The sequence below is a fragment of the Mercenaria mercenaria genome, chromosome 11, assembly GCF_021730395.1.
Source record: "Mercenaria mercenaria strain notata chromosome 11, MADL_Memer_1, whole genome shotgun sequence".
Lineage (NCBI taxonomy): Eukaryota > Metazoa > Mollusca > Bivalvia > Venerida > Veneridae > Mercenaria > Mercenaria mercenaria.
In genome coordinates this window covers 30,838,190-30,982,368 of record NC_069371.1, presented here as the reverse complement: position 1 = coordinate 30,982,368, position 144,179 = coordinate 30,838,190, and the positions used below count along the sequence as shown (strand labels likewise).

The following is a 144,179-nucleotide window of genomic DNA, read 5'->3' as shown; positions in this document are numbered from 1 at the left end:
CAGCACAAAGTGCTGAAGATGAAATATTGTGATAACCCCGAGTCCGTTGTGCATCGTCAATAAATTTCCTGTTAACCCTGTACAGATCGTAATTTTGATTAAATCTTTATGAAACTTAAATCAAATAAATTAAGTCAAAATTTAATTCCTCAACAAAATCTCCTAGGATTTGTTACTGGGTCATCTGAGGTAAAAAATTAAGTCATCAGGTCAAGTAATAGGAAAATTTTGTTAACGTTTAAGAGAACACTTTTTTCCCAATCTTCCTAACATTTTGTCAGCGTATTTGTGTCTATAAAACTTAGGACAAGCATGAAATTGTGTAACTTGAATTCAAAATTAAGGTCACCATGTCAATCAATACGGTAACCTTGTTAAAACTAAACATGAAAATATTTCATCATGATCATCATAAATTCATGTCAGGATATATGGCTCAATGAAACTTAGGTCAGATTTTAAAGATTATTACCTGAAATGAAAAACAGTTTATATGTCAAATAATAGAAAACCTTAACATTTAACATTGTGGATGTCATATCTTCTTTGTAATCCTCCTAAAACATCGTGACGATTTTCGAAGTCTAGCTCAAGTTCAAAACTTGGTCAATGAGGTCAAAATAGCTCACAAGGTCAAATGATAGAAAAACCTTATTAGCTAGGGATGCCGCATTTTCCGTTTGATTATCGTGCATTTAAATTTATAAAGACTAGGTCAACTTCAAAACTGGGTTATCTGAGTTAATACACTAGGTCACTAGGTCAAATTACTTTTAAAATTTGTTTTTAACTTTCTAGTGGCAACATTCATCAATCTGTGTTTAAATGTTTGTCTCTGTGAGATCTAGATCAAGTTCATTTTTTTAGAGTCGCCTCAATCAGGAAAGAATCATTTTAACTTCAGAGGTTATTTTTTAAGGTCATGGAGTTTGATTGGCCAGCTTATAATGACAACAGTTTGCGAGGTCAGTTGCTCAGTCAAGTGTGACTTACCAATTCTAAGTGTTCCTTCTCAAGAGAAGGAATAACAAATAAACATTAATGGGTATATTTGTGCATTCGCCTGTTTCGTGTTTTTTTCCTGACAATTCAGATATGTTTTCATACTCTTCTAAACGTCATACGAGATTAAGTAAGGACTCGAAACCCAAACATCTGTAACATATCATCCCATGATAGCCAAAATTTAATGTTGTTGTTCAAGGTGTACAATATTTCCCATTCAGATGTACGTACATGCATGTACTAAACCACCAAGCACAGTTCTAATCATAGCCATGGGTACTAAATGCTGCATTATTATTAAATGACAACCCATCCGCTGTTCTGTCACCTGTAGAACACAATTATAAATTATTTACATTATAAATCACATAAAGTATCTTTAAAACAGAATATCGTTCCTAAACAAATAGGCATATCGTCAGGCGTTTGCCTGCCGGTAAATAAAATATATTTGTACATCAGCGTGACAAAATAACCGTTCATGCTGTATGTTTTTTTTTAGAATTTAGGCACGTGTAAAACCAAAATGCAAAGAAATAACATATTTGTACAACATATATGACGTGCATTTAGTTTGTAGGCAAACGTTTACCCAAAATGCAAAAGGAATATGCTGTTGAAAACCCGATAAATATAAAGAATATAAACTGCCGTTATTTTACTCCCAAGGTGGAATGCATTCAAAATGTATTGAAACGTTACTGTTTTACGGGGGCTATTTCTTTGCAGGTATTAGTTAACTAAGAGGTTTCTGTAACCTATGGGTCGTTGTAGAGATGTTGTTGTTATACAAAGGTATCATTAAGAATAATATTCAACATAAAACAATAAGACAAAGAAGTTCAAAAACATCATTGTGATTAAGAAGTTTGTTAATTATCCGTATATCAATTCTATGAATGTTTTCGGGACGGAAATAACATTATTAAGGTTAAATAAGCTGCGGGTATTTGACTTCTGAAGTTGGTGAGTTTTGAGTCACTCTCGTATGTTTCTCAAATTCTACAATGTATATTGTATTTCCGTATGTTTCTTAAATTCTAATCTCAAATTCTATACTGTATATTCGTATGTTCTCAAATTCTATACTTCTAAATTTTTGATATCATTTATTTCTTTATTTTAGATTTACTTACGTTAATTCATTCGATGTACAAACGGCTTCTCTTTCGTGGCTATTAAACTGAAATTTACGACTTGCAACTTAATACCGGCATAAATATCTTAACAAGTTTTATTTATAGGGGTATGTATGGGCACCCGAACAGTCACTGGTATTTCAGTGGGATTCACACGGGTCCTGTGCCCAATTTGGGGATTCTGTGCGATTTCACTACTAAGCCAATTGTTTTTTAAATTCTTCAACATTTCAACCTTCATCTATATTTGAAAGTCTTAGTGGTATTTATTATATCAATAAAAGTTTTTAAATGCTTAAAAGCTTAAAGCTTCATTATTTCTTGTACAGGTAGAGCAGTACTTTAACGTTTTTCGAGAGAGAAAAAAAAAAAACACTAAATTTCTGACGAATAAAAGGTTGTCGGCCCAATCAGTTCTTCTTTTTTTGGCCATATAACGCTACTGATTGAATAATACTTGTTCATTCACAAAATCAGTACTTTAGATGTCTCTGCATCTGTAGTTCTTAGTTTTTCCGAAATGGTACTGAATGCTGTATCGACATCTTCATGTGTATGGCCAACATATAAGAAAGACAGATGAACTGTATTTAAATATTTTCTCATAACAAGATGTCTTAAACACTGCAAGTTGATCGTTCAATACAAGCAGGCAAAATCTGACAAGCATACAAAATTAAACTGGCTAATTTATTTGGTTGCAACAAGAAGTCTATATCATGTAACGGAGATTGCTTCATACGCAATCATTGCTTACTTCTTATTTTGTTTAAAGTACAGTAAACTGAAGTAATAGCAAACTGTCTTATATAATTGGTTGATTTAACGTGCATTGACATCCACCAATAATTGTCTTTGTAGTTTTATAACAATTTAGGTACAGTCATTATCTTACTATTTCATTGCTTTTTTTTGTAATAATCCTGATCATGTGAAATATTACATACATACGCCGTCTACGCTAACAGTTTAAAAAAAAAGAGTCAAATTTCTATAATGAAATTATAACACAATGTCAAAAATTGATAAACTGTTGGTTGAGAAATCGGCAAAGAGACATTGTCAAGGCTAAAAGCTTTTGAATAGGACAATTTGTATATTTCTACAGACGTAATTTGTCAGATATTATAGCTATATCTTATAATTGTACTTAAATATATGAAATTATCAATTATTCCATGGTTCCAATGTTGTAGAAAATAAAATATTAAAGAAATCAAATAATTACACCTAGTTAAATCCTACGCGTATTGCCAAGGTTTGACACCGGTACAAGTCATACGATATTACAGTATCTGATAACCAATTCACAGTGAGATAAATATGTTCTTTATAATTGGTGATTAGTTTTTTTCAATGGCCTTATAGGTAACTAAATTATACGTATTATATGTCAGAAGACCTTAAACAACATTCTAAAAACTTGTTCAATCAAGATTGTTGTGTAATACTTGGTTTTAGATGTCGTTGAGATATATCAACAATCACGCTATGTTTTGAACATTTTTTATGATTCAATATTGTTGGTAAAATGTCTACCTAATGTTAATGTTAAAGCCTGAAATTTTCGTTTTTTCGCACTTCGCTATTGTGATCTCGCGCTTCTCCATCATGAGCAGGCGATGCGCGAAGCGCGGAATCATAATGGCAAAGCGCGAAATCATGATGGCAAAGCGCGAGATCATGATGACGAAGCGTGAAATCGAGAATTTTCGCATGTGCGAAATCACAATGGCAAAGCACGAAATTGCCAAAGTTTCGCGATCTTGCCATTCGCCATCGTTATCTAGCGCTTCGCATATCGTTAGAGAAAGCGATGCATGAAGCGCGAAGCGCGAGCTCACGATGGCGAAACCGCGAAATAATCTAAAAGGTGTAAGAGACATTTTGCAGAATACTGTTTTAGTTAAAAGAAAAGATAAGGGAAATACCTATAACGAAGATGACGTAATGAAGACCGGCTATACCGGAATGCTTTCCCTATGCAAGGTATCAGTTTCAGATTTGGTACATTTGTATCAGTATCATGAAACTTAGCATGTCTTTGTTGACTAGTCTAGTATTCAGTTTGGAGTCATGGCAAATTCCTTGTAACAACTATCGTATATATACTTACAGACATATCTCTTGAATGATATACTCAATCATAATTATGATATTTTCAAAGTGTGTCACCACGAACCATTTCTTTTGAATTAATACTTGCACAGTCATATAAAACATTAATCACTAAACCACAGCTTGCACGTGCAATATTATGTACATACCTAGTGAAATAAACATTTTATATAAACAATTAACAAAGAATAAGGTTTTCGTGCAATGTTTTTGCTTCAAACACACGCTAAAATGCACCATTTGCCGTTCTCACATTGATAAATAATCAAGGGGAGGATACACCGACCCCCCACCCCCAATTACGTCTGCGTACTATGAAAAATGCCCTAGCTACGCGCCTGACAAGTCATTTTATCTTTGCTTATTTGAACCTCACTCCAATATTAAAGAAGTAATTGCATGGCAAAACAGGGTCAATACTTATTATCTCAACTGCTGCATAGTAGACTATAATATAATATCATAATGTCAAATGTTTGTGTATGAACACTACAATTATTAATTGCTTCTTAATATTCTAAAATAAAAACACTATTTAATACAACTTCAATTATCACATTGCTGAGACAATATAGAAAAAATGTAACAATGTAACAAATTACTTATCATTTCAAAGGAAAACTTATTCTGATAAAAAAAAACAAGAGGTGTCGAGGGACAACAATTCGTGACTATTCAACAACATCCTTGACACTAAAGAAAGTTAAATGAATGAATACAATTGTCGAAAAAGGGACATAATTTTGTAACAATGCAACACAAGGTTATAAAATTGTACAATGCATGTCATCTCACCACAGTGAACAAGTATTCAATCCATTGCTCCTAGTGGGTACTGAGATACCAACTGATATAAAAAAAAACTAAAACAAAAAAGTTGCTTAGTCAAACACTGGGGCATGACAGAGGACAAGTGTGTGAAGTTTCAATCCATTCCCATAATTAGGTACTGACATACCAGCTTTCATACAATAATTAACCAAAAATTGTCAAGTCAATTTTTTTTGTAAAACAAGAGGGCCATGACGGCCCTATATCGCTCACCTGAGTTTAGTTGCTTGCTTGAACAAATTTCTTTGATAAAGCTTCAAAAACAAAATAATCTTGTTGGCGGGAGGGGGTGGGGGTTCATGATCGGTGTGGTTCTGGGTGACTGGGTGGAGGAGCGATGTGGGGGAATACAACTTTGCATATTGATTAATATTCATGGAAGGTTTATGGTTTAAAAAAAAAAAGAAAATATAAAAACAAAATGTGTGTGGAGGGGAGGGGGTGAGCACTTTGTGCCCAGGTGAGTTAAAACTGAAAAGGACAGTTACGGAACCTGTGACCTGCATGTCAGATCACCACAGTGAACAGGTATGTGAAGTTCAATCCATTCACATAAGTGGACACTGAGATACCAGCTTACATACATAAACTTAACCAAAATTGCTAAGTTAAAAAGGGGACATAATTTCATAACAAAAGGGTCGTGATGACCCTGGATCGCTCATCTGATTAATTGGGCCTACAGCCTCAAGAGTGTTAACAGGCTTTTCTTTTCATTGACCGGGTGACCTAGTTTTTTATCCCACATGACCCAAATTCAAACATGGCGTAGAGATCGTCAAGATAAACATTCTGGCCAAGTGACCTAGTTTTTAACCCCACATGACCCAGATTCGAATATGACCTAGGGATCAACAAGATAAACATTCTGATCAACTTTCATGAAGACAGGATCATAAATGTGGCCTCTAGAATGTTAAAAAGCGTTCCTTGGATTTGAGTGGGTGACCTAGTTTTTTATCCCAGATAAACCAGTTTCAAACTTGTCCTAGGGATCATCACGATAAATATTCTGGCCAAGTTTCATGAAGATAAGGTCATAAATATGGCCCCTAGAGTGTAAACAAGCTTTTCCTTTGATTTGAGCGAGTGACCAAGTTTTTGAATCCACATCACCCAGATTCAAACTCGGCCGTGGAATCATCAGCATAAACATTCTAAACCAAGGTTCATAAACATAGGGTCAAACATGTGACCTCTACAGTGTTGACAAGCTTTTCCCTTGATTTGAGTGGTGACCTAGTTTTTGACCCCTCACGACGCAATTGTTTCATACATGACCTAGGATCCATCAAGATAAACATTTTGACCCCACATGACCCAGTTTCGGATTTGGCCTAGAGATCATCATTATAAACATTCTGTGCAATTTTGTATTAAATTAAAAGTTTGCCCCTTTCGGGAACAGTAACTCTAGAACCCATGATGGAATCTAGCCGGTTTTCGAATGGAACCAAGATCTTATTGTGACTTAAGTTGTGTATAAGCGTGGTTAAAATCGAATGTAAAATGTCATTTCTATCATGTTCACGAGGTCAAAATCAACATATTTTGGCTCTTTCAGGGGTCAATCAGGGGTTGTAACTCCGGAACCTATGATTGGATCTGACCGATTCATCATGGAATCCAATATTTGTTGTTGTTAAAGATATTTTGCAAGACTTAGTTTGTATTAAATATCAAACCATAAAAAGTCTCTATATGGCTGTAAAAGCCAAAATATTCAATTTTGACCCTTTAAGGGGCCATACCTCTGTAACCCATGATGGGATCTGATCAGTGATCGAAAGGAACCAAGATATTATGCCAATACAAGTTGTGTGCATGTTTGGTTAAAATCAAATCACAATGAAACTCAGGATGAAGCCATTAACATTTTCTAGTCAGTGTGAATTCCAATTTATTAATTCCCGCCACGAGTGGTGGGGGCGTATAAGTATGATCTTCGTCCGTCCGTCCGTCCGCCCGTCCTTCTGTCCGTCCGTAACAATTGTGTCTGCTCAATATAACTTAAACCCCTTGAAGAATTTTCATGAAACATGGGTCAAATGATCACCTCATCAAGACGATGTGCAGAACTCATGAGTCAGCCATGACGGCTCAAGGTCAAGGTCACAACTCAATGTCAAAGGTTTGAGCCTTCCATTTTGTGTTCGCTCTGTATCTCCTAAACTCATTAAAGGATTTTCATGAAACTTTGGTTAAATGATCAACACATCAGGACGATGTGCAGAACTTATGAGTCAGCCATGTCGGCTCAAGGTCACGGTCACAACTCAATACCAATGTTTTGAGCCTTCCATTTTGTGTCCGCTCTGTATCCCCTACACCCCTTGAGGGATTTTAATATGACTTGGCTGTAAAATCTGGTAAATAAGCGTATACGCTTATAATAATTTTAGTGGCACTTTTATATGCCTATTTTTGATATGCGCTTATACTTAAGCTAAAACTATGCGCTTATAGAGAAGCCGTGTGCGCCTATTTTTGATATGCATTTTTTTGTGTTTTTGTAAATTTATTATTTACCACACATGTACCTGATTAGTTGTCATTGTTGTAAATTAAATATGTAAATATTTGCATCAGGGAAGACCCGTTACTAATGTTGCGAGAACTTGTGGGTCGACCCTTTTGCCTATTATATGTACAATTGACGTAGTTATCTGTTTATATATGTATATATTGGCAATAAAATATGTTTAAACTAAACTTTGTGTTTGAAAAAATGACAGTGCTTACTTTGGTTGAGAAAACGGAAGTAAAACACGGACATGGATACTTCCTTTTATTGCATACAATATTTATACATAATGAAAGCAAAATGATCATATTGGAAATAATGTTCCATCTCTCGGACCATTCATTCACTGTTTAACACTAAGATTGTAGCGTTCAACTTCCATATTCACATGTATACTTGTACAAGTATTTACATTTATTCTGCACTTGCACTGCGTGTGAGGAGAGAGACTAACGGGACGTATAAAAGTGAACACATTCAAATTTCTTTCCCTAGAATAGGATTTGCGTGGCATTTTATCCATAATTATTGTTTTCACAGATTTACACAAGAATGACAAACTGTAATGATAACGCAAACAACTTTTCTGGTATTTAACCTTTTATTTTCATTTACTGAGAACATTTACTATTCAAAAAGCATGATTATCGTAAACGATTAACGTTTTACCAGACAGTAGATGTTCAAATCTTTTAACACCCATCGGCTATTCAACGGGTAAGAACACTTGTCATCTTTTTTTCATGATAAACAATTATCACGGTATAATACCGTTAATTACTTCTTTTTGCTGCATCTGTTGTTTGATCAGATATGGGCCTACTTTCGAGACAAAATACGGTAAGGGCAAGACATGCGCTTATTATCCCATACGGAATAACGGTAAGGCCGTATCCGTTTACTTTTGATATGCGCTTATATACAAATATGCGCTTATTTACCAGATTTTAAGTATTCCCCTTATCAAGACGATGCGCAGAACTCAAAATTCACTCATACCAGCTCAAGGTCAAGGTCACAACTCAAATGTTTGGGCCTTCAATTTCTTGTCCCTTCCTTTTCTGCTTAACCACTTAAAGGATTGTCTTGAAACTTGGGTCAAGTGTTCACCTTATACCGCAGTAATACATACGGCGCGGAACGCTACGTCTAGCTACGGATAGAAACGTAGTCATACGTATCGATCCGTACCTGAGCCGTACCCTAAAGTAGTAATCCGTATCAATTCGTACCAATCCGTACGGCTCAGGTACGGATCGATACGGATTACTACGTTTCTATCCGTAGCTAGACGTAGCTATCCGCGCCGTATGTGTGACTGGGGTTTTACTGAGATGTTTTGCAAAACCCATGAGTAAACCATGAAGGCTCAAGGTCATGTCACTATAAAATATACTTAACAACGTCAATGCTTCCAACCAATACCATCAAACCTTTCACTATCCATAACAGCGGCGGGAGATAAAGCTGTCTTCCAGACTACCTGGTTTGTAATATTTTAGTGCTTGAAATAATACTTTTTTGTCACTACTCATTTAATGATACAGGCAACATTATCACCAGTTTATTGATAACAATTTATTTTATCGTGTTGTCTAGTGAATGTTATATTTTGTTTCCTTAGAAGTGCGTTTTAGCATCGGTCTGTTTTCTTATTTATTCTTAAAGAGCTGACTTACTTTGCTTGGTTGCATTGTATGCTTCCAAAGGTTTAAATTAAGAAATAATAAGTTCCCAAACGTGGTTTATAGTAGAATAACCCGAGTCTTTCGTTCTTATCCGAAACAATATATCATTCAGGCCTATCGCCTTCGTGATATATTCTTACGCATAAGAACTCTGGTTATTCTATGATAAATCACACTTGGGAACTTATTATTTCGATTCTAACACAGCATACTAGTATCAACAGTGTTAGAAAAAAATGGTAACTACTTTTTACGACCGCGCTACTCACCTGGATCGGATGACGTCATTGCACGTGAGTGGTATATTGCAGAATAACCCGAGATAGATTTTGCTCTACATGTATGTAGGTTATTTGCTGGTCGTGTTAGAATTATCTATTAACCTGCACAACAGCAGTTTTTGAATACCTTGTGTAAAATGTCTCTCCGTAATAAGGCTCAATGTTGGTATAGGTTTCATGAAGTCCATTCAATTTTACTTTTAACGGTTTAATCGGTGCTACTAATGGGAGTGTTGCACATTTTAGTATCCCTCTTGAACAGACTCAATAAAACCGAGTCTGTATAACTTTGAAGTGTCATGTTCTTTGCTTCCAAAAGATCTTTCTTTATAGATTTGATTAATGTCAAAGTAAAATGTTTTGCTTGTGAGTCAACGTAATTATTCTAACTGGATTTAAGGACATTAAACACTATTAAAATACCTCTTTAGTTCTTTGGGAGCATGCAGTTTACTCAATATCTATGTAATAAAATTCTGCTTAAGCCGGTGCTAGGGGGCGTTAGACGTGTTGCACCTTCCATAACCTCTAATGAACAGACTCAGTCATACCGAGTCTGCAAGTATTTTGCTAAGTTGCATTTTATGCTTCCAGAAGGTCTTTTTACACGTAATATCAGGTATCAAGAAGGCAAAATAAGTCAGAACAAAAATGGAGATGTTACATTGTTAGAACAATTTCATAAGATGACATTGCCTCTGGAAAACTTATAATAGCCACGCCTAAGAATTAGGAAATAGAATAAATTATCATTTTTTTAATGTATAACCAGAAAAATAATCTTGTAATAATACAGTTGTAAATAAACATGCACTACCTGTAGATTATTATTTTCTGAAACCAAACTATCAGAAACAATGTCATTATCACATGCCTACTTAAAAGTGTAAACATATTAGTTATAATGGAAACGTGTTTTGAAAATAAGCCAGTAAGAGTTCAATGCAATATTGAATGTAGCCTTTATAAAATGTGTTTAAAATTTAAGATTATAATAGTAGTCTATAAGAACACATAATTTTTTATCAGTTTATGAATATCATTTAGTATCTATTAATTTCTACAGACAGTCCAATAGAAGAATATCCAGTTATTATTGAAGATGAGAAACGTAATTTGCTTTGGTTTATTCGTCTATCTGCTGAACTGTTGTACGTACTTTAGTACATTCACTTATTTGGGTCGTTTTCATTTCTTTACATTTCGTATTATAGCAGACCTCCTCAAAAATTATATTTATAACGTTGATAAGACATTGTTGTGTTTGCGGCCACTTAAAGCACAATGCATACTGAACTTTATAGATGTATACGTAATGGATGATTAAAAGATAATCTAATGTATACCTCAGGAAAATTTGTTTCTGTCTTGGTCTAAATTGTAGCTGAATGCTAAACGAAGAACGTGGTATCAGCAAATGATAATTATTACATGTATGTCATTTTAGACAGATACCAAACAAAAGAATATCCAGAGTGTTTTCTTTTATCTGAGAACAAAATTTACACTTTGTGAAATAAAAGATACTAACATTACTCTTTTCAAACCTTTTAATACGTGTTCAATTATTCGAAAAGTAAAATAGAGTTTTTAAACCAACTGGAACATGAAAATCGTTACAAGATGAAAAGCCTTTGTCAAACGTTTGCCAAATGCGTTGTGTACGCTTTTGAATGTTTGTAGATTGTCTACATTGAGCAGGAAATTGCAACTAAATCGAGCGACAAGCATGAAAATATTTTCAGTTTAGCTTCAGATATTTGTGAGTGTGGCCATTCAAATATTAAAAGTTTCAGCTTTGCTTTAGCTCATTTTAGAACTTAGAGATGTGGAATTGATTGCCCTCAATTAAGATGGAACCGCTATTTATTATGCCCCCACATTTATGCGGGGGCGTAAAACGTTGCTGCTGTCCGTACGTCCTGAAATCTTGTGTATCTAACTTTCACAGATAGATGAACAAGCTTGATGTGCAGATGACCAAAAAGGGAGGAAATTTTGCTGTGACTATTTTTACCGCAGTTGTGACCCTTTGATAGTTTTGCTATACAGAATGAAGAGAAAAATATTGTGTGTCCAACTCTTCAAACGCTATTGAAAGGATATGCTTGAAAGCTTCACAGGACCTTGATGTGAAGATGACCATAAATAATGGATTTTTTCTGTGGCTATTTTGTTTCGAATTATAATCCTTTCTTAATGTCACAAAATATGCCATGGTGTAGAAATTTGGTGTGTTCAATTTCTCATACACTTTTTGAAGAAATGGATTCAAAAATGCTCAGATGCACAGACTTATCTGAATACAATTTGCTTCAAACTTTTAGTTGTTTAGTTGAACATTCTTCGTGTGGTGTGAAGATAGTCTGTACTAAAAGCTTTGCTATTTAGAGTCTGGCGCAGTAAGTGGGGACATCCGTGTCCTATGAAAACAATTCTAGTATTGTTACAACTCAGTAAAGCCTTTGTTTTTTTCATTTACAGCACAATCAACGTGGTCTGTGTGTGCCCCTACCACCAAGAATTGTTTGATATGCCTTTGCCCGCGTTACAGTAACTTGGTTCAATAATTTTAAAAACAACTTTGTCAATTTAAAGCGTATCACAACATCAACATATTTAAGAAATAATTTATAGCAAAAGAGTGTTTTAACACTTAATTATGCACGATGGGCGGTTATAAGTCGGGCGTAATAATTTCACGAGGGCGCAGCCCGAATGAAATTATTTGTACGACGTATTACCGCCTGAGTGTATAAATAGTGTTAAAATACGGTTTGGGTATAAATTATTTCGATTCTAATATGCCCTTAATCTGAAACAGTAGATGAAATATAGTAGCGCTCTTTCTTGGTGGCAACAAAAACATTGACGTCACCGCACGTTAACGTGATGTCATTCTAGCGTAAGAGTGTTTTAACAGAGGAAAGCATGTTAGAATTGTTGTTAATGGCGACCGTGACGTGCAATATTAAAACCAACGCGCTACAACTCATTCGAATGTTTATATTAAATAAATATTACAGACAAAGTCATTTGTATATGCAACATTACAGTATAGGACATGATAACGTATCTGCAAAAAAATCTTTCGTGAGGTCAAACAGAATCGCGAGCAATTATCTTCCTCTTAGTTTAATGAGCTGGCGTTGGCATTGCGCTGTATATAGACTTACTGGTACAAATTTAGTCGTAATGCCAAGCAAGACATCACGACCACAAACATTCAGTTCGTTCTTATCTGACACAGAGAAAGCGAGTGCATAAAAATTTCAAAAAACTTTGTTATATTGTAGTAATTTAAAGCTGTCATTCCGAACGTATATTTTTCACTTGTCAAGGATTTATCAGCTCATTTCATGGCGTGCAAAGTCTAACCTCTCTAAATGAAAAAGCTATAAGTAGACTCAGTACTAATACGTCGCCTTCCACGTTTGACATGACAACGTGAACGTTCTGCAGTACGTCAACGTCATACTTTGACGTTATACCAACGTGAAAAACAACTTTATATTTAGAAAAAAATGTCAATATATTTATCTTTGAAAGATGTAACGGCTTAAATGGATATTCGATATTTTTTTTCCGTCGACGATAATCGAATATCTGTACACCCGAATAAAAATACTCCAAATATGAGCTTCGTACACATTATGAATCGTGTTCACATTACATTATCTTTCCTATTTTAAAGACTGATATCATGCGTTCGCTTGAATTCAAGGCCACGGAAATACACGATTAATTTCAGGCTATACAAAATTGAATCTATGTTTAATGTTCTATGAAGAGTTTTGTTGCGAAAACAAGTATACATATTTCTTTTTCAATAATAATGACAATATTATTTAGATGACTGAAGCTAAGTTAATGTTGTTTTATACATTGTATTGCTGTTTGAGTTATGTTGATAATATACCGATTAAATGTACAGTAATTTCCATTTGACAAACACTACATATGCTTAAGATACCTACATCAGGAGGTAAATGCTATTAGTTTGAACGTGTTAGTAAAAGACCATGTTGAAAATCTGTAAAAATGTTTTAGTGTAATTCTAGTTTATGTTGTAAAGTACTGATGTTTCATTTATTTTTACAGTTTGTATTTTATATCTTGTTGTTAAACACCTTTGGATCACGTAAGACGTCGTAGATACAAACTATTTGTTTTATCAACACCTTGGCTTTTCTTTCCTGTTTTGTAGGTAGGTTTCGAAAAATGATGGAGACGCGAAACATCGATGCATCCCTGTGAACAAGCGTTGTTTGTGGAACGTAAAAATCCTGCACATTCAACATGGTTCATACTTCATAGTGTACATAATATGAGCCGTGCCATGAGAAAACCAACATAGTGGGTTTGCGACCAGCATGGATCCAGACCAGCCTGCGCATCCGCGCAGTCTGGTCAGGATCCATGCTGTTCGCTTTCAAAGCCTATTACTATTAGAGAAACTGTTAGCGAACAGCATGGATCCTGACCAGACTGCGCGGATGCGCAGGCTGGACTGGATCCATGCTGATCGCAAACCCACTATGTTGGTTTTCTCATGGCACGGCTCATATATTTTTGCAGAATACTAAATACACAGGTCAAAAGACATTTAGATCAAACACTATTTAGAATAAATTCAATTCCTTTTGTCCTTAATGGACTCTTCAAGAGATGTAGCTGCATCTCGAACATTTTTTATCATACAATTTGCTACAAATAAACGGAATGACCCGTTGTTGAAACAGTAAGAGTGGTATATATGTGCTATTTATGTTTGTGACAACAACAATCCTTAACGGCTTTGTGTCGCTATTCTAAAGCACATTCATTAAATACTTGAAATGGGAAAGCTCTATCTTCTTGGCTTACTCTTCGGTCTGCTTAGCCGCAGTACTTAACACAGATAGCTTACATTATATTAATAGTTTCTTTACAAAGGATTCTGATTCTTTGTGTTCGAGCTTCTCGTTAAAAGATCTCCGTATCATATATATCAGAAAATGTTGGAAAATATTCGTTAATTATAAATAATGCTGAATGGTCTGCTTAAATGAGTTTCTAATCACGTGGTTTTAATCTTTAAATCTAATTCAATATTTAACATTTTATTAAAGTTTAAGGTATAAGTATGCATGGTTAACCATAGAGATCGGTTTGCTTTATATCAAAATTATCCTCTATATCGAAGTGATGTAGATCTTATGATTCAGTCAATTTAATACTGTTACAAGTTTGTCTTTGTGTTAAGTTTAATGGTAAAATATTTTAGTAAATGAAACATTTTTTGAAAAAGTTAATATAGATCTACTCTAGATCTATTTAGTTTCTCCTCAATTTATGACGTAGTCGTAAGTGAAAAGCTGTAAGAAATAAAAGGACAAAGAGCCAGTATGAACAGGACCGGTCTATTCTCCAAGACCCAAAAACAGGACCCCCTACAGTGGTGTATGTATAGCTGTTTACATATTATTCTATCATGGCTCAGTTTGATTGCCAGTTAAACAAAGAAGAAACTCAAGTTCTGTATATTCTGCAACAAACAACGATTGACGCGGAGACCGGTAAGGGAACATTATGATGTCAATTATGACGTCATATATTCATGCAAGACGTTTTGTTCATTATCTACTCGGATAAATGAGACCAAGAATTGATCTACCTTTTATAACCTAATTTCAATGAATCAATATGTAAACTTCTTGGTTTATCGTCTAACGCCATTGTGGTTCAATTCATGCCCATCTAAACTCTGAACCGCGATAAACCAGACGACAAAACATTTGAAAATTTTGATCTTTTGTTCAATAGATGTTCAATTGTTGTTTTTGTTGTTGTTTTATTTTTTTCATGTTTCAGTATTGTTCTACAGTGCAGGTAGTAACAGCGGATGGAAGTGTTGTATTTACCGTTGGCTGTCTTCTCAAATCGGTATAAGTATAACGAAACCAACTGTACATAAAATAACAAGAATAGATACAGTAACAACAAAATCAATACTAGATGCATGTCTCAACCTTTTGATATAGTTAGGTCAAAGCAGAACATAATATAGATTTGTTACGTCACCTCGTCATGGTTGTGTACATGTAAAGTACGTCTGGAGGATTGCCTTCCCCTAATAAATTACTGCAATGATGAAACGAAAATCGTGGGTTGTATAGTCCCTATTGACATGCCAGTCAATGATAGTCTGCTTCTATAAAAATGATTGTCCGCACATTGAACCACTCATTCCGTTGTTGGAGTACGTACATGAACACGGTCTTATTTTATACAGAATTCATTCTAGTAGAGAAAACGTGGGATTAAAGCATCCGCGTTCCACATCAATTTGCGCAAAAGATAAGCGAAAGGATAATTATATTTACTTTGAGGGGGCGCCTCCATGGCCGAGTGGTTAACGTCGCTGATTCAAATCACTTGCCCCTCGCCGCTGTCGGTTCGATCCTCGTTCGGAGCGATGAGAAAGTCATCCAGCTGGCTTATGGAAATGGGTGGTTCTACCCAGGTGTCCACCCGTGATGAAATAATGCTCGGGCGGACACCTGGGGTCTTCCTCCACCATCAAAGCTTGAAAGTCGCCATATGACCTATAATTGTTTCGGTGTCACGTTAAACCCAAAAAAAACAAACAAACAAACTATTTACTTTGGACTACGGAAACATACTGACCGAATTGCTTTTCATATTTCGTTGTCCACAGTATTCATTTTATAAATACGCGTAACTACATTGAAGCTCCGCCTGGTTAGCTCAATAGCAGAACACAAGATTTTCCATATTTGGATACGTAAAATGTATCTTTAACAGTGCTTAGACCATGTATAAAACACTGTATACTAGTATAAAAGCAATGATTAAAAACTTGTAGAATGAACTGTGCTCCGACCAGCAAAGCACTTATTGGGAAAAGGAAGGCATACACGTGCCACTGACATCAAAACCTGTATTGAATGCCTCTAGGACGATTTTTGAAATAAGAATGGTTGTGGAACAAACGGTATAGTATTTGCAAATGCACTCATTGTATAAAAGCATATAATTACCTTATCAATTTCTGAATCTAAACATAGTTTAGATATTTTACTATGACTGTTAATATTACCGAATTATTCTCAAGTGCATTTTCGGGAATTGTTACTACGCGTCTTTTGGTGCAGTTGCTAAATCAATTTTGGAGTTAAATATCAAGTTGAATAGTTGAGAACAGTATCGAACACTTAGCGTTAAGTGTTAAAATAGTTGCAGTTGGCAAAAGGCGAAAGGGGCAGCTTCTAAAATGCAGTGAAAAAAGAGGAACCTGTCTATAAGTAACAAAACGAAAAGTAACGAAGATGTAATAAATTGTTTTTACTATTTATCTTTATGCAAGATGCATACATGCTTTTTTAACGATAGTTTATTTACACTCTTGTTATATGAGTAGGAAATCATATGTTACAATAAATGCTGTCATACAGGGAAGTATTTGCAAAAATATTTGGTCTTGAAATAAGGTATTGTTTGTAAAATTGTGCCTAAATCTAAGTATTTAATCAAGATATTTCAGAAGAAAATGTTTAAGATTTCTGTTTGTTATTTAAGATATAAGTACTTATATCTTTTAGTCACAAAAATGTGCAAAACACTATTTCAACCTTATGACTTTGAATGGTAATTCAGAAATTCCTCACGCACAACGAGGTCCATACTGTTTTAACTGCAATGCTGTAGTTGACGCTAAGGATTGCAGTGTTGTAACTGCCTGTGGCAAAAATGAGGTAACAATTAAATAATTTATCTTACTTACTATGTTTTGCTTTATATTGTTTTACACATATTTTATGTCCAATGTTTTATCAAAATAAACCAATGATTTGGAAATCATTAAAAGGGCTCTTTAAGGCATTTATAACTTATTTTAAACTCTTGAAATATATATTTAATTCTTAAAAATCAGAAAGCTTGAGTTTTGAACGGCATTTGATTTGTGAATATCTAACGTAGGGTAACAACAATATCAACCAAATTGCGATGTATTCATCTAATCGAAAAATGAAAATGTTGGTGTATATAAACATTAAATTGTCTTAATGTCTTTGAGCAATAAATTAGAAGCTTAAGAATTCTCAAATTATGTTTTCACATATTTCTTTCATGTTTGAATATTGTCCTAAATGTGGTAATATATTAGCTACAAATTCTTCTTTTAACCCGATCTTATGGTACAAATAACCTCAGACCTTTAGATGTATGTCATGTTATCATTATGTTCGCATTCTTAGAAAGCGAATTGGCAGGGTTTTCTTTATGTTGTTTGTTTGTTGTTGTTTTTTTTTTTGTTTCTTATTGGTGGCCATTTGTTTTGAAAACTAGTGTGGTCGTCCCAATTCTGTAGTTAAATTCGTTTTCATTTTACCCTCTGTAGGAGCCACGCATCGAACAACAGTACCTACCAGCAATGCACATTGTGATAGTCACAGACATTACATACTTTTACAAAATTCGCATGCACATTTATATGTTCATATTGTAAATCTTAATGCTGCATGACATGACGCTCGTCATGGATGCCAGCTGAAGGGCGGGGATCTTGTTGTCTTAGATACACATGCGAAGGCGTTGCTAATGAGGAGAAGACTTTCGGGTAAATTTCCCTGATTAACATCAGTAAAAATAAGGAATTTTCTTATCTAATGTGAATATTCAACTCTATCAAAACGTATCAGTCCTGGTTAATATTATTATTATTCGTAGTCTGAAATTGCACTACAGCAGTATATTTCTATGAGCATACATTTCAACAGCAATCCTTACTTTTTATAAATAAAAATGAATACAAACGACGATAATTATACATTTAACCTCAAGGTGTTTTATTTTGCAAACTGTTAGAAGTATTTATATGTTTTTGAAAACATCGCATCTAGTTTAAAAGTCATAAATATATTGCAAATGAGGTAAGCAAACGTTTCCGTAAGACAGATGAGCCTACTTTTAACTCTTTTTTTAACTAAATTAGGCGAGTTTAGTGTCTTAGATATTTGCTTTGTAACAGAATTCGAATATAAAATATACGTTGAACCCAAAGACACGAGTACCATGTGCATGTTCATAAAACCACTGCCTTGTATTTCACTTAAGGTTATCTAATCCTATGTTTTCGTTCTTATCTTTGTCAATCTGGAGATAGAACTTCTTAATAACGGACGCAAAAAAAATCTAAACATGAACAATTCAGCTCTAAAGTAGACGTCTGCAAGCGATAAGATTTTACTTAATGTATTGACCTTAGTCCTTCTCATACTTGTAGTACAAGATCCTTTGGTACTTAATGTAAAGATTAATGCATTCATTGACATGATTTAAAATTAGTGTATTCCATGACATAACAGGAGGCGGAATGATAAGCGGTTTTTTCCTTGGTGTATTCTTTTGTCTACTGAATCCAAGTGAGTTGCGTATTCAACTTTCTTATTACTAAGATTTAAGTAATTGTAACTTCTTCCGTTGAGTAACAGTGATTTATTTTGACATTTTATGGAACATTCGTAACGTTTGCATCCCTCATTCCCTTAAATGTTTTTCATATACGCCATATTTTGAGTGAACAGCCACATTAACATCTTACTTACTGTTTCGTGATAAAAACCGTCTCGTGTAAATAACATACCGAATTGTAAAGATTTAGTAGGATTTGCAATGCAATTTATTTAAATGTGTGATATGAAAAATGAGTCAACAAGCAGCTTTCAGGTAAACATTAACAAAATTTAATATTATATAAATCAAATATTGTCAATTTACAGATGAGGCAACTCGGTGCTTTGAGTGCAGTAATGTGCCTTTTCCACGTGATTGTACAAAGTTGATAACATGTAAATCTGATGAGGTAGTAACGTTCTAATATATACAGTATTGTTTAGTTCATATGTACCTACTAAGTATACCATGATTATAATTCGATTTTAAACCATTCTTTCCTGACCATTATTACATTGTCCATAGCTATTTCCGCCTGTTCGTCCTTCACACATCGTTTACGTTTTATATCTTTGATTTATGATTCTTACAGAATCTGGCGCAACTGGTCCTCAGTAACAACCTCATGAACCTGTATCGTGCTAACTCAAGCCGGAAGAATAACGGACGGGGTCATACTCAAACTTAGAGTCAAACTTTTAACGGATCTCTTTCCTACCCTGCCATTTGAATTCCTTCAAGTCTCCATCTTAAATCCTTTTATCATTTTCTCTCTTATAAGTTTATTGCATATATTTATTTATTTCTATCAGTTTAGACCATCATAACAACGTGAACACGAAACAAAACAAAGACAATATTACAATGAAAAGGACTGGACTCCAGATTTTAGCTAAAACTAATATTTCTTCAAAGTTGAAGTTTGGTAATATTTTGAACATTTAATTTAGAAAACTAACTATTCTTTAAAAAAATGTTATCAAGAAAAAATGACATGTCTGAAATGGCAAACAAATCAAGGCTACCTCGGCAATAAAAACGTTCCTACCATCTTGACCTGTACACCAAAGAAGAATTTGTACATAGCGACTGCAGTCTACATTCGGTACTCCGTGACAAACGCTTATCAATTTTCAATGGAAAACATTAGCAACAGCAACTAATTCTCATGTGTTTCCATAACATATAATCTGTCTGTAACTAGTTACGAAGTCTTCTTACGAAATATAACAATACTTTCCTGATATCTTTTTTTTTGTCGTATGAAGTGGAGATCAGTCAGGAAGGGCCCAAATTGTCCATCTGAAACTGTATAATAACAGTGTATTATTAGAATAATTTTCATGAAGATTTTGTGCGTGAAAAAAGTAGGTCACTAGGTCGTGATGGGTCTTTAATGACAATTTCTGTGCGACTGTGTACTCTTGTCTGCTATTTTGGTATTCTTTGATCGTAAATATAGCTGGTTTCGGTGACAACCGGAAAGTATCAAAATCAGATATAGAGAAAACGTAACCGGAAGGAAGCTACAGGGTCCACTGCCAATTACTGGCTCCACTGCCTTAATTATAAAAAAAATTTATTGTAATGTTTCAGAATTGTTTCACAGAACAGATTATTACTGCAGGCGGTAACAAGGTTTATAACTCTGGCTGTCTTTCCAAATCGGTATGTAACAAACTATTTTGAATTCTGTGTAAATGCATACCTTGTAACTTGTAAAATACTTAATTTCTTATTAACAGCACTTGGTGTTTGCAGAGACATACAAGTCTGATATCTCTTTGTAAAACTTGTGCTCAGAACGTCATCATAATGCAACAAATTATATGATCACTGGGATTAGTGTTCGTACATCGTATTTGAACTTTGGAAATCTTAATACATATTCATGCATTATGATTTTGGTCTGGTACCTGCAACCTTCAAGTCATTGTCAACGGGATCGTCCTTCCTAATATAAGGAAATATAATCATTTTAAAGCCGTATGCCACTGTATATGTATACTGTATAGTTTGGTTGCTTTAAACGTAAGTCAAATATATTTTGTATATTCAACACATAAATCTTGATGATAAATGAACTATTTGTTACATCATTTAAATTTAAGCAGATCTTTTATTTACTGAAAGTCTAATGTTGAATTTGATATATCGCTGTTGTCACCTAGTAACCATTTATTTATCTAAAATAATTAAATTTATTAAGAATTTCAATGAATCAAATTATAATTTGAAGACTGGATTGACACTTCTGCTTTTCTATTGAGACGTTAGATAAGACATATCTAAATGAAGCTATTTAAAAAATACATAAAGAGCAGTGCCTAAGAGATTCTAAATTGATCTCTTAAACAAAGCAAAGCTGGATGTATATCGGGCCTTGAAGAATAAAAAATGTCATTTTTTCCAGATTTGTCCTCAGCTTGGCACACCACCAATTGTTGGTAAAAGAACAATAAACATTAACGACAAGCCTACCACAGACATTAGCACGTGTATAGAATGTTGTACGGATGATTTCTGCAACCTTAAGGGATGCGGAGCTCATGGTAATGTTACTAGTCTCATTGTTACTTGACATATTGTATTAAATATGCTACAAAAGTGTATTGTTTTTGTAGTATGCTTGCAAGGAATTCGACAAAGTTGACAGAGCTCTGTGTAATTTAGCGTTTGCGATATTGCGTGCACATCTCATTTACATCTTGCCATGCATGGAGCGATATTGTTACCAACGAACTTTTCCGTACATGGAACAATTTTATTTGACAGAACTGGTTACCTCAATTAAATGGCGTGTCTTAAAGGTCAAGGTAACACTTGTGATCAAAAGGTATTTCTAATCTTGTCCGGCCTTTAGCATGTACGGAACAATGATTGTTGGCAAAAACAGTTGTTTGTACATATGTCAAAATAATAAGTTCAATATTGTTGCTCTCTTAGCCATAAATATTTAGTTATATATTTTCTATATCATTTTGGAACATATACAAAATATATTGTTATACAGTGATCATTACGTTAAAGTGGAATTCGTTTGTGACTGCAAGAGTTATACCACGGAATTATCAGTTATGATAGAAAGGTTAATAATATGTATTTACTTTATACAAATATATGACAAATGTCTTATGCTGGAGCAATAAGACTGAAACCTTAATCCTGACCAAGCTTTACTGATTCATATGATAATTAAAACGTTGATTATTTTATCACAAAAAGTTACTGAAGACTCCAAGCACATATTAACTAATCACTTTCCTTAACACAAACCAGAATCGGTTGATGTGAACAAGTTATCAGCTATGGTAAAAGGAGAGCTCAGTGTGGAACATTGGCCAGCCAATATATTAGTAGACTCCAGTGCTAAATAGTCACCGTTAACTTTAGATATCTAACTTATTCTGTGACTCTTTATGCATTAATAGACGCCTTAAGATAGGATATCGATCAATACTTCTTATATAAATCGCCTGCTATATGACCGGTCTATATTCAACAAACGTTTGTTTGGTTCCTATCCAAACTTGAAAAAGGTATGCGAAAATTTATTTTCTAATGTCGTGTAATAAAACACTTATTGAATGGAATACTGGTCAAAACAGGTAAAAACTCCAAATGACTGCTAGCGAAACTGACCTTTCAAAAATATACTTTAGAAATCCCAATTGAACAACGCGGACCATATTGTTACAATTGTGACGTTCTTAACCTTGTGGATTGCAATAGTGTGGCTGTTTGTGCGCAGAACGAAGTAAGAAACTTCTTTACTTCAATGACAAATGTATTTAAGAAAAAAACAGATACAGTTACTTTATTCGTAGATAACTCATTAAAGATTTTCATATATAATTGTAACTAAAACATTACGAGCAAAACTGAAAAAAAATATAATGTGCAATGCTTTATTTAGTTACATGACCTTTGAGAAAATTTTATAGCACAATCTTGTCTTGATGGCAGTACGTATTATTTACAATGAAATTTTGTATGTTTCAGTTATGCCTGATGTTTAATCCATACAAACTAAGCGGTCTTCCAGAAACCATCTATAGAGGACAATGTGAATCACTTTCTGTAAACAAATTACCCCTTTTGTTTCTATTCTAAACTGCTTCTCCAATTTTGCCAGTAAGAGTGAGGTTAGGTGTACCATAAACCGGTTTGGTGGTTTTGCCACTGACCGTTCCAAGGCGGTGCCATATTGTGTTCCTTTATTTGTTTGTTTAGTCCTTGTGTGTTTGCTTTGTGTGTGTGTTTGCTTTGTGTGTGTGTGTGTGTGTGTGTGTGTGTGCGCGTGTGTGTGTGTGCGTGTGCGTTTGTGTATGTGTTGGTCGTGTGCTCGTCCGCGTGCTTTGGAGGTTGCGTGTTTGCGTGCTTTCCCTGTTGGATATTTATCCTTGTTTTTAACTTATAATTAAAGGCTATTGTTTGTGCGCTTTAACATTGAAACAGGAGTAATTAATCAGTGATTACAGAAACATATGACTTACCTGTATCTGTTCCTGCACGGGATTGCTGACATTGTAAAGAAGCCATAAGCACTCCTTAGTTTGTCTTGACTATTTTATCGTTTCGTAATACTTCATGTAATAAATTGTACGCGATTTCTTCTCTGGCAGCTTTTGTTTTCTTGATGATAGAAGACTTTTTATAATTTTAAGTCGTTCTTTGAATGCATAATGGATATTGCAGGCATGCGCGGCCTTGACACACGTATATAGTAATGCAAAATGTACTCCAATGTGTTGCAATACTGATTTCTGTAATGATCATTGTGGGGTTACCTCAAATGAAACCAAGACGACAGCTCAACCGCAAACAACCGTAAATATGGCACAAACACCAAAGAACATTTCCTCGCATCAACTGGAAGCAGTAGTAACCAGCAAGTTATCATTAAATTTAACAACCGAATCGCAGGCAACGATCACATCTATAGGTACGTTTCCTTTTAAACGAACAGTGTATGTCATATTCAGTGAGAGAAACGCTAAAAGCTAGTAGCCCACTGATGCCTAGAAAAAACAAACTTAACAAATTTAATCAAACTTTTATAACAGTGTACTTTGCTTATTGCAAGTTGAAGTGCCATTCTGAATAAACTCATTAATAAAACTTTTTTCTAACTATACATCTACATGTATAATAAAAGTATCTGATGTTTAAGAGAACACGAAAAAATGTTCTATGATATGGAAAAAGGATTAAAGGTCTAAAGAATTTGCTTAAGTGTGTATTTTTTAAACCCTGATTTCATTTCTTTTGTTATATAGTTATGTGGGATCAAAAAGTATATGTCATCCTACACAAGTATGTGTATAGATATCAATATATCTATATGATAATAGGCTTTTTATGCACACATCTTATAATTGATTCGTTAGCAAAATCTCAGAGATTTCAGACGTTTGAACATTTAACAACCGGCCAACATTTAATTCTTATTAACAATGATAAAGAACATAGAAATTGTAATTAGCTACGAATTTGCACGTGTCCAGACTAAATTAGAGTAAGAAACATTTTATGAATTTAACAGTTATATATTTTCATAGTGGATACATTACGAGTAACCGACATACATTATATCTTGACGTGCTTCTAGGCATGCGAGTAATCAGACTTGAACACTTGTTTTAACTTTTCTGATTAATATAGGTCACTCCAAAACAACCCTTCAAGTTACGCAGACATCAGAAATACTCAATACTCATACAACACAAACAAAACAGCCGGCAGCAGATATGTCAACACAGTCAGTTTTCACAACACAAGGTACATTGCCATTTCGACCATGCTTAATACAAAACTAATCACCAAAAGAGAAATTACTTTAACGCGGTCTGCTGGTTTTATTCGAATCGCTTTTTCATGTATGCTTTCACAAATCTTTTCTTTACTTGTATATCATTTATCTTCATAAAACTTTCGGTAAGCTTTGCTATAATAAAATACTACATTGACTGATTAGAATTTTGCCTGTTGATTGTCAAATGTTATCCAAAGATAGGTTTGAAAATACAAATGCTTCTTATTGGCCATCATTTTTTCATATTTGTTTCCTTAAATAAATTGTATGCATCCTGCACACCAATTCCCGTGTATCTTGAGATCCCGAATGCAAAGCATTCGAGAGGTAGGTAAGTTACTATCGTCGTGCATTGCCTAAGATATTGCTTATTGAAAGTGCTTTGTGTGATGCGACATTACAATGTTTGCTATCCCAACGGTCTACTATAGCTGACGGCCTCATAGATCTATTACTTAAAAGTATGCAACATATTTGATAAAATATGTCATTATATGATGAGAAGAGAAAGAGAAATCAAAGGCCTGAAGGGCCTGAGTCGGCTAATGATTGATTTTGTTTGTTTTGGGTTTAACGCCGTTTTTCAACAGTATTTCAGTCATATAACGGCGGGCAGTAAACCTAACCAGTGTTCCTGGATTCTGTACCAGTACAAACCTGTTCTCCGCAAGTAACTGCCAACTTCCCCACATGAATTATCAGAGGTGGAGGACTAATGATTTCAGACACAATATCGTTTATCAAATAGTCACGGAGAACATACGCCCCGCCCGAGGATCGAACTCGCGACCCCGCGATCCGTAGACCAACGCTCTTACCTACTGAGCTAAGCGGGCTAATGATTGATGTACTGACAGTATAACCTACCAGTTTCAGTTTGTTTTTAGTTTTTTTCTTAAAATTTCATAACACAGCTCGATATTTACCCAAAATATTATATCCGGATACGATTACACTTTTCTCCAGTTTCAACAATATATTTTACAAATTGTGATGATACGAAGACATTTAACAGCAATTGGCAGTATCTGACATTGAAGTTTACGGTTAAATTACCTCTTATTTAAATCTTTTCATAAAAAAGTTGTTTCGTTTCGTGAAAGCAGCCAAACATAGACGATCTACTTTCGATTTCAAAAACTACAAGAAAATACAATTTAATGTTTCGCCGATTTGTTTATTTCTCGAAAAATAAGAATTAAAATCATTTTTAATATCAGTAGTAACTAAACAAACCAGTAAGAGCTACTTCTTCCGATAATTTATCCGTTTACTGACTGCAAAATTCAACCCACGCAAAGTTTATAGAAATCATACGATGCGTGTTTACGTTCAATGTGGGAGAATTAAGGCTGATCGGCTATGTTACCTAACGCATCCAGACGATTCAGATTTTGTTTTTAAAAAAGCATTGTGTGCATTTCTGTAATTTTATATACGTCTTTATACGCTTAGAAAATATTAGACATGCGTATTTGCATTATTTCTATACGTAATTTACGCTAATACGCATCTTATCTGGAGCCCTGTGGAACTATTTTTTTGTCTTTCGCTGAATGTTACCCAAGCTTTGTAAGCCTGCGCAATTCTTAAAATGCACATTTATGCTTAATGAGTTACATTCGAGTATTGCACAATTACAAGTCATAAATATGACAGATTACATCGTATATTGGTCATAGCAAAGGGAATTGACACAACTTAACTTCATTCATGCAGTGAACTGTTTGAAGTTTGAGAAATCTAATGGAACTACATCCCTTCACGTGTTATTCGGTCCATTTAGAGAATCGCTGAATAGCAAGGACTCGTCAAAAGGCTTTCAGCCTTTAGCCGACTCAAAAATGAAAATGTAAGGGATTCATTGTGATTTTGGTGTTACCATTTAAATAATTATGTTGAGCTGTTTACACGCGAAAGCCTCCAGTTTCCACACATTTCAAACAAGCAAATGTGTTATTGTATATATCCACAGTTTAAAACTTAATTATGAAATTCGGGATAACGATTTTGATAAAGTTGTTTTTCCTTTTTGTAGGGGGGACAGATGGAACAACAACACCCAACCCTAATGCACACTTTCACTGTTATGGACATTACATACATTTACGGAATGCAAATGCACAATTATGTGTTCATATTGTACTTAAACACGTAACGTGGCATAATGCTCGTCTTGCATGCAAGCAGGAAGGTGGTGATCTTGTTGTCCTGGATACGCATGAAAAGGTGTTGTTAATGAAGAGCGAAGTTGCAAGTAAATCTGATTATTGCACTATATCTACATATTATAGTATCATCGAAAGTAAAAAAAAAATTGAAGTATTTCCGTTTTGAGCAAATCTTGAATCCCATTGACTTATCTTAGCCTTGCATTACTGTAGAATAATCGAAATCCTAAACCAAATACCAAATCTGTATATTTTAACATTTTTTATATCAAACAAACGAGTTACTATTTTTATTTCATAAAAGGAAACTGAAAATTAAAATTGATACTTACTCAAAAACAAAATCCTAAAATTATAATAGTTTTGTATCTAGCAGTTAATTTGAAGTGGTCAGTGATCCAATCTAAACAGGTTTATCTAAAGCACAAAGCTATCTTTGACAATAGTCAAATATTCAAGTACTCAACAAATACCAAATTAAACATTTTAATGACTTTTCAGAGTCTGATCACTCCGCCTATTGGATAGGGGCCCGAGACACGCATCAAAATAATCATTTCTTTTGGATAAACCATCATCATGTAGATGATACCGAAGCGGATTGGGCAAACGGTCAACCCAACCATAGTCACTATGGATACGATCAAGACTGTGTTTCCATGGTCAGATATAGTTACCATTGGCATGATACCGAATGTAATACGAAGCATCTAAATTATATTTGTGAACGATATTAAAGACATTCAAAACTATCCAACTGTTGTGTTTTTCTACGATATGCATAACCAACGTCTCCTCTCCAAAAGTGCATCTGTCATTTAGATCATCAAAATGACACAAGCATAGATGCTTTTTTATTTCATACCTTCGAAGTATTCAACCTTTACCTTTATGCAAAGTTTTAATCTTTTGATCCACTACTGAAAAGCATCTTCATAGTCTCTTTTGGCTAAAGTCTGGGGATACTGGAAAATGGCTGACCCTAAAGCATTTCTGTCGTGATATCTGCGACCATCAAATAATTTTTTGAGGTTCAGAAATAAAAAGAAGTCACAAGGGGCAAGAACGGGCGAGTAAGGAGGGAGTGGTAGAACAGACACGCCTTTGTGCTTCAAAAACTGTGTCACTATAAAGGACTTGAGAGCCGGAGCATTGATATGCAGTAAGGTCATACCTAATAAACCAAGCACTGAGCGTCTCTTTTCAACCTCACAATATACTTTGCCTGTAACTGTTCTACCACGCGGAATCGCTACCTGAACAGTTTTTCCACGACTATTGAAGAAAACAGCGTAGTACATGACCTTCTTTACACTTATGATTCTTTTAGCTTCAGAAGGTCTCCTTGCCTGTTTGGTGGTCCATATTGTGTTACTGCACTTTCTGACTGGCTGATAATAATGCACCCATGTGTCGTCACCAGTCACAAAGTTAGAAAATGTTCGCTGATTGAATTTAGGGTACAGTTTCAACAATTTTTGGGCGGCCGAAACACGCTGTTTCTTTTGATCCTCGGTAAGCAAATAGAGTGTCCATCTGGCAGCAATACGCTGTATTTCAAATCGCGCTTCAGGATCGAAAAAGCTGATCATGTCGATATTTCGACAGCCTTTAAAGTTAGCTATTTGACGCGTACGTAGGCAAACGTGCATCCTTTTTCAGAAGAGTTTGTACTTTTTGGATTATTTAAGGGACAATTGCACTAGGTGGCCTTCATTGCCTTGGTGCACTTTCAACTGACTCAATCCCACTTTAAAATGCTTAAACCATTTCGTGACTGCTGAATTTGATAAAATGCGATGTCCATATGCAACACATAATTAATCAACTATTTCTTTGGCACGTTTTCCTAGTTTAAAACGGTTTTCCACTTTTCTCTATTTTATATACTCTCTTGTTTCTTTACTAATTTCTTTTGCCATGACATACACTGTACATGTTATACCCTACCCCTAGGTATTCTGTAAGAACCATGGTCATGAACGGGAAAATATACTTATCCATTTCAATCGCGCATTTCATACCTAAAAAGCGCAGTTCAGTAAATGTGTAATATAGATATTGAATATTAAGTGGAAATCTATCTTCCATTGTGTACCGGTCACATTTCTTCAATATTTCTTATCTTAGAGAAACAACGCGTAGTTTATAGTTTTTTCAACGTTACACAAAAAACTTGGTTGAACTTCGCTGGTAAAGTTCCGGTCTAGATTACAAAACCATTCTGATTGGCTGATGTGAAAATGTATGTTAGTCGTCGTTTAACTACACGTGTACGCTAAAATGTGTATATGCAGCATAAGTGTGCAATATGAAGTATATAAACAGTACAGGTGTATACCAATGAATGACTTCAAATTCAAAATCAAAAATAAGATTGAATTTCATTCATCATTTCGAGTTTTATTGTTAAACTGTAAATATTTTGAATTCTGTTTTTGTTTGTTTACATTTCGCCAAACATGTGCGCACTGCTGTGACCTCTAGACCGGATGTTCATTTGGGGAGTTCACGCAAGTTTTTTTCTGTAACGTTGACGAAAGCATAAAATATGTGGAGTATCTCTGTAATATGAATATTGAGACAATCTGACAGGTGCACGATGGAAGATGAATTACCGCTTGTTCAATATGCAAGGTACCCATTCACCGAACTGCGCGTTTTAGGTGGGAAATGTACGATCGAAATGGGTAAGTGCACTTTCCCGTTCATGACCATGGTTCTTATAGAATACCTAGGGGTAGGGTATAACACGTACAGAGACATTTTGTTTCTGGTCTGGTGCCAGTGGTTGAACCTCAATATAAAATAATTATCATGGGAAAAGCGTGAAAATTGTGGATTTCCTGGCAAAAATTGCAACACTATTTAACCATCCTCGTATTCCCTTTCACTGCAGAAATTATATATAAGTTGATATACACACAATTGTAGACGTGAAATTTTGCAATTATTAAAACCTTTATAAAATAATCAACATTTTGAAGTAGTATTGATACTCCTGACCAGTGCAATAGAAAGGGGAAAAAACTAAAACCTTAATTATATTTGCGAAGCTTTTGAAATAATCGAAATCCTCTTTTAGTACTAAAATGTTGTTGTATCAACCTTTTCCAAAGTAATCCAAAGCAAATTCTTATCATTTATTAAAGTTCACACGCTTTTACCTTTTTATGAAAATGTGTATAAAACTTTTCTGCACGTGCAAGATTATGGCTATTATATGTTCATGAAAGTAATTCTCAGAATCGCATGATCTAATTAACTATGCAAAGAACAGTTTCTTATCGAACCTATCCGTTGACACAGTCCAATATTGTAACATACATTGAATGTGTGTATAACTAATGACAAGCGGGTAACGACATGTATGGATCACACAGTAACAGTCGCTATTTTAGGTCGCCGCAATCAATGAAAAATGCTTTAAAAGGTCCTTTCAGAGCTTGTCCTAAATGTACCTTAGACAGTTTTTGAGAAAATTCATTTTAGTGAGCAGATTAGCTTTCCTCAATGAGGACTCTTTTCGTTTTCGTTTTCAGGACCCAATCACCACTCGTTAAGGCAAAGGTCACATATGGGAGTCAGCGGCCATGTCAGGTCTCGTCCGCGCTACAACTTTGACATGATAAAGCAATTGTTTAAATTTACAGAAACGTTTGCCTTAATAAGATGCATGTCGAGCACATGACCCAGACAGCAATCTCAAAGGTCATGGTCCCGCTTGAGAGTCAGTGATCATAACATATCTTTCCCGAACGTAAGCTTCGTAATGTTTTGAGCAATGTTGTTTTGCAGAAAACGTTTACGCCTATGAAGCGATGTGTTTATTCATTTTATGATAAAAATCTAAAATATTTACATTCGCCCTATTCTTTTCCTTGAAAATTATGACGTTCATTTCGTATGAACAGCAAAAGGAAAGGCGCGAAAGTTACGTCATCGCTGCTTAGTGATAACCTGCCGCTGTTTTGACGACGTCCGCATATAGTCAAGGAGAACGTTCCTTAGATGACGTCGCAGTTATTCCGTCTGGTGCACATAATGGCCGGGAAGCTGATTTTAATGTTAAATGCCACAACATATGCGTGATTTATAATATTATCTTGTTTACAAATGGAAAGGAAATATAATGTAAATACAAAAAAATAATGTATAAGAATTTTCGGTGTTCATGTGAAATGAACGACAGAATAGGATCGGCAAATTAAACATGAATCGCTAGCGCGATTCATGGATTTGCCGATCCTATTCAATCGTTCATTTCGCATGAACACCGAAAACAAATCTTTTCATTTCTTAATTAAATACAAATGTCTAAGTGGAACTAAACATGATAATGTTCACATCAAACCAAGCCCTTCCAAATGTTTAAAAGTTTAATTGTTTAATGTGTATATGAACTTGCCAAATAACTTATGGTAGCCAGATATAAAATTGACCGAAACTGCATGGGGCAATCTTATTTCATATTGATGCCAAAGACTCAGAAATCGCACTTTAGTCCTTGTTTTACCATACATATAGTTCCTATGTGTAATAGTGAATATGGTATTTCTGATGATGATTATTAGGAGTTCAAATTAACGAAATACATATGAGCCATGCCATGAGAAAACCAACATAGTGGCTTTGCGACCAGCATGGATCCACAACAGCCTGCGCATCTGCGCAATCTGGTCAGGATCCATGCTGTTGGCTTTCAAACCCTATTACAATTAGAGAAACCGTTAGTGGACAGCATTGATCCTGACCAGACTGCGCGGATGCGCAGGCTGGTCTGGATTCATGCTGGTCACAAAGTCACTATGTTGGTTTTCTCATGGCGCGGCTCATATACAAGGTTCTAAATTGTATATCAGAAAAAAGAAAATCAAATGTTCTTCGCGTATTCGTTCCCTTTTCAAACTTCAATTTCTTTTTACTCTGAAATTGTCCCGTACAAGAGTTTTATCAAATTTTATCATTGACTTGTCAACAGATATATACTCCTTAACATTTTATACTTCGAAATCAACATGTCCCGTTGATATAAAGTCCGAATGATGCATTTAAAACATCCGTGGTCTACGTGGCAACGAGGAGAAAGTTGTTCTCTCAATGAATAAACAGTCACTGTTTTCACAAAATGTATCGATATCCGAACTGGTTAACATCTGGGCTTATTACTGATGTTTATTGTATGATTGATTTCGGCCTATTGAACATTAGAAGGCAATATGTATGAAGATGTCATCCACGTAATATTATTGATGCGCATTAAACCCTAATACAGATATTTCATGAAAAGATACATCTTTATAGCAAGTCTGTTGCACATATTAGTCTGTTGTCTAGGAATTTATTACATTGATTTTACTGCTGTTGACGTTATTTCTAAAGAATTTTAGTTCAATCTCTTTCAGCCATAAATTACTTTCTCTTGTATAAATAGACGGCTTGCTGTATCAGAATCCGAGAGACATCCTTAAACTGAGAAGCAAGAATTTAAGAATGAGCAAGCACACAGAAGAGGCAGATTGTGCGGATGAAAAAACTGTACAATAAGGTAATTTTAAATATTTATTCAGGAAATTCGTAGTACCTGATTTGATATTCAGTTGGGTTTCAGATGATCTATGTACAGTAATTTGAATACTATCTGTATAGAAAGAAATGAGTTTAAACATGAGAAAAATTGATATATTTTAATTTATCGCAGCAATTGTATATTTATACTGTTTGTGTATAATGTACATATTTTCAAGTTTCAAGTTTTTATTTTTAGTATACCGGAAGTTAATATTACAGACATCCCATGCGGAGAACATATTCTAACTGTGAACTATGAAAATAATTTCGAAATATTTTACATATTTTAACAGAGCGTCAGAACAACATTTTCATGTACATATAGATACAGACATATAAACGGCTAGGCTGAAAAGTCATGCGAACCAAATCGTTACATTTTATGTCACTTTGTCATTTAATGTTATCTTGAAAGCAGGAGAACTGTGTAGGAAGGTTCGGTACAAATACTGTACGCCTTTGTCGTTTCAGTTATCTTTAGCCGAGTTATTGTCTTTAAAATATTAAATAATAAAATCATATTCAGGCAACTTTTGATTTCAACCCTATGTTACAGGAAGGTTTAGTTCCAAGAATTGTTTTGTGCGTGTTCTTTATGAAGACGTTTTGTTCATCAATATATGTGGTTGACATGTTTTATGTGGTACTTTATACGTCAAGCATCATTACGTTGAAACCATATTTACAAATAACAATATCTAAATGCAAACTTTAATTAAAGTAACATGCTTCAAGTTTGGACCACAGGTTACGAACTGTATACCTTTTCCCACTATACTATCAACATGGGACCAGACTGATGTTTTACTCAAGAATGACAGTAAATAACAGTGGCTAAAATTTGCTGGGCACATTAATGATCCATACGGAGGCAAGAGGTCGTCTATGAAGTTACCTCGATTATGGTAAGTCGCGACTGTAAACACCAATTATACTTAGTAGTAGATTTCTAGTAAAAATGTTCTAGAGTAAAACATATGCGCTACGTCATGTTCGTAAAACTTAATTAGATTTAAAACCATAATAAATTTAAAATGATTATAGTAAATGTCGTTAAAAAAAAGGTACTATTTTCTGATCTTTTAGCTATGAAGGAGAGGACAGAGAGCACTAATCAGGCTAAATCACAGTAGTATAAAAGATAAACGATTTAGAAGAAGGAAGTTTAACATAATTACGAACATTGACTCTGGGGACAAACTGGTTTATGTAACACCGATGTAAAGGATATGCAATATATTATTAAGTAGATTTTCATTTTCGGAATGATGAAGGTAAGAAACTACTTCTGTTATTGATAGAAATGATTCATAGGATTAGTTCGTGTGTTGTATCGTTTTGTTTTGTCCATGTGATTGTCCTGTATATTGTCTTTGCATATGTGTTTAAGGATATAGAATAGTTCAGTTGTGACGCTTAATTATAGTCCTCGCACTCTGCCAGGGTTGATTAACTCACAGTTGAAGTATTCCTTTCAAACATCGATTTCTACTTGATCAACATCAATTGGCATTATACATATTTTTATACTTCTTAGTAAACTTTACTTTTAATATGTGTTATTCTTTTTTGTATCATAAGACTGCTAAGTGTCATCACTGATTTCAGTTTCTACTGCGTCGAGTCAATGGACTTTTGTATCGATTCCCACTACAAATATACCTAGCGAGGTGGCGTCAGAAGGTACGTTAAGCAATTTATATTTTCGACAAATGTCAGACCTGTATAAGCAACCAGCCTAGGGAACAACACATGTTATCTGCTTAATGCAGATGGCTGTATAAGACAAGTTGAAATTTGAGTACAAATCAATTTGGGAAGTCACCTGACTTTAAGGCAAGTGGCTGCCTAATACAGGTAGCTGCTAGGGCTAACTTTACAACTTTTGTCAAACATATTCAGTAAAGTCCATCGATTTTTCTTTATTGTTTTACTATTATCATAGGGACCGCTAAAGTGCACGTGCTCCTTGTTCTGTGTATATTTAGTTATTTGGTTTTTTGATTGAACAAAGAAGTTTTATTTCTATTTTTATAACGAACCTTTAAATGAAACAGACGAATCATAGAGATATAAACCATAAAAATTCATATACATATAACGCGTTTACATTTGAGCGAATACTGCTATTTCATCCGGTAATTTTTTTCAGCAGCTCCTTTGTGGCTTACATGGGCAGCGTGGTCACAATGTAGTGTTACTTGCGGTAGAGGAACACAGACGAGATATAGGTAATTGTTGTGTATGACTTTGATTATTTACTTTGTAATACTATTTAATAGATTTCGGAAAGGTAAATATTATATGCTAGAGGCGCGTTGTTTCATTTAATATAAGAACGCCAATAGTCATTAATAGTCGTCTTATACTATTTTGCATGGCGTTACCTTGCAACAGAAAAGCAAACAAAATTCCGTTTCTGAGATATGAAATCAACAACAGCTTATTGCTAAGAAGTTAGTCTGTTTTAACTGATAACATATATAAATATGTATGCAACACGTAAAAATAATGAAAGGAACTATGATTAGTTAATCATTGTCCGAGTTTATCATGTAGAAACATTTATACATTTTTTTAATATATTAGTTTTAAGTTTCACTTCATTTTGAGGGGTTAGTACGAAACTTCTTAATGTATATGCACTTAGAAAAGTGTAGCTATGATCCATCGTTTCTGTGTTTTGTTGATCAGTATTGTTCTTTTAATTAAATCGTTTGACTCTTTTTTCGATCCAACATTTTCTAAAGTTCCCGATTATCTCCACTTTCTTTGAATGAACGGTTTGTATTGTATTTTTAAATTAATGCATCTCTATTATTTCGGCTTTCGTAGAGTAAATATTTTGCATTATGCTTTTAAAATGGTCTTGAAAAATATTTTCATAGAGACTGTAATACCACCGAGACAAACCCGATAGATTGTATTGGAGACAGCGAAGAAACCACGTTATGTGAACTAGAGCCCTGTCATTGTACCATCAATTCAACAGCCCATGAAGGGTGGACTATTGATTCCGACGGCATCATTGTAGTTTTTACTGTTGGGGATACTGTCATTGAGGGTACCGTTATACACAGAGACTGTTCCATGTGGTACATAGCAATATTCATTCATTTAATATAGTGTTTATCTTTCAGTCAAGTCGAGTCTGCTATTATTTTGCTTTGTTGCATTTTGTGCTTCCAACAGATCTTCTAACAAGTGTTATCATTTATCTTGACAAATAAATAAAACGATCCAGTTGTGGTGTGAACAAATATTTCATGAAACATTATACATTATATAGAATACTTAACTTATTTCTGTTGCCATGATTTTAATGTTAAGCTGAGTGACAATAACAAGATGTCAACTTGTGCTTATATAGTGCATTGAAGATCACCTAGACACACTGTAAATCAATGAAGCTAAAACAAATAAGTTTAAACTAAACTAAATCAATGAAATCCTTCAAAGTAATCTTTATCCATTGATAAATGTTATAACCAGCGATAAGTTTTTTCTTTTGTTTATATGACAATAGTAATCAAAAACAATAGCATGAAATGCATTACACCATTTCTTTACAGTGAATGTATTGGAACAAACTTGATATGCATCCAAACAGATTGCCAATGTGAGTGAGTTAACGTAGATATTTTGATATGTGTTAAGCCGCATATTTACCTTAATAAAATGCATAATAAGTGTTTGATGGACCAGTTGAATAAGGTCTAATATGGCCAGTAATATAAGGTTAAAGGGGTTAATTAATATAAAATTTAACTTGGCCTTTATTAAAAATGACAGGACGATGGTATGAGATACATGAGTCTAATATGAAATGATTAATCTTATTCTGTCCTTACATTAAACCATATTTCCATACGAAGCAAACAGAAGAAGTACTGTTACCTTGACACTAATACCTTGTATTACAATGAAACTTCTAGTTTATCAATGTGTATTACTTGTGCAGTCAATGGGATTTCAGTAATGCTATGTAATCATTATTTGAACCGCGCAATGTGAAAACCAACAGTGTCGGTTTGCGACCAGCCACGCAGTCTGGTCAGGATCCATGCTGTTCGCTAACGGTTTCTCTAATTGCAACGGGCTTTGAAAACGAATAGTCTGGATCCTGACCAGACTGCGCGGATGCGCAGGCTGGTCTGGATCTATGCTGGTCGCAAAACCACTATGTTGGTTTTCTCATGGCGCGGCCCATTTGTTGTATTTCAGACTGCAGGTACACGGACTGGGAACCGTGGTCTGACTGTACAAAATCGTGTGATGTAGGCCTGAGGTCAAGATCAAGGGAACTCCTTCCGATCCAGAATTGGGAAATGTGCATATTATGCAATGGGTCGAGGGAAGAAATTGAGGATTGTAATACACAATCATGCAGCGGTATGTGAATGGTTCCATCGCAACAAGACGATTGGGATATCTTATTTTATCATTCTTCTTATAAAAAATAATCAAGTAAAGAAGTTGATAACACAGCAAACTATCCGCAATAATGTAGACACATATTAACAGATAAATAATGGGAAACAAACTTACGGAATAACAACCTTGATCAGACTGTAAGTGATATATGTTAAGATGGCAAAGTAATTTATTTAGAATACCCGCCGGTACCATTATCTTGAAAGAGAAAGAAATATCTATTTACAAGTAGGATTCTGTTGGATACTTCTTCCTAAGCAGGCAATTTAAATTTGGACCATACTCAAAAATGACATGACAATTAGATGTTATGAAAAGTTGCAGTTCTTGGATGCGGCATCGTCATTTATTCATTTTAGGTGTTTGTTTATTAAAGAATTGAATACAGAGCTTACCATGACTTTATGGTCATATACGTTCCTGACTCCCATGTGAAATTCCCAATTCAGTATTGAGTAAATGAAATATGAATTATATTTCAAAACAAGTTAAATACACCAACTTTACGTTAACATGGAAACAAAACAACTGCCACATTGTACTAATCTAAATTATCGTTTGACAATAATAAAAACTCTTTCGCAAACACTAAATGATACAAAACATACCCGGTATCTATCATTTAACCATTGCTGCATTTCGATTTAGACTATGGAATGCATTGTCCAATACAACTAAATATTTATTAAAAACATTAGTGACATAGAATTTACAGACAAAATATTTACATCTGTACTGATTATGTCCTATGTAGAACCACTGCTCTAGATATGAGAAATGCTTTTACAGGATGGAGTGCATGGGTGCCATGGTCTGGGTGTTCTGTATCTGAGCCTTGTACCTTTGGAATAAGAACTAGAAATCGTGTGTGCACGGGTACCGGTTGCGAAGGAGACGGACTGGAAATCGAGCCGTGCGGTGAACCGTGCGACGAAGCTGGTATGTAGATTTGAAGATTTATTTGATTTAGGTGAAGGATGCTTTGACTTCCTGTTTTATTTGGTCATATTCCTATATAAATCTTAAAGTCGAGCATTGTTTTAAGTGATCTGGAATGATAGTTTGAGGGATAACTTCTAGTCCAATGCTTGAGTATTGTCTAGATAGTTTATGAAAAAATAACAAACATTTACACAGAAAAGAAACAACCGATAGAATTAGTAAGCAAATCCAACAAAGTTATGAACAGGAAAATCTTGGACCTCCAAGAAATGCTGTACGCTATTCTAGTACTATCTTTTAACCTTTTTAATATTAAATTTAACAGAATCGAACTGCACAAACGACAGAGTGTGGTCAAACTGTGCCTCACATGTTGATCAAACTTGCGGGGGTCTCTCAACATTTTTCACGGAGTGGGATACGTGTGACACTGGCTGTGTATGTAAGCCTGATCTTATATTACCAACATCAAGTGGAAGTTGTATATCAGACTCTATCTGTCCTTGTTATACTGAAGATGGCCAAGCAGTCCCACAAGGTCAATCTCTCGTTAAAGGGTGTATAACTTGGTAAGTTAAGAACAAAAGACATCCATAATCTCCGTTTTTGTTTGTACCGTCTAACTCTTTGTTTGTACATGCGCTATAACATCGGACTAAAATTATATTTAAGAATATTAAATTTTGGTTCGAACTTGTCAAGATGTTAAAGTCAGATTCGTATAGTCTACATGGCTTTTTCTATTAAACTTCTAGTTTTTAATATTTCAATATGGCGGTGTTCAAGCGTTTTCAAACAAGTTGGAAATATATGTACATATGGTTTTCGTATTATAGTCATTGCAATGGAACGAATCAACAGCTAGACTGCACAACAATTACAAACTGTAAGTTGGTATTTTAATTGGATTCTGTACAGAAGTAACATGTGTAATAAAACAATTTGAATAAATCGCACATTCTACTAGTATTTAGTCAACAAAGTTTTGATTCCACTTTTATAAATGTAATTATGAAAGCAAAATCTTTCGGAAACTTCAAAAATACACCTGTGTCTCCCGTTTACCTTATTAAACAATCATTTTTGAAGTTACATTATCATACATAGACATAGTATAGTCGCATGACGGACATCAACCGGCACGGCAGCCGAACTGAAGATAAATTATAATTATTCAGGTGATTTAGTTGTTGTTTTTTTCCGGTTTCATGAACACACATAAATTCATAAAAAATACATAATTTCGTTTTATGCTATTATGTTCCATTCCATCCTATAGGTGCTTACGGAGCATTAAAGAGAAGAGTACGACATTAAATTGCATTTTGATTGCATAAGGTCAATCGATGTCTTTTTCAGTGAAATAAGTTTTGGCCCTTGTCCTTGATGATTCATTTTTATATTTCACGGTTTTGTATCAATCATAGTTATATCAATCTAATGATTTAAAATGTATACAATGTTTACATTTTTTAACATATTCTAAATATAGGTTGTGAATGGACCCAGTGGACGTCCTGGGGATCTTGTGATGTAACATGTGGTACAGGAACAAGACAGCGCTATAGGTATAATATGTGAAATTAGGCATAATTTAAACTATGAATATTCATTGGGGTATTATAACAGCAAATGCTAAGTCATTGAGATGGGGACAACTATTTCTTAGTAATAGTCTTTAGTCTGATAGTTGTTAGTGTTACTTTCCAGTTGCTAAGATTATTTTAGTACTGCAGAATTGATTCTAACATTTGACTAATGTTCTTAAAGGTTTTATCAGAATCACTCTCTTTCAGAGTTGATTAAATTTGCATATTGTTTTAGTTTAGTTCAGGCTGTTACTTATAATATCGATTGTCAACATTCTGGTTCCATTCAGAAAGCTGATATGGAAACGATTATGAAAGAATATGCACCAACATATTGTTTTACACTGCAAATGTAATATCAAGTTTAAATTGTTCCGTCTTCTTCCAGGGAATTAATAAGTGGAGAAAACTGTGGACCTGATGTAGAAACTGAACATTGTACTGTAGAATGTCCAGCAGATTGCATTGTTGATGGTAACGGGTATTACTGTGGTAATACCACATCGGAGAACTCCACGCATACATGGTAAGGACGTGACTAACAGACCAACCCTTTGTATTTATGTTGCCAAAATATTGTAGTTATGTATAAAAATGATTAGACGCCCTAAGTGGCATTTACAATTACGATACTTTCAATAGTAGAGTATGAATTTGAAAGTTTTGCAATTATTAAATGCAGTAAGCTTGTAAATCCCTTACTGGGTGAGTCGCCTACTGGTCGAAAATCAGTTTCGGAGACTATAGGATTGCGCTTTTTGTAGCTTCGTGTCCTGTCCATAACTCTGTCATTCATCAAGGGATTTTATGTTTCCCATGATGAGACGACGTGGCATGCGAAAAGCCCGGACCCCTAGCACAAAGGTCAAGGTCACACTTGGAAGTCAAATGTCAACAGGGCTTTATCCTGTCCGGTCTATAACTCTGCCATCCATGAAGGTATTTTAATATTACTTGGTACAGATATACCCCATAATAAGACGAGGTGTTATGCATAACTTTGAGACTCCTATCTCAAAGGTCAAAGTCTCACTTGGCATTCAAGTTTTACATGGCATGAACAGAGTCCTTTTCTTGTCCGGTCCAGACCTCATCCATCAAGGGATTACAATTTAATTTGGCATAAATGTCCTCTAATTGTCTTGCGCAACATCCAGAACCATTCCTGTCCGGTGCATAACGTTATTATACAAAACAGGATTTCAGTATTATTTGGCACACATATTCCCCTTTATAAAACGAAGTGTCATCGCACTTTGGACCCCTAGGTTGAAGGTCGAGGTCAAATATCAACAGGATTTTTTCCTGTCCGGTCTGTTACTCGATAATCCTCAAATGGATTTTTATACTAATTGGTACAAATGTACCTCAAAATAAGGCGACCTGTCATGCGCATCAGGCAGACCCTTATCTCAATTTCAAAATGAAATGTTATTAAATTTGAAAAAAAAATGTATTTATAGATTGAAATGTTATTAAATTTGAAAAATACTGTTTTTGTATTTATGGATGTTATAAGCAATGAAAAACTGCAGATTTCTATATATGCAAATTTTAATCCGAAAGTTGTGCTGTAAAATATTGTATATATAGAACGTTATTGACAGATACCAAGTCATTATGTTATACTGCAGTAGAGAAAATTAGTCGCCTTCCAGCCGGGGACTTTGCATGGCATGGCAATACTTCATCCACTTGTTCAACTTCTTTTAATGCGGAGTCATGGGTAAATTGTGTTTGAAATAGTACCGTATTTATATTTTCAGCTATTGCACTGTCGAGAACACCATAAGTTGTGTCAAAAATATTCCGGCAAATGGTAGGACACGTTTTTTTGCAGTTAAAAGTCATTGATATTAGCCGCACCATTAGAAAACAAACATTGTGCGTTTGCGATCAGCATGGATCAGACCAGCCTGCGCATCCACGCAGTCTGGTCACTGACAGGATCCATGCTGTTCGCTTTCAAAGCCTATGGCAATTAGAGAAACTGTTAGCGCTGGTCTGGAAGCATGCTGGTCGGAAATGCATTATGTTGATTTTCTCATGGTGCGGCTCATATTCTTTTTCTAAGCTGTCATGTTTGTTTGAACATAAAACATGCAAGAACTTTCATAATTAAACGTATCGTGGTGACATTTTCAATATGCTTTGAACACTTGTTTATTTTGTTACAAATTCACAAATGCTTTTAATCATATCCTTATTTAGAACACATCATTACTTTGATTATATTCCCTTTAGACAATAGTTAAGTTAGTACCGCATGTTTGGTTCATTTATTTCTACAATTTAGATTTCGATTAAACCTAATAATATCCTAAGAATGTTCTGCAAATACAAACTAACAAAGATAATGTCATGGGCATGATGGTTTGACTGGAAAAATTCGGAACTCACTAGTTTTCATAATGGTGGTCTGTGAGAAAGTCAGTTTTGACGACATTTATGCTAATAGAATTTTTTCTACAATGTAGGTTTAAATGCAACTTTTCACACTTGTAAATAAACGTATTGTTTATAATATCATCTAATGAAATGTATACTTTCATATGCTTGACTTTAATATATTGACCCATGGTTTAATCGTTCCGCAAATTTCAAGCAGATTTGATAGCATTTTTTGGAATTAATTCATTTGTCAATATTTTTGTTGTCATTTTTTATTTTTAGCAAGAAATGATGCCATTTTCATAAATACAAGCATGCGATGGCATTACACATGAGTTTCCTTTCCATACGCTGGGTCAAGGCTTTATTCTATGTTATAATGGTATGACGTTACGCCACCATGATTTCCGGTCTATCAAATGTGCAGAACTACCTTAAATGCTTTACTGCAGGAAACAAGGAGATCCCTTATATTACCTAGAAATACCCTGAGTGGGGCGTGAATACGTGGCACTACGTTAACACCTCTGCTTAAGAAGCAAACCTATTTTTTTTAAAAAGGATCATGGGGTCTTCCTCCGCCATCAAAGCTGCAAAGTCGCCATATTTCCTATAATTGTGTCGGTGTGACAAAAATATATTTTCAAAATATTTATGCTGTTCAGCTACATTTTTAAATTTGGGATAAATTTTGATGCCATTTCTATATTATTTTCACAGATACATGTCGGAAATACACAAAGATGGAAATTCTATATGACGCAGTTGGCGATTGCCATTCTGCAGGTGAAATACCAGTGGATTATTGTACAGGTAGCTGCGGAAATAGCACGTTTGAAACCGTGCTTGTGTTGTCAGCTGATTCGGACGGAGGCCAATCAGTAAATTGTCCTTGTTGTACGGGTAAGATTGCCTTTAATCACTTTTTAATTAGAAGCAGTAATTAAAACATTATTAAGCAAAACTTGCAATCAAGCAAAGTGATAGACATAACTAGACGTATATAGACATACCTAGACATAAATAGACTTGTAGAATCTATAAGATAGTTAGCTCTATCTAATCTCAGTATCATCTAAACCTTGCTCGTTCAAGTTAAAAAAACAACATATACGTTTGTTTACAGGAATAATAACTATTTAACTAATATCTTACGCTTGAAAAGTATACTTAAATCAGTTTAAAAGTGCATTGCATTTGTTCAGTTCATTTTAAGTTTTTATGAGCGCCATTCATTAGCATATCACTTAAAAGACTAGTATATATCTATGTAGGAACGTTCTATGATGAAAAAGAACAGATTGAAGCAGTGTGTGGACCAACGAAGGAACCAAGAGTGGCATATATTCCAAGGATCAAAGAATGTTCGTGCAACCCGTGCAGCGGTGCGACGTCAGGTAGGTGTTGACAATGCATTTGTCTAAGTGTTTATCTTTCAGTAAGTTATTGAAAATATTAGGATGAAATTTCTGCCAGTTTCACAATTTAAAAAATCAAATATATTTTCCACCAGGATGGAACTAAAATTTTGAATTACTTTACTACAGTTATTTCGACAAGTCATTAGGAAAACTAATTGTTTATTACATGACATCACAAGTGAGCATAATACTTTTTTTTAATCTCTTTTCAGTGTCGTTGCCATCTACTACTACAGCAGTTCGATAACTACAAGAGATCTTCTTTTATATACACATTGTGATAGAACACATTCAGATAAATAATGTACTGACGGATTATATATAGAGTGAAATAAAGCATTTAAGCAAAACACGAGGTGCGTTTAGTACTGTGTACGAAATGGATGTAGATCTATAATACACTTAGAGATGCATATGTCCATCCTGTATAATGATCACGCTTCTTTCTACTAAAGATAATTGGTTAATACGGTTTGTTGTAAAAAATATGAATTGTAGCGCCGAATTCATATTCCGCCTCGAAATATCCCAACCCAAAAATCTTAAAGACCAATAGTTATTCTCCAAGATAGTGCCGGCATTATGTTGTCGGTTATAGAAATCTACCTAATATTCAAATTAGTGGTACGTACTCGTTCTATACAAATCACATCGTCCCTGATTACATGTAATAGTATACACTTATTGAATGACTTCCCGGCCAGTAGTCAAAACTGTGGTTCGAGGTCCCTAGGACCGAAGTATTTTATTACAGGATATTAAAAATTGATGTTCACAGTTTTAAATTTTTGACATATAAGCCCAATAAACATGTTCAGAATATAGAAAGGTCATATAACACAAACTGTGTTCCGGCGATTTAAGAAAGAGTCATGTAATGATATAAATTGCAACGTATTCTTGGATCACTGTAATCAAACCAAATCCAAAATCTTATTATTTACCACAGTTCAACTATAACTAAAGTATTGATAAAAGTGGGTTGGGTTGTAAAGGTTATCTGTGTTTATACCACTGGCATCAGACCAGATAGATAATTCCACTGTACTTGTTACTAGTATACCCTACCCCTAGGTATACTATAAGATCCATGGTCACGAAAGGGAAAATATACTAACCCATTTCAAACTGAGACGCATGTACTTTGAACAAGTGGTAACTTATCTTCTATCATGCACCATCTTCTAGCATGACGTCACATCACGGTAAAACTGAATGCGTAAAACGCCATTGCTGTAAATGATTAAACAAGTCTTGTTTCACAATCATATACTCCATTTCAGTGGTTCGATGAACTGCCTTTTTGCATTTGTATCATAACTGTTTGAAATCGTCAGTTTTATATCCTTTCCGCAGCCTTAACGTACTAAAACGTATTAGCGTCTGATGGCCCTTTCACGCTTCCGTAGAAACAACATTTGTAACACGAAACTTATTTTGAAAATATTTCTGAAATGTCTAGGTCTGCAGCTCTCAAATACGGTTATATCTTACATCTGAGGCATATACTGACACTCTCAGACAACATCAAAAATGACATTTTGAGCGATTTGATGAAGTTCCAAAATTATCAATGTACCCTTGGTCCGTTACGGACCCCTGTGGGATTTCTGTTTATCCAGAACTCAAATGTGTTTTCATAGATTAAAAGCTGACATGCTGTACTAAAGCCCAGGTAATTTCAATTCGTAATAAAGTGCTGAAAATTGGCTCCCCAACAGCAAAAAAAAAAAAAAAAAAAAAAAAAAAAAAGGAGTCCACGCGCATACATTTAGACGGGGAGACCCCTGCGCGTGACCCCTGACTATCTACGAATCAAAATGCGGCTTTTGTTTTCAAGTTTAGCATTTCTACTTTCATTTTATTTACTTCCGGAAATAGCTGAAGGTCGAGTGACGTCATTTTCTGTGTTGTCAAAAACATACATATGCCTGGCGAGATTGCATAAATTTATATGTGCTGGCCGTCCTAAGGTTATAGGACCTACATTAATCTATGTCCCATATCAGAATTACAGTTTTGACCAGCATCTTTGAACTGCATTGTATCAAAAGACTGATTTGTCAAATATCAAAAGCGGTGCAATTTCAAAAAAGTTCGAAGTACTAGTAGATACAAGCGTTAAGCAGTTTAAAGGATTTTGTAAGTAACAACACTTACTTGTTGGTGTCGTTGTCGTGCACGCTTTTATATTCATACAACAACTGGTACATTAGATTAACATTTAGGTTACAATAATCCATATTGAAACTAGCGGCTTGGCAGGTACCGTCGTACGCTAGGGTAACTGGAACAATTAAGACAGAAACATTATTTATTACATGTTTTCAGCGAATTATCGAAATATAAGAGTAAAATATCTGGTATTTTCACAGTGAAAATTATCAGTGAAAGAAACTATAAATGGGTAAATAGTCAAAATAGTCAAAACATAAAATAAAAAGAAAATTTCTTTATTTTAAATGTAAGATCAAAATCTTTTTCTGATCACTGATGATTACCATATCTTGTATTTTCACTCGTGGCTATGCCTCTCGTGTTGACTACTGAAAATTTTATTTTGATATTCTTATTTACACTGAAATAAACAAATATCCTCTATATATAACAATTAAGATTAGTCAATACAGCGTTTCACTATTTTGAAGACGAGGGTAGAAAGGATCTATAAATCTATTACTGTTTAACAATGCGTTTTATTGCGCTACCAGGTCTTTTAACATTAGTGAATTCAGATATTTAAAATCTATCAAGTATGAACAGATGTTTTTTGGATGGTCTTCTTTAAAATTTGTTCAAAGAATTAAATTCCATACAGAAATCTTGTTGCCATGGCATCCGAAACGAAAAACTTTAAAAATCTTCTCGTTCAAAACCACAGTCCTAGGACGGATTACACCAAACCGGAAGTGACTACTCAGTGTTACATGTGAAGTAGTCCAAAATGTAGTTCCATGCTATGGATGAAATCTGGTATAATGAGTGACATGAGGAGGTGACAGTTAAATTTTTGGCTTATGTTTATTGCTTATAGTATTGAGAATAGATCTAGACCATTTTCATTGTAAATTTCTTGGAATAAGTTTTATTCTTTGCGAAAAATGTCTACCTACGCGTAACTGCTAAACGGCTGTTTTCATGGGGGCATTTTTAGAGGGTGATGTTTCTCAGAACAGATTATTTTTCTTATATTCAACATAACATGTCAATATTTTTCTATTTTTGATAAGAAGACATGTTATACTAAATGACCATATATGGTTTTCATATCATTGAAATGCTCTAAAGTGCTGAAAATGAGGTCTGAATGTTTTGTTATTAATATGAAATAAATAAGGACTTGAATTGGTAGAGTGTAACCTCCTAGGGCTTTGATATTTGGTATGTAGCATCATCTAGTGGTCCTCTACCATGATTGTTCAAATAATCCCCTATGGTCAAATATGGTTCTGCTCTGGGGGTCACTTTATATCTACTTATATAGAGAATAACTTTGAAAATATTCTTGTCCAAAACCACAGGGCCTAGGGCTTTGATATCTAGAATGTAGCATTTAATTTATCTAGTAGTTCTCTACCAAGAGTTTTCAAATTATATCCCTAGGATCAAAATATGGCCCCGCACCGGGGGTTACATGGTTAATATAGACTTATATAGGAAAGAACTTTGAAAATCGTATTGTTCGAAACCACAGGGTATAAGGCTTTGATATGTGGTATGTAACATCGTCTAATGGACCTCTACCAAGATTGTTCAAATTATATCACTAGGGTCAAATATGCCCTTCGGGGGTCCCATGGTTCATACAGACTTATATAGGGAAAACTATGAAAATCTTCGTGTAAAAACCACAGGGCCTAGGGTTTTGATATTTTGTATGTAGCATCATCTAGTGGTTTTCTACCAATTTTGTTCAAATTACCCCCTAGGGTCAAACATGGCCCCGCCTTTGGTGGCACATGGTTTATATAGACTTTTTAGGGAAAACTTCGAAAATCTTTTGGTACAAAATCACATGACATAGGCTTTGATATTTGGTATGTAGCATCGTGTAGTAGTCCTTTACCAAGATTATTCAAATTAAACACCTGGGGTTAAAACTGGCCCCGCCCTGGAAACACATGGTAACCATAGACTTGTATAGGGGAAAACTTTTTAAAAATTCTTGTCTTAGATCATAAGGCCTAAAGCATGTGGCATGCTCTAGTGGTTCTCTACCAGGATTGTTCAAATCATGACCCTAGGGTCAATATATGCAACGCCCAGGGAGCCCCTTGTTTTTCATTGACTTTTACAGGAAAAATCTTTAAAAAATCTTCTTGTCCAGGACCATAAAGCCCAGACCTTAGATATTTGGTGTTTGGTATTATAAGATTCTTTCACTGGTTGTAGATGCAGATGGGAATTTCCGGCCTCGAGGGTAACTGTTTAGGTGGTAACGAGGCTCCAGCCGAGTTACCGCCTAAACAGTAACCCGAGAGCCGGATATTCCCATCTGCACCTATAACCAGTGACAGAATCTTTTTCTTGCATACCGATATCAAGAAATAATAATAAAAATAAAATCAATCGAACGGCTTTCTTTTTATAACTATTTCTTATAGCAGCGTATTTAATCAAAGCGCGGCAAAGCAACATCCGTAAACAGGAAAGACGTCATGACGTTTCAAAGACAAATAACAATTTTTAGTTCCGGATTTGTTTTCTCAGTTGCAGCGTAACGTTATGAATTTTTTGATAAAAACGTGTTTTGAATCGAGAAATATACTATCAGGAACAAGAGGAATGTCAAGATTGGATTTTTATTCCGTTTTAAAATAAATAAAATAATACATAAATCTTATACTATATTCGTAATACTATTTTAAAGCACGAAGTATCTTACACCTGGTAAGAGATTTTCCAGCACGTAAATACGAATCCGTCTGTATTTTTTTCTTGAAACGTATGACGTTTCTTTAGGACTTGATTCGCGCTTGTTTAATACGTGCATAAGATAGTTCTAAAAGAACCGTCGGCGATTTTTTTTATGTTTTATCTGATACGTATCAAGAAATTCTGTCACTGGAAGGTGCAGATGGAATATCGCTTCGGTACTGTTAGGCGAAACTCGGTGACCTGTTAGCAAACATACTCAGCCGGAAATTCCCTCTGCCCTATACCCATGAAGATCTTAACTATCACGTTTCTTCAAATCATAACCCTAGGGAAAAAATTGACTGCGCTTCGGGGTCAACAGTTTTTACATTGGCTTATATAAAGAAAAACCTTTAAAATCTTTTTTAAAACCATAAGTCCCAGAGCTTAGATATTTGGTGTGTGGCATGCTATGTGATTCTCTACCAAGATTGTTCAAATCATGACCCTGGGGACAATAATGGTTACGCCTTGGTGGTCCCTTGTTTTACATAGACTTATTTGTTTTTGAAGCAATACACGCTTACATAGGGAAGACTATAAAAATATTCGTGTAAAAACCACTGGGCCTAGGGCTTTGATATTTTATATGTAGCATCATCTAGTGGTCTTCTACCGAGATTGTTCAAACTACCCCCTAGGGTCAAATATGGCCCCGCCTTTGGTGGCACATGGTTTATATAGACTTATTTAGGGAAAACTTTGAAAATCTTTGGTACAAAATCACATGGCCTAGGCTTCAATATTTGGTATGTAGCATCGTGTAGTAGTCCTTTACCAAGATTATTCAAATTATACACCTGGGGTTAAAACTGGCCCCGTCCTGGGAACACACACATTTCAATACATACATTTTACCATATAATAACAAAAAGGCCGGACTACGTGTTTTTTAACATCAGCATACAGCAATTCATGTGAAAAGAATGACGACTTTATAAAACAGAACAAAATGCTTGAAAAAAGCAACAAAGAAACATTCAACAAATACGCATTTTATAACTGCGTAACACTACTGTTTCTCAGAGCTGCTGCTGCGTCCCGACGTAACCAAAAATAAGAACTGCTATAAATCCATAATAATAATAATAATTAGCTCAAGCAAGTAAGAACTTATCAGTAAACTGGTTCACAAATAACAAATTAAGACTTAAAATATTGGGGTTTTAACTTATTATTATACTAGATCTATATAAGTAATTTTGAAAGTTAGATTAATTAAAGCCTGAACTGTAAACCTATTATACTAATTTTATTCGTCTGTTTGCTCAGTAGTGTATTTGTATTAACAGGACGAAATAGCTTCTTTAGTGAACTAAAATTGAAGTCTTCCCAAAGCGTATTTTCTATAAGTGAAAAAAATAATGTTTCGTTGGTATCGTATTGTTATACGTAGCTTTACTTGTCATCACTAGGGATTAAAAACTTGTTTGACAACTGTATAATTAAGACACAAAACCAGTATTCAACTGATACAAAAGCAGTTCCTAAATGCTCTACATCCATTTACATCTACCTTTTATACTTTTTTTTCTTTTTTCAACAATATTGTCAAACGAGTGTCGTCTTAGATTGATAAATACCCAGTATAAGTAAATAAATAATTGAAGGCAGCTGAAAAGATTTCATTTTTGACTTGTTTTATGTAAACATACAGGACCCTTTTTATAATGATATTGTGACTGAATAGAGCATTTGATCAAAGGTAATTTTGATTATAATAGTAAATGTTTCGCATCATTCCGAATGACTCAAAACAGATTACCCACGCTAAAATGCTTTAACTGTTATATATGTAGTATGTTAATGAATGGTTTAATGAATTATGCAGCTACACAAAAGGCATTTATATGTTTGACTAATTTCTTCTTCGTGAAAACCCCCTTTTAGATAGATATGTACATGTACCTTCTTTTTAAAAGAAATGAACATGTATAAGTGTTAATTCGTTTGAGAATTCGAGTATACTGTATAATAGAAAGTCCAAAAGATAGGGTCTCGCTTGAATTGCATAAACCCCTTTTACACCAACTATGACTTCGTCTTTGTACTTGCCCCGAGCAATGTTGTTTGTTTTTCATTATATTGTTTTAACAACTAGATCGTCAGGGTGATCCGTATGACTTGGCATTGAAAATATCAGATCAGCCAATTTATTTTCTGATTGTACTAAGTTAGACCCTTCCACCTTGTTAATCTATTAAGTTATGCAAGTCTTATGTTTATAGCCGTTGAAATGGCTAATTGAAGATTCGTTAATATGAAAATGTTTTGTTTCAGTGGTTGTTGGAGTTGCTTCTCTTAGCTTAAGGTGTGTATAACCAAGTCCTCTATAAAATTATATACGTAGCTGAAAGACTTTAAGCATGACAGCGTATTTTTACGGCCGTATTAATTTTTGATTTCCCGTGGTTAGTTAGGGGCCGACCATTTGAGCTTCCTTCGATGCGATTTATGTTGGGGTCAAGAGATTTTTATGCTTCGTATGTTAGCAAGACTTTTTCCAGCAATTAAAAATGTAATAAGCAGGATAAAGTGATTAAATTTTGAATTTAGAAACAGTTTGACTAAAACTGAAATTTCTTATTTTGACCCCTGTCATATTGAATACGAAAACATGGTCCAAATTCGCTAAGCCTAAAATATAAATGCCCTATCAGGGGCATACTCAGCTTCAACTGGATATGCAGAGGAGAAATTGGACAGGTTATTACGGACATGTTCCCAAGGAAAAAGTTTGTATCGTATAACAGTTCTAGTACATTTTGACGTACATTTGTAGATATAACTCCATCACCACCTCCACCACCAGTCAAACTTTCAAAATATTGATTTATGAGTATTTACAAACTATGTTCGTAAAAAGATGTGTAGGCGAAGTCCTTTGGGCCTAATTTAGGTAGCTGTGCTCCGCTATAATTTGTTTCAAATATAATTGCTTTTAAGTAAAACAAACATTATGCACTGCAAAAATCTATACATAATGAAACCTATAAGCCCTCTTTTCTAAGATGAGCAAGATCAAAGAGTGCATGGCTAGAGAAACGGAGAAACTGCAGCTGAATCTCGGTATCTGGAATTCCAAGGGATCGGTCGTTTTACTTCGACTTAACATTATATTTTGTTCACGTGACCGGACTTCAAATGTCTTCGAGCTAGCTGGAATTTTGAGATTAGCGAGTTCTAGCGAGTTCTAGAAATCGAGTTTCAACTGTTTTTTAGTAAAGGTGTAATTCTTTATCAATTAAGCCACTGGTGTAAATCTGTTAAAATTTTAGGTCTTGTATTTCTATGACCAACACTGTGTGCCTGTTGTCCGATCTCTCGTGCTACTGATAACATGTTTTGTGTGCAGAGAAAGCAGGACATTGCCTTTAAACTGATATGAGACCTGAATTTTAGGCTATCAAAAATGCATACTCGACGCTTTAATAATGTTATACATGAAGTCACATAGAAAAGTTAGCATTATATTATTAAATAACACTACGTGTATAACATTAGACTTAATAGCAAATTCAAGGAAGCAATATGACTATCAGAGGAATTGAAATGCTATCATTTTAATCTGATCTTGAAAAAGATTTATTTCAGTAATTTGGAAGCCAAACATTTTATCAAATATGCCGAAGCCAGATTTTTTTCCCAAGGATATTTATTATCACTTTAAATTGAAACATTGTTTGAAAACCAGATAATTGAGCTTGTTTCTGCAAGCACAGTCTGTTACTGAAATTATATAAATAAGTTGTAGTCATCTCACAAAGGACTGTATATAATATTATACATTAGACCAGTTATTTGCATGATTATCATGTTTAAAGGTGATTTACAAAGACAGTCATTCAGGGCGGCAAATTTATCCTTACCAGTACGTCTACAGATCTGATCAGATGAACAAAGCTATGTAAAGCCCACAGACAGACAGACAGACAGACAGACAAACAGAGAATTGGGGGAAGAAAGAAGAAGAGGGAGAGGTCTTTTTGGTACGGGCTAGTCTGGCTAATTTAGCCTAGCAATTTTTGAATAGACAACCGGATTCTTTTAACGTACATGGTGTAAAACACCGATACACACATCCCTCTTTCCCGGGACCGCTTACTTGGGTGGAATACACTCAAACGCATCTCAGCAATTTCCAGAACCTAAACGGAGATCTTAACTCCGGATGTCCGGATTGTAAGTCAAGCATGTAACCAACAGACCACCAGGCCATTTAGATCACTTAGAGACTATAAACAATGACAAGTGACAAAAGTCAGCATACTGATTCAAGGACGGCGTTTGCAGCTAATAGTAGTACAATATCCACACAAGCCAATGATTCAAAGAGTGGGTGTCTAGATAGTGTTTGTCCGTCAATACCAACAAAAAATGACTGGAAAAGCAGACAGTTTATTATATATTAGTGATAGTAGCAACTGCTTTGCAAAAATAAATTGCAAACATGATCAGTAATATCGTCAACTTTAATCATTTTGTTGGACATGTTCATAAGTCGTTGTTTAAATCAAAACGTATCTCTCATAAGAAGTTGTTTTTTTTCAACTTTGAAACTTATTATAATAACAATGCGCTTGTGTGTATTTGACATTTGTTGATGCCTTTAAGTAAACAACGAGTGCCTGACTGTTAAATATTTGAGCCGTGCCATGGGAAAACCAACATAGTTGCTTTGCGACCAGCATGTATTCAGATCCGCGGATGCGAAGGCTGGTCTGGATCCATGCTGGTCGCAAACCCACTATGTTGGTTTTCTCATGGCACGGCTCATTTTGCTGATACCGGACGTTTTCTTCATAAAATCTTTAAATGCGTCAATTCGCAATTCATATTATATAGCGAGCTATATTCCACGCATTTTTCTACCGCTTTACAACATATTTACAAACAACTCTTGTTGTTTATTAAATACATCTCGAAGGTATGGTTTCTATGGAATCAAAGACTTTGAAATATCAACTTTCATTAACGGAACATTTAAAACATGCCTGGACAGAGAGCATATAGTAATATATGATATCTATGCGCTGCTCCTTGATTTGTACCAATTCTTTCTGTTTGCATTTCTAACATTGCGTAACACAATGCCATTGATATCACTGATTTGATAGAAAATGTCTTTCTCTCTTTGTCAATATCCTTACTGTTTAAAGGAGTGAAATAGCATCCCTGCTAAATTTCTAGGATGGACTGGTCCATCTTTCAATTTGGACAGTACCATTAACTGTTAAAAGGGGTGCTTACCAAAAAGAAACTGACTCAATGGCGAACAGTGCACTGGTCGCAAAGGCAGAATCACTTGCCGCCAGCAGGCTAAGGGTTAAATTACTTTATTCGCTTTTTCTGCTTGATGAGAGATAAGATCCTGCCAAAATTTGATATATATTATTTCTAATACGTTCCCCACAATGAAAAGTTGTTTTTTTCCCTCTTTCGGGTTATCCTCTGATACGTAATGATGGTTTACTCTATATGTACTTAAAGGGTTAAAATGTCCGGAAACCACTACAAACTTTTCTGTCAACATATTATATTATTTTAACTGCAGACAACTAAACGAAGTACTATGTGTGGTAAGATACTTCAGAGAGTTACAGAGTAAAACTAGTGGTTTCGTTTATTGTACTACAAATGCATGTATTGTTCTTGTTTACAATAGCGAGTTAGTATAGAAATAAGTAACATATTCATTCACAATTTATCTATGATTGGTTTAAAATATTACCTAATACGTTTACTGAATTACAAGTATTTGTAACTTCCGTTATTGATCGATGTCATTTATAATATTTCGCCGGAGAATATATATCTTAATACAATTGTCCTGAGAAAAGAAGTAAATATTACTTTAAATCGTTGCTATTAAAAAAGATAATTAATTGCTAAAGTAACTAAAGAATAAGGAAAGCTTCAATATAAAATGTTTAAGGAATAGGGCTGGAACATTTGCGCATTATTTCGGATAGTTTGTGAAGCAGCACGAAGGGTTACATCAATGTATGCGAGAGTCAATCGCGAACATTTTATACGTAATGCGAGAGATGCTGTTAATGAATACTCGGGTATTTGGGATATACATGAAGCGATAGATAAAATTTTTCCACTTGGAATAATTCCATCCGACACATGCCAGCAAATATTGAGGAGAAGTTCGCAATGTATCTCAAGCAGACAGAAAATTTCCATATTAGTAACAGTTTTAATGGAGAACGAACCATTTGAAAATATCCTAAAAATACTTGACGCTGTAGGGCTAACAACAATTGCTGATCAAATCTGCCGACCTTTGGACAGGCAAGTAAGTCGAATTGATCTTCCTCATTCTAGACATTTACAGACATTTTACTTCCATTTGAAGGAAAATATTGATAACAACAACTTTCTTGAAAGGCGCGAGTACCTGGAATCTCGGTCAACTTCACTTAAGGCATCTTTCCCGAGATTTCAAAATGAAAACGACTTAACTAAAGCTGCATGTAGATTTGCAGTTGTTACATGGGTTCGAATTCAGCATTGCAATAGAAACACTAGTTTGATCAGAGAAGTGTTGAATGACATGCGTAATAGCTGGCCGGACGGAATTGACAAAAGCTTGTGTGAAATATTCTTTCACAGTAAAATGGCCATTGCAGATACGATGGACGGCAACATTGAATCTGCGATGAAGATGTGTCGCACTGCAAAGCATTTGAGTGTACCATTTCACGACCCGTTGACTAAATCCCTGATATCTCATGATAGCAGATATACACATCAAAGAGTATTTGAACTGCACAAAAGCGAGGAAAATCGCAGACTAATTCTGTTTGAAAGTGAAAATGGTCTCGATTTTCTTTCGTCGGATAACAACGGATGTGATTTGTTCAACAGGCTGGTGAGAAGGATGTTCCTCTTGTATATTGTCCAATACCTTCTCAAAATACAGAATGATCTTAACACTGAAGAAAACGATAGCATTTCGGACAATGATTTGAAAAACGCAAAGAATGCCATGTTCTGCTTTGATATGACATTACAGCCCGATAAAAATGTCTACCGAAGAATTGAAAGAATCTATTTGTTATACAAAGCAAGAACACATGTTCGTAGAGGTGAATTTCAAAAATCTGAAGATACACTACAAGAGCTCAACTCGCAAGAGAACTTGGACTACTTACGGTGTACAGAAAGTGACACGGGAATGGAAGATGACTTAGAACAATTTACGAAAAAGTTTCTACCTGAAACCATCATTGACCCAAGGCGAGGAATGATTTATATGGTGTGTCGTGCAAGAATTTGCGAGAAGGCTGGTGAATTTGACATGGCTGAATTTTTGTTATCTAGGGCTTTTAAACTGGCAAAAGAAGGGGCGCATTATACAAATGAAATGGAGAATATCAGGAAATTTACTAACAGATTGACAACTCGATGAAATGGCGAGTTCATGGAAATAACTGTTTAGGTAAAACAGTAAGAGCTGCGGAATAATTACTCAGATTTCCGATTTCTGACGGGGCTAATTTGGGATGCAGATAATTTGTGTTCGCACATACAGACATTCCATAACAGCTCTCTTAAATTTGGTGACTTTCTGTCAGGATTGTTTTGCCGCAAATATGACATAGCACAAGTGGAGACCTATAATCAAGATAATAAATTGTAAAGAAAAACAGAACAATTATTTCTTTATTCCATTTACACAAACAATACACAAATGATATTTTATTTTGGTCAAAATAACTTCCCTAAATATATGCTTTAATAAAAATCATAAGTTGAGTTGGTCATAGTTATTGCATTATTATATAACAATTTTTGGTTATCTTATCTGAATAAATCATTAATCATCCATATCCACAGTGTCGTATGTCCTTTAGAATAATCATATTTATATCATGGATTAGCTAAGGGTTGACGAACATGTCTGAATTAACTGCTCCTTCATATATGCAAGTACTTGAAAGTTGTTCATTTCTAATGTACAAAAATATAATGTAAAGAAGTAATATCTGCTAAATGGTAGATATTGATTTGAAATAAAAGGGCTGCAACAAGTTGTTTTGATAAATGCACTCATCTGACACTCAGTGTGGGTAATATGTATGTACATTTTTACTGAGCTTAAGTATTTTGGAGAGAACAATACAGGCTTTGATCATATTACAAATGATACTTTTTTGCTCTCATGTGGATCAAAATATAATTGTTACCGATACAATCTATCTATTCTAAAGAAACTAGGGCCAATAAATCAATTGAATGATTTTGGCAGATTGTAAGTGTATTATGCATGATCAGAAACCGTGAATTGCATAAGTAGAAAGGAGATACTTATTTCTTTTAGATTAGATCGGAAGATATCTTTCAAAAAAATGAACACCGGATGTATATATTTTTACGAGTGGTGTAGTCAGAGTTGAAAGATACAATTCTATTGTAAAATTTGAACTTTCATGTTTAACAAAAAAGATATTAAATAAGCCGCACCATGAGAAAACCAACATCGTGCATTTGCGACCAGCATGGATCCAGACCAGCCTGCGCATCCGCGCAGTCTGGTCAGGATCCATACTGTTCGCTAACTGCTGTAGAGTTGGAAAGCGAACAGTATGGATCCTGACCAGACTGCGCGGGTGCGCAGGCTGGTCTGGATCCATGCTGGTCGCAAATGTTGGTTTTCTCATGGTACGGCTCAAATATCCAACAGCAAAAGCCACATTCACAGAACACATTCTCCTCAAATTGTTACCCTGTAACAGTGCATGTGTGGATGGAACCAATGAGTCCATTCAATGTATCTGTTTAACCTTTACCCTGCTATATTTCAAAATTAGACTGATCCACCATTCATTTCGGGCAGTACCACTTGTTATTCAAAGGTACGTTCACTATTATTTACCGACTGAATAGCGATCAACGCAGACCATGATCACACTGCACATCCGTGCTGATCTTTGTCTGCACTGGACGCAAAGACAGAATCACTTGCTGCCAGCAGGCTAAAGGTTAATACAGTTCTGCTGAAACCGGCGCTGCTTCTGTTGGTTGCTGTATATAAAAAGTAAATACAAAGTAAACTATTGAGTTTCATGTCGTATTTATTTATATAATAAAAGTATACTGCGTTAGGAACTCGGTTTAATTTCTTGTAAATTAGAAATTACGCAGTAAAAACCAATGGCCAACACCAAGTTTGTCTTTAGTAAGCTTATATAGTTAACATACATTAGTTCGCAAATGAAAATAGAAGAAAACAGTGAAAAGGTGGTCATTACGAAGTGTAATGCATTTTGATATGTTTTCATACAAATATTACACCTCATAAATACTTATTTTGTTTTGGTTTGTTTTTGGTTAACGTCACTACGACAAAATTAAAGGCCGTATGGCAATTTTTTATTTTTGTTGGTGGAGGAAGACCCCAGCTGCCCTACAAGGATAGAACAACAGACCTTCCATGAGCAAGCGAGATTTCGAAAAGTCATCGGAGGCCCTTACATACTTGTAGATGTAATTACTATAAACTTGAACACAAACCATTTTCATTAATAAACTGGTTCCATATATACATGTTGAGCTTATCTGGAGATTAGCCCAAAAACTGATTTTCAAAAAGTAGAAAAATGTTTGTTAAAAGAAAACTAGCCTTTCTTTATATCATATTCATAAGATATCACATTAATTATGAATGGTATATGCTTTAAAAGTTTGATTTTTCGACGCACAACCGCAGGCTTCATGGAAAGTACATGTACATATAAAAGATAGAGCATTTCTTAAACTAAATTTTGTAAAGTATTTCAGACAAAGTAAATTCCAAACGACCTTATGAGAAATGGTGTAGACAATGTTGGACTAGATTTTTAGTATACTGGTCACGCCTTTTACAAAGTTGTCATATAAACATCTCATAAATGATAGGTTGTGTTCACATTAAATTAATTCTACATGACATTCAATAAGGCTAAAAGTAGCTTATCAATTTATAATTATTTGCAATATTTAATCTAAAACCGGAAAAACATCATTATCTCCAAGTAAAACCAGTAAAAATCAATTCAATTTGTAGATCATCTACATAAGGAAGAACACTAACGTGGCATAGCTAAGTAGTTTATTCATCCTATTTTACTGTATTCAGACAAGTAAACAAAAAAAAAAGATCAGTTTTTAATTGTTTTATTTCATACAGTAATATCACACAAAAAAAACCTGCCAATTATATAACGTGGAGTTTTTGTCAGATACTTCTGTTGTAACAACTAGCCCCGGTATCCTATCGTCCATGTACCTAATGTACTTCCTGTATATGAAATATAGATTTTGGCCTCTATCAATTTTTTTTTTGTAAAAAAAGAACCTCAGTTGCGGATGTCTCTAAATTGTTGTTTTTTTTGTACTTTTAGCATGTGTAAATGTTGAGTTCTGCTCAACCCGGGGCTAGAGGGCGTGGACGGTAGCATGCATTTCCACTACCGTCCATGAACAGGCTCAATCAAACCGAGCCTGCAACATTTTCGTTTTTGTTGTGTTGAACGACCAGTGGAGTTTCCACTTTTTCTATTTTATTGTTTTGCACATATACTATCCAAACATTTACTCGGTTGTTAGTCAAAACTAAATGCCATTCGAAATATTCGTAAATATTTTATGAATTACATAACCTTGAAATTAGTAAAGATCAATTGATTATTTCCAATTACTGTCTGCTTTGAAGGCTTATCAAATAACAGCGCTTCTTTTGACGAGTTCTAAAATAATAACTGACATGAACGATTATCGTTTCTGTTTTGCATAACAAAATTCATATATATGCCAGTTTCGTAATTGTTCGAGTAAAACTTTGCTTATTATTAAAGAGAGTAAACTACTTTGCCATCTACATACAGAATATCTAGTACCGCATGCCCGTGATATGGTGTGAATGAGAGTTTCAGATTGATAGTATTATATTAGTAAAGATTTTAAAGAGTTCAGAATTAAATGTTAACGGTCTATAAAATTGCCTTTTTTACTTTTACTTTTACTTAATTTAGCACCATACTCTTACTGAAAGAGGTAAACTATAAATAGGTAATCAATTCCCAATGCTAAATGAGCATAATTGTAAGGGGTGAACTATGACAATATATTCTATCTTTTTATGAAATGAGCAATTTCGATGTAAATGAGATGTGAAACCAAAAGTGTAAGTCCTGTTTAGCACCATGTAACCTGTATTGTGTTGGTGTGCCGTAAATCCAAATCAAGGACATCTTGCGGGTGTATTATTCAACAGAAACCAGCACATTATATTATTTACAGTGAGCACATTTATGCTTTTCTTCAAGTTTTTACTCAAGTTAGCCTAACAAAATTTAGTGTTGAACTATAGACTGGTCAAAAGCAGTCACAGTCGACCGGCGAGTTACAGAGAGTCATGTTATAATCGCTGATATTTCTAGACAATTGCCGTCAGCTTTTTCACAGCGGTTTCTTTCTTCGTGGACCATATTGTCATGAATTGTTCACCATTTAGATCATACACTCCTGGGATCAAGAACACCCGGGTTGCAACGCATAATCGGAGCAAGTTTGAACTAGGCAAAGTAAAGCAGAAACAATATCTCCATCTGCCCCATGAACTTACCACGTAAAAATTGGAAATACATGGGCTAAGTTGTCTGTCTACTAAGGACGAAATTTAAGATTAACAAATGAACTTCTGTTCATTTTCCAATCTTCTTTGTTGTACACCTCTTGCACACACTATGTACAAATGCAGTAAACATGTGTGCATATGTGATACAACGGGATCTATGCTAATCACCTTGAGGTAAATACTAAAAAAATGGTGACTACTGAACGCAAACTTAGACATTTGTCTTCTATTATATTAAAAAAAAAAACATAACTCGCCACTTCGCCAATAACTTCAAAATACGGAAACATTTCTTTTAAATTTATTATACCTTTTGAACAACATGTTGCTAAAACAACATTCTTAATCACACAAAGATACAATTGTTCAACATTTTTACTACCTTTCCCCATACTAAAAACTTGCGAAAACATACACTTGAAACAGGGGTGAATACAATTCATTACAAAAGTACAGGGCTGTAGGTACTGGTAACAATATTAAATGTACTAGTGTAATGCCAATATTCTGTAAAGGCTCTATTTCACTCCAACAATGTTATACGTCATAAATGGAAGTTAGTTACAGCCTAATATTGGAAGATTCGGTTTAGAATTCCTTACTGGCTGAAGTATTTATTATAGGTATATAAGGTATGTTGCAGAATATTTTTTTACACGTCACCGTTTTGTTCGTTCAGTTTTATTTGCCAAGTTGTGCACTTTTCAACGGTTTCCATCAGTTTTTGTCCAGGTACCGCAGCGGGTACTGGTATTTCTATTTCACCTAGGTTCTGAACAAGGCTGTTAAAATTTCTTAGAAGGTTTACATCGTTACTTGCGTCAGCAATCTCTTTTGAATTATCAATACTTTGCTTAAAGTTTTCTATTGTTAGTTTTAGGTTCTCAGACATCTCGCTTGACAACATCCGTTGTTCATTGTTAACTTGTTTTATTTTCTCTTCAAATGAATTGAACTTTTCATTGATATTTGAAATAAGCAGATCTCTTTTTTGTCTTAAATAAGTTATTTGTTCATTAAAATGTGTATATTTTGACTCTGCTTGTCTTTTAACAACATGCATATCTTTTCCAATTTCTTTCAGATTGTTGTCAGATATATCAATGAGATCTCTCAGTTGGGTCCTCCTAGCAGCTGCTTCTGCAGAAATAGTATTGCATGAATGGTCCTTGTGTACTGTTGTCCTACAAACTTGGCATACTAAGTCATCGCAGTCTTTGCATATCACAGTAATTTTTTCAGATGGATGTTTTACAGCATCGTGCGGCATATGTTGTTCTTCTCCATGTGAAACTGATACTAAATTGTGTTCTCGTGATGAGGCCATACGCACGTGTATTCCGGCGCAATTTCCGCAGAAATTCTGGTCACATTGTATACATTTCAGCCTTGCTGACTCATTATTACCACAAACATCACAATCAAACTCAGAATCAGGAGAACACCTCACTGGAATATAGAAATTTGTCTGGAAACGCCTGATTCCTCCATCTGGGATGATAATAGGTGTCTGATGGGTGTCCGACACACCGGACATGGAAATTGTCCACTTTGGTCAGTTGTTTGAACGTAACTTTTAGGTTCCTTGAAAGAAGTTAAACAAAATAATTCCGCATTTTATCACTATGTCACTTCCTGCCATCAGAATCCAGTATCCTGGTAACAGAAATAATAGAGTGAAATGTCAGGATGAAATTCGCTCCACTAAACAACTTCAAACTAGTTCTGTTCGCAAAGTCAAATTTCAATTAATTAAACATAATATTACAGTCCTTTTACATAATATCTATGTTTAACTTAATACTCTAAATACCGTTCGGTCTTCAATAAATGCAAAAACAAAAACAAAACACATGTACAACGCCTGTTAGTTGTAAATGTAGTATTTCATTAGAAAGAAATGTTGTTCGGTCAGTTAATTTTCAGTGAACACCCCTTCGAGTGATAAATGGTATTGCCCAAATTGAATGCTGGATCAGTCCATTTTAGAAATTTAGCAGGGTAAGGGTTAAACATGTTTCAGAACGCTCAACAAGTTAAAGGTTTTATCAATAACTTGAATAAGTTAACAATTATCCAATACCTACTTCTTTTCCCGATTTGTAAGGCATATATTAACAAATAATGCAAAAAAATAAAATAACAAAAACTGATTTTTTTATTGTATAACATTCTGATCAACGAACAACAAAATCAACTTTTTTTCTAAAAAAAATCCTCTATTATGGAGTACTCATGCATTTTCAATGTTAAAGGATTGTATTTACTTTACTTCCTATTTTGAAAAGAACAATATGGTAATATACAATATTTGATTTGTATGCAGCTCAGTTATATGAGTAATAATTATCAGACAATGGTTTGACGAATACATTACAGATCAATTTCTGAAGTACGGACAAAGTCTACATTGCACATGTATATTATTACAGGAAAGAAAGTTTAGTGCACATTATTTTAAGATTCTTTGTTTTGGATACGCGAAATCTACCGACAAGGAAGTAAAATTGTACGCCCAGTTGGTATGCATGTCTGGCACAAAGTCAATGCTGTTCATCATTGTTTCATCGGTTATATTATATGACAAAATACGTGGCATGTTTACTTGCTCAATCTTATTTAGCACCACCATAACTGGCTTAAGAACGGTACTTGTATTTCATTTTTAAGAAGAAAATATGTTTCTGTTTAAATTTAAAGAAATAGGACGATGGGGAGTTGTTTTCACGTGTTATCAAAGGAATGAAATATCGAAATAAATTAAAATCGTCGATATATGTTTGCAAAGTTTATTTCCGATTTTATAGTTTAGACCATTTGAGTTACAAAAAAACATCTGGTCAATTTGATTCGAGGTCAATTTGATTCGATAACAGGTTTTTCGACCAAAACAAAAACCAATGACAATTATGCTGAAACGAAAAGAAAAAGATGTGTGTTGTTTTTTTTTTTTACCTGGAAAGGTCTCAGAAAGGTCTAAGAGTTGGCGTAACGCATATACATGCTTCTAGGACTGACTGAGTACAGTTGAATAACATTGAAAGCTGTTTCGCTTCATTATACACATTGGGCATTTTATTTAAAAAAAGACATAATGAAATAATGAAACTTTAAATCTACAACTTTTAACTTAAACGTCGATATGTACTATAATGGTAGAGGATCCACAACAATCATCTCCATAGCTTTATATTTTTGCATGAAACATGGGAAGCCTATATCAAGAAACTAAAGAGAAAATAAAAACAATCAAAACTTTAGAGTAGTGACATATCATCGTGAACCATTGAAACCAAAATTAATAAGGATGTTCCTCAAGTGGAACCTAGTCAGTGATTTTGCAATTTGAAAGCCAGAGCTATTATACTTTCTGACTTAGAGCTCGAAAATTAAAAACAAACACCAGCAATTATTTCAGGGATCTATGACCTTGATCTTTATGCTAATGACACCAATGGATATTGAATAGGTTGAAAGACGGACAGGCCGGGGACAAATCTATTGTCCATTCAACCTGGTTTTAACTGGTAGGTGACAAAAATTCAGTTTTTTTTTTTTTAATTCATACATTGATATCGAGAAAAAAACCTGCCCATTATGAAACCGGAAGTTATTTTGTCAGATATTTCCGTTGTAACAACTAGCCCCGGTATACCTTTATGTACTTCCTGTATATGAAATTTAGATTTTGGTCTCTAACAAAAAAAAATTGGCAAAAAGTCCCTTAGTTTTATTGATTTGCACAATATCTTATACAATCAAGATATTTATACTCTGTTGTTCAGTCAATACTAAATGTCATTCAAAATATTTGATAATATATTGTTCTATTGTCAAGTGACATAACCTTGAAATTTGTAAAGATCAATTGATTATTTCCAATTGCTGACTGCTTTGTAGGCTTATCAAATAACAGCGCTTCTTTTGATGATCAGTCCACATATAACTGACATTAGGGAGTATCGTTTCTGTTTTGCATAAAAAAATTCTCCCGCCAGTAAAGAATTATTGACGAAATCAATCATGAAGTAAATTCAAATATTAGGCTGTAATTAACTTCCATTTATGACATGTATAACATTACTGGAGTGAGAAAAAAAAGCCATTTCATAATCTTGGCATTACACTAAAATATGCATTTAATATTGTTGCCATATTCAAGAAGAAGAATCCAACGCTCTGAGTGAGGCTCGAACCAACATCGATGAGGGGCAAGTGATTTGAAGTCAGCGACCATAACCACTTGGCCACGGAGGCCCATTGGAAAAAAATAGTTTCAGTATTTTAAGATATTGGCGAAGTGGCGAGTTAGGTGTTTGTTCAGTATAATATCAGGCAAATTTCCAAGTTTGTGCCCAGTAGTCGCTATTTTCAGATTATTTTTCACAAGGTGATTTGCATAAAACCCCGTTGCATTACATATGCACACGTATGTACTTTATTCATCTATGGTGTTTCGCAGGTGTACAACATATAAGACTGAATTGAACACAAGTTGTGGCATTTTCTAAATTTCGTCCTTAGTAAAAACAAAACAACAAGTTAGTATGCACAAAATATTCACAAACAGATCGGAATTTAAACGAGGTATATATAGATCTGTTTGTAAATAATTTGTCTAGCTTGAAAGATTTTGGCTGAAAATAATATTTCTTTAAAATTGAAGTTTGATCGTATTAGAAACATTAGAAAACGAGTTTTTGTTTCTAAGCTATCTTAAAAATGTCAGATCAAGGAAAAACAGATGCCCGAGTCGGGAATCGAACCCGGGCCCCCGCGGCAATAAAAACTTCCCCAATGTCTTTACCAATACACCGCGCATGTATACATGTATGTATTTAACGACTGTTAAATGCAAATATGTATACCCCGAGTAAAGCGTTAAAAGCGCTTTTCAATTTTCAGTGTAAAAAGTAGTAAAAACAATTAATTCTCATGTGTTTCCATAACATATAGTTTATCAGTAATCGAATTTCAAAGCTTTCATAAGAAAAAATAGCATCAATTTCCTGATATGTAAACATTTTCTCCTTTTTGTTGTCGTACGATCTAGAGGCCAGTGTCATGAAGAAGCATAATATTTGTTTAAAAAGACACCAGACCAACCATTTCTATCTGCTATGTGTAAAAATTTCGTCGGAAAGGAAATTTCTCCCAACCTTCCCCCACCACGTTGACTAACATTGAAATTTATTTCGCTACTCTCCCATTGTGGCAAGTTCATCAGACGAAGAAATTGTTTGTGCTTTACGTTGCACAACTCAAACTTGATTGCTTGGAGAATACATTGCAATCCGGAGAGCGCTTGATCCCAGGAGTGTATGATCTAAAATACAACGATCCACGAAGAAAGATGCCGTTATTAAAAAGCTGAGAGCAATTGTCTTGGCACAAGAAGCTAGAAATATCAGAGATTATAACATTGACTCTCTTTAACTCGCAGGTCGATGCTAGTCTATAGTTCAACACTAAATTTTGAAACTTGAAGAGAAACGTACTTTTATCATTCCATGCATAATTTATTAAATGCACACATTGTAAATATATTATATATTGTTCGTGGTTTATTGCTGACTTTCTGTTTCATAATACAACTGCAAGATATACATTGTATTTGATTTTGGTTTTACGGCACACCAACACACCGTACAGGATACATGGCGCTAAGCAGGACTAAAACGTTTGGTTTCACATCTTATTTACATCGAAATTGCTTCTTTCATAAAAAGAATATACTGTCAAAGTTGAGAATTGATTACATATTTATAGTTTACCTCTTTCACAGTAAAAGTGTATTGTGACAAGGCAAGTAAATCTAAGTACCAGTTCAAAAGTTTGATGAAATTATGCATCTGAACAGACCGTAACTATTACGGACCCGCAAATCTTTTAAAACTCCTGAATATTGTAGTTTCATTTAGCATGTCTAGGTATGTTTTATTGAGAACAATGAGTTTGCCTAAAATAGCACGAATACTGTGTAAGAATGATCTTATCTCTACCAGAGTGTACGTTCTTTATGGCCTCGTAACATACATTGAATGCAAACTAAATGACACACGTAAAGTCAAATTAATACACACATGAAACATTATATAGGTATCTGCTGACAAATTCAAAATTTAAACATACATTTGCAATTTATTCGCATATGTACGCGTACTAGTTAGTATAATATACTGTATTAAGACTCCGAATATTTAATGTTATAGCAGGTTAAAATGATAGTGTGATAGTAGTCATATTTACACAAATAACAACAGTATCTATATAAAAATATTCATTTGTTGGTCATATAGTTAAACCGGTCAGACGGAAGGAACTTGTTGAAAATTGTAGCTGCACTTATAAGCTTAAATCAATACATTGGTATATCACATCGCTGAGACATTGTATATGGGTCCACTATTGGTCCGATGTAGGCAGATACTTACAATATGAGTCCGATATTGGACCCATATGGTACATTTGCCCAGATACAGTCCATATGAGCCCCATACAGGCTTACGTATTGGGTAATAACTGTTGTATCCTATAACACTTTTGTACATTTTGTCTTTCTTTGAGCAGTTCAATTTATTTGAGTTGATCTGACATAGACAGGAACACAGAAAGTTAATGTATGTATTATTCAGAATATTTGCTACTCGTCACCGGTTTTTTCGTTCAGTTTTATAAGCCAAGTTGTGCACTTTTCAACGGTTTCCATCAGTTTTTGTCCAGGTACCGCAGTGGGTACTGGCACTTCTATTTCACCTAGCTTCTGAACAAGGCTGTTAAAATTTCTTAGAAGGTTTACGTCGTTACCTGCCTCAGCCATCTCTTTTGAATTGTCTATATTTTGCTCAAAGCTTTCTATTGTTAGTTTCAGGTTCTCAGTCATCCCGCTTGACAACATCCGCTGTTCATTGTTAACTTGTTTTATTTTCTCTTCAAATGAACTGAACTTTTCATTAATACTTGAAATAAGCAGATCTCTTTTTTGTCTTAAATAAGTTACTTGTTCATTAAAATATGTATATTTTGACTCTGCTTGTCTTTTAACAACACGCATATCTTTTCCAATTTCTTTCAGATTGTTGTCAGATATATCAATGAGATCTCTCAGTTGGGCCCTCCTATCAGCTGCTTCTGCAGAAATAGTATTGCATGAATGGTCCTTGTGTACTGTTGTCCTACAAACTTGGCATACTAAGTCATTGCAGTCTTTGCATATCACTGTGATTTCTTCAGATGGATGTTTTACGCAGTACGTTATAGCATCGTGTGGCATATGTTGTTCTTCTTCTCCATGTGAAACTGATACTAAATTGTGTTCTCGTGATGAGGGCATGCGCACGTGTACTCCAGCGCAATTTCCGCAAAAATTCTGGTCACATTGTATACATTTCAGCCTTGCTGACTCATTATTACCACAAACATCACAATCAAACTCAGAATCAGAAGAACACCTCGTTGGAATATAGAAATTGGTCTGGAAACGCCTGACTCCTCCATCTGGGATGACAATAGGTGTCCGACACACCGGACATGGAAATTGTCCACTATGGTCTGTTGTTTGAAAGTAACTTTCCAAACATTTTAAACAAAATGTATGAAAACATGGCAAAATTTTAGGTTCATTAAAATAAGTTAAACAAATTCCGCATTTTATCACAATATCACTTCCCGCCATCAGAGTCCAATATCCTGGTAACAGTAATAATCAGAGTGAAATAAGTACTACCAAACAACTTCAAAATATATTCTCAACCAGCCTAGCTTTTATTGATTAACAAACAATAGTCTACTCCTTTTATATAATAGCTTACATTATGCTAATATTCTTATTCTAAATACCGCTCGATCATCAATAAATGCAAAATATGATCAACGACAATAAAATAGTATTATCATTAGAAAGACGGTATTAAACATGTTTCAAAAACGCACAAGCATGCCCGTATTCAGATTTCATGTTTATCAATATCTTGAGTAAGTTTACAATTATCCAATACCTATTCTGCCCCGATTTGTAAAAGATTATATTAACAATTAATGGAGAAAATTGAAATAAATTGTATAGCATTTTAAACGACGAAAGCAAAATAAACTTTAAAATAACCTTAATTGTGTATGGAATATAATAGTAAATTAGTTTCAATGTTCAAGGTTTATATTTATTTTACTACCTATTTTCAAACGAACATTATTTATATTTGACTTGCACACAGCTCATGTATTACCCATACATGACATTAATATCGATTAAAACTGAAGATTTTATTGATATCATTGTATTTGAAGAGGAGAATATGTACAATGTTATATATACTTCCGCTAGGTCAACATTACTAATTACTTAATAACATGCTCTGTACAATGTCACAGTATACATTATAGATCAATAGAGAATCTCACGTTTCTGTCTACACTGTACACATGTATCATATCTTTGAAAAGTAAGTTTACACCATATTAATTTACATTTTACGAGTAGCTTTCTTTTGTTTGGATACGGGGAATGCGGAAGTGAAAGTTAACCGACACTGACGTAAAATTGCTCGTCTAATTGATTTGCATGTCTAGCTCCAGTCAATTTCATAAAGTCAGTGCTATTAACTGTATTGTGGCATGTCTATAAAAATTATGTTTTAGCAACATGCGTAGTCCCCACCACAAACAGCTTATTTGTACTTGTATTTCTTCTTTTAAGAAAATAATTTCAATTTTGCAGACATACGACTACTGGAAGTCATTATTGACAATACGTTACTATTCAAGAAATAACCTATCGAAAATAGATAAAATAGAATCATCGATATATGTTTGCACAGTTTATTTCAGATGTTATACTTAGTAGCTATAAGACCATTTGAAATGCGATGCAAATCTGGTCAGATTAGTTCAAGATTAATATGTCTTCAGTAACATGTTTGTTTGTTTTTTTCAACCAAAATAAAACCAATAACAATTATGTTAGCAATATTAATGTGGAAATGTCTCAGAAATGTCTCATAGACAGGGGCTACTCGGCCAGACAGAGTACAGTTCAGTAACATTTCAAGCTGTCTCGCTTCAATATACACACTACCATATTATACAAAATAGTTAAGTTTTAAATCTACAACTTTAACTTAAAACGTTGACACGCATGGTAGTTGATCCTATACAGGTACGTTCCAACTAAGTCATGTCTCAACGATAACATTTGACAATATTTCAATGACTACTATATAGTTATAGTATCGCTCTATGTGACCTGGCTGAGATTACGTACCTATATACTAACATTTATTAAACTTATATATTTGTCTTTGCAATAAATTGTATTCAGATCCTAGAAGTAAACGCATCAATTTTTAAATTCAAACATAAAAAAGTAAAACCATTCGTCTGAGAAAACAGAAGTAATTTGCTATTTTCCAGGATATTAGTTTACGTTATACGTTTTCAAAACAATAGTGCACAACTTCACATGCTGATGTTTCATAACCTTAGGCCAAATACTTTTTATACGCCCGTCTCTGAAAGAGCTGGGCGTATTATATGAACACCCGTGGCGGGCAGGCGGGAGGTCGGCGTCCAAAAGCATGTCCGCTCTCCAAGTTTTCATCCGATCTTCACCAAACTAGGTGACAATATTTTGGGGCATAATATCTCGACCAAGTTTGATAAGCACCCGAATCGCTCCAGGCACTCTTGGATTATGGTACTTGAATTTCTCGAAATCTGCGAAATTAGCCTTGTCCATTCAAACAGTTTTGATCCGATTGTCAATTTCATCCCACGTGGAACCTCACAAATACCTTGATTACTTCTTATTCTTTTTGGGGGGTTAACAAGGCATACAACATCAACATTATTACCTTTATGATCCGTAACTGAGTATTTAGACGGGCGTATTTTGTGACAGTCTGGCACTCTTGTTGAGATATGTGCGACACAAAAGTTTTATGCCTTTTTATGCATAATATTGACTAACTCAAGGGTCATAACTCTGGTCTGGCGGAGAGGTATCTCTAACAAGACCCCAAGTGCACTATTTCACATGCTGAATAATATTCCTGTAATGTTCCATAATCCTACGTCAAATACATTATGAGATACATGCGAAACAAACTTCGGCCCTTCATATGCATATTTTCTACTATCTCAAGGGCCATAACTCTATTCGGGATGCGAGATCCAAATTAAAACCCATGGTGCACAACTTCCCATGCTGAACAACAATCCTGCGAGATTTGATGACTCTTGGTAAAATATTTTTGAGATATGCACGGCACAAATTCGGACGGATGAACGTACGGACGAAGATCTGAATGAGCAATGCCAAAAGAATATCCCTCCGCCTTTGGCGGGGATAATAACAATTCAGCTTGTGCGGCTTGTGAACTGACATTTGTTGTAACAGTTAAATTGTTGTTTCTTGCTCAAATATCATCTAACCAGTTAGGGAAGTGTCCAAGAAATGGTTTCGTTATCAAGAGATGATGCACTTATGTATTTTCTAGCATTTGAAGTTGAGACTTCGTAACACTGTATGTGAACGCTGCCACATATCTTCTGCTAGAGTTATGAGATCTTAACATTTATATAAGGTTAACAATTTCATCCATAATTAGTTCATTCGATTTTCCAGTACTCATAATAGCCAACATAGCTATCTCACTTCAAATTCACTATCAATGCTTTGTAACACACAACAATTGAATCAACAAGGTGGGACAGAAAGTCACCATAACAGTTGACGCTGAGATGTTGTCACATGTTATCGTTGAGAATCGACTTACTTTGGAACGTACCTCTTTTTAATTTTTTATTTGTAGCGTCGGGGTACATTAAAAATGAATATAATGAAGATAAGCACACATTGCTCAATAATAAAAGTTGTATGCCAAAACTGCACAGGTAGCACAGTGACAGGCGATTTCGTTTTGGAAACATTAAATATGATAAGCCTATCAAACAATTTCCTACATGACTTTTCAAAAATGAGCCGTGCCATGGGAAAACCAACATACTGTAGTGGCTTTGCTACCAGAATGGATCCAGACCAGCCTGCGCATCCGCACAGTCTGGTCAGGATCCATGCTGTTCGCTAACAGTTATTCTAATTACAATAGGCTTTGAAAGCGAACAGCATGGATCCTGACCAGACTGCGCGAATGCGCAGGCTGGTCTGGATCCATGCTGGTCGCAAACCCACTATGTTGGTTTTCTCATGGCGCGGCTCAAATGTTGAGTGGATTTCAGCCTGAGGTATTAAGGACAGCAAATTTTATATGTACTTTTGTCTGTTTTCATTATACTTCATCAATACTTCTAAATTTAGAACCTGTGGTGGACTGATGAAAAAGGCACCTGTTCCACAATAGGGAAGTCACAAGTTCGAGCCACGTCAGAGACAGATATTGTTACTGAAGAGAGACTGGTTGGTGAGCCACCACCTAGTCAAATAACAGTAACTGACTGCCTACCTGCCTGGTGGAGACATAATTAGCTTAGGCCTCCACATCGGTTAAGGCGGCAATATGTCAATCTGAACCATAGTAAATGACCAAACCCAGGAACATCCTACCAAATCAAATTAACCCAAGATTTTCAACAACAGAAAATCTGAATTGAGCAACAACTAAATAAATTTCTAACAGCTTTATTCCATTTACAGAAATCAAAAAAAATAAATCATTTGATTCAAAGAAATGAAAAATAATTACAGAAAGAAGCATTAAATCCATTGTATTTTCCTCTGATATAACTAATTAACCTTGTATAAACAGATATGGTTGGATGTAAACAGTGTCTACATCTGCTTATTGAACTTGTTTTCATAATATTCATTTACAGTTTATCTAGTCTAAATATCCAATCAAAATCAGACTTTTTCAAATGCTTGTTCCACTTAATTTGTATATTATGCCATTTTACACAGTACCAGTGAATCAATTAAGCAGATCATTTAGATGGCAAAAAGTGAGGTTGCTATTCAAGTCATGTTTGCTGGGCTAAAACCAAAACCTGAAGGAAAATCTACGAAAATAAACAACAGACCCGCAATTTAAGTAAGGAGTCATTTAATAAACAAGAGGACCATGATGGTCCTGAATCGCTCACCTCTTCCCACATGATCCAGTTTTGAGTATGACGTCGTTTTTTCTATTATTTGACATAGTAAACTAGTTTTTGAGCTCATGTGACCCAGTTTTGAACTTGACCTAGATATTATAAAGATAAAAATTCTGACCAATTTTCATGAAGATCCATTGAAAAATATGGTCTCTAGAGAGGTCACAAGGTTTTTCTATTATTTGACCTATTAACCTAGTTTTTTAAGGCACGTGACCCAGTTTCAAACTTGACCTAGATATCATCAAGGTGAACATTCTGACCAATTTTCATGAAGATCCATTCAAGGGTATGGCCTCTAGAGAGGTCACAAGGTTTTTCTATTTCAAGACCTACTGACCTAGTTTTTGATCGCAGTTGACCCAGTTTCAAACTTGACCTAGATATCATCAAGATAAACATTCAGACCAACTTTCATACAGATCCCATGAAAAATATGGCCTCTAGAGAGGTCACAGCGTTTTTTCATTATTTGACCTACTGACCTACTTTTTGATGGCACGTGACCAACTTTCGAATTTGACTTAGATATCATCAAGGTGAACATTCTGACCAATTTTTATGGAGATCCATTCACAAGTATGGCCTCTAGAGAGGTCACAAGGGTTTTCTATTTTTAGACCTACTGACCTAGTTTTTGACCGCACATGATCCTGTTTCAAATTTGACCTAGATATCATCAAGATGAACATTCAGACCAACTTTCATGAAGATCCATTGAAAAATATGGCCTTAAGAGAGGTCACAAGGTTTTTCTATTATTTGACCTACTGACCTAGTTTTTGATGGCACGTGACCCAGTTTCAAACTTGACCTAGATATTATCAAGATGAACATTCAGACCAACTTTCATACAGATCCCATGGAAAATATGGCCTCTAGTTAGGTCACAAGGTTTTTCTATTATTTGACCTACTGACCTAGTTTTTGATGGCATGTGACCCACTTTCGAACTTGACTTAGATATCATCAAGGTGAACATTCTGACAAATTTTCATGAAGATTTCATGAAATATATGGCCTCTAGAGAGGTCACAAGGTTTTTCTATTTTTAGACCTACTGACCTAGTTTTTGATCGCACGTGACCCAGTTTCGAACTTGACCTAGATATCATCAAGATGAACATTCAGACCAACTTTCACACAGATCCCATGAAAAATATGGCCTTTAGAGAGGTCACAAGGTTTTTCTATTATTTGACCTGACCTAGTTTTTGAAGGCACGTGACCCAGTTTCGAACTTGACCTAGATATCATCAAGGTGAACGTTCTGACCAACTTTCATGAAGATCTTTTGAAATATATGGCCTCTAGAGAGGTCACAAGGTTTTTCTATTTTTAGACCTACTGACCTAGATTTTGACCGCACGTGACCGAGTTTCGAACTTGACCTAGATATCATCAAGGTGAACATTCTGACCAATTTTCATGAAGATCCAGTGAAAATTATGGCCTCTAGAGAGGTAACAAGGTTTTTCTATTTTTAGACCTACTGACCTAGTTTTTGACGGCACATGACCCAGTTTCAAACTTGACCTAGATATCATCAAGGTGAACATTCTGACCAACTTTCATAAAGATCCCATGAAAAATGTGACCTCTAGAGTGGTCACAAGCAAAAGTTTACGGACGCACGCACGGACGGACGCACAGACAGACGACGGACACCGCGCGATCACAAAAGCTCACCTTGTCACTTTGTGACAGGTGAGCTAATAAAAAATATACTACCTAATGCATAAGTCTATATGCAGCTTATAGGTCTGCTTCGGTTCATAAAAATACCCCTGGTCAATCTGTCCAAATCACAAAATTGCATATTATAGACCTTAAAGCCATCACCTTATAATAAATATTGTTTACATAATACAAAACTTATGAACAAGGAGCTGCATTTTCAAAACGCAAAAACATGCCTCTTAGATGTATGACCAAAGATGTTGTTTTTTAGGTTTTAAGTTTACAGATGAATGTCATATAAAGGTCAAGGTCATCTATCTATAGGTCAGTAGCAGGTCTAGCCACAAGGTTTATTTAGCTAGTATGAACTAAATCTGTCATAAATGTGCGCTGTAGGCGCAACAGTAAAATCTGGTTTGAATGAACGGATAGACAGACAGAAAGTTCAACTGCTATATGCCCAGGGGTCATAAAAATATACTCAAGATGCCTTTGTGATATTTTAACAGTTTCAGGTAGGCTATTGTTCTGGCTTTCATTTCGTCTTTGGAAAAGGCCTTGTGTTGTCAGGTGTTTCTTCAACAAAGAGGGGCGGCTGATAGCTCCTTATCTAACAGAAAAATAACTTGGGTATTTGGGCACAGGGGAAAATTTTTACCAGGAAACTGCTTTTAAAAGGGATTTTCTGAGTGTAAGACACCTAGTGATGGCACTTTTTACATTTGTGGAAAGCTGAAGTAGCAATTTTTTATCTAGGATTTCATATGGCTTTTGTTGGTAAAGATTTGAGCCAGCACTTGTCCTTGATAGATGAATATATATTTGGCTTTAAATTCTTTTACTAATATTCAGAAATTAATACACAAGACGTGACATTAAAATCTGGTAACAGAACAAAGGATCCTTATATGGTAAAACTCGCTTATAAGGAACTCGGTTATAAGGAAATCTGTTATAACTTATAGGTACTCATTTATCTGGTTCAATTTTCCCCCTATATTTTACATGTAAAACACATGGATATAACAAACCCAGTTAACTTGAACAAATTTCTATGTCCAAACATGACATTTCACTCGTTTATAACACGCTTAGTCTGTAATTTCAAGTTTTGCTGTCATCTGGTAACACACTAAAATATGCAACTTAATAAATTTGTCACTAAATGTGTAACCAATTTTATTTTATGCTCAATTCATGTTCATTTTGAGTAATTACAATCTTTTATTTTAACACCTTTATCTGTAACATGCAAGCAAAATATGCTCTCATTGCCATTGTGCGATAGAGTACCTAACAACGCAATATATTTCCATTTTAAAATAAAGTATGATAAAGATAATGTAATATGAAAGTACATTGTTATCATTATTATTATTATATGACACTGTTGTAATTAGTTACATGTTTTTATGACAAAAAATAATCATATGAATAGGAATTCTAAATTTATCAAAGCAGCAAGTTCCCTTGACAGTGGATATACTCTTCCCATGGAGGTAAAGAATCGACCGAACAAAATATGAATTCTATAATTTCTGCTATTACCAGTATTGAAAAATTAAATTGGCATACAAATAAGAATTAAATCAATGACAAATCAATATGAAATCATTTATTAATGATAATAAAAATGTAAGTACAACTTTATTTTGATAAAACAGCAATTAAACACATCAACAACAATTCAAATCACAGTTTTCTCAGACCTGTTTGCTTTATGTCTGATGTTCGTTATACAGTTCATCTTATAACCGAGTTTTAATGTATGTACATGGGATATTAACTCTGACAGTAAGTTTGAAGACAATAATGGATATAAAGATAATTAGTGGATACTATATTTGCTAGAGTACAGTAATTGGCAAATGGAAAACAAATGTATTTATACTAAATTTGTTGATGCTTATAGGTAAAATGAACAAAACCTGGACATAAATAAGCTGACAAGAGAAATTAGATGGGAATACTAGAAACAATCATATGAGCCGCGCCATGAGAAAACCAACATTGTGGCTTTGCGACCAGCATGGATCCAGACCAGCCTGCGCATCCGCGCAGTCTGGTCAGGATCCATGCTGTTCGCTTTCATAACCAATTGCTATTAGAGAAACTGTTAGCGAACAGCATGGATCCTGACCAGACTGCGCAAATGCACAGGCTGGTCTGGATCCATGCTGGTCGCAAAGCGACTAAGTTGGTTTTTTCCATGGCGCGGCTCACATTTGTAACAAGACATATTTTACAGACTAACCTCTGTTAACCCCACCTCTACAGAGCAAGCACCTCTACACAGACATAATACTGAACTTCTCATTTGGTAAGTTTCTTGGTAAATCAACAACAGAACAACAAACATAGTTTAGCCTTTAAACTTACAAGGTTGCAGCATAAATATTAAGTTTAAATTGGAAATATATTCAGTGATCGTCAGTCAGACACTCTGTGACCACAGGTGGTCTTTAACACAGGGTTTGGCCATTTCAAATCATTCTTTTTTTCAAATGCATAGCTGAAACATTATATTTGTTGAAGAATGAAAGAATAAAATTAAATCTATTAAAGTACTATGTTCATATAATTATGTTGCTATCTTTGTGTTCCCAGAGTAACAGCCAAAATTTCCTATATAAAACAAGGTCCCTTTTATGTCAAAATTCATACAACAGCAAAAATTTCCTTAGAACAAGAGGACCATGATGGTCCTGAATCGCTCACCTCTTCCCACATGACCCAGTTTTGAGTATGACGTCGTTTTGTTTTCTATTATTTGACACAGTGACCAAGTTTTTGAGCTCATGTGACCCAGTTTTGAACTTGACCTAGATATTATCAAGATAAAAATTCTGACCAATTTTCATGAAGATCCATTGAAAAATATGGTCTCTAGAGAGGTCACAAGGTTTTTCTATTATTTGACCTACTGACCTAGTTTTCTAAGGAACGTGACCCTGTTTTGAACTTTACCTAGATATCATCAAGGTGAACATTCTCACTAATTTTCATGAAGATCTCGTGAAAAATATGGCCTCTTGAGAGGTCACAAGGTTTTTCTATTTTTATACCTACTGGCCTAGTTTTTGACCACACGTGACCCAGTTTCGAAACTGACCTAGATATCATCAAGGTGAACATTCAGATCAATTTTCATGAAGATCCATTGAAAGATATGGCCTCTAGAGAGGTCAAAAGATTTTAATAATTTTAGACCTACTGACCTAGTTTTTGACCGCAGTTGACCCAGTTTCAAACTTGACCTAGATATCATCAAGATGAACATTCAGACCAACTTTCATACAGATCCCATGAAAAGTATGGCCTCTAGAGAGGTCACAAGGTTTTTTTATTATTTGACCTACTGACCTAGTTTTTTATGGCACGTGACCCAGTTTCAAACTTGACCTAGATATCATCAAGGAGAACAGTCTGACCAATTTTCATGAAGATCCATTCAAGGGTATGGCCTCTAGAGAGGTCACAAGGCTTTTCTATTTCAAGACCTACTGACCTAGTTTTTGATCGCAGTTGACCCAGTTTCAAACTTGACCTATATATCATCAAGATAAACATTCAGACCAACTTTCATATAGATCCCATGAAAAGTATGGCCTCTAGAGAGGACACAACGTTTTTTCATTATTTGATCAACTGACCTATTTTTTGCTGGCATGTGACCCACTTTCGAACTTGACCTGGATATGATCAAGATGAACATTCTGACCAATTATTATGGAGATCCATTCACAAGTATGGCCTCTAAAGAGGTCACAAGGTTTTTCTATTTTTAGACCTACTGACCTAGTTTTTGACCGCACATGACCCTGTTTCGAACTTGAACTAGATATCATCAAGATGAACGTTCAGACCAATTTTCATACAGATCCCATGAAAAATATGGCCTTTAGAGAGGTCACAAGGTTTTTCTATTATTTGACCTACTGACCTAGTTTTTGAGGGCACGTGATTAATTTTCGAATCTAACCTAGATATCATCAAGATGAACATTCAGATCAACATTCATACAGATCCCATGAAAAATATGGCCTCTAGAGAGGTCACAAGGTTTTTCTATTATTTGACCTAATGACCTAGTTTTTGATGGCATGTGACCCACTTTCGAACTTGTCCTAGATATCATCAAGGTGAACATTCTGACCAATTTTCATGAAGATCTCATGAAATATATGGCCTCTAGAGAGGTCTCAAGGTTTTTCTATTTTTAGACCTACTGACCTAGTTTTTGACCGCACGTGACCCAGTTTCAAACTTGATCTAGATATCATCAAGATGAACATTCAGACCAACTTTCATACAGATCCCATGAAAAATATGGCCTTTAGAGAGGTCACAATGTTTTTCTATTATTTGACCTACTGACCTAGTTTTTGAGGGCAAGTGACCCAGTTTCGAACTTGACCTAGATATCATCAAGCTGAACATTCTGACCAATTTTCATGAAGATCTTGTGAAATATATGGCCTCTAGAGAGGTCACAAGGTTTTTCTATTTTTAGACCTACTGACCTAGTTTTTGATGGCACGTGACCCAGTTTCGAACTTGACCTAGATATCATCAAGGTGAACATTCTGACCAATTTTCATGAAGATCTTGTGAAATATATGACCTCTAGAGAGGTCACAAGGTTTTTCTATTTTTAGACCTATTGACCTAGTTTTTGAAGGCACGTGACCCAGTTTCGAACCTGACCTAGATATCATCAAGATGAACATTCTGACCAACTTTCATAAAGATCCCACAAAAAATGTGCCCTCTAGAGTGGTCACAAACAAAAGTTTACGGACGGACGCACGGACGCACGGACGCACGGACGAAGGACGCTGCGTGATCACAAAAGCTCACCTTGTCACTATGTGACAGGTGAGCTAAAAATGAGATATAAACAACATACTTATAATTTATCCACATCCTGACTGATCAGCTCATCACAAATGGAGCACTATTTCACTGGAAACAATTGCACTTTGACTTCTATACCAAAAACCACATAAGAGTATCAATGATTCTATTAAGTGTTTGCAATGTTGTAAAATAAAAAAACAAAAAACAAAAAAACACCTCTTCTTTCTGACTAATACAGTTATAATTATGCGTTGACATAGTAAATAACTTTGACAAAAAATGTAAGAAAACTATCAATCAAATACAATACCAAATAAAAACTAAATCATATAGAACCAGTGTTGAACATCCACAATCAATAGCATATAATTACAGTTCCATGATTTTAACAAAATATACAATGTACATGCATTTTCAAACAATGAACAACCCAATTCAAAAACAGAATATGTTCAATAACATTTAAGAATCAAAATAATAACAAGACTATACAAAAATAAATAACTGGCAGCCGTTCTTATCACACATTTTGTAACACAACAATGTACCTGGCAACAATAACAGTACTATGATTTGCACAGACTTCTGTTGATAAAATTTCATAACTTTTCCATGTATTATTTGTGTCCTTTTCCTGATTTAGTAACATTTTACACCCTGAGTAAAAGCTAATCAAAGGCCTGAATGGCCTGAGTCGGCTAATGATTGATGTACTGACAGTATAGTCTACCAGTTTCAGTTTGTTTTTAGTTTTTTTCTTAAAATTTCATAACACAGCTCGATATTTACCCAAAATATTATATCCGGATACGATTACACTTTTCTCCAGTTTGAACAATATATTTTACAAATTGTGATGATACGAAGACATTTAGCAGCATTTGGCAGTATCTGACATTGAAGTTTACGGTTAAATTACCTCTTATTTAAATCTTTTCATAAAAAAGTTGTTTTGTTTCGCCAAACATAGACGATCTACTTTCGATTTCAAAAACTACAAGAAAATACAATTTAATGTTTCGCCGATTTGTTTATTTCTCGAAAAACAAGAATTAAAATCATTTTTAATATCAATAGTAACTAAACAAACCAGTAAGAGCTTCTTCTTCCGATAATTTATCCGTTTACTGACTGCAAAATTCAACCCACGCAAAGTTTATAGAAATCATACGATGCGTGTTTACGTTCAATGTGGGAGAATTAAGGCTGATCGGCTATGTTACCTAACGCATCCAGACGATTCAGATTTTGTTTTTAAAAAAGCATTGTATGCGTTTCTGTAATGTTATATACGTTTTATACGCTTTGAAATTATTAGACATGCGTACTTGCATTATTTCTAAACGTGATTTACGCTAATACGCATCTTATCTGGAGCCCTGCTGGAACTATTTTTTGTCTTTCGCTGGATGTTACCCAAGCTTTGTAAGCCTGCGCAATTCTTAAAATGCACATTTATGCTTAATGAGTTACATTCGAGAATTGCACAATTACAAGTCATAAATATGACAGATTACATCGTATATTGGTCATAGCAAAGGGAATTGACACAACTTAACTTCATTCATGCAGTGAACTGTTTGAAATTTGAGAAATCTAATGGAACTACATCCCTTCACATGTTATTCGGTCCATTTAGAGAATCGTTGGATAGCAAGGACTCGTCAAAAGGCAAAGCCTTTAGCCGACTCAAAAATGAATAAACAAATGCTTTTGATAACAGGAACAGCTGCAAATGGTGTGGTGTTCAAATAATGGCTTTTGAAAGTTATCCTTGCCAAAAGATTTTATACATCCGCCTTTGAAATGCATTTAAAATTGCATTACCAGCATTTGAACAAATCTTTTTTAAGAAAATAATCACATCATAACTACAGTTTATTTATTACGTTCACCATCCTTTCTAATTTTCAAGGATGCACTTTGAAATTTAAGGCTACAATGAAAAATTTCCTCAACTTCTCCATAACAAAATCAGCAGTTTTCAAATTCCACGAATTCTGCAGAAAAAAAATGTTTTCCATCATTTTTCTGTGCAAACCTTTTTGATAACAATCACTGACTTTCAATCAAATCTTAACTCATCACTCCCTGCTTTCTGCTACAAAATATTTAATTCTAACATCAAACTCCCTCTTTATTGACAACGTTCTTTTTTCTACCAATTTCATAATTCAAATTTCACTTTTTTTATCACATACTCAAATTACTCTTGCTTTTCCATGATTTCTTTGAGAATATCTGAAAATGGTACCAAATTCCCAGACATCTTCTTTAATTAACCCTGAAATGAGGCCGAATTCCAAGACTTTTTCCAAACTTGTGCTTATTTCATATAAAAAAAATTGCCATGTACATTAAATAAATTTATGACAGTCAGTTAAATACAACTATAAACAGATTCTATCATTGCAGAAACTAACTTCATCATCATGAAAACAACATGAAACAAGCAGTGAAGCATTATTATACCAGATTTATTAACGCCCTTTTCATGATCAATTTCACGTTCAAAGGCACTTGACCTTAACCCTTACCCTGCTAAATTTCTATAATAATCTTTCAATCTGGACAGTACCATTAACTGTTAAAAGGGGTGCTTACCAAAAATATACTGACTGTATGGCGACCAGTGCAGACCATGATCAGACTGCATGGATGTTCAGGCTGATTTTGGTCTGCACTGGTCGCAAAGGCAGAATCACTTGCCACCAGCAGGCTAAAGGTTAAAAGAACCAGACCCTGAAGCGTTTCCCTTAAATAATGCACAGCAAATGCATAATATAACTATCCCTCAAGAAATAATAGAAAATTCATCCTTTGGTAGACAACAAACAACAATGTCTTTCAAAAATTATGTTATTTTTCAATTAAAGAAAAAACACCCTTGAAGTAATAGACAAAAGCAAAGAAGAATTTATCTCTTACATAACAAGAGGCAGATTAAAAAAATACTTTAATCCTATTTTGCTAACATACCACTAAAATCCAAATTATAACTTATTTCCAAGGTACAACTAACACCTAATTTTCAAGTAATAACTTAATCAATAAATAAATAACAATGTTATTTCTTTGAACATTTCCTAATTTCTGACCTTTTCTTAGTCATAAAATACTTTTCTCAATTTCTATATTTTCTACATTTTTTTTACATGATTTCTGAATCTGATTTAGGCAGAGACAACTCTTATAGGGTACATGGTAATTCAGTACTTTTAGAAGTTACCTCCCCTTTCAGCATTAACTTGATTCTTTACCATCAGAGATCTAACATTGTCCTGGTGCAGAACTTTCAAATTATTTATTTTGATTATAGTTGAAGTATGCATGTACATTATAACCATGGTAAGTGGTTTCAGCCAATCATTTTTCCTTCAGAAAAAAGACTATCGATACACTGTATTGGAAATAAGGAACGCCTGCTAAGACTGAATCACAATGTCAGGAAATTACTGAAATTTTATTATTCATTAATAAGGATTACCTCCCCTGATTTGAAGTTTAAAAAATTACATTATGAAACCAAAACATTTCTCTTCTCTTAGCACTGACCTTTTCAGGAAGATTTTGATTGGCTAATGAGTTTCACACAGAATAACTGTGAATCACTGTTCACCGACTGAAAATTCTAAACTGTGTATTCTACAAGCCTCAAAACGTTGCCAAAATGTGACCCCAGTACTATCTGGCATGTATACCCCTGAAATGCATGAATGCATTTACCTAGACCTCAAAGAAATCAACTGAATTCGTAGCACTATCTGAGCATGTTTGCCAGCAGTTCTACTTAAAGCAACAAGACCATCAGCAAGAGCTGCAAGTATAAGTTGTATTAATTAACAGTAAAATCAAAATAGTCGATCACTGGCTCCGATTTTAAAGCCTGTTTACTCTCTTTACTGAGTGAGTCATAGTTGATTGTTCCCGTAGAGCATATGTCTGCCAAGTTTGATTCAAACTTGTCTATTGTTGCAATAGCTGATTTTGAAGAAGAGCCCGGCTTCTTTGTTTTTTTGCCAATCACCTGCCAACCTTCTGGAGTGTTTGATGATAAAGCGTCCCGATCACCCAGAACTGATGTTGATTGTTTTGATGCTAGATTTGTCATCCTTAAGTAAATAAACAATAGTTTTAACAACTTTCACAGCAACAAACTTCCAAAAATAAAACATTAAGAAACTGCATCTATTTTGCTGCTTATCAGTCTCAAGTTTTAAGTAACACTTACACAATCTAGGTCACATGCATCAAGTTTGAATGGTAAAGGATGCCTGTAAATGCCCCTCTTGACCATAATTTACATTAAATTCAACAAAAGGTTATCTAACTATTTTGCTAGCAGGTTAAATAGCTTGGAAGCCTTGTGTTCAATCCAGTACATACAATGGTTATTGAGAGATGACACTGCATGCAAAACTTGAACCAAGGTGTGATGTTGATGCCCACGTAGAACACCTCTCACTGTTCTTCGAAAATGGACAAACTAAAAATCTGCAAATATTTCTTATCGTCTATCAAAATATTTTTTTTTTAAAAGACTGCCAATAGATTTAACAATACTCTATCCCTAATATAATATCTAGATATTTCTGCAAGAAGGTGGGGGCTTTTTTTGTTCGTTTTTTGTTGAATTTAATGTCGCACCGACACAATTATAGGTCATAAGGCGCCTTTCCAGCTTTGATGGTGGAGGAAGACCCAAGGTGCCCATCTGTGCATTATTTCATTACGGGCTGGCACCTGGGTAGAACCACCAATCTTCTGTAAGCCAGCTGGGTGGCTTCCTCACAAGAAGAAATCAATGCCCAGAGTGAGGCTTGAATCACATCGATGAGGGACTAGTGATTCTGCAAGAAAGGTACTAGTGTAGGGATAATACACGTTTTTTTTGTGTATTAACGTCTACAGAAGCCCGCGGGATTGTTTGTGACCGAGACCGAAGGTCGAGGTCACAAACATATCCCAAGGGCTTCTGCAGGCGTTAATACACAAAAAAAACGTGTATTGTAGCTATTCTTGCATAAAAACACATTACACGACGACTTAATGCATTGTTTTCATATGTGATGACTTTACAATTCCGGTACATTTTTAGTTACCATTCGGTTGTTCTTGGAAACGATAAACATGTTTTAAATATCCATAACCGGGGCACACATAACACTACTAAAAGCGTGATTTTAAGGTTTTTGAGCATCTTATTTTTATTTTTAGTTATTACAAACGTTACATTACACATAATTTTGCATATATCTTAAAAATTTGATTAACAGGAACACAATTTTAAGAACAACAACTTTACATTCGAATTGTTTTGAGTACGAACACACTTAAGAGTACGGATGAGTACGAAGCTAGTGACTAGCTTCCGAGGTTTATTATATGAATTCTGCGAAAAATCAGGTAAAAACAAACCGACTGATACTAACTAAAATCATTAATGTAATACCTAAAAACGGGCAATAGCACAAGTTACACGCAATACTTATTTACTCACAGTTATTTACAATCTTACTGAACAGACGCTTTGTAATGGGAGTAAACTCTTAGAGAAGCTAGTGCGTACATTGATGGGGGCAGTACGTTTGGGGTTGGAAACTGGTACAGCTAAACATACTATGGATTACATTGTATCTATAATGCTACAAGAAGAGGTTGTTATGGAAGAAACAAGATGCAGATGCCAAATATCAGTCTGCGCATACATACGTCCCTGGCAAAGCATTTCAAAATAAAAATCATGTATTAACAGCACGTGAATTGCCTTGTTTGCACACGATTTTTCTCCCGTTTATACATGGGCGGATCCAGTGAGAAAAGTAGTTTTTATGCAAGAATATTTTAAAAAGAGGTAAAATCAAGTACCTGAGAGCATCCTCTTTGAATACATGAGGTATGGGAGGCGGAGCTCTAGGGTGTAATTCTCTCTGAACCTGGGCAGTTAATGTAACTGACGGCAACCAACATTTATCTCTGCAAGTATTGAGAAAAATTAAAACCCATTATGTTATTACACAAAGCTATATAAAATTATAAATTGTAATTCAGCAACTTTTTATTGTTTCTAGCAAATTCGAAATTTTGTATTCAAATGGTTTATAGGTTTTTATTGTACAATAAACAGGTTTATAAACAACAGAGATGAGCAAACCTTATTCCATCTGGCATTGGGATATTCTTGCCTTGAAGGTTTATTAAAAACCAGAATCTTGCATTGCATTTCTTTATTATAAATGTTCTTGCCAAAAACAGCTCATTATCTGCATATATGGCAAAAATAGAGTGCAGAAAACTTTTAGACAGAGAGACACCCCCATTGTGTTTCTTTAATGTTTGCCTTTTCTCTTAAAGAAAGTGAGAATAATTCTAAATGATGTCTTCTCCGAGTCCATATTAAAAGACATTATTCATTCTGTATATGAACATCTTTCCTAAAACTGTTACATAAAACACATTCAATAAACTAACAAAAGTGCTGTACTTCAATTACCTTGGAGCAGTAGCCACTACATTTTTCTTTGGCTCGTAATCATAACTTTGGGTCTGACAGCCATAATACTCGGCTAGCTCGTGCACCAATCTCCTTTGATTCATATTCATACTAGGAAATGCATGACTTCTTGAAACCTGCTTAGACTGAAAAACATACATATATTAATAAGAAAAATTTGTTCTGTGTGGTCCTTCTTTTTTCACCTACAACAAAGAGGGTGAGATTTCAATGCATATACAAACATGTAAGCATATGTGTTGTAAACCCCTACACACAGCAAGTTGTAAGCATATGTATTGTAAATCCCAACACACAGTAAGTTGTAGGCATATGCATTGTAAATCACTACACACAGTAAGTTATAAGCATATATGTTGTAAATCCCTACACACAATAAGTTGTCAGTATATACATATGTATGCTGTAAATCCCTACACCCAGTAAGTTGTAAGCATATTTGTTTAATTTTTGCCAAAAACACAGTGTTTAATGCCATTTTTCAACAGTATTTCAGTCAGAAATCTTGGCCACTGTTCCTACATTCTGCATCAGTACAGACTTATTCTCTGCAAGTTAGTGATAACTTTTATGGAACAACTGAAGGACAAACTGCTTGTAGCAAACTGACATGGAAAACATATGTTGTGACCAGAGATGGAACCCACATCTTGATTCATCATCTATCAACCAAAGTTTGGTTGTCTCATGCAGCAAATAATAACTGAGTTATATGACACAGTGCCTTCAATACCTGGCCAGACTAAGCTTTTACAAGGAATAAATTTCTTTGATCAGAATTTAATGCCATTATTCAACAATATTTCAGTTTCACAATGACAGCCTCCACATGTAAGCAACAACTTTCCTGCATGAATCAACAGTATAGATTAACTGCAGACACTACCTTATGTTGTAAAGGAGAACAATATTTTTGCCTAGGAATTAAACTCACAGCCACTCAATTCATAGCATGGTTCAATGTTATAAGTACTTGGTCAACTGGCTGGGCTACATAAAGCAAAATTAAGTTACCTGTTTAGCAGACTGTATGAGGTCACTAAATGCTTTCTCTATACCAGCTACAAATGTCGAGTCCTTCCTAAAATTGAAGTATTAAATATACTTAATATATTAAATGTCGAACTTGCTCCCTGGTCTTTGGTATATGGTCAAACCTGCATAATGCAGTCAGCATAGGGAGTAACACAATATGGCTGCTTAAAGCAGGTAGCTTCTTAAATCCCAGTTTGGAAAATTAGCTGCCTAGCTGCTTCAGGCAAGTAGCTGCTAAATATAGGTGGTCACTAAGGCAAATTTATAACTGTACTATGAAATCATATTTACTCCAGAGGGACTCATTTTCATGGGTTCTATAGCTGAGTCAACCAACAATATTAAGTTTCAATGAACAAATGAAATTCCAGTAAGTTTTATCTTTAAAATATGAAATACACAAATTCATGGCCCCGTGAAATAGCCATTTTGGCAAAAACCATGAAATTTAATGGCACTGTCCGGCAAAAACTTGAAATAATTTCAGTTTTTAACAGAAAACCAATTTACATTTCTATAAATTATTTCGACTCTGGTTTACCCCTATAGCTTAAGTCAAGCAATGCTTATTTTGTACAATTTATTTTCGAAATGAATAAAATCGTTGCTATTGTTATCACCCTATGTAAATGAATGCAAGAAGAAAATATTTGTTATTTTGTTCGTTCACACTTTTCTTACTATATTCAACCTAACTTACTTGGCATATTCTTTGAGGAAGTCTGTATATGTAGGATTGCCAAGTTTACTACTGAGGTCCGGATTCTGTATTTCAAGGGCGAGGGCCATACGTCTATTTCTCTCCATCACAGCACATTCTTCATTACATTCCAACCTAGAAATATACATCCAAGCACATTAGACTTGCCCAGCATGCTACAGAGGTAGGGATTCTATATTTTTGTCTATTTCTTTCTATCACAGCATACTAATCATTACATTGCAACCTAGACATAACTAGAGCTCTCACTAAAGGTGATGAATGTACCCCCCGCATGCACTGACACAGTACATTGCAATCTGATGCACACAAGATTGCATAATTATGTGGACTGTATGTAACTATATAGACTGTATGTATACAGTATAGTAACAAAAAACAAAGTCCCATAACTATGCAGAATATTTATCTAAAAGAATGTAACATGCACCATGCACAACAAGGGTTGGTACTGATCACTTGTGTGAAGTTTCATTAAATTGTGTGTAAGGATTTGGTAGATTAGGCACGCACAAGATTGCATATGCAGACTGTATGTACATAGTATGTTAACAAGAAACAAAGTCCCATAACTCTGCAATTTTTGTAGCTGAAAGAACCTAACATGCCCCATGCACAACTACTGTTGTTACTGATCACTTGTGTGAAGTTTCATTAAATTGTGTCAAGGGGATGAGGAGAGATGGTGCGCACAAGATTGTGTCTATGTATATAGTATAGTAACAAAAAAACAAAGTCCCATAACTCTGCAAATTTTTTTTCTAAAAGAACCTAACATGCCCCATGCACAACTACTGTTGTTACTGATCACTTGTGTGAAGTTTCATTAAACTGTGTCAAGGGGATGAGGAGAGATGGTGTGCACAAGATTGTGTCTATGTATATAGTATAGTAACAAAAAAACAAAGTCCCATAACTCTGCAAATTTTTTTTCTAAAAGAACCTAACATGCCCCATGCACAACTACTGTTGGTACTGATCACTTGTGTGAAGTTTCATTAAATTGTGTCAAGGAGATGAGGAGAGATGGTGCGCACAAGATTGTGTCTATGTATATAGTATAGTAACAAAAAAACAAAGTCCCATAACTCTGCAAATTTTTTTTCTAAAAGAACCTAACATGCCCCATGCACAACTACTGTTGGTACTGATCACTTGTGTGAAGTTTCATTAAATTCTGTCAAGGGGATAAGGAGAGATGGTGCGCACAAGATTGCGTCTACGGACAGACAGACAGACAGACAGACAGACAACCTGAAACCAGTATACCCCCCCCTTACAACTTTGTTGTCGGGGGGTACAAAAATTTTACTTCAGCAACAATCCAGAAAAACTACCTTACTTCTATAAATTCGGAACTTGACCTAATTTTCATAGAGACAAAATGTAAAATGTATCATGCCAAGGTAGTGATATACATAATTTATCACATAAATGACATCAACATTCTAAACAAGCTAAGTTCACCTATAATCAAAGCATTAATACATACACACGAGCCTGTCCTTGCTTCATTTGATTAAGCTTGCTAATGTTTACTGATGAGGAAGCTCCCATAATTCCTTGAATAGAATCTTTCAAACTTTGCATAGCCAATCTGAAACACAAACATTCGGGCATTTGTTATTTTTTTGGGGAAAAAATATGCACATTACAAAAGAAAATATGTTGTCATGGTTTTGAAGCAATTCATTTCAATAAATCTGTAACTTTCTACATCTTCTGTAACAATTAGCTGCAGTGAAATCTATCTGCAAAATCAAAAAGCAGATTTTAAACAACTATGCTTTTCACAGAATAATTTACAACACATGAAAATCTTCCTCATGCATGTATAGATAATCAAAAATATCCAACTGAATATTTTCTACTCAAAATGCCATATTAAATGTATTATAATTCAGGTATCTTACTTTTGATAGTCAGAGTCTGGACTGATGGCCCCTGTAGAACAAAGTGTCTCATTCTCCCTGTTACCACAGGCACACTTCAATACAACCTGGTAATAAACACAGACGGTATTTTCATACATGCACAGAAACTTGCATGCTACACTACATCCCAAATGAATAAACAACTCTCTATAAAGCTGGATATTTTCATTCCCATTTGTTAAAATTCTTGGAAAATCAACTTCTATAGACCTCTGCACAACAAACACACTTTACAATTTTTTAAGCAAAATATCACTAATGCTATATAGAAGTATATAAATACCTACATAAACATAAAAATATGGCCTTGTCCGTACTAAAATTTCAAACTTTTTTTTCTAGTACTAACATGGTGACATCATGAAATTGCATAAGATGCTGCCCAATGTGAATGACCTTGTGCAAGTAAAACTTGAATAATTAAGTAAAACTAGAGCTGCTTTTGAGAAAAGCGCATGTCTCCAACAACTGCCTAATCATAATTGATTGGCATTTCTTCTCCATTATGTATCTGAGACAACCATGCACCAATACAGGTATCACTGGCATCAGTTTTTCGGTAATTCAAGGGTCATAATTCCGAAGTGCCTGGGCCGATTTGGCTAGTTATCGAACTTGGCTGAGGACTTATTGGCAAACACTCTTTGTTCAAGTTTGGTGAAGATCGGATGTGAACTGTTCGACTTAGAGCGTGGACATCAGTGTACAGAGCAATTTTCGGTAATTCAAGGGCCATAATTCCGAAGTGCCTGGGCTGATTTGGCTAGTTATTGAACTTGGCCGAGCAAATTTTGTTCAAGTTTGGTGAAGATCGGATAAGAACTGTTTGACTTAGAGTGCGGACAAGATTTGTAACAGACGGACACACACAAGACAGGAGATCAATACGTCTCCCACACCACTGTGTGGTGGGAGACATAAATACTGAACTAAGACACAAAAAAACAAAAACAAAAAAATGTTTGTTTCACATGTAATATCAAAATATTTTTCACCTGTGAACATCAGACCTTAAATTTTCACTTGAAGCTATGCCACTTGTAAAATAATTCATCTGATGTTCACTCAGTGAATGATGTGATCTTACACTGTTTTTTGAGTTTAGTGCCATTTTTCAACAGTATTTCAATTATGTAGCGGTGGGCATTTAACTTTACCAGTGTTCCTAGATTCTATACCAGTACTAGCCTGTTTTCCACAAGCAAATGCCAAATTCTCCACAATAATCATTGGTGGAGGGCAACTAATTTCAGACATACTTTTCTTTAAACAGATTTTCAAAGAGAACATCTGCCTCACCCTTGGATCGAACATAATGATCCACAGATCTGCACTCTCCCTGTCGAGCTAAGTTGGCAGGCTGAACAAACAAATATCCTCTATTTCTCAACACTCCCCTTCATTGATGAAAATCTACTATAGCATAAAACTGATTCATATGCTAACCTTAGCTTTGCAAGGTGTTTTGGGACAAGGTGTATCACCATGACACATGGCACCACAAGCATGATCACATAGGTCTCGTTTCTTCTGGCACGGCTGCTGACACACCTGGCCTTCTTCTAAACATGGGCCCTGTAAATGCATACATATAAACTCTGTAAGACCAACTGGAACATTTTCTTTGTCTGTTTTGTTGACTTTAAGTCACACAGATATATTTTACATCCCACAGCATCTTTGGAACTGTTAAAGCTCATATTCCCCTCCATCCTGATAAAACATCTAATACATTCATGCTAAAGCTAGATGGATTACTTGTCACATATTAGGTAAAACAATTTTACATCCAATGTGGGGTCTTGAACCCAAATACCATAATCAGTAAAGTGGGCCAAGTGATTTGATGCCAGCTATATAAACCCTAGCATTCATTATTATTTTCAGGAAAGGTCAGACACTTCATACATCATCTTCATGCCAACTGGATAGCTTCATATGTAAGTAATGTGCAACCTTAGCTGGATTTCAAACCCAAAGACGTTAGCTACTGGTGACCTTAAATCAGTCACCCTAACAACATAGCCACAAACCATTTTCTAAGACAAATAAAAAGAATATATACCAGACACTGAAAACTCAATATGTACTTAACAGACCTACCTTATGACAAGTCTTAATGCAGGAATGTTCATCACAGGGGAGTGATTTACTGCACTTCATACCACACGATATTTCTGTCAGATGACAGGGAATGTTGGATCTCATCTACAACAACAAGACAATATACATGCTTCAGTATCAATACCTATACCTTGTACTTACACAATTTTAAACTACATGACAATTCTATCAACCAAGGTTTTTCCTTAATATACATTTTCACATCTTGTTCAGATGTCCCTAAACAATTTGAATGTGTTGCTACATACAAAGATTTAATAAGTTTACACTAAACTTATTTAAGGTTGATTGTGAATCAGATTTTATAACTTACAGAAATCATTCTAGATACTTCATTCCTGACGGAATCCAGGGTATGAGTTTCTTCTGGGTTTAGTGCCATTTTTCAACAGTATTTCAGTTTCGTAACAGCAGGCAGTAAACATAATGTGTGTTCCTGGATTCTGTACCAGTACTAATCTGTGCTCCACAAATGAATGCCAACTTCAGGCAGAGGGTGAATGATTTCAGACACAGTGTGTTTTACCGAATCATCATGGAAAACATATGCCTTGAGAGGGATCAAACGCATGCCCTTTCAATGCACAGATCTGTGCTCTCCTTCTTACGCTAAGGAAGTAGATAATAGGGTATGAAAGAGACAAATTTACTTAACAATAGATTTTCCTGGGTTTAGAAATTCTTACATATATACTAATTCATCTGTAACTTCAAATATAACTGTATGTGTTTTCTGCCTAACACAAATGGCAAAGATTTATCTTTTATGACCAACAGACTTAATCTGATTCCATCAATATGTAACAGAAATAAAAATACACCGAACAGACTGTAACAATGATGTTATGTAACCAATGACATGAAAATGTGTAGATAAATATCTACAACTTTAGATATCTCACATAGGTATTGTATTAGTGAGAAAAGTACCTACCACATGATTTCCCATGCACATTTTCTTGGTAAGCTCTGTACAAGGGGGACATTTCTCTTCACTGTGGCAGTTATGGCGAACTGAAATTTTGAAAGAAATAATAACAAGAGGGCCAAGATGACCCTAGGTCGCTCACCTGAGAAACACACCATAACAGTGTAAACATGTTTGAACTAGAGTGATTTCATGGAAACAAATATTTTGGCCAATTTTCATTAAGATTGGACTAAAAATGTGGTCTCTTGAGTTTAAACAAGTATTTTCTTAGATATGACCTAGTTTTTGACCCCAGATGACCCATATTCAAACTTGACCTAGATTTTATGATATAATTTTTATCAAGGCAACCATTGTGACAAAATTTCATGAAGATCAATTGAAAAATACAGCCTCTATCGCATACACAAGGTTTCTCTTTGATCTGACCTAGTGACCTATTTTTTGACCCCAGATGACCCATATTCAAACTCGACCGAGATTTCATCAAGGCAATCATTCTGACCAAATTTCATGAAGACCAATTGAAAAATACAGTCTCTATCGCATACACAAGGTTTTTCTTTGATTTGACCTAGTGACCTTGTTTTTTAACCCAGATGGCCCATATTCAAACCTGATCTAGATTTCATCAAGGCAATCATTCCGACCAAATTTCATGAAGATCAACTGAAAAATACAGCTTCTATAGCATACACAAGGTTTTTCTTTGATTTGATCTAGTGACCTAGTTTTTAACCCCAGATGACCCTAACTTGACCTAGATTCCATCAAGGCAATCATTCTGACCAAATTTCATGAAAATCACTTGAAAAATACAGTCTCTATCGCATATACAAGGTTTTTCTATAATTTGACCTAGTGACCTAGTTTTTGATATCAGATGACCCATATTTAATCTCGACCTACATTTCATCAAGGCAATCATTCTGACCAAATTTCATGAAAATCAATTGAAAAATACAGTCTCTATTGCATACACAAGGTTTTTCTATAATTTGACCTAGTGACCTAGTTTTTGACCTCAGATAACCCATATTCAAACTCGACCTAGATCTCATCAAGGCAATCATTCCGACCAAATTTCATGAAAATCACTTGAAAAATACAGTCTCTATCGCATACACAAGGTTTTTCTTTGATTTGACCTAGTGACCTAGTTTTTGACCCCAGATGAACCATTTTCGAATTTGACCTAGATTGGCATTGCTCTGGTGAGCTAAAAATCAAAAGAATTTCCTATTCTTTAAACTAAAGCCACATAAAAAGAATCAATACAGTAGTCAAAAAGCTACAGCTGTCACACAGAGCATATCACAACACAAATGGTTTATGAAAATAGTTCATACACAGTGAATGTTTACAAGCCTTTTCCCACAGTTCAATACACATATGACAATGAGTGGTTTTCTTAACTGTACACGTTATTATTCAATATTTGTGGTATTTATCTAAACTAGTTATGGAATGTACTGCACAAATTTATACTGTCCGCTGACAAGACGAGATTTGGTCACTCTTGTATAATGAGTATACAAACAGTAAGAAAAAAATGCTAAAGGACAGCTTATGGAGCATACAAAACATGCACATGATGCACACAATACTTGCAAAATAAGACATCCATAGCAATCAGACTTCTGTATGACAAAAATTGTCAATGTCAAAAATATGATAATTACAATAACTATCATAAGACTATCTAGATAATGATAAAGGAATAGTGTAATTTTCTGCAGTTTTTAATCTTTAAAAATTAATATGCAAATGCAGTGTAAAACCAATAACACTGCGAGTCATATCATTTTATAATCGTAAAAGAAAAACGAGCACATACAATCAAAACCTTCTTCCTAACACTGCCTACAACACTGACAGGCATTCAGACTCAATGTATATGCTTTTACTGACCAATACCCTGGGTCATACTTAAAACATATGATTACTTTGTTGTTGTTTTTTGAAGTCACACTCAGAGCTATGGTCATCTGATGGCTTTTCAAATTTATCAACAGTACAGGAGGATGATTTTCATGTTATTTCACAAACTGGCAGCCCTTCTGAGTAGAACCACAAACCTTCCATAAATTCCTAGAAGACTGTCTCTCACTCAAACTGCACTTGCATCAGCCTTCAATGTAGTCCTTCAGGGAATACATGAATCTACTAACTCATATTTTTGCTTGTACATGAAGCTACTGAATAGTAATTCTACCAGGACATGAACCTATTGAATAGAACTTCTGTCGGGATATGAGCCTTATAAATTGTACTTCTGCCGGAACATGAACCTACTGAATAGTAATTCTCCTTTGTCATGAACCTACTGAATAGCACTGTGCCTAATAAATTGTACTTCTGTCGGGACATAAACCTATCGAATAGTACTTCTGCAAGGACATGAACCTACTGAATAGTACTTCTGCCGGGATATGAGTCTAATAAGTTGTACTTCTGCTGGGATATGAGCCTATTAAGTTCTACTTCTGCTGGGATATGAACCTACTGAATAGTACTTCTGCTGGGATATGAATCTACTGAATAGTACTTCTGCCGGGATATGAACCTACTGAATAGTACTTCTGCCGGGATATGAATCTACTGAACAGTACTTCTGCCGGGCTATGAACCTATCGAAAAGTACTTCTGCTGGGATATCAACCTAATAAGTTGTACTTCTGCCAGGATATGAACCTACTGAATAGTACTTCTGCCAGGATATGACCCTACTGAATAGTACTTCTGCCGGGATATGAATCTACTGAATAGTACTTCTGCTGGGATATGAATCAACTGAATAGTACTTCTGCCAGGATATGAACCTATTGAATAGTACTTCTGCCGGGATATGAATCTACTGAACAGTACTTCTGCCGGGATATGAACCTATTGAATAGTACTTCAGCTGGGATATCAACCTAATAAGTTGTACTTCTGTTGGGACATGAGCCTAATAAGTTGTACTTCTGCTGGGATATGAGCCTAATAAGTTGTACTTCTGCCAGGATATGAACCTACTGAATAGTACTTCTGCTGGGATATGAGCCTATCGAATAGTACTTCTGCTGGGATATCAACCTAATAAGTTGTACTTCTGCTGGGATATGAGCCTAATAAGTTGTACTTCTGCCAGGATATGAACCTACTAAATAATATCTCTGCTGGAATGAGCCTAATAAGTTGTATTTCTACTGGGATATGAGCCTAATAAGTTGTACTTCTGCCAGGATATGAACCTACTGAATAGTACTTCTGCTGGGATATGAGCCTAGTAAGTTGTACTTCTGCTGGGATATGAGCCTAATAAGTTGTACTTCTGCTGGGACATGAACCTATTGAATAGTTCTTCTGCCAGGATATCAGCCTAATAAGTTGTACTTCTGCCAGGACATGAACCTATTGAATAGTACTTCTGTTGGGATATGAGCCTACTGAATAGTACTTCTGCCAGGTGAGCCTAATAAATTATACTTCTGCCAGGTGAGCCTAATAAATTGTACTTCTGCCAGGTGAGCCTAATAAATTATACTTCTGCCAGGTGAGCCTAATAAATTGTACTTCTGCCAGGTGAGCCTAATAAATTATACTTCTGCCAGGTGAGCCCAATAAATTGTACTTCTGCCAGGTGAGCCTAATAAATTATACTTCTGCCAGGTGAGCCTAATAAATTGTACTTCTGCCAGGTGAGCCTTATAAATTATACTTCTGCCAGGTGAGCCTAATAAATTATACTTCTGCCAGGTGAGCCTACTGAATAGTACTTCTGCCAGGTGAGCCTAATAAATTATACTTCTGCCAGGTGAGCCTAATAAATTGTTTTGTTTGTTTGTTTTGGGTTTAACGCCGTTTTTCAACAGTATTTCAGTTATGTAACGGCGGGCAGCTAACCTAACTAGTGTTCCTGGATTCTGTACCAGTACAAACCTGTTCTCCGCAAGTAACTGCCAACTTCCCAACATGAATCAGAGGTGGAGGACTAATGATTTCAGACACAATGTCGTTTATCAGTCACGGAGAACACACGCCCCGCCCGAGGATCGAACTCGCGACCCCGCGATCTGTAGACCGATGCTCTACCTACTGAGCTAAGCGGGCGGGTTCTAATAAATTGTACTTCTGTCGTGACGTGTACCTACTGAATTATACTTCCGTCAGGTATTTCTGATATTATTGTTATTATTATTATACCAGATTTACATAGCGCCCTTTTCATGATAAACACGTTCAAAAGCGCTTTACATATAGCAAACGCAGCCACACAGGGCACGAAATTCATCCTCTACTAGTACAGACACAGAGTGATCTGACCAAAGGGACAGAGTGAGGTAAAGCCCCCAGAAGAGATAGAGAGAAATCCTTTTTAGATACAGGCCTGTCCGGCTAACTTATCCTAGCTCTTTGCGAACAGACAAGTCTGGTTCTTTAACGTGCCCGGTGTATAGCACCGATGCAAGCGAAGTCGTCTTTCCTTGGAAGAACCAGTACAGGCCTCTTAGTTAGGTGGGAGACACTCAAGAGCATCTCAGAAATTTCCAGTGCCTGTGACACAAAGCTAATTATTTGTTCTCTTCCGGGTGAAACATGAACCTACTGAATTATACTTCTGCAAAGATGTGAGCCAAATGACTTCTGACTGGAAATGTACCTACGCAACTGTACTTCTGACAGACAGAGAGTTGTACTTCCCCAGGGACATGAACCTTCTGAAATTCTAAACAGACATGAATCTACCATATTTCTGCCAAGACATTGCCCCAATGAACTGTACTCCTGAAAGGATTTGAACCTACTGAACTGTACTTTTGCCAAGTTATGAACCTATGATGATGATGAGCAAGTATTTAAATCTCAGCTACCTTTACAAGGCCCTACCAACATTACAAAAACTACAGGAAAAAAGTACATGTGTACCTGTATGATCACATCCATGCTCTCTAGTACAGGGTCTATGACACTCTGGAGGATTTGTACCACACGGAATAGGAGGGTATAACACCTCGGCACCACAGTAACATGTCAACTCATCAAAACCTATAAAATATGCAATATAGAACTTTTACTGTTTTAATACACCTGTAATTAGTAAAGGCAGAACTATCTAAAATGTGTAATAATAAAAAAAAGATCATTTCTTGTTTTCACAGATGGTATAAACCAAATTTCCTGTACTTTCCTCAAAACTTCCACCAAAAATTAAAGACTATAATAAATCATACTAGCAGTTTCTATCAAGATTTTTTAACCTACCGCTGATGGCAGTTTTTGATGAAGCAGAATAATTCGAACATATCTGTGGAGTCACTGTAGGATCATTTGTGTTAAATGATTTTTAATAAAATTTTGCAAGCAGATTTTTCAAAACTTCCAATACATACATATACATAAAAGTGAACATGCCATCTGGTGGCCATGTTTTAAGACAAATCTGATTCTGAACACTCTTGACAGCAGGTCAACCAAGTAAAAATTTTGTATGGAATTATTTTAAAATTAGGCCAGCAGTTTCTAACATAAATAATTTTAAAGTTACCACTATATACTGTAGAATCCTGCTAATGAGACCATCTACAGTTCTTATCAAAAGTGGTCTTAATTATAGCAGTATAGTCTTATCATTGTGTTTTCCTTGCAAATCCTTACAACATTTCAACAATGTAAAATGTTATCTAAAGCTTCCATGACTTCATGCAGATCATCTGTGCCAAGTTTTATTATTTTCTACCATATGACTTCAGAGATGCCATTTGTAGAAAAGTGTGGGTGCAGCATGATTAGTGATCAAAATAGTTAAACTTGAGCATGTTGTTTACTGATAAGCAAATGAGACCTACCAGCCATCAAGCATGGAGGGCAGTTATTTTTATGACAGGGCTCTGTACACTTGTGTTGTCCACAGGGAAGCTTTCTACCACACAACAAGTCACACGGATGTTCTTCTCTCTAAAAAAATAATGATACAGTAAAAATTTGACATTCTGAAAACATTAATCCCCAGAAAATCAGTTGCTTTTCTAAAGTCCCAATTTTCCATCTTAAAAATTCAATTAAAAAAGCACTCTGAATACCGGAAACTCTGAAAGCTGAAAACATGATGATTATAAGTGGGCACAAAGGAATATCATAAACAAAATTTCTTCTAATTCCTCGATGGTTAAGTGTTAAACTCCTGTGTCTTGTCACTTTTGCTTTAAAACATTATCTCAACTGGTGACTTTTTTTTTTCACCAACACTGTACTTCTACTAACTTGTGCAATGTAAGTAACTGACAACTTTCAGTTGTTTTGTTTTTTTTGTTGTTGTTTACTCTTTTTTTGGAAATGGGTCCCACACTGTCAGATTGGGATTTTTTGTCAAGAAAACATGTCAATTTGGGAAAAAAAAAACAGTTTCAAGAATATGCAAACTGGGAATTGTAAAAAGTGGTGTTATGTTATGAAACTGCTTCATTTCATAAGAATTTACTGACATCACTGAGCACATTTCATATTGCTTTAAATGTTTAAGTTGACATTAGGTGGGTCTTGACTGAAATATGCAAATCAACAGCATCTCTATGCAAAACGAAATGCACCCAAAGCAAAGTGCCTATCAAGTTAGAGGATCATAGGTCAAAGCATTCAGACACACAGACGACCAGCCCCATCACATAAGGTCACAAAAACCTAAAATCAATAGGGGTCATCCACAGTCCTGCAGCAATGTGTCTATCAAGTTTGAGGATCCTATGTCAAGACCTTTTCAAGATCAGTTAGCAGGGACCCCTTTTTTAGGTTTCAAAGAGGTTATGGCCGCTGCAATGCTGCGTGGTCAGATGGACGTATAATGTGATGGTGATGATTGTCTGACAATTTGTTATGAATTTAGTTTCCACTTAAAAACTTTATTAAATACTTTGAGCTATGATCCTCCAACTTGATAGGAACATTGCCCCTGGTGTATTTTACTCTGCACAAGCCTATTAATAACTCACCAATCCTGTCTAACAGCAAAACAATTTCAGATTTGCATGGTATTCTACATTTAATGACCTGAAAACCAATCTTTACTCATTTTTACCTAAAAGAACAAGTTCAAAACATTTCTAAAGTAATATATCATAGTAAATGTTAAAGCGACAGGATGCATTATTACTTACAACACAGCAAGGTTGCCCACATTTATGGCGACCACAGGATTTCTTCCTATTGCACCTTTTATCACAGAGAAATTTATGATCTTCACCTGTAAGAAAGGTACATACACAGCTCAGTGCTTTGTTGTGTTTTTAAATTGCAACAACACAATTATGGTAACAAGGTGACTTTAGACCTCTGACTTAAGAAAATGCTAAGAAGTAAAAATAGAAGTAAACAAGAGCTGTCACTATTGGTGACAAATGCCCCCGAAGCGTGCCCAAGAATGCTACAGTTGTCTGCGCAAAAAAATCACACATCATTTTGTCACCTTGACCTTAACCCAAGAGACCCGGGTCATAAGTGTGACACACCTTCTCAATATGGTTAACATTTGTGTCAAATTATTTTCAAATCCCTTGATAAATGGCAGAGTTATGGACCAGACAAGAAACACCTTTGACTTCTAAGTGTGACCTTGACCTTGGAGCTAGGGGTCTGGGTCTTGTGCATGACATCATCTCATTATAGGGAACATTTTTGCCAAGTAATTTTAAAATCCCTTCATCAATGGCAGAGTTATGGACCGGACAAGAAACAGACCATGTTAACCTTTAACCTCTAAGTGTGACCTTGGCCTTAGAGCTAGGGGTCTGGATCTTGCACATGACATGTCGTCTCATTATGGGGAACATTTATGCCAAGTAATTTCAAAATCCCTTGATGAATGGCAGAGTTATGGACCGGACATGAAACAGACCCTGTTAACCTTTGACTTCTAAGTGTGACCTTGACCTTGGAGCTAGGGGTCTGGGTCTTGCGCATGACATGTCGTCTCATTATGGGGAACAGTTATGCAAAGTTATTTCAAAATCCCTTCATGGATAACAGAGTTATGGACCGGACACGAAACAGACCATGTTAACCTTTGACCTCTAAGTGTGACCTTGACCTTGGAGCTAGGGGTCTGTGTCTTGCGCACGACACGTCGTCTCATTATGGTAAACATTTATGCCAAGTTATTTCAAAATCTCTTAATGGATGGAAAAGTTACAGCCCAGACAAGAATTTACACGGACGCACACACGGATGGACGGACAGTGCGATTTTAACATGCCCACCTTTGGGGGGCATAAAAATAAATGTAATAAACACTTATGAATGGTTTACAACCCAACAGTCAAAACTATTAACCCTCAAACTGTTTTACAGACAGGTTATTCTAAACACAAAATATCTATGTTGTCTAGTGAGGTATAGAGAAATAGCCAAATTGAAAATTCTTAATTACACATGTTTCGCTTGCATTCAACAACTATACCTGAGCAAGAAAAAAAGCCTGTAATGCTGTCAAAGGAACAAATTTGAATAAGAACACTCTTATTTGAACTGAAATCAGTAAATTATAACCAGTATTTCTGTAAACTAACTGATATCCATGGCAGACTGATTTTCATGGATTTTACAGTTGCATTATTGCACAAAATTAAATCCTGACAAATAATCAAATTTTCCACATATCTTGTTTGCAAAATTTGAAATTTCATGTCTCGATGAAATAGTAATTTTTTGTGGAATCCACAAAGTTTTAAGATCAAGAAATTTCATAATTTCAAATTATGTAATATGTACCATTCATGTTTGCAATTTCTGAACACTTGAATTCTTTGTCCATGAAGAGACATTGACAAGAAAGTAATGTAGTTCCATTGCACGGCCCACATGGTCCTTCATGACACGGCTTATCACATCTATGTGGACTTCCTGCATCATAAAAATAATCATTTAAAGCTGCATGTTAAACACCCCAGTCTCTTCAGATTGTATTTTTCAGTATCAGTGTCTCCCTAATTATTCTATCTTTGTCACATCTTTTGTAATGATTTTTTAAAATTTTTACGTCTATTGGTAAATGATGGATTTAGTTAGATTTACAGAGTATCATAAAACTACAACAGCTGTTAGATAAATACTCAAACAATTACTTAAAAATATTTAATAAGATTATTTCTAAAGATCTGAATGTCATGTCATGTGAAAAGTTACTTTAACAAAGTAAGGAGATAAATAGAGCTGCTTTTGAGAAAAGCGCATGTCTCCCACAACTGCCTAATCATCTGAATAGTAAGTCTTTCTTTATATACTGTTTACTCACAGAAAATATACCTTTGATAGTTTTGGAGTAAGCGGCCTATCGCTAAGTTTTGGAGTAAGCGGCCTATCGGTAATTCAAGGGCCATAATTCCGAAGAGCCTGGGCTGATTTGGCTAGTTATCGAACTTGGCCGAGGACTTATTGGCAAACACATTTTGTTCAAGTTTGGTGAAGATCGGATGAGGAATGTTCGACTTAAAGAGTGCGGACAAGATTTGTGACAGACTGATGCACCAAGACCTGTATCACTGGCATTAGTATTTTCGGTAATTCAAGGGCCATAATTCCAAAGTGCCTGGGCCGATTTGGCTAGTCATCAAACTTGGCCGAGGACTTATTGGTAAACAAATTTTGTTCAAGTTTGGTGAAGATCGGATGAGAAATGTTCGACTTAGAGTGCGGACAAGATTTGTGACAGACTGACTGACTGACTGACACACAGACAGGAGTAAATCAATATGTCTCCCACCACAGTGGTGTGGGAGACATAACAAGCTAGTTGGATACACAATACAAATGTACTTAAACAAAATGGAAATAAAAAATAGCAATACAGTGTAACCTCTAAAGAGCAAACACCAACTGGAAGGTGTGTCTGTACAAGTGCTGTTGTCCTGGAGAAGTTAATTAAGAACTGAATCAAATGGGAAAGGAAGATTCTGCCTTTGCAGATAGGCGTCAAAAGAAGAGGTAACATGCTGTACATAATTTTCTTAAATTTGAAGCCTTTGTTTACTATATTAAATACTGAAAACTGATTAATTTTTACCATCATCACACTAACCTGGTGGCCCACAGTCAAGAACTTTATTGCAAATAGCACCACATGTAGGAACAGGCTCAAGGCAGCTGGCTCTCGGCTTTGAACTGAGTTCTGTAAGTTTTTTAGCACCACAGGGGCAGTGAGTAGTATTTGCTGGTAGTAGAGGACAACTTTCACAGGCATGTCTGTGACACGGTTTATCACATGTGTGGTTACCACAGTCCAATTTTCTGAAAATAAAAAGCATGAAATTTTATTATAGTGTCTGAAGTTATTGGCCCTCAACCTCTGAACCATGTGGAAAAGTTGTCAGTTACTTCTTGTGAGTACTGGATCAGAATCCTGGAACACACATTAGATGAACTACCTGTGATCATTCACATAACTAAAATTTTGTTGAAACCATAATCAAACATCAAACTAAAAGACAGGGTTGTCTTCACATTCAAGAGCCAGGCGATTTTACTTTAGTTGATTAAATTTTGACATTAGTAACATTTCAAAAGTCTGTTCTATATCTATTTCAAATCAGCTTTTACTATTAATTACATCAGTAATATTATTTAATTATTTCTGTTGGGTTTAATGTTAGACCAACACAATTATAGGTCAGGTTTAATGTCACCCCAACACAATTATAGGTCAGGTTTAATGTCACCCCATCACAATTACTGGTCAGGTTTAATGTCACACCAACACAATTATAGGTCAGGTTTAATGTCACACCAACACAATTATAGGTCAGGTTTAATGTCACACCAACACAATTATAGGTCATATGGCGATTTCCCAGCTTTTCATATTAGGAACCCCAGAAGGCATTATTTCTGGCACAAGCTGGCACCTGTAGAACCATTAAACTTCTGCAAGCCAGCTAAATGGCTTCCTCACATGAAAGAACTCTACATCCAAAGAGATGTTCCGAAGCCACAGTGGCAAGGGGTAATGATTCAAAGTCGGTGACCTTAACCACTCCACCACAGAGGCCCCTCAGAAATACTGTTACTTACTTTGAGCAAATAGTTTTACAGCTGTAAGCTTCAGTAAATGATTCCTCACTTCCACAAAGAACCTCTCTGCTTTCATGTTCACCATAGCATTCTGAAAATCAGAATAAAGGTCTCCTTTGAAGAAAAAAACTGTAGGATATAGCTCAGTATTTTCAGGTCAGCAATATTATTTCAAAATTGATTATCTCTTACACCGGTGTTTTCTCAATTGTTACAACAATCACATTACCTGTCAAAGGTAAACTACCAATCATAGGTACACTCCAATATCCCTTGACTATGAAATGACTCTAGCATACTACATCATTTACAAATAGGTCAAAGAATTTCCTTTATTTAACCTATATACCTGGGCTGTCCAAATAAATCGTAGACTTTGGGAATAAATCATTTTTATTGATGCCTGACTGTTACTTTACATACTGTTAAAAACTTATATGAATTCAAGTGGGACTTATTCCTTAATTTCGTGGTTGCCTTAATCCAATAAATTAAATCCCAAACAAACAAGCTTAATTTCTATTCACGTTCAAAAACTAATATCCACGAATTAATATCCCCGCAAATAACCATTTTGGTCAAAACCACAAAATAAATATGATTTTACAGTATGTATAGTCCATTTCAAAGAAACTATAAACATTTTATTTGTCAAAAAAATACTTTTACATACAAATACATAGCATGCAGAGGTATCAGAATGTTTTGCAGGCACTTGAAAATAAGTAAGTTTATAAATCTCTATGATTTAATGGGACCTCAGATTATATGTAAGGGAACAAAGTCTGTACAACTGAAACATACAACTTTTTTCAGTTACCTTGCACAATCACTTCTTCACATTTTTCACATGGTCCAGAATGACACTTTGCCTTACAGAAGTGCCTTCCACAGTTTAACATTCTCTCACATATCAATTCACATTTGATAACAGTTGACTGGCTACACTTTGCTGACTGTCTGTAAAATGCAAAGGATACAATTTCTGTAGCACATTTTAAACCTTTGACTAAGAGAGATTATGATGCATGTTTAATTGCCCTGCTTTATAACGCCAATTTATGACAAAGTTTGAAACTGAGCAAAAAGTAGATTCAGAAAAAAACTGTCTAACTTTTTAAGTTAGCTGACACATTATATTTTTCAGTTATTTCTGCTCTTTCAGTCTTCCTCTATTTTTGATTCTGGCAGACACTAGCTGCTACATAGGAGCTACACAAATAGCTAAAGAATGTCATAATAGCATAATGAGAATATGCAATCATATTGAAATCGCTTACTGCATTTCACATAACAATGTGTTTATTAAGGCTTCCACATTTACAGAATTTTGTAAACCTTTACACGATCATTCAAATATGAAACAATGCTGTTTTAATGACCTTCAATTAGTTCCTTCAGTCATAACTCTTGAGTGGCTTATATCACAAATTCAAAGTTATTTTTGGTAACATATCCGCAATTTCAGGCTGTTTTGACATTTTCGCATTACATTTGGCAGTCTGATGCCATTGCATTGAAAATGGAATAATTTATCTCAACTTAATAAAATTGGGCATGCAAGGCATTGTTCCATCCCGATAGCGGAATTTATCTGTTATCAAAAATGTGCACAAAAATGGCTGCTTACTGTTTACTGAAGTAAGACAGCAAATATTAATAAGTAGAAAAAACACGTTTCCAGTTTTATGAGCAGGGTTTGAATGCTTTTTGTTTTGTTTAACTGAGTATAAACTTTGTGTACGTTTTCAGGTTAAACACAACACTGCCTCATTTGAACATGTAAAGGTGACAGCTTTAATGTATATACTGCCCTATGATCTAATCTGTGGTCAGTTTCTCGAAAATATTATATAAAATATTAGAGTACACTTTTTGGCATCTCCAAATAATCTTTTCAAGCAGCTGTATCAAAATATTTACTTTGTTTTGCCGCAGTCACAAGACTTTGTAATGGTTGCATTGCACTCGGGGCATGGTCCTGGATGACACAGTCTGAAAAATATGTATACAGTAAATATCAGATCATATACAATAGATAGCACTTGTATTAAGTCAGGACTTCTTTTACCTGCTATGACAAAGACTCCCTGATCCAAAATTCTAAACTTTGTGAAATATAGTCCCCCACCCCCACAAGTATTTCTTTACAGTATTACATACTACACACAAAAACAAAACTTTTTTTGAACAAGAGTTATCAGAGGACAGCAATGCTAGACTATACAACAGCCTTGTCAATTGAATAAATATAAAAGTCGAAAAATAGCATAATTTTGTACAACTGCAAAACAGGGTTATTATGTAACCTGTACAATACATATCAGCTCATGACAGTGGACAAGTGTTTGAAGTTTCAATTCATTCCCATTAATGGGTATTGAGATACCTGCTTACACACAAAACCTTAACAAACAAAAATTTCTAAGTAAATTTTAAAAAAAAAGAGGCATATTTTGTAAAAATTTAAAAAAAATAATAGAGTTATGAAACCTGTGCAGTGTAAGTCAGTTTATCACTGTGAATAAGTGTGTGAAGTTTCAATCCATTCCCACAAGTGGTTACTGAGATAAAAATTTCCTTGGAATCCCAAACTTTGTTAGACACAAAGTGTTTTGAACAGATGAACTAAAAAGCTGAATAACAAGGGCCAAAACTAAGAATCTTTAAATAAAAACAGAACTTACATATTACAAGGATGTTTACAGCCTTCACCTCTATCTTTCTGACAAACATCTCCACAGCTGTGAGGCGTGTCCATCCGAGTAACCTCAGGATCTCTCACTTTACCTGAAATATTGAAATATCACATCTAACTGATTCTGTGAGATACAAGTATTAAAATTTCATCTAAATTAAAAACCATACATACCAGGCCATATTTCCACACAGTAAGAAAATCTATAAATGAATGAAATTAAATACATATTAATTTCCTTCAATAAGTTCTCAGGAACATCGTAAATGCAGTCCTGAACTTTTCTTTTCATTCTGGAATTCTTCCTTTTCCCTATGATTCCTTAAATTACAAAGTGGGGTTCATGAAAACTAACTTGGTCATGGTATGTATACAATTTGTATCATTTCCAATCAAAACAGAGTAATAAAAACATTCTGCGATACTGTGATATTTGTAGATTTCTTGGTTGGGACAATCCACAAAATGTAATCCCACAAAAATACCCAAAATTCCCTATCACTTTATCTTCAAAACATGAAATTCACATCCCCATGAGATAGCAGATGTGACCAAACTGACAAAATTAATTGAATTTACAGCATTGCTTACCACAGAAGCATCTATACTGATTTGGGAACTTAAATGATAAGTTTTGGCATGCCGGACATCTCCAACCATCCTTTTCTGTACCAGATACAACAGAATTCGGAGATTTTGCCCACTTCTTGATACATCGCAGATGAAATACATGATAGCAATTGTTGCAGTTCCAGACAGCATGGCTTGCACGAACAATCTCACAACATACCATACACTCGTAGTTTCCTTTACTGAGTTGCTCTATCAATGAACCTGAAAAGACAACAAGCAGAGTTCTATATTAATTTTCATTCAATTTACAAGGGTTATTTGTGAATTGTGACAGGATTTTGCATGACTCAGACATTAATTAAATTTCATATGTATGAAATATCTTTCATAGTTTATTGGGGGGGGGGGGGGGGGGAATGTATTTTTCACAGTGTAAATTCTAACTAGTGATGTGTCTTTAAATAAAAACATTTTGTTACAAGATCGGGGGTGTGCAATATACATGTACATTAATATATTCAAGTTTTTACAGTACATGCCACTTAACTTGTACTGAAAATCGTTTCATAGATCTAGATTAAGTCTTGTTACATAAAAAAATCCAATGCAAGTATCAAAGTATTAAACTGACCTCTTTGACTCTCATCAACCTTGCCTTTCTGCTTAAACCTGGTACCTCTCTGTGGACCAATGTTCTTTGTTTTTCTCTGACCTTCTGTAATCATTTTACTATCACTAAAACCTCCAGCATTTTCATCATCCCCTCCAGTCCCACCTTCTTGACTAGTTGCGTTTTCTTCACCAACAACTTCCACACTTAATTTTGTTCTATCTCCCCCTCTCTCTAAGGCTTGTGAGGTAAATTCCTTATGTCTTTTATTATAATCTTGGCCTCTATAGTTATACCTATCGTAAGCGTCCCTCGGGCTATTGTACTGAGCTGGTTTAACCTGCCACTCTCTTGGACTATTTGACGAATAAACCTGGTATTCCTTCTTTTTCTTTCTGCTGGAACTATCTTTTCCATTAGCATTTTCCTCAGACTTATTAGCAACATCATTCACAGGAGATTCAGCATCTGTTCTATCAGGTTTCACTGATTCCTTAGATATTTTACTATCAAAATCATTGTTTTTATTATCAATCGGACCTTTGTCTGCACCATGTGATCTAGTTCCATACCTTCCACCTTCTTGACCAGATTTTCTATCTCTATCAAACTGTTTGTCTCTTCTGTAACCACTATTCCTAGCATCCCTGTAGGACTTAGGTCGTGCTCCTGGATCGAAATCAGTTTTATCATCAGATGAATTATTTTCAGATTTTACCTCAGGTTTATTATTCACAGAATCATCAATATCCCCATTTGCTGCAGCACTACTATTTTTATCTCCCCTGTCAGGCCTGTAACTCCTATCATACCCTCTCTGCTTGTCAAGCATCTGTTGTCGACTGTCAAACTTTCTTGTTCTAGAATCTGTCCCCTGAAATCTACTCCCTCGATTTCTAAACTTATCCTGATCTTTTAAATCCAAACTATCTTTTGACTCTTCAGTTGCATTATCTTTCACACCACTTTTTTGACCTATTTCTTTTATTACTTCCCCTGAACTAGTTTCCTTTTGTAAACCATCGTTACTATTGTAAGCATTATTATTAGAATTTTCAGTATCGTTTGTAGCAATGTTTTGCTTAGCCTCTGGTCTCTGTCTATTTCTTGATCTATTCTGTGAGTAAGAATGTTTACTTCGAGAATTTGACACCGACTGTCTTCCATAGGAAGATTGTGCATCATAATTGACAAAGCCTTGCTGTCCATATACCATTCCATTATCATACTGATTATAAAAGTCATAATTCATTCCTTGTTGTGCAAAACCTCCATACATCGGCTGCTGAATAGATGCGTACCCCTGGGGCTGCCATCCCCAACCCCCATACTGCTGACCTTGTGGATAGTACTCTGTCTGAAATAAGAAATTATTCAGATCACATTATGTTATAGTGTTAAATTGTGTAAATATCTTGAAATTTCAAAATCTAATACTGACTTCATAACAAGACAGCGCCCTTGACTACATTGTGTATTTGACAATTTCTAAGTTGAACAAGGTCATAACATGGCAAGACTTATGCAATTAAGCTATTTCATTAAGTTTCATTACAAATCAAAGTTTTATTATCTCAATGAGCTGACATTTGTCCTATTCCCCTGTACAAAAAGTTTTTTTCCCCGTTTTGACAAATGTTCCCCTCCAAAATTATATTTACATAGCCAATCTAAAACTCTCAGTACAAACGGAAAACATACAACTTAGAACATAAGGTAATTCCTTTTAAATCATCTTTTCTGGATTATATTATAGACTCTACTTCTATTTTGGTGTAATTTTCCCTCTATTTTAGTAATTCTCACATGATTTTTCCCTCCAAAGGACCCTGTCCACTTTCTCTCAAAAACCTGCCCCACAAAATCAAAAGCAATACAGTGTCAGTTAAGTTCTACTAAAACACAGCATAACTACCACTGTGACAACTTAAGATGGGCAGTTCTCACTATTCACTCTGTTCCTTGATTGTAGTATGTACATGTACTGTAACATGGATCACATGAACTGGTACATTTTCTGCTATTATCTTATGTATCTGCAAATTAGTTAGAACTTATCATGTAATTTCTGACATTAATTCAAGAAAAACCTGTATGTGAACTGTTTTTTGTTGTTGTTGAAAAAAATAATTTGCCAAATTTATCCCATAATTTCCATGTTGAAAAAAAAACATTGCCGAATTTATTCCATTAATTTCCAAGTTGAAAAAAAACAAAAACAAGAGGACCATGATGGTCCTGAATCGCTCACCTATCCCCACATGACCAAGTGTTGAACTGAGTATGACGTCGTTATTTCTATTATTTGACATAGTGACCTAGCTTTTGAGCACATGTGACCTAGATATCATCAAGATAAAAAATTCTGACTAATTTTCATGAAGATCCATTGAAAAATATGGCCTCTAGAGAGGTCACAAGCTTTTTCTATTATTTGACCTAATGACCTAGTTTTTGAAGGCAAGTGACCCACTTTTAAACTTGACCTAGATATCATCAAGGTGAACATTCTCACCAATTTTCATGAAGATCTCGTGAAAAATATTGCCTCTAGAGAGGTCACAAGGTTTTTCTATTTTTAGACCTACTGACCTAGTTTTTGACCGCACATGACCCAGTTACGAACCTGACCTAGATACCATCAAGCTGAACATTCTCACCAGTTTTCATGAAGATCCATTGAGAAATATGGCCTCTAAAGAGGTCACAAGGTTTTTCTATTTTTTGACCTACTGACCTAGTTTTTGACCCCATGTGACCCAGTTTCGAACCTGACCTAGATATCATCAAGGTGAACATTCTGACCAATATTCATGAAGATCTCATGAAAAATATGGCCTCTAGAGAGGTCACAAGGTTTTTCTATTTTTAGATCTACTGACCTAGTTTTTAACCCCACATGACCCAGTTTCAAACTTGATCTAGATATCATCAAGGTAAACATTCTGACCAATTTTCCTGAAGATCCATTGAAAAATATGGCCTCTAGAGAGGTCACAAGGTTTCTCTATTTTTAGACCTACTGACCTAGTTTTTGACCGCACATGACCCAGTTTCGAACTTGACCTAGATATCATCAAGGTGAACATTCTGACCAATTTTCATGAAGATCCATTGAGAAATATGGCCTCTAGAGAGGTCACAAGGTTTTTATATTTTTAGACCTACTGACCTAGTTTTTGATCCAACATGACCCAGTATCGAATTTGACCTAGATATCATCAAGGTGAACATTCTGACCAATATTCATGAAGATCTCATGAAAAATATGGCCTCTAGAGAGGTCACAAGGTTTTTCTATTTTTAGATTTACTGACCTAGTTTTTACCCCATGTGACCCAGTTTCGAACTTGACCTAGATATCATCAAGGTGAACATTCTGACCAATTTTCATGAAGATCCATTGAGAAATATGGCCTCTAGAGAGGTCAAAAGGTTTTTCTATTTTTAGACCTAATGACCTAGTTTTTGACCCCACGTGACCCAGTTTCGAACTTGACCTAGATATCATCAAGGTGAACATTCTGACCAATATTCATGAAGATCTCATGAAAAATATGGCCTCTAGAGAGGTCACAAGGTTTTTCTATTTTTAGATCTACTGACCTAGTTTTTGACCCCACATGACCCAGTTTCGAACCTGACCTAGATATCATCAAGGTGAACATTCTGACCAATTTTCATGAAGATCTTGTGAAATATATGGCCTCTAGAGAGGTCACAAGGTTTTTCTATTTTTAGACCTACTGACCTAGTTTTTGACGGCACGTGACCCAGTTTCGAACTTGACCTAGATATCATCAAGGTGAACATTCTGACCAACTTTCATAAAGATCCCATGAAAAATGTGACCTCTAGAGTGGTCACAAGCAAAAGTTTACGGACGCACGGACGCACGCACGCACGGACGCCGCGCGATCACAAAAGCTCACCGTGTCACTTTGTGACAGGTGAGCTAAAAAAATAATTTGCCAAATTTATCCCATAATTTCTTTAAAAATTTTTCAATACTGAACAAAATAAAGCAGTACAAATACAAATACAGTGCATTCGAGGTGCTACGAATCACAATTTAACAAAATACCGGTATACTACGAAAAGGTGTTGTGGTCCTGGCTGCTTTCCTTCTTATTTCTATGTTATAAAGTCGCAGTTTTACGAAAAATGCGCTCCTACGAATATATTGTTATGCCCTTACAGCCTGTTTTCAACTTGTTTGAGTTGCAATTTAACGAATACCTGTACCGGCTAAGTTTTCACACCTTCTATTCTTCAAGTGTCAAGTCCAGCGCTATGTTGAACGGTTGTCACAGTGAAGTGTGAAAAACGCTTTAGAGTGGAAAGTGTCACTGTCCATTAGCTGGGCGTAAACAGTAATTAAAGAGTGAAAACTTGCCAATTAAATGCGAAACACATACGCTGTTAACTCTGACACAAGTTACTTGACATCAGAGTGCTTAATCTTTTAATCTTTTCTCCTATAAATATCGGATCGGATGGCACATCAGTCACACATGCTTCGATACCTACACGTCTCATACAATCACTGCATAAAGAAGATAAGAATGAATATTAAAGTCCTGATCGTCTGTAAATTGTCGTTTTATAATATTCCGTGCAATTCAGTGAAGGTCCACAGGGTTTTTTCTAGCTAATTTGGGAACATAGCATATACCCCCAGAATTGGGAATTTTGACGCGTAAATGTTCCAAAGTGGGAAATATTTAGTCCCATTATATACAGTGAGGATGTGTGTAAGGCTTGTAAGCACTTTCTCGTACACTTGTTTCACATTGTAGACCATCTTTAACATACTGCCATTACGAAATTGTCCATAACTTGGTCATTTTTTGTGCAATTTTGATGAAATTTTTTTCAGAATGTAGATTGGGAATTTTTGCATAAATGTTGGGGAAAATACATACTTTTTGGCATTGGGAATACAGTCGAAAAACGGCTATAAAAACAGCCGGAAAAAAACCCTGGTCAAGGTCATCTGGAAGGACAGCTGAATCGGAATAGGCAACTTATGCGTTCCTGTATATGTTTTATGTATGCATTTATGTTTTATGTATAGTGAATAAAAAGTTAAAAAACACATCCCGTCCTCATTTTTACATTTTACATTCCAGATACTCTCTGAGTTCATATTTGAATTAGATTTGAAGATTTTTTTTGTAGTAAACCCAGATATACATATGAAACTGGTATACATGTACTCCGATACAAAAATTACATGTGTAAATATCACAACGTGTACATTTAGGTAGTTGTTATGACATGTAGATATTATGGTGTCGCATACATAAGGAAATTTCCTATGCTGCGCTCGAACGAAAATGCAATATTACAACAAGAGGACCATGATGGTCCTGAATCGCTCACCTCTTCCCACATGACCCAGTTTTGAGTATGACGTCGTTTTTTTCTATTATTTGACATAGTGACCTAGTTTTTGAGCTCATGTGACCCAGTTTTGAACTTGACCTAAATATTATCAAGATAAAAATTCTGACCAATTTTCATGAAGATCCATTGAAAAATATGGTCTCTAGGTTTTTCTATTATTTGACCTATTGACCTAGTTTTCGAAGGTACGTGACCCTGTTTTGAACTTTACCTAGATATCATCAAGGTGAACATTCTCACTAATTTTCATGAAGATCTCATGAAAAATATGGCCTCTAGAGAGGTCACAAGGTTTTTCTATTTTTATACCTACTGGCCTAGTTTTTGACCGCACATGACCCAGTTTCAAAACGAACCTAGATATCATCAAGGTGAACATTCAGATCAATTTTCATGAAGATCCATTGAACAAGAGGACCATGATGGTCCTGAATCGCTCACCTCTTCCCACATGACCCAGTTTTGAGTATGACTTCGTTTTTTCTATTATCTGACATAGTGACCAAGTTTTGAATTTGACCTAGGTATTATCAAGATAAAAATTCTGACCAATTTTCATGAAGATCCATTGAAAAATATGGTCTCTAGAGAGGTCACAAGGTTTTTCTATTATCTGACCTATTGACCTAGTTTTCGAAGGTACGTGACCCTGTTTTGAACTTTACCTAGATATCATCAAGGTGAACATTCTCACTAATTTTCATGAAGATCTCATGAAAAATATGGCCTCTAGAGAGGTCACAAGGTTTTTCTATTTTTATACCTACTGGCCTAGTTTTTGACCGCACGTGACCCGGTTTCGAAATTGACCTAGATTTCATCAAGGTGAACATTCAGATCAATTTTCATGAAGATCCATTGAAAAATATGGCCTCTAGAGAGGTCGAAAGATTTTCGTAATTTTAGACCTACTGACCTAGTTTTTGACCGCACGTGACCCAGTTTCAAACTTGACCTAGATATCATCAAGATGAACATTCAGATCAACTTTCATACAGATCCCATGAAAAGTATGGCCTCTAGAGAGGTCACAAGGTTTTTTTTATTATTTGAACTACTGACCTAGTTTTTTAAGGCACATGACCCAGTTTCAAACTTAAACTAGATATCATCAAGGTGAACATTCTGACCAATTTTCATGAAGATCCATTCACAAGTATGGCCTCTAGAGAGGTCACAAGGTTTTTCTATTTTTAGACCTACTGACCTAGTTTTTGACCGCAGTTGACCCAGTTTCGAACTTGACCTAGATATCATCAAGATGAACATTCTGACCAATTTTCATACAGATAACATGAAAAATATGGCCTTTAGAGAGGTCACAAGGTTTTTCTATTATATGACCTACTGACCTAGTTTTTGAAGGCACATTATCTACTTTCGAACTTGACCTAGATATCATCAAGATGAACATTCAGACCAACTTTCATACAGATCCCATGAAAAATATGGCCTCTAGAGAGGTCACAAGGTTTTTCTATTATTTGGGACCTACTGACCTAGTTTTTGAAGGCACGTGACCCAGTTTCGAACTTGACCTAGATATTATCAAGATGAACATTCTGACCAATTTTCATGAAGATCTCATGAAATATATGGCCTCTAGAGAGGTCACAAGGTTTTTCTATTTTTAGACCTACTGACCTATTTTTTGACCGCACATGACCCAGTTTCGAATTTGACCTAGATATCATTAAGATGAACATTCTGACCAACTTTCATACAGATCCCATGAAAAATATGGCCTCTAGAGAGGTCACAAGGTTTTTCTATTATTTGACCTACTGACCTAGTTTTTGAAGGCACGTGACCCAGTTTCGAACTTGACCTAGATATCATCAAGGTGAACGTTCTGACCAATTTTCATGAAGATCTTGTGAAATATATGGCCTCTAGAGAGGTCACAAGGTTTTTCTATTTTTAGACCTACTGACCTAGTTTTTGAAGGCACGTGACCCAGTTTCGAACTTGACCTAGATATCATCAAGGTGAACATTCTGACCAATTTTCATGAAGATCTTGTGAAATATATGGCCTCTAGAGAGGTCACAAGGTTTTTCTATTTTTAGACCTACTGACCTAGTTTTTGATGGCACGTGACCCAGTTTCGAACTTGACCTAGATATCATCAAGATAAACATTCTGACCAACTTTCATAAAGATCCCATGAAAAATGTGACCTCTAGAGTGGTCACAAGCAAAAGTTTACGGACGGACGGACGGACGCACGGACGGACGCACGGACGGACGACGGACGACGGACACCGCGCGATCACAAAAGCTCACCTTGTCACTTTGTGACAGGTGAGCTAAAAAAAAACAAGAGGACCATGATGGTCCTGAATCGCTCACCTGTCCCAACATGACCAGTTTTGAACTGAGTATGACGTCGTTTTTTTTTTCTATTATTTGACATAGTGACCTAGTTTTTGAGCTCATGTGACCAGTTTTGAATTGACCTAGATATCATCAAGATAAACATTCAGACAAACTTTCATACAGATCCATAAAAAAATATGGCCTCTAGAGAGGTCACGTTTTTTTCATTATTTGACCTACTGACCTAGTTATTGATGGCATGTGACCCAGTTTCAAACTTGACCTAGATATCATCAAGGTGAACATTCTGACCAACTTTCATGAAGATCCATTCAAAAGTATGGCCTCTAGAGAGGTCACAAGGTTTTTCTATTTTTTAGACCTAATGACCTAGTTTTTGACCGCAGTTGACCAGTTTCGAACTGACCTAGATATCATCAAGATGAACATTCAGACCAACTTTCATGCAGATCCCATGAAAATATGGCCTCTAGAGAGGTCACAAGGTTTTTCTATTATTTGACCTATGACCTAGTTTTTGATGGCACATAACCCAGTTTCGAACTTGACTAGATATCATCAAGGTAAACATTCTGACCAATTTTCATGAAGATCTTGTGAAAAATATGGCTTCTAGAGAGGTCACAAGGTTTTTCTATTTTTAGACCTACTGACCTAGTTTTTGATCACAGTTGACCCAGTTTCAAACTTGGCCTAGATATCATCAAGATGAACATTCAGACCAACCTTCATACAGATCCCATGAAAAATATGGCCTCTAGAGAGGTCACAAGGTTTTTTCATTATTTGACCTACTGACCTAGTTATTGATGGCACGTGAACCAGTTTCGAACTTGACCTAGATATCATCAAGGTGAACATTCTGACCAATTTTCATGAAGATCCATTCAAAAGTATGACCTCTAGAGAGGTCACAAGGTTTTTCTATTTTTAGACCTAATGACCTAGTTTTTGACCGCAGCTGACCCAGTTTCGAACTTGACCTAGATATCATCAAGATAAACATTCAGACCAACTTTCATACTGATCCCATGAAAAATATGGCCTCTAGAGAGGTCACAAGGTTTTTTCTTTATTTGACCTATGACCTAGTTTTTGAAGGCACGTGACCCAGTTTCAAACTTGACCTAGATATTATCAAGGTGAACATTCTGACCAATTTTCATGAAGATCTTGGGGAAAATACGGCCTCTAGAGAGGTCACAAGGTTTTTCTATTATTTGACCTACTGACCTAGTTTTTGAAGGCACGTGACCCAGTTTCGAACTTGACCTAGATATCATCAAGGTGAACATTCTGACTAATTTTCATGAAGATCTTGTGAAAAATATGGCCTCTAGAGAGGTCACAAGGTTTTTCTATTTTTAGACCTACTGACCTAGTTTTTGACCGCATGTGACCCAGTTTCGAACTTGACCTAGATATCATCAAGATGAACATTCTGACCAATTTTCATAAAGATCCCATGAAAAATGTGACCTCTAGAGAGGTCACAAGCAAAAGTTTACGCACGGACGCACGCACGGACGACGGACGCTGCGCGATCACAAAAGCTCACACTGTCACTTTGTGACATGTGAGCTAAAAACGGCTGGTCCCATGGCTCTTTCGTAGGACCGCGATTGTACCGTTTTATAATGTTGCCATACCAAGTCCTCTGATAAATGCTACCTCTATTCCTAACTCGTCTAACCCTTTTCAGTGACACTTTTGTGCATGTCCTTATAGTTCAAAAACCTTCCTTTGTATTCTCCAAACAACTTACCTCAACATTTCCACTTCTAAAATATACTGCATAGCTGACATAATTCATTATAATTTGTAAAAGTTTGAAAAAAAAACAGTATGTACCTGCTGCATATTTGGATCTACATAATACATCTGGTTTGGATCATAACCATAACTGTAACCATTTTCATCCATATAATGATGTCCTTCCATATCATCAACCTGAAAAAAAAACCCATTCTGACAGTCAGTCTCTTTGCTGAAAATACTGTGGTACATCTTACTATCAGTCATACTTCCAATGTCAGCAGATTTTAATAACCTAGAAAAATGTGAAATAAGTTAAGTCATTCCAAATGCCAGACATTACGCATCACAAAATAGATTTTAAAAAATATCAAAATCTGGTATAATAATAAAAATAAACCCAACACCTACTCCACGGCTGTTTCTTAGAATCTGACCTCAATGCAAAACATCTTGATGTTGAATAAACTACAGATCCAGTGATTTTTTTTTAAATTGTAAATGGGTCTGGTACAAGAAAAATTGTGAAAATTAGAGTCGTTTTTCTCAAAATTGTGATTTCCCCCCCTTAATTGTGTGTTTTTTTAAATACTTTGTGAATCAAAATGTTTAATGATTGAATATGAATATACGGGTGCAAAAAGATAGGTATCTAAAACTTAAATTTATATATTTATTCCAAAACAAATGAGAACACCATTTAAATGATTCGTACCTGATTCATACCCAAACGCACTATGAATTAGCATTCAAGGGTCTATAATATAGGGTGACGAACGTAACAAATCTTGATCAATCAGACGCTTTTCCTCACAAAAGTCGATAACAAACTTCTAAGTTTTTCAGTGCTTCTTTTATTTTTAAGAGATTTTCACATCAATTGTGAATGGGTCCAGGGGACCCAATTGAAAATTGTGGAAGACCGTTTGCAATTGTGAACGGGTCCGATATTCGGAACCACTTATAAAGATAAGGAAAAAAATCACTGAGATCTTAACTGGAATACACACATCACTAGAATATTTTCCAATGAAAACAAATCTCTTCGCTTCATAAAACGTAATATCACAATCAACAAACGAAAATGTCAAAATCTTTGCATACAAAGCCTACAGCTAGAAAATGCATCTGTCATCTGGCACCCATACACCCAAGCAAACACAACAAGAGGACCATGATGGTCCTGAATCGCTCACCTCTTCCCACATGACCCAGTTTTGAGTATGACATCGTTTTTTCTATTATTTGACATAGTGACCTAGTTTTTGAGCTCATGTGACCAAGTTTTGAACTTGACCTAGATATTATCAAGATAAAAATCCTGACCAATTTTCATGAAGATCCATTGAAAAATATGGTCTCTAGAGAGGTCACAAGGTTTTTCTATTATTTGACCTATTTGACCTAGTTTTCGAAGGTACGTGACCCTGTTTTGAACTTTACATAGATATCATCAAGGTGAACATTCTCACTAATTTTCATGAAGATCTCATGAAAAATATGGCCTCTAGAGAGGTCACAAGGTTTTTCTATTTTTATACCTATGGCTAGTTTTTGACCGCACGTGACCCAGTTTCGAAACTGACCTAGATATCATCAAGGTGAATATTCAGATCAATTTTCATGAAGATCTTGTGAAAAATATGGCCTCTAGAGAGGTCAAAAGATTTTAATAATTTTAGACCTAATGACCTAGTTTTTGACAGCAGTTGACCCAGTTTCAAACTTGACCTAGATATCATCAAGATGAACATTCAGACCAACTTTCATACAGATCCCATGAAAAGTATGGCCTCTAGAGAGGTCACAAGGTTTTTTTATTATTTGACCTACTGACCTAGTTTTTTAAGGCACATGACCCAGTTTCAAACTTGACCTAGATATCATCAAGGTGAACATTCTGACCAATTTTTATGGAGATCCATTCACAAGTATGGCCTCTAGAGAGGTCACAATGTTTTTCTATTTTTAGACCTACTGACCTAGTTTTTGACCGCACATGACCCCGTTTCGAACTTGACCTAGATATCATCAAGATGAACATTCAGACCAATTTTCATACAGATCCCATGAAAAATATGGCCTTTAGAGAGGTCACAAGGTTTTTCTATTATTTGACCTACTGACCTAGTTTTGATGGCACGTGACCCACTTTCGAACTTGACCTAGATATCATCAAGATGAACATTTGGCCAACTTTCATACAGATCCCATGAAAAATATGGCCTCTAGAGAGGTCAAAAGGTTTTTCTATTATTTGACCTACTGACCTAGTTTTTGATGGCACGTGACCCACTTTCGAACTTGACCTAGATATCATCAAGATGAACATTCTGACCAATTTTCATGAAGATCTCATGAAATATATGGCTCTAGAGAGGTCACAAGGTTTTTTATTTTTAGCCCTACTGACCTAGTTTTTGATGGCACGTGACCCAGTTTCGAACTTGACCTAGATATCATCAAGATGAACATTCAGACCAACTTTCATACAGATCCAGGAAAAATATGGCCTTTAGAGAGGTCACAAGGTTTTTCTATTATTTGACCTACTGACCTAGTTTTTGACGGCAATGTGACCCAGTTTCGAACTTGACCTAGATATCATCAAGGTGAACATTCTGACCAATTTTCATGAAGATCTTGTGAAATATATGGCCTCTAGAGAGGTCACAAGGTTTTTCTATTTTTAGACCTACTGACCTAGTTTTTGATGGAACGTGACCCAGTTTCGAACTTGACCTAGATATCATCAAGGTGAACATTCTGACCAATTTTCATGAAGATCTTGTGAAATATATGGCCTCTAGAGAGGTCACAAGGTTTTTTTATTTTTAGACCTACTGACCTAGTTTTTGATGGCACGTGACCCCGTTTCGAACTTGACCTAGATATCATCAAGATGAACATTCTGACCAACTTTCATAAAGATCCCATGAAAAATGTGACCTCTAGAGTGGTCACAAGCAAAAGTTTACGGACGGACGGACGCACGGACGGACGGACGACGGACACCGCACGATCACAAAAGCTCACCTTGTCACTTTGTGACAGGTGAGCTAAAAATAGAGACAGTTCAATTTCTTACACTTTGATATGTCACAGATGATTTCTCAGCTCTCTCAAGTGTTACAGAAATGTAGAGAAAGCCAGGCTGGCACTCTCCTTAATATCTAAGATTATATTCCTGTCTAGTGATGTTTTCTGAAAACTAACATAACCTTGTTGTCACCAACATTCCAAGTTACATTCAAATACCTTCCAGATTATATGTGTCTCATGTAACACTAAAAGTAAAAGGGTCTTGGCAGTGGCTAGGATCCGGTAATCAATATACATGAGCTACTAGCTATCTACTGTTTTAACCTGTATTTGGTAATTACTAGGGAAAAGGTATGATTAGTTGTCATAAAGTTGCTGTTATTATGGGAGTTTTTTTTGTAAATATTTTTTTATCAATTATAGCTCTTACTCTGGGTTGGAGACAGATTGAATATGAGTTCAACAGTGATTTATTTAAATCATCGTTATTTACTAAAGCAGTAAAACAAATACATGAACCAAGCAAAAAAGAAAAACAACTAGAGCAATTTTTTTAATCATATTTGTTTTTGATAGATAAATTACAGTCTCCCCTCTTAAAATACAATTTTCAGTATTCATATTAATTACCTGATATATAGACAGCCCTTAGTATTGAAAATAGTATTCCATGAAAGGAGACTAAAATTTATCTATAAAAAACAGATGATTTCAAACATTTTCTCTCATTTTTTGTGTGTGGTTTTAAATGTAAAAAATACAAGTGACAGTAAACAGAAGTATTAAATAATCATATAATCCCTAGAATAATACCGTGTAGCAAATATGATACATTATTAATATTCACTAGCAGTTTGATTTCTGTAATGGAAGTTTGAATTATCACATTTGTGTTTTCTTGGAATTGGAAGGAATAAAGTAATAAACTTACACTTTTCTTTCGTACTTTAGACTTTGATTGTGAACTTGTTTTACTGCTCGAGTTAATAAATAACAGTGACTAATTTTGTAAATTGCTGTTAAGCTTTAAAGTTCAATCTGTGCACTGTCTCCAACCTAGTCCAACAAATTTGACGTGATCCTAGGAAATATTGAGTTATTTTTCTTATAGGCAATATCTCCACTCGCGTCAAACACTTGAAAGACCAAAATAGTGGAGGAAATTTCCGATGAAATTGTCATTGCTGCCGATTTGCGTTTAAATGCCTACTTTGTTGCGAATATTAGATAAATTCAAATAAAACTGGTATGTGTCAAAAGATGATTAAATTCCTCAGTGATTTACGTAAAAATTATCGAATAATTTCCAAATTTTAAATATTACAAATTTATCTGTTTATGTACTGTAAACGATTAACGTTTACAGTGTCTACACCACAATATGCGCAAGCGATAAAACCAATAACTTTACAGTCATATGATTTACCTTTCATTATTTTGGTCCTTCGAAGTTTTGATGATAAGAAATTAAAGAAGGAAGTGTCTAGTCGTCCGGTTACCGGACGACTAGCCTGCGTTCTAGTCGTCCGGTTACCGGACAGCTAGCAAATCCTCAGGGGATTTTCTAGTCGTCCGGTAATTGATTTCTTAATGAAAAAGTAATGATTTATATAGTTTTAAATGTTATTTACTTAAAATATCAATACTTATCTGATTTTTCAGTCGATTAAACGCAAGAGATCGTGTTTGTTTACAAATCCGTTGATATTCTATTTTTAGAAATGATAAAACATTGATTGCCAATTTTACAGCCAAATGTCCATATGCTATTTTGTAAAAAGTGATGTTTTTTCTAATGGCCTATTTACAGGACAATTGTCCCGTCTTCAGGAAATCCCAGGAATGCCTGATTACAGGAAATCTCAGGACAATTGTCCTGTCTTCAGGAAACCCCAGAACATGTAATTGAATACCTTGTAAACATGATTTGAAATTCTCTTTGGCGGGAATACAGTTAACAAATTGACTGTTAAAGTTCAATAGTATTTACAGTAAGAATATAAGGATTATCATTTCCTAATATTGAAAATATTTTTTAGTTAAAAAGCATACATCATGTAAATTGAAACAATACAACCTGTCATAGCAGAAATATTAATTTCTTGGCATATCTTAAATCAGCTCAAATATGTGCACTCATGGCAAAAAAAAAAACTAGGTGAAAGTACTACTATTTAGTCTAGAATCATCAAATTATGAGCTTCATACTGAGCAAAAAGCTCTTATCATTCTATGATCTGTTCACTAGAGTGAAACTGTCTTTGATCAAACATGTACAGATAACCTAAACTGCAGTAACACATTTCACTTTTTAATGCTCTGACTGATTTTAAAGAAAACTACTTTTCTAAATAACTTAATTGTTTTGTAAAATCATTAAATGAAGGAGTACATTTAGTATTATTTCTAAAAGTTTATACAGAAATAATTTGTTAACTTACCAATATATTCCTGTTACACCAACAACACCACAGCACAAGTGCTTAATGATACAGTTTCTCCCAAAACATGGGTCTTCAACACCAGGATGTAATTACCTTATTACACCATTACAAGATCATGTTTCAAATTAATTACCATTTTTCAATCTGTATCTTTTAGAGAAAGTCCTGTCTTTTTCCTGTGAACAGGACAATTTTTCTATCAAAAGTCTTGTCTTTTAGTGTTAAAGTCCTGTCTTCAGGACTTTCTTGCAGCCTTGCTAAAAGAATCCCAGGATACCCCAGGATAATCCTGAGAACAGGAAAATATTTCTGCACGGGAAACTTTAACTTCTAACACACAAATTTATATATTTTTTTTAAAGAATGGAAAGCTTAAAAAAAGGCAATGCATTCATTAATTTTGACTATGATTATTTCAAATTAAAATGGATTAATTATGAACGCTTAACTACTGTTTCTCTTAAAGTTTTGAACATCACGCTGCCGCTTTTGAAATTAGATGTCATTTAAAACAGTAATTCATTAAAAAATATTTGAATACTAAAATATGAAAATTGAAAGTTCTTCAAAACTGTTTTAATTTTGAAAATCCAGTGAAAAAGTTATTAAAATTTAAAAATTCCGATCCCATAAAAGCCTCAAGATGAACAGATTTTAATAAGTGACGTCACGTCGATTTCGCCATTATTGAGATCGGCAAACTTCCATTTTATTAGCTGAATAATGCAGTTATTTATCGTAACTGTTTATTGTATGTATTTATACAAACTTTTGTTTACAGATAAGAATCAATATCTCAAGTAAATAACATTAAAACTATATAAAATCATGTCTTATTCTTTAGGAAATCAATTACCGGACGACTAGACACTTCCATTAAACAGGTCCCAGAAAAGTCACAAATTAGCTAAATCTAGCTATAAAACCAATAACAATTGTTTAACATATATGTATATAAAATGTAAAATAATTATTATCCCATTCAAATGGTTTATGAGACAGAAGACAATCACAAAGAATGGAGATCTACGCAGTTTCAGTTTCAATACATGTTGCAAATTTCTGCGATTAGTCATTTATAAATTTGTCTTATACTACGATGATTATCACAAGTGAAAAATTCAGTGATGATTTATCGCAAAATACTGCCACAGTTATTGAAAATTTGACTACAAAGATCTTGGATTTGTGTTATTGTCTTTCATCTTATAAACCTTTTGGACGTAATTATGACCATTTTGCATCTTGTTTTCACATATTTTGCATTATTGATATTGGTTTTATAGCTACTTCTAGCTATATATAGCTAGATTTAGCTATATAGCTAATTTGTGACTTTTCTGGGACCTGTTAAAGAATGCCTGTCACAAATATAAAACAATCTGACCGTCAAATTATTTTGCCTATCTCCAACCCAAAGTAAGATTGATCTATTTAAAAATAAGATACAAAGAGAACGATAACGATAAACAGTAATAAGTTTTTTGATTTCTGGACCTCTAGAATCCGGGTCTAGATCAGGTCGGAGACTTCCCCTGGATTGAGAGACATTCTCTCGATCTAAACATTGTCTCTCGTTCGAAAGACAAAATGTCTTTCGATCGAAAGACTCAAATTAGCTTAAGCAATGAAAATCATTGAAAGAGTAATTAAGACTCTCTTTTTAGAATGCGCAAATTTATTTCAAATACTGGTACTGATGATAAACCCGAACAGAAAATGAGGTTTTTTACCTGTAACTTTTTTATTTCTGCAAATTGAAATCAATGGTCGGTATCAAAATAAAGCTTAACCTTTGCTGAAAACTTTATATAATTCAAATTTATATTTAGTAAGCAAACTCACACGAATTGAGGGCCTGAAAGGAGTATGTAAAAAGGGGACTTTATGAACGTTCACTGATGATAAATTCGAACCCTTTGTCATTTACAAAATTTCCTTGGTATTATTATATTGAAACTTTCCCCAAAAAAGCTGCAACAGTCATTCCTGATCAAGTAATGAAAAGTTAACAAATGTCAGGCCTTCATGTTTTGACAGTGAGCATGCGCAAAAAAACACCCTCTTCCCCAGTAATTTTGGATAAATATTTTTTATACAAATTTTACAAAGTCATTTATTTATACAGAATATTTACCAATTTTGTTTTTGTTTACACCAGTTGGTGTTGTAAGTGGAAACTATTAGATGGTGTGTTCAATTTTATAAATAACCGATTGCAATTGAATATTTCCAAGGTGTTCGACTTTATCATCTGTCCGGGTTTATCATCAGTACCAGTATAGAAAATTATCTTTCTTTAATCAAATTTTCAAAATCAAAATTATTTTGGGAATTTTTTTAAGCATTATTATGCTTAAGCAAACTTCTATCACAATGTGTTTCTTGTAAAATTTACTTGAAATAACAAGTTGTTTCAATGAATAAATAATGCGACTGTAATGAAATGATTGTTTTAATAATGAGTTCATGTTTTTTCAACACTTAAGCTAAATACAGTCTTTCGATCGAAAGACATTTTGTGTTTCAAATGAGAGACAGTGTTTAGATCTAGAGACTGTCTCTCAATCCAGGGGAAGTCTCCGACCTGTAGATATCCGGTTGCCAGAGCCACTTCCAAGAGTCCTCAAGAGAGCATATCACTTTCACAAATAAATTATTCATTTGACCCTTAGCCACTGCCTTACTCTATACAAAAAATATGTACTTTCACTTTATCATATTGAAAAACAAGCTGTCACTCTTCAATTTTCTTTACACAACCCAATAATTCAAACTTCCTAACCCTTTCCTTCATCTCCTGAAAATTTTGCGGACCAGGTGGCATTTTCCTATCAAATTCTTTTATACTTTGCATGCAATTCCCGAAACAACTGGCGCACTGTTATCTTCGATAAGAATGTAACAGAAAACCTTCATGGTGAAACATTTATATATACCTCAATGTTTAAATTTAGACCCGAAAGTATTGAAATTTCTTGGACGTGTTGAGCAATAATTCGTCGGCAACCAGCAGACCAATGTAAAAAATGTTTTGAACGAAAAAATATTGGTTGTAAAAATATAAAATGCAAGCTAGAAATTCAAAATTAGATTTAATTAACGAAAGACTTAATTTAATTTATTGTTCCTTACAACAGTGAATAATTTTTTCTTCTGGTATTTTAATTTTTTAAGTTCGTCTAAAATCATGTTCGTGATTCGCTCAGAAAACTCACAGACAAAATTTTGGGAATATAAAAAGAAAAAAGTAATGTAAGGACACATAGTATGATACCAGTGACTTAAAATATATGTTTCATGGATAGACGTACGTTCAGTGAGGTGTCAAGCTCTCATTCAATAAAATTTTTAGATTGTCATTAGTATTCGCGAGCAATCATATAAATTTGACAGGTCTAGGATATCTTGTCTTCTTCCTCTTCCAATGTAAGGGTAGAGATCCTGAGGAAACGTTTAGTACCCTGCGTTAAAATTGTACTGCCCGATAAAACAGCTGGCTATTTACAAGTAAAATTATGTACATCTCACTTGGGTACTACCAGCAGCTGATATATAGTCTGCTGGTGATGGAGGACCCTGACCTTTGCCCTGAAGCTCTCGAGCGTCTGGCAGTTGGTGACGGTGGCCAGCAGTAAGTTCCAGTCCCTGATGGTTCTTGGGAAGAACGAGTTCTTGTAGATGTTAACTGAGGCTGGGATTTGGTAGAAACTGTTGGCACCTCTGGTTCTTGTATTCACGATATCGACATTATGGATAAAATCCCGTTTTCCGGTATAAACCACTAATAAACGCCCGTTCCCGTTTTCACGGTGAGGGGGGTATCGGCCATTACGCTACATGGCGGTAGTGTTTAGATTATCCTTTTTTAAACTTTTAAACAAAGAAAATGAATAAAAAAGAGTATTGCAGATTATCATTAAACATTGTTGTAATTAAGATATAGCAAAAATATCCTCAAAGTTTACTTTATTTTTGAAATTTTATCTTTTATTCTACACTGCCGCTTCCGTGGCTCGATACCCAAGGTGTGAAATTTTTTGCATTGTTCAAGATAAACAGATTATTTTTGCAAAAAAACAATGTTGCCGAAGTCGTAGAATAGTATTTCCATTGTGAGAAAGTAAGATCTTTCATAAATTCTTATCTTCTGGCAAAAATAATCGCTCATAGTGTACACGGTCTTTATATCGGTTAATCTCGCCGACCCCCCTGACCCTATGTACAGAAATACCGGAAAACGGGATTTATCAATAATGTCGATATGGTGAATTGGTCTTTTAGAATCTTCATGTGTTCAGGTACACGTCTTCTACATAAATTTATGTATTCTACCCTTTTAAAGTTACATTTCCGTTGTTTAGTGAGGTAAACGATAAGAGTCAGTAATGATGGTTGATTCGAAGGTACCCTGCGGCTGGACAAATTAGATATGGCCAGGAATGTGCACTTCTGCGCAAAGGCATTCATTTGTAACTCCTTCTATCTCTTTGGTTACTCAGGTTACATCATATATGTCTTTGGTTACTCCAGTTTACTCTAATATGATGACTCAAATCTTTATCTTTTTTTTTCAAATAAATCACCCATGTGATGTATATCTGGTTACTACTATATTTCTTTGGTTACACAGAGGTTACAAAGGTTAAAATTACTCCAGTTTGATGACTCAGATAGAATGTAACCAAAGTAACCAAAGGGTTATAGGTGGTTACAAATGTATACCTATGCACAGAGGTGCACTTTTTGGGCCATATATGGGACAAATGGCCGCTGTGTTGACAACCCACCGTGATTTGACCAATATTTAACTAATGTGGGAGGCATATAGCGTTGTTGCTGTCCGTACATCTGGAAATCTTGTTTGCCAAACTCCTCCCACACTATTAGCCTGATTTGCTTCAAACTTTCACAGATGAACAAGCTTGATTTGCAGCAATGTTAATTGGGCAGTTAAAACCGCCCCTGGTCAATACTCCCTGAAGTGGTCAGTACTGGTTGATTGGTCAATACTGGTCAGTTAGTCAATATTGACTGGTAAGATATTTTCAGATTTGTGAACAATTAAATAATGTCTGTTTAGAGCATTTGGGGCTTGGTTAAGGTGAATGCAGGCATTATTATTTAGTTAAAGCAACCTAATCAATACTCACAAATTGGTCAGAAGTGGTTGATTGGTCAATAGATATGTAGAAATTATTTCATAAACTGTGATTCACAAGTGATATATCTAATTATTTTTTCTGGTATATATATAATTTAATGTAAAAAACATCCTGTGAAAACAATTTAGACCAAACACCTGGACCCTTTCATTGAAGTGGTTTGTGTTTGGATAGCAACAGTACAGTCACATTGCCTAATTGACATCATGTCTTACAATAAACAGTAGATTCAGTGTTTTTTCCCACTAATTTGGGAATGGGGCCAGAGCCTTTACAACTGGGAAAAATGCATCGTAAAATGCCTAAATTGGGAATTGTTAAAAGTCATATCTTCAGTTCTATTAAAGTGTCACATTTAAGAAAGAAAATAGCCATAATTTATCAATATGCATTAAGTTAGCAAACTGTCTTGTGTTTCAACTGTTTAAGGTTTCAGTCTTGTTTGAAAAAGTTGAAAAAAAAAGAAAATAAATTTAACTTTGGGAATTTTAGCTTTGATATTGGGGAAAAAACATACTATTTGCCTTTGGGATTGGGGCCCAATTTCGGCCCCAAATTGGCCAGAAAAAAAAAACACTGAGATTAGATATGTTGCTGGCTTGTTTGTCTAGCCACTAATTAGCTGGCATTAAGCCAGTTGTAAATTGAAACTTTCTTGACCTCTATTGCCCATTTCAATGAGTGAAAATTATAGTTTTCATCCAATCTTCACCAAACTTACTGACAATGTTTGTGGGCATAATATCTTGGCCAAGTTTGATAACCACCCGAATCACCCCTGGGGCAGTCTTGGATTATGGCCCTTGAATTACTCGAAAATCTGCCAATTTAGCCTTGCCCGCTATCTAAGTCGAACAGATTTTATCCGATCACCAAACTTGCTGACAATGTTTGTGGGCATAATATCTCGGCCCAAAAACTGCCAATTTAGCCTTGTCCACTCTTTAAGTCAAACAGTTTTCATCCGATCTTCACCAAAATGATTTTATTGCATGTGATCACTTTTGCAGTTTCAAACACTGTATGATATATATGAACAAGGAAAATAAATCTTTGCCAGTTAAAAGTGACTGATTAGAATATTTTTTAAGCATATACATAGTTTCGAACACAGATTAGTTACACTAAAATAATGATGAAATCATTCAAAGAAAGTACCTAAAGATATCTGTTTTCATATATGCATATTATTTATAAAATCTTTGTGAAGCCTTTGGTTATACTTTAATTAGCATTCATTGTTTTATGCTATATAATGACTGATGTACAAATATACATGCATGTGTTAATTAGCTTAATTACAAATGTATGTGCGACCGGGGCTCTGGGGCCGTCCCACTTTGTCAGGGTCACTTTTGGGCTGTTGCTATATTGTGCCCTGGTGCTAGTAATGTAGGGCTGATGGTAGAGGCTATCAGGAGATTGGAGAATGTAGCTCTGCCCTTAAGTGCGGCCGTTAGCCAACCCAGTCTGCGGGGTCCACTCTACTATCACTTAGCAGAGTGTAGCAGCAGTGATAATTCCAGAGAATACACAACACAGTTTATAGTTCATGTTTTTTATATTGTAGCTAATAAATTTTTCATGTTATAACTCCAATTTTTCTTTAAGTAAGTATCCAATGTTTTTCCATATTAAATATTTTAGAATAATATAAAGACAACACAAATTCTGTGTTTCTTTTTCCAAGACTACATCAAGACTGCTTCGAAATATTTTAGTTTGTATATCATTAAATCACCGATTGTAGGACATTTGCCCCCCAATGAAAAAATGTACTACTGGACATTTGCCCCCCCAGTTGAAATGGCAGATAGGTCATTTGCCCCCCACTTCTTATTTTTAGAATGGACATTTGCCCCCCAATATTTTTGTCAGAACAGAACAGAACAGAACATCTCTTTTATTCTCTCAAACATGTACAAAACATGCAATATGAGGTATTTACAACAATAATACATGTAAACGAGGCTGCAATACAAAATCACATTTATACATTTATATGTGGTTTTCATTTATTAAAAAATCGGACATTTTCAACATTTTAAGAAAATAATGTATCAAATAATACAGAATACAGAAAAAATGTTTATATTTAGCTACATTCTTATATTCCGCAATATTATTATGACAAACTTACACAATTTCTGAAATTCTGAGTTATTCTTGGTACAAATAAGTTTTTCCAATTTAAACATGTTTGGTCGTCTATAATAAATAGGTTTAATATATTGTCTTCTTTCATTTGTAAATTGATCACATTCGAAAAGGTAGTGAAATTCGTCCCCGATTTTGTTTCTACATGAATTACATAAACGTTCATTTAATGGTATTCTTGTCCAGTTTCCCGTTTCTATTGGTAACCTATGATTTCTTGTTCTAAATTTAATCATGTTATATAGTGAAGAGTTTTGTAAATTTGATAAGTACAGTTCCATTCCAAATGATCTTTTGAATACACGGTAAAACATACTGTTACTAGAGTTATCTACTTGAGAATACCAGTTATTCAAAAATAAATCATTTAGTTTTTGTTTTACTGCTAACTTTAACCATTTTGAATTTGGAAAAGTATGTTCATTCCATATATTTATGAAACCACATTTTATCAAAATTGATTTAACATTATAAAGCCATGGGAATTTTACCATGAGAAGCCCATCAGGTATATTTTGGGAGTATTGAAAAATATTTTTATATACAAAATACGACAATTTCTTCGGTGTATCACCTTCTTCAATGGTACATATTTTTGACCAAAATGAGATCATTCTTTCTTCAATATCTAATGATAATGGCTTACATCCTGTTTCACCATAAATAAAATAACTTGCGGTAGACCGTTTTAATTTCAGTATATATTTAAAAAATTTTAGTTGGACCCTTTCTATTATCTCTATATTTCCAAATCCCCAAATTTCGGATCCATACAGAAGAATCGGTTTGATTGTTTTGTTAAAGAGATCTTTTTGTAAATCTATTGGGAGGTTTAGACGGTTAGTGTTTCTTATTAGGCTGTACATTGCCCTAGTTGCTTGATTTGCAATGTGTTTTTTACAATTAAAGAAAGACCCACTTCTGCTGAAATAGATACCAAGATATTTGTACTCGTTTTCTACTTCTATTATTTCATTTTTATAAGTAAAGTTATAATTCGGTTGTCTACCTTTTGAGAAAACTACAATTTTAGTTTTTGTGGTATTTACCTTAAGTTTCCATGTATCGCAATATTCATTAATATTGTTCATAGGTATTTAATGCTTCTTGTAAATCTTTTGCAGTTTCTGCCATTATTACTGTATCGTCTGCGTAGAGCAAAATAAAAAGTTTTAGCAAATTATAAAGCTCATTTGTGTTTTGTTCATTTTGCAATAATATTCCTTGTACATTACTGTTATTCTGAAAAAAGTCTCTTAGGTCGTTTAAATATAATGAAAATAGCAAAGGTGACAAATTTTCACCTTGACGTACTCCAATGTTGCACGAGAAAAACTTTGTAAAATTTGAATTTACTTTTATACAAGACTTTATTCCATTATACATATTTCTTATTACTTTTAGACATTTTCCATTTATATTAGCATTTATTAATTTAATCCAAAGGCCATTTCTGTCCTATGTGCCAGTAGATACACTTTGTTTTATGTTGTTTTATTATCAAAATTACTCTAAAAGGCAATATTCAGTCCAAAAAAAAACTATTTTATTGATAAAAATTTTATGAATATGTTAATTACATTCAGGTGTTAAGGTAAATAATAGCCTATTATTGATTTATAAAAGTGCTCATAACAATGTTATAATTCTTTAATTTGTGCAATGTTTTTAACACTCAAACTTGTTAATTTGGCAATTATCTACTAGAAAGATGTAAGAAACAAAGACATTGTTATCTACAATATGATAATTATCTTCTACTAAGTTCCTAAAAAATCACTAGGGGACAAAAATATTGGGGGGGGCAAATGTCTGTTTCAGAAATAAGCACTGGGGGGCAAATGTCCTATCTGCAATTTCAACTGGGGGGCAAATGTTCAGCAGTCCTCTTTTTTATTGGGGGGCAAATGTCTTGGGGGGCAAATGTCCGGATCCCTAAATCACCTGATCTAATTAACCAATGAAAATAGAAAAGGTAAAATATAATTTATCCAATTGAAATAACTTTAACATATGTAAATTAAAATATTGACCAATTAAAACAAATATAACAAATAGTCAAATTACTGAACCCTTACAAGTTTACCCTAATAGGATTTGGCTTTGCCTTCTCACCTTATCAGAAAATAGTCTAACGAGTTTACTTAACAATAACCTAAAGCCAAGCTGCTAAAAGTTTGCTGATGTTACATTTATCCCCTTTCTTTGTTCCCTAATTTGTCTCTTCAAAAGAACCCCAATTAAACAGTCTATAACTTGAGAAATTTCTTAAGTAACATATGCCAAATAAATAACTTGTTGATTTCAATTAAAATATTCTAAACAAGAAATACTTAAGATATTTTCACAATGCAGTATAATATCAGTAATTCCTGAAATATGAAAAACTTGCGAATTAACAAAATTCTTATAATCATTAAATTGCATTTACTTTTACATTTTTTTTTTGACTTTTTACTATTTTTTTTTTATTTTATTATATTTTATTATTTACAAAAACTTGGAGTCAATTATTGCCTGGTGGCATATGTATTGTTTCACTGGTCAATTATGTAAACAAACTTACTTGAGCAATTTCTAGAATCCTCAATATTAACTTTGAACTGAATTACCTCACATAATAAAGTTTCACTAATTTTTACACAACTTGTTAACATCAGACTTCCAGTTACACATTTTGAAACATCAGTTCATCTAATTGGCTAAGCTTGATCACATGGTATTCCCAGTCTGATGCTTATTGTTTTCTGATGTGTTTAAAATCCCTTAGAAAATGACAGAGTTATTTTCCAGAGTTAAATGACCAGAATTTTTTTCAAAGTGCTACATTTCCGCAGTGTCGATGAATATTCCATGAACATTTTGATAGATGTCCAGAGTAATTTCCAGAGATGTCCGTGGAAAACATTTGCAATCACTCTGGACATGTTATATAACAGGTGACTTTTCTGGACTATTCCGTGGAAAGTACCTACTTTCCATGGAAGTTTTGCATATGTCTGCAATTTTTCCACAGTTAATCTGGAATATGTACAGCCGGGTATCTCGGCCAAGTTCGAAAACCACCCTAATTGACTTGGCTACCAAGGCACTCTTGGATTATGGCCCTTGAATTTATGTAACTGAATATTTAGACGGGCATATTTTGTGACAGTCTGGCACTCTTGTTCATGTATGCATCGATTTAAGTCGATTTAACTTAAATTTCATCATTTCAAATGAAACTAAAATGAATACACGAGAATTCATTATATGCTGAAAACAGCAATGTTTAGTATTCAAGTAAAATTGCAAAGTGTACTAATTTTATTTCTTTATATACAACTATGTGTTGAAAATAGTGCTGTAACAGTTAATGTTGCTAGCGAAACACAGTTCAGTGTCCAAGATAGATACTCATTGATCCAGAAAACAATAGGGAGGGATCCTCCTAAATTGAATAGTACTTTGATGGCTGTAGCTGTTATACATTGGCTCAAAACCCGACTACTCAGGTTTCATGGGGACTTTTATGGCTGGAGCACAATTGTTGTTTTTATATAATCTAAAAACATTCAACGGTTTTCCATGTTTATCATAGATCAATCTTATTTGTGAAATAATTTGAGGACAATTGTTTTATTGAATAAAGCCCAATTTGTTTTAAAATGTATTTGGTGTCTTTTTCAGTTAAATATCCTGCTATTGTAGTTGTCACTGGATGTGACTTCAGACTTGCTCTACTATCTGTGATACAGTATGACGACAGATACGGGTAAAGTGACTGTTACTGTGCGACTCATCAGATCATTTGATCATCGTATCATCAAGCATGTTGTATACCATGATGTTTGTCTGGAACAGAAAGTGTCAGACTTCAAACAAATTGTCAAAACGGGTATATTTCGAATACTTTCTTTTTTTGCCATTGATACATATATAAATATATAACTATATCTCAGTTTGTTTTTTCAGTTAAATTCTATGTCTGTTGAGTATGGAGTACATGCTCACTGTTCATTGGTATGAACATTTCGTAATTTTTATTTCACAGAGTTTAGGATGAGCTGTATACAAATAAAATATAGGATGTGAAACCCTGCATTATAAACATTTGTAAGAAAACTTGAGTAGATATTGACAGACATTTTACTCCTGAAAACTGTTATTGTATTTTACAATTATAATTCATTTTCAGATATGCCTAAGAGAAACATTACATTTGGATAAGTTGATAAATATGAAACTGTTATCACAAATATAACTTACATTTTTCTCACCATTAAAATAAATAGGAGCTGAAAATTTAATATGTTTTTATTTTTTTAGAACTGAAAACACATTCAGGTCTTCCACCGCCTTTCAAGACCCATAACTATGGTAAGCACTTTTTTATATTTATGTTTCTTAGTATACTGTAGATAAAGATCTTTTTTGAAACTTTGTGAAGCTTAAAAGTGCCCACTGTCCAAATGTGTTCTATCATGAACAGACAGCACATCTAAATAATTTGTGACTGCTTAGAGGTTTGCCTGTGAATGCAGGAAAAATATAAGCAAAATTTATTTTGTTCTTTTGTCGTAGCATCCAAAAACACAGGTGGTCCCAAGAAATACAGGAAATTTCTCAGACAGGACAGTATAGGAATTTAAAAGTTGGCCTCTTTGTATACATTGTAACAATTGATTTCATGATAAACTAAGGTCATGTTATGTCAACATAAAGTGGCCTTGTGTATGTCAGAAATTGATCTATAATAATTCCACATTTTATTTTAGATTCCATGAAGATATCACATCAACCATTTGGAGCAAAGGTTACTATTTATACAAATATTCTAGACATTGAAATGATGTAACAATGAGTTTTCAATGAAGGAAATTATTTGAATTCTTAGTGATGTCCATTAAAGTTATCAAATATACACAGTATAACCCCATTACAAGATAACTCTGAAGAGAAAACACCTCTCTACAAAGATTTTTTTTTCCTGTTAGATGAAATTCTCTGAAAATTAACTTGTGTAGAGCAACATTGTCTCTACAACAAACTTGTTAGCTCACCTGAGCCAAAGACTCGAGGTGAGCTTTTGTGACCGCTCGATGTCCGTCGTGCATTGTGTGTCAACAATTTCTTAAAAAATCTTCTTCAAAACCACTGGGCAGATTTACACCAAACTTCACAGGAATGATCCGTGGGTGGCCTACTCAAAATTGCCCAAGGAATTGAAATCCATGCAGAAATCTGGTTTCCATGGCAACCGAAAGGAAAAACTTTAAAAATCTTGTCCAAAACCACAGGTCATAGGGCTTTTATATTTGGTATGTAGCATCATCTAGAAGTCCTCTACCAACATTGTTCAAATTATCCCCCTAGGGTCAAATATGCCCCTGCTTGCCCTGGGGGTTACATGGTTTGCATAGACTTGTATAGGGAAAACTTTGAAATCTTCTTGTCCAAAACCACAGGTCCTAGGGCTTTGTTGGACAGGTCCTAGGGCTTTGATATTTGTTATGTAGCATCATCTAATGGTCCTCTACCAAAAGTATTCAAATTATCCCCCTAGGGTCAAATATGGCCCCGCCCTGGTGGTCACATGGTTTATATAGACCAAAGAGCTATAAAAATAAATAGATCGGCAACTTGAATATCATATAGAGCAAATCTCGCCAACATTGCATGGGAACTGAATGAGATCTCGTTTTACCGGAATATGAAACAGACAGCAGAAGGATAAAAATTTGTGTCGTGAAAAACTTTCTATCAGAACGTTTCTTTATAATGATAATGGTGTTTTTAGCTCACCAGAGCATGAGTGCTCAAGGTGAGCTATTGTGATCGGTCATTGTTCGTCGTCCGTCAACATTTGCCTTGTTAACAATCTAGAGGCCACAGTTATGAACCAATCATTATGAAACTTGGTCAGAATGTTTGTCTTAATGATCTCTAGGTCAAGTTTGAAACTGGGTCATGTGGAGTCAAAAACTAGGTCAGTAGGCCAGATCAAAGGAAAATCTTGTTAACACTCTAGAGGCCACATTTTTGATCCTAACTTCATGAAACTTGGTCAGAATGTTTATCTTGATGACCTCTAGGCCAGGTTTGAATCTGGGTCTTGTTGGGTCAAAATCTAGGTCACCCAGTCAAATCAAAGGAAAAGCTTGTTAACACTCTAGAGGCCATATTTAAGACCCTATCTTCATGAAACTTGGTCAGAATGTTTATCTTGATGATCTTTAAGCCAAGCATGAATCTGGGTCATGTGGGTTCAAAAACTGGATCACTAGGTCAGATCAAAGGAAAAGCTTGTTAACACTCTAGAGACCACATTTTAAGTTTGAAACTCATGAGAATTGGTCTGAATGTTTGTCTTGATGACCTTTAGGTCGTGTTCGAATCTGGGTCATGTGGGATTAAAAACTAGGTCACCCAATCAAATTAAAGGAAAAGCTTGTTAACACTCTAGAGGCCATATTTATGACCCTATCTTCATGAAACTTGATCAGGATGTTTATCTTGATGACCTCTAGGCCAGGTTTGAATCTGGGTCATGTGGGGTCAAAAACTAGGTCACCCGGTCAAATCAAAGGAAAAGCTTGTTAACACTCTAGAGGCCATATTTATGACCCTATCTTCATGAAACTTGGTCAGAATGTTTATCTTGATGATCTTTAGGCCAAGCATGAATCTGGGTCATGTAGGGTCAAAAACTAGGTCACTAGGTCAGATCAAAGGAAAAGCTTGTTAACACTCTAGAGACCACATTTTAAGTTTGAAACTCATGAGAATTGGTCAGAATGTTTGTCTTGATGAAATCTAGGCAAAATTGGAATCTGGGTCATCTGGGGTCAAAAACTAGGTCACCCGGTCAAATCAAAGAAAAACTATGTGTGGGTAATAGGGGCTGCATTTTTCAATGGATACTCAAGAATTTGATCAGAATGATCTTCTTGATGAAATCTAGGTCAGTTTCAAATATGGGTCATCTGGGATCAAAAACTAGGTCACCTGGTCAAATCAAAGACAAACCTTGTGTATGCAATAGGGGCTGCATTTTTCATCAGATGTGCATGAAACTTGGTCAGAATGTTTGTCTCCATGAAATCTCGGATGAATTTTTATCTGGGTCATGTGGGGTCAAAAACTAGGTCACCAGGTCAAATCAAAGAAAAAGCTTGTTTACACACTAGGGGCCACATTTTTGATTCAATCTTCATAAAACTTGGTCAGAATGTTAATCATAAAGTCTTATATGATTTTGAATCTGGGTCATGTAGGGTCAAAAACTAGGTCACTTGGTAAAATCAAAGGAAAAGGTTGTTTACACACTAGAGGCCACATTTTTGCTCCACTCTTCACAAAACTTTGTCAGAATGTTTGTTTTCATGAAATCATGGATGAGTTCTAATCTGGGTCATGTGGGGTCAAAAACTAGGTCACTAGGTCAAATCAAAGAAAATGCTTGTTTACACTCAGGCCACATATTTGGTCCAGTCTTAATGAAAATTGGTCAGAATATTTTTTTCCATGAAATTTCGGACGAGTTAAAAATTGGGTGCGGTTGGGTAAAAAACTAGGTCACTAGGCCAAATCGAAGAAAAAAAACCACTAGAGGCCACATTTTTGCTCCAATCTTCATGAAACTTGGTCAGACTGTTTATCTCCTTGAAAACAGACAAGTTTGAAACTGAGTCATGTGGTATCAAAAACTGGGTCACTAGGTCAAACATGTTTGTTATGGTGTGTTACTGTGGTGAGCAACCTAGGGCAATCTTGGCCCTCTTGTTTTAATGTTATTAGTATTTTCTACATGGGGAAGGAATGAATTTATGATTGGAAGTCTGAGAAATCAACAGTACTGTTGTCGTTTGAAAATTTGACCCAATTTTCGGTTTATTACGTGCCGGCCGTATCACCAGTGTAATACTTTAATAAGTGTCTGTTGATTTGATCACGATTGATCAAGTCCGCAAACCCTTCCATAAGATAACGAGCTTACGCGAGATTATCTCCTGTTGCCATTCTGTGTATTTTATACTTCTTTGTATAGACTTATATAGGGAAAAACTTTGAAAATCTTTTTGTCGAAAACCACAGGACTTTGATATTTGGTATGTATCATCATTTAGTGGTCCTCTACCAAGATTATTCAAATTATGCCCCTGGGGTGAAAAGAGGCCCCACCCTGGGGGTCTCAAGTTTTACGTAGACTTATATAGGAAAAAACTTTAAAAATCTTCTTGTCTTAAACCACAAGACGTAGGCCTTTGATATTTGGTATGTAGCATTGCCTGGTGGTCCTCTACCAGGAATTTTCAAATTATGCCCCTGGGGTGAAAAGAGGCCCTGCCCCGGGGGTCCCAAATTTTACATAGACTTATAAAGAAAAAAACTTTAAAAATCTTCTTTTCTGAAACTGCAAGGCCTGGGCTTTTGATATTTGGTATGTAGCATTGCCTTATGGTCCTCTACCAAGTTCAAATTATTACCCTGGGGTGAAAAGAGGCCCCACCCCGGGGGTCCCAAGTTTTACATAGACTTATATAGAAAAACTTTAAAAATCTTCTTATCTGAAAGTTCAAGGCCTAGGCCTTTGATACTTGGTATGTAGCATTGCCTAGTGGTTCTCTAACAAGAACTTTCAAATTATGCCCCTGGGGTGAAAAGAGGCCCTGCCCCAGGGGTCACTTGTTATATGAGTTATATAGGAAAAAATACTTCAAAAATTTTCTGATCATATTTCCTAGACTGTTTAATTATAATTACCTGATGACCCCAAGTAATTAGAGGTCACTTGACTTTGACCTTGACCTACTGACCTACTTTCTTGTTTTTTTTTTAAGATACAGCTTTGAAATTTGGATGACATATACAGTTTTGCACACTGGTCTTAAAACTGACTTTCAGTGACCATGACCTACAGACCTACTTTCTTGATATTTTAGCATCAGTTTGACATTTGAAACATGTAGCTCATATTACTCAGGTGAGCAATCCAGGGTCATGATGACCCTCTTATTTTAGTCTTTCTAACATTTTTCTCTCTTATTGGTTGAACTGTTATATAATTTACCTGACAAAGACAGCTGAAATGCAATTATTTTGTTTGTGTATTCAGAGATAAACAAGAGTTCTAACTTTACAAATTAAAAAGCCTCCTACTGGTATTTCACTGTCCAAGGGGAATAATGGTTCGCCCCAGTCTGTCTGACATTCACACAAAATAGAATCCTGGGGTAACTAGGAGTACTACAAGATATTTGTTCATGAAAGATAGATAGCAATTTAATATAAGGAGAGCATGCCCAGCTTTTTATTTTGTTGCTATGACAACAAATAGTAAATGAAAACGGGACAAACAAGTAGCAAAGTGGGATTCTGAAAAAGTTACCAATTAGATAAAAAAATTAGTGCCAGACGACTGAAGCAGAGTGTAGACACAGCACCATCACAAGAGCTCAGATGAGCTTAAAAGGTGGATCTTGTAGTAACTTAAATAATACAAGAATTTTCAATGTAAAAAAAAAGGAAATGTAACTCCTATGTCGCCTAATAACAAATGCTCCCTCTGGATTATTATTGCCTAGCAATAGAACTATTTCATCAACCCATAGCCTGCTGGCGGCAAGTGATTCTGCCTTTGCAACAGAGTGCAGACCAAGACCAGCCTGCACGTCTGTCGTGCAGGCTGATCGTGGTCTGCACTGTTCGCTATTCAGTCAGTAAATTTTCAGTGAACACCCCTTTGAATAAAAAGTAGTGCTGCCCAAATTGAATGACGGACCCATCCTTTTAGAAATTTAGCAGGGTAAGAGTTAAATAGAAATGTAAAGTATTATTTTATGATTTATCTGGAGTTTTTCTGTGTAAAAAGTTGAGATTCATAATTTTAGACATCTGATCCTGTGATCAACAAAGAAAATGATGAACAGTTAATGTTAACAGATGATAAAACATTAGAGGGATGTAGTATTGGTAAGTTTCAACTTTAGTACAGTTAAGCTATGTGTTCAACATTTAGAGACTTTGCTAACCAGAACACAAAATTTAATGCTCCTGGTGAGCTTTTAGAATCAGTGTCAGTTGTATGTCCATCTTTCACAGTTTCTTTAAAAGAACTTCTCCTTCTTAACCACAAATCCAATTTCAACCAATCTTCACAGGAATAATCCATGGGTGGTCCTTTTTCAAGTTTTTTTTTCAAAAATAGGTCTTTTATGCAAGATTATGGTAACCATTGCAACAAAAAGGAAACACTTAAAAAAATCTCAGAAACCACTGGCTCAATTTCAGAACAATTTCACATAAGTGTCCAGCTGGTGACCCTCTACTAAATTTTTTCGGACCATGTTGACTTTACTTGAGTCAGCAGGGAATATCTGCAACCTATGATATTATTAACTGAAACAAGTGACCCCTGGTGCGGGGCCAGTTTAACCACAGGAGCAAGATTTGAACCACCAGCCATTGCTACACACCAAATTCCTAAACTCTGGGCCTTGCAAATTTTGACATGATTTTTTTTTTCCCAATATAAGTCTATATAAAACAAGTGTTCACTAGGGAATGACCAGTTTTTTTGCCCCAGGTGCATGATTTCAAGTGGTCTTCCAAAGAGGGAGAGGCCAACTGACGTTAGTAAAAAAAAGTTTCTTCATAGGAATTTTTAAACTTTAAAAATATCTTGATTTAACTTTTAAATCTATCGTTTATAACTGATTTGGGTACTTTCACAGACACTTAGGGTTCAGACCTCCACACACGGTGACACCCCATTCTCCTCCGCCCCAGGTTAAGTTTAGCCAATATATTTTAGCATTTTACCATGTATTGAGCATAGGTGACATCATAAAACGCATTTTGTAACATTTCAGCATGTTTTTAAAAAATGTATTTTTACCATCAATGCTCTCAATATTACAAGATATGAAACATCGCACGAACAATGGGAACACTTGCTTGCGCTGGACCCTCGCTTTGTGTAGCGCATGTCATAAACCGGGTACCAAAATTGATACTCTTACGGCTATGTTAAACCAGATCATCACTTCTTTATGTAAACAAACCTCGTGTAACACGTGCTGAAGCGATAATCCGGCATAATGTAGTCGAAACGGTATCAATTTTGGTACCCGGCAACGATATGCGCAGTTCAAAGCAGGGATCAATTCGCTAGGAAGTGTTCCATAGAATTTAGATTGATTGATTTATATTATTTATTGATTTCTCGTCGGAATACAAATTACAGTTGTCGGGACCGGTGTCATTTGACAGAATGGTAACAGATCTGACGATTGATACCAGTGATTCATTGGTAGGGGTTCATTTAAAAGTTTAACTGGTTATTGTTTCCCTAGTGTTCGTGTGATGTTTCAAATCTTGTAATATTGAGAGCATTGATGGTAAAATACTTTTTTTAAAAAACACGCTGAAATGTTACAAAACGCATTTTATGATCGTCACCTATGCTCAATACATGGTAAAATGCTAAAAAACATTGGCTAAACTTAACCAGGGGCAGAGAAGAATGGGGTATGCGGGGGTCTGAACCCCAAGTGTCTGTGGGTACTTTCTGTTGTAAATTTTTGCTGTTTTAGACACCAATATTTTTTTAGAATGTCAAATTTTGACTTCGCCTGTTGATGGGTTATGTATAACAATGTCAAGATATCAAAGTTAACATAAATGGGACAGTTCTTTAGTAATAAACTCATAATTTTAAGCTTGAAGTTCAAAAAAAAATCATGGGCTAAAATTTTACACAGGGAAAAGTATTTTTTGCTGTAATATTTACATTATTAAAGATGGTCATTTAAAAACAATTCCTTCTATCATCGCTAGAGAAGTTTAGAGTAATTAAAAACTTAAATCTGGTTCTTAAGAAATAAAGCCAAAATTTGTACAAAGCCATATGGATGATGTCACGGTTTTGATTGAAGTACATGTTCACCACTATAGGGAAATGTGGCCTGTCAAGTTTCAGTCAGATTGCCCAAGTAACACCAGAGTTATGGCCCTTAGTAGTTTCTAGTGTTAACTATATAGGGTACTATAAATATGGCAATTTCTGCTTCATAACTTGTGACATATTTGACCTAGAACTATGAAACTTGAATTGAATTTAGATCGCCATGATGTGGTAGTGCACACACAATTTCGTCAGGATCTCTTTAGTAACTTCAGAGTTATTGCCCTTTAATTGTTTAAAAATCCACATATTTGTACATAACAAACTAACCAATTGGTAGAATTTCATCAGAGTTATTGCCCTTTAATTGTTTAAAAATCCACATATTTGTACAGAACAAACTAACCAGTTGGTAGAATTTCATTTAACTTCTTTCATTCTTTTCTATGAACATTTATTATCAACATGTGAAGTTGTGTACCCACACTCGATCACCCCCAACACCCTGGTCACACCCCTACCCACCCCCCTTTTTTTTTTCATTTTTCTTTTTTTTTAAACCATGAATATTTATCAACATGCAAAGTTGTATCTTCCCCCACACCCCACCTCACTCCTCCACACAGTCACTCCCACCACCCCCGATCATGCACCGCCCCCCAATAGTTTTTTTTTTTCCATCAATTTTATTATCATCATGTGAAGTTTTGTACCCTAACCAGGGTCACCTTCACCCTCCAAACATTTTTTTCCTTCCTTTTTTTCAAACCTTCTTTCCTTCCATTAATATATATCAACATCTGAAGTTGTAACCCCCGCTGCCCAAACACCTGTCACCACCCACGTTCCAGATTTCTTACTTGATTGTGCTCTCTTAAGGACATTGGACTTGTTAAACAGCAACACTTGGGGTCTCCGAAGGCAGAAACGTGTTCGGCGGGCGATACCAATTCATCGAATTTGCTTGTTTCTTTTTGCAGTGAATGAGACAGAGCTGTCATTCTTCAATCTTGAGGAGTATCGTGCCTATCAGAAAAATCCAACTCTCAACTGGTGACCGTCAAGTCATACATTAAGTTAACGACTCGTAAAGATAGTGTGCAAAAGACATCTTCAGTGATACCGGCGCAGAGTTCCTGTATTTTTGTGTCTTCCTATATTTTTGAGACTTCCAACATCACTGGAAACATTATAAATTTTATCTACTTTTTTCCATAATTCTTGGATTTTTAAGACTATTTACCAGTAAAGGTGACAAGCATTTTCAATTTCTTTCTCACTTGCTCTGCTTGCTTGACATAATATGCACTTTAAGTGTTAAGAGTGCCAGCTTGGAGTGTGGGAGGTTGTGGGTCCACTCCATAACTGCATCAAACCTGAGACATTAAACATGGTTCCAGTAGCTCCCTTGCTTGTATGGCACTAACAGCTTTAACAACAGAGACACTTGCTTCCCTCGCACAACCATGGTGATAGATACAGTCGGGAATGAGTTGTGGAGAGAGATTAATACAAGCTGTAGAACCAGTTAAAAATTTATATAAACTATAAACATTCCTGCTTTCCTGACATCCGAGGAATAAAGTCTTCTGTTTTTTTTCTAGATGTAAAGTCCTCTGAAATTCGAAGCCAAATGTCTGTAAGCCACTTTACCAAAGTTAACGAATTGAAGCTCTGTTGGGACATAAAGTATTATTGAAAACTAGTTCTAAAGATGTTTGTTCCAAAAGATTGGTCTACCTATAACAGAGTAAATAGTATTGATTGTTTCCTTAAAAGTTGCCATTTCACACTGGCCATAGCTTTCACAGAAGCGGTGGTTCCAACGCCGCGGCGGTGGAGAATTCGTCGCAGAAGCAGTGGAGAAATATGGCCGACTGACTATATTTACGCTCTCATCGGTACTTTTTCTAACGAGTGTTTCACATTTGACTGAAAACAACCAGTGAGACAGGAGCCCACATGTGTATTCTTCCAGCCACAAACACTTGTTCAGTGCAATTCTTTGTCATTAATGTAAACACTTCTGTACAGTTTGACGAGGGACTGTCGTTTTTGTAGAATTTATATCAGAAATGGTAAAATTTTGTACAAAACAACCCTTGAGCACGTTTGCATCAAAATGTAAGTATGACACTGTCAAGCAAAAACTATTTCTCCGTAATCGGTGATTTTTCATGCAAGCATACAAAATGATCGACCAAAAATGATTCCAACGCAGTGTGCGGTGGGTACAGTTGCAACGCATTACGGTGGATCTTGTTTCTTTAATGTTTGCTATTGACTTTAAATTGAAGTAAACAGCATTTTCCCAGAATTTTGATTGGATAGGGCCATGAAATCACTTTGACATTAGATAGCAACAGAAACTGAAAGTTTAGAATGAATATGACATTGATTTGCACATCCGTAAATACATAATATCAAGTGACAATATTAATTTTCTGATTTGACCACATGCGACTTCTGCATCGTTCGATAAACCAACTTGACTGAAGTACAATATAATAACTAATACGTAGCATACCTTAACATAATGCCATTGAGCAGCTGTGTTACTGGAGTTAAGACTTTTTACAAGTAGACTAATTTACCTCTTCTTCAACAATATCCTTTTAGTTTTAGATGTTTACCAAAGAATCTCAAAGTGTCAAGGAAAATGTTTAGATTTTTTTCATAGTGACAAGATAAGATTATTTGATTGCCTTTCGTCCGTCGTCCGTCCGTCCACAATTTCTTTTGAACACGATAGAGACCTCATTTTTCAACAGATTTTAATCCACTAAGGAGCCAAAATGTTCACCTTATGAACATGATAGCAGTGACATTTTACTTTCGACTTTACTAGTAACCACACTTACACACAAATTCAGATCTCGGTTCCTATTGAAAACCAGCTAGATTCCATCATATGTTCATGAGATACATTTTTCGAGTCTGGCCCTCTCAGCCATATATGGTTTCATTTATGCTTGGATTTGATACAAACTTGCATATGTGTGCTCAATCACATGATCGTGCTACGTCATTTTGAGCTCGAAAGTGAAAGTTGAAACGTAAACAAAAATTATAAATCAGGGCGTAAGTTTTATTATTCAATATATTGTGTTAATATTATATACATCATTCGAAACCTATTTGACAGTGCTACCCCCGGTACTACAATTGTCCCACCAAAATCTTCTCCTTTTAACGCTATTCCTGTTCAACCACTTTCGACAGTATGT

General features: G+C 35.1%; 7 protein-coding genes and 1 long non-coding RNA gene across 11 annotated transcripts; 3 read left to right on the top strand and 5 right to left on the bottom strand.

The window, feature by feature from the left end:
• The first annotated feature begins 18,856 nt into the window (after window positions 1-18,856).
• LOC123530676 (uncharacterized) lies at window positions 18,857-27,783 on the top strand. Of its 2 annotated transcripts, XM_045311411.2 has the most exons (10): window positions 18,857-19,014; window positions 19,372-19,454; window positions 20,642-20,713; window positions 21,459-21,597; window positions 22,708-22,802; window positions 23,048-23,125; window positions 23,744-23,990; window positions 24,710-24,826; window positions 26,899-27,117; window positions 27,533-27,783. In XM_045311411.2, the coding sequence occupies exons 1-10, from the start codon at window positions 18,966-18,968 to the stop codon at window positions 27,766-27,768; spliced, it is 1,335 nt and encodes a 444-aa protein (XP_045167346.2). In that variant the 5' UTR covers window positions 18,857-18,965; the 3' UTR covers window positions 27,769-27,783. The 2 variants fall into 2 exon arrangements, with proteins under 2 accessions (XP_045167346.2, XP_045167349.2); XM_045311414.2 differs by lacking the exon at window positions 24,710-24,826.
• Window positions 27,784-27,948: 165 nt separating this feature from the next.
• Window positions 27,949-28,623, bottom strand: LOC128546735 (histone-lysine N-methyltransferase SETMAR-like). Its single transcript, XM_053518016.1, has one exon. The coding sequence runs from the start codon at window positions 28,621-28,623 to the stop codon at window positions 27,949-27,951; it is 675 nt and encodes a 224-aa protein (XP_053373991.1).
• Window positions 28,624-34,756: 6,133 nt separating this feature from the next.
• Window positions 34,757-43,706, top strand: LOC123532747 (SCO-spondin-like). Its single transcript, XM_053518264.1, has 13 exons — window positions 34,757-34,833; window positions 35,491-35,697; window positions 36,175-36,221; window positions 36,827-36,994; window positions 37,826-37,975; window positions 38,304-38,547; window positions 38,815-38,864; window positions 39,471-39,546; window positions 39,956-40,093; window positions 41,334-41,386; window positions 42,679-42,861; window positions 43,233-43,355; window positions 43,592-43,706. Exons 2-13 carry the CDS (start codon window positions 35,693-35,695, stop codon window positions 43,624-43,626), a joined length of 1,272 nt encoding a protein of 423 aa, XP_053374239.1. The 5' UTR covers window positions 34,757-34,833; window positions 35,491-35,692; the 3' UTR covers window positions 43,627-43,706.
• Window positions 43,707-60,298: 16,592 nt separating this feature from the next.
• Window positions 60,299-61,433, bottom strand: LOC128546868 (RING finger domain and kelch repeat-containing protein DDB_G0271372-like). The gene has a single exon (XM_053518263.1). The coding sequence runs from the start codon at window positions 61,250-61,252 to the stop codon at window positions 60,578-60,580; it is 675 nt and encodes a 224-aa protein (XP_053374238.1). The 5' UTR covers window positions 61,253-61,433; the 3' UTR covers window positions 60,299-60,577.
• A 4,047-nt stretch (window positions 61,434-65,480) lies between these two features.
• LOC123532396 (E3 ubiquitin-protein ligase TRIM56-like) lies at window positions 65,481-68,160 on the bottom strand. The gene is made up of 2 exons (XM_045313820.2): window positions 68,097-68,160; window positions 65,481-67,614 (listed from the first exon to the last, which is right to left on the bottom strand). The coding sequence occupies exon 2, from the start codon at window positions 67,598-67,600 to the stop codon at window positions 66,569-66,571; it is 1,032 nt and encodes a 343-aa protein (XP_045169755.2). The 5' UTR covers window positions 67,601-67,614; window positions 68,097-68,160; the 3' UTR covers window positions 65,481-66,568.
• A 3,384-nt stretch (window positions 68,161-71,544) lies between these two features.
• On the bottom strand, window positions 71,545-81,018 carry LOC128546500 (uncharacterized). Its single transcript, XR_008365979.1, has 2 exons — window positions 80,263-81,018; window positions 71,545-79,241 (listed from the first exon to the last, which is right to left on the bottom strand). It is a non-coding gene; the product is annotated as an uncharacterized LOC128546500 (long non-coding RNA).
• A 42-nt stretch (window positions 81,019-81,060) lies between these two features.
• Window positions 81,061-124,674, bottom strand: LOC123532967 (transcriptional repressor NF-X1-like). Its single transcript, XM_045314600.2, has 23 exons — window positions 124,529-124,674; window positions 116,354-116,452; window positions 106,775-108,110; window positions 106,162-106,404; window positions 105,560-105,662; window positions 104,796-104,867; window positions 103,693-103,832; window positions 102,873-102,963; window positions 101,884-102,092; window positions 100,578-100,709; window positions 98,969-99,054; window positions 97,664-97,772; window positions 96,744-96,863; window positions 91,836-91,915; window positions 90,881-90,985; window positions 90,224-90,352; window positions 88,757-88,842; window positions 88,336-88,440; window positions 86,823-86,957; window positions 86,102-86,168; window positions 85,067-85,212; window positions 84,442-84,549; window positions 81,061-82,685 (listed from the first exon to the last, which is right to left on the bottom strand). Exons 1-23 carry the CDS (start codon window positions 124,598-124,600, stop codon window positions 82,409-82,411), a joined length of 4,050 nt encoding a protein of 1,349 aa, XP_045170535.2. The 5' UTR covers window positions 124,601-124,674; the 3' UTR covers window positions 81,061-82,408.
• A 249-nt stretch (window positions 124,675-124,923) lies between these two features.
• LOC123532179 (UPF0538 protein C2orf76-like) lies at window positions 124,924-142,220 on the top strand. Of its 3 annotated transcripts, none has more exons than XM_045313544.2 (6): window positions 124,924-124,998; window positions 132,756-132,942; window positions 133,374-133,424; window positions 133,823-133,860; window positions 138,938-139,019; window positions 141,933-142,220. In XM_045313544.2, exons 2-6 carry the CDS (start codon window positions 132,804-132,806, stop codon window positions 142,007-142,009), a joined length of 387 nt encoding a protein of 128 aa, XP_045169479.2. In that variant the 5' UTR covers window positions 124,924-124,998; window positions 132,756-132,803; the 3' UTR covers window positions 142,010-142,220. The 3 variants fall into 3 exon arrangements, with proteins under 3 accessions (XP_045169479.2, XP_045169473.2, XP_045169478.2); XM_045313538.2 differs by having other exon boundaries at window positions 124,926-124,998; window positions 132,735-132,942; XM_045313543.2 differs by having other exon boundaries at window positions 124,961-124,993; window positions 132,735-132,942.
• The last annotated feature ends 1,959 nt before the right edge of the window (window positions 142,221-144,179 follow it).

Coding starts and splice junctions, on each gene's coding strand:
- LOC128546735 (XM_053518016.1), bottom strand. CDS start 28,623: ATGATCAGCTTTTTCGATCCTGAAGCGCGATTTGAAATACAGCGTATT.
- LOC123532179 (XM_045313544.2), top strand. CDS start 132,804: ATGACGACAGATACGGGTAAAGTGACTGTTACTGTGCGACTCATCAGA. Junction 132,943..133,373: donor CAAACAAATTGTCAAAACGG/GTATATTTCGAA, acceptor TTATTTTTTTAG/AACTGAAAACACATTCAGGT. Junction 133,425..133,822: donor TTTCAAGACCCATAACTATG/GTAAGCACTTTT, acceptor ATTTTATTTTAG/ATTCCATGAAGATATCACAT.
- LOC123532747 (XM_053518264.1), top strand. Junction 36,995..37,825: donor TAATACACAATCATGCAGCG/GTATGTGAATGG, acceptor ATGCTTTTACAG/GATGGAGTGCATGGGTGCCA. Junction 41,387..42,678: donor CAAAAATATTCCGGCAAATG/GTAGGACACGTT, acceptor TTATTTTCACAG/ATACATGTCGGAAATACACA.
- LOC123530676 (XM_045311411.2), top strand. CDS start 18,966: ATGATAAGCGGTTTTTTCCTTGGTGTATTCTTTTGTCTACTGAATCCA. Junction 19,015..19,371: donor CTTTTGTCTACTGAATCCAA/GTGAGTTGCGTA, acceptor GTCAATTTACAG/ATGAGGCAACTCGGTGCTTT. Junction 20,714..21,458: donor CTGGCTGTCTTTCCAAATCG/GTATGTAACAAA, acceptor CATTTTTTCCAG/ATTTGTCCTCAGCTTGGCAC.
- LOC123532967 (XM_045314600.2), bottom strand. CDS start 124,600: ATGCAAAGTATAAAAGAATTTGATAGGAAAATGCCACCTGGTCCGCAA. Junction 106,405..106,774: donor GGTTGATGAGAGTCAAAGAG/GTCAGTTTAATA, acceptor TTGTCTTTTCAG/GTTCATTGATAGAGCAACTC. Junction 102,093..102,872: donor TGTAAAACTATTTGCTCAAA/GTAAGTAACAGT, acceptor TTTTATTTTCAG/AAAATTGGACTGTGGTAACC.
- LOC123532396 (XM_045313820.2), bottom strand. CDS start 67,600: ATGGCGGGAAGTGATATTGTGATAAAATGCGGAATTTGTTTAACTTAT.
- LOC128546868 (XM_053518263.1), bottom strand. CDS start 61,252: ATGGCCTCATCACGAGAACACAATTTAGTATCAGTTTCACATGGAGAA.